Source organism: Phyllobates terribilis, unplaced genomic scaffold, assembly GCF_046119375.1.
Source record: "Phyllobates terribilis strain yellow unplaced genomic scaffold, ASM4611937v1 Scaffold_3__8_contigs__length_932513732, whole genome shotgun sequence".
Lineage (NCBI taxonomy): Eukaryota > Metazoa > Chordata > Amphibia > Anura > Dendrobatidae > Phyllobates > Phyllobates terribilis.
In genome coordinates, this window is record NW_027362763.1 from 260,363,343 (window position 1) to 260,507,521 (window position 144,179).

Here is a 144,179-nt window from a genome sequence, read left to right on the forward strand (position 1 = left end):
CACATTGCATGTTGCCCTTCCAGCTGGCCTGGAGTAGTGTAGTGTTGAATGTGAGTGCTGGGGTTCCGGGCAGCACTCCCTCCTTACCTGAGAGAAGGGGATACCACACCTCTGGGTGCGGTGCAGTACCTCTGTGGCGACTGAACCCTCAGGGGCGCCACATCTGCCTGTGAGATGGAAACTGAAACACTTGGAGGAACCTGCAGATGTGTAATTTGTAATCACATACAGCTCTGCAGTGAGATCAGGAGAGCAGAGGGCAGCTATTATACACTGCTCAAAAAAATAAAGGGAACACTCAAATAACACATCCTAGATCTGAATGAATGAAATATTCTCATTGAATACTTTGTTCCATACAAAGTTGAATGTGCTGACAACAAAATCACACAAAAATCATCAATGGAAATCAAATTTATTAACCAATCGAGGCCTGGATTTGGAGTCACCCCAAAAAGTAAAGTGCAAAAACACACTACAGGCTGATCCAACTTTGATGTAATGTCCTTAAATCAAGTCAAAATGAGGCTCAGTATTGTGTGTGGCCTCCTCGTGCCTGTATGACCTCCCTACAACACCTGTGGGATCTCCTCCCAGACCTGGACTAAAGCATCCGCCAACTCCTGGACAGTCTGTGGTGCAACGTGACGTTGGTGGATGGAGCGAGACATGATGTCCCAGATGTGCTCAGTCGAATTCAGGTCTGGAGAACGGGCGGGCCAGTCCAAAGCTTCAATGACTTCATCTTGCAGGAACTGCTGAAACACTCCAGCCACATGAGGTCTGGCATCGTCCTGCATTAGGAAGAACCCAGGGCCAACCGCACCAGCATATGGTCTCACAAGGGGTCTGAGAATCTCATCTTGGTACCTAATGGCAGACAGGCTACCTCTGGCGAGCTCATGGAGGGCTGTGCGGCCCTCCAAAGAAATGCCACCCCACACCTTTACTGACCCACTGCCAAACGGGTCATGCTGAAGGATGTTGCAGGCAGCAGATCGCTCTCCATGGCGTCTCCAGACTCTGTCACATCTGTCACATGTGCTCAGTGTGAACCTGCTTTCATCTGTGAAGAGCACAGGGCACCAGTGGCGACTTTGCCAATCCTGGTGTTCTGTGGGAAATGCCAAGCATCCTGCACGGTGTTGGGCTGTGAGCACAATCCCCATCTGTGGACGTCGGGCCCTCATACCACCCTCATGGAGTCAGTTTCTAATCATTTGTGCAGACACATGCACATTTGTGGCCTGCTGGAGGTCATTTTGCAGGGCTCTGGCAGTGCTCCTCCTGTTCCTCCTTGCACAAAGGCAGAGGCAGCGGTCCTGCTGCTGGGTTGTTGCCCTCCTACAGCTCCCTCCACGTCTCCTGGTGTACTGGCCTGTCTCCTGGTAGCGCCTCCAGCCTCTGGACACTACATTGACAGACACAGCAAACCTTCTTGCCACAGCTCGCATTGATGTGCCATCCTTGATTAGCTGCACTACCTGAGCAACTTCTGTGGGTTGTAGAGTCCGTCTCATGCTACCATGAGTGTGAAAGTACAACCAACATTCAAAAGTGACCAAAACATCAGCCAGAAAGCATTGGTACTGAGATGTGGTCTGTGGTCCCCACCTGCAGAACCACTCCTTTATTGAGGGTGTCTTGATAATTGCCAATAATTTCCATCTAATGTCTATTCCATTTGCACAACAGCATGTGAAATTGATTGTCAATCAGTGTTGCTTCCCAAGTGGACAGTTTGATTTCACAGAAATTTGATTTACTTGGAGTTATATTCTGTTGTTTAAGTGTTCCCTTTATTTTTTTGAGTAGTGTATATCACACTGGTAACATTGGTAACCATTACATATAACACTGGTAACACCTAGTGATGAGCGAGCACTAAAATGCTCAGGTACGCGTTGCTCGGGTCGAGCAAATTGAAATGCTCGAGCGCTCGGTCCGAGCAACAAGCCCAATGTAAGTGTATGGGAAACTTGAGCTTTTTTCCGGCGGCCTACCCCGACCTGTCAGTCTTTGGGAGCATGGCAAGGAGATGCTACCTCTTGGACTAGTCATCTACTAGACTAGACTAGAATGTTTTCTTTGAAACACCAGTGTTCAAAATAAAAACTTACATAGCTACAATAATGCAGCTAGTGTCTAATTAATACTTCCCAAAACATAGACAGCAGCATCTAGGGGGTTAAACAATCATAATCGGTGCCACTACTAATCATGGTCATTGCAGTAGGGTGTCAACTATAGTTTATAGCTGGCACCTGCTACATTTTCACCTATAGGAGGATGCTATTCTCTTATTTTTCAGGTCAATAAAAAGGCATATTGGTGGTCAATAATGGATTCATTTTCTGGTGAAGAATCACTTTGAGACCACAGCTTTCACATACATTAAGGCTACATACACATTGTGTCTGTGCCCACTGTCAGGCTCATACAGTGGCCACAGTCAGATTGGATGCCTAGGCATCAGTCCCCATACGGACCCATTGTAAAACAACCTATACCTTATGGCATATGTTTCTTTGCAGTGTCGCTTTGGACAGCAATACACAGTATACTGTGCTTTTCTGTACAGTTAAAAAAAATAGTATGCAGTCGCAAACATGCAAGATGCAGACTGAAAGAGCACACCGCTGGCCGCAGTCTCATAAATGAGAGCATATGGAAATATTTCACTACACATCTGGAAAAGCTCGGACAGAGAGGCAGATACATAAGATTCTTACCAAATAGTCAGAACACTTGAGTATAAATCATTTTACCTACGCAGATGTAAATAGCCCTGCCTGCATCTTTGGGGGATTGTGTCTGTTTAACTTACAGAGAGATGAATTTTGTATGTTGAGCTGAAGTGATTGCTGATCATTAAAGCCTTAGTGTATTCAAGTGAAAAGAGTAACTTCCTGCAAAACTGCAAAAAATATCAGATTTGCTTACCATTGTCTGTAGAGCAACCAAGGTTCTAAATACCTCTTTTTGTGCCAGATCTGGAGTATGAAGGATCCAAATGATCCCTAAAACCATTTACTTAATATGGAGTTGGTCTTGGTGTCATTATGGTAAGGATGTCAAACTCAAAGACACAGAAGGCAAAAATTAAAAGCTTGGACAAAGTTGCCGGCCATTGTTGATATTTATTAAAAAAATGTCTACAATTGAGGAAGGTTTTCCTTATCAAATTTAACGATGAACCTGCTCGTATGGAAATGAACTTAAAAGGGTTGTCACACGAACAAAGTACATTTTAATTAATAGATTTTAGAACAAAATATTGGAATAATATAATGTAAGAGCAGTATAAAGCACATGGCCCAATAGCCTAATTTCAATATGTAATAACAAAGGATAAAAAACCTTGAATAATACAGATAATAAAGTATAATTCAAACCAAAGTGCCGCCCAAACACAGTAAGACACCCCTACAGTGAATTTCTCCACACGATGACCCAACTGTATCTTTCCCCCTCAGCTCCCCTGGCAAAGTTTGGTGACCCCATCACAGTATGATTCCCCAGCTGTAATCCCCACACAGCCCTCCATACATTATAATGGACCCCACATAGTCCTCTATACAGTATAATGGACCCCACATAGTCCTCTATACAGTATAATGGCCCCGCATAGTCCTCCATACAGTATGATGGGCCCTGCATTGCCTTTCATATAGTATGATTGCCCTACAGCGTAATGGGCCCCACATAGTCCTCCATAAAGTGTAATGGGCCCCACATTTTGCTCCATACAGTATAATGAGTCCCACATAGTGCTCCATACAGAATAATGGGCCCCACATAAATAATAAATAAATACTCATCTTTCCTTCTTCCCCCACTGCTCCTGTCTCGGCAGCGAACACTCTAAAGCTCCAGGATGCCAATACAGTTGAAAGTGCAATGCTGGGCAGGGGGTTCGCCTAGTGTAGTAGGCCAAATATACTCACCATGTCAGCCAGATTTGGCCCGTGGGCCAGAGTTTGACATATGTGCATTATGGTGTCCATTATTATTTTACCAAGAATAACCTGGGTTAAAGAAGCACTCCTATCAACATTTTAATCCTCTTAATACATTGCAATCATCATATTATATGGCACAGTGTACTTACAATTACTCATTTTGCCCTTCTACCCAGCTAATTCTCCTGTTTTCCATTAGGTCTATGACATCATGTGATTAAAAACTGACTAGTTGAATCCTTCTAAGCTCTATGTAGAAACAGGAAGTCTATTTTTCCTGAATGAGTCCTGAGTCACTGCAAAAGTCACTGGCAGGGGGGGAGGAGGAACCAGCGGGGTCAGGAGTTCAAGAGGAGAATGATAAATGCAGGGAAAAGAGGCTTCCTGTTTCTACATAGAGTAAAGAATAAGCAAGAATTTACTAGATAGAAAGGCAAAAAGAACAATAGTAAGCACACAGTACTATATAATATGACAATTTCAATATGTTAAGAAGATAAAAACTTTGGTAGAAGTGCTTCTTTAAATTTGCTATCAAGGACAGAACCTTGGAAAAGAGTTCACTATTGATACTTTGAAACTGTCCTCAAACTCCTGTTGATTGATTTAATAATTTTCTGTCCTACTTAATATGTTAAGTATATAATCAACAGACTGTGGGTCTGAACAGTTTATGAATATTAATTATTACCCCTTAGAGTGCATTTCAACGGGGCAAATATGCAGCCGATTTTTCATTGCAGATTTGTAAGGAAATTGCATTACTTACAGTATATCAATACCTGCATTGTGACTGAAATTCACAAGCTGCTGATCATTTTCACAGCATAAATTAACCTGCTGTGCGGATTTCAGATCTTCAGCTTGACAATTTATACTGTGGATGTCTGTGCCCATTTTACCCTTTGCAAAGGCAAAGCGTGACGTGTGCTGAAATCGTGCACATTCTCCACATTTCAGTTTGTCCACTGTATAAATTCTGCAGCAAATAATTCCCATGGGAAAGTACTCTTAACCCCTTCAATCCTCAACTTGTTTTCACTATCCTGACTAGAGATGAACAAACTTTTCAAGGCCTGGTTCAGTTCGGATCAGCATACAGTATGTCCCAATGTTCATCGAATATATTCAAATCCCATTGAATTCAATGGGAGGCAAAACCAAACACATAGACAACACCCAAAAGCTGCCAAAATTAGGGGCAGACACCAGGAAAAGTGGCATTAATTGACCCACAGTAGAAATTTTATAATGGCACAGCAGCAGTCAGCCATGGGCCATGCATGAGGCATCAGGGTCTGGGCCAGCATTTACAGCTTTTGCATTTCATTTCAAATTAAGATGAGGTGGGTGAGGGATCTGTACACTGCTGTGCTGGGTGCCCCGATACCACATGCACCAGGGCAAGCTGCTTTACTGCTCAGCCACACTCAGGTGGCACAATCATCAGTTTGGTAGACTACTATTGGTGGAAAAATTTAAGGATAGTAACACAGGTAGTTGACTGAAAGTGCAGGCCTACCGCTCTGTGAGCCCTACTGCTACAGGCAACACACATTGACACACATGATTTTGTGTGTCAATCAAAAAATGATTGACACACACCACTAAGGTGGCATCAATTTCCTCAAAATAGAAATAGTATAATGGAGTTCTGACACTCCTTCCACTACAGGCAACCCTCCAGATGGAGACTCAACTTGGAGTCTCTACTAGTGATGAGCGAGCATACTCGCAAGTACTCGGTACTCGTCCGAGCATCTCAGTAGTTGAGATGCTCGGAGCTCGCTGAGTACTTGCAAGATGCTCGGGCGGATGCTCGGGTCCCCTCCCTGCATGTTTGGCGCTCTTTAGAGCACCAATCAACATGCAGTGATTGCCTGCCACTCACTGTAATGCCGCAACCATGTTGATTGTGGCATTACAGTGATTGACTGGCCGCACAGCATCATCAGATTTATATCAGACCTGGCGCCGATGTGCACGTCAGTCTACTCTGCAATCAGGCAATGTAGGGAGAGGTGCTGCCGAGCTAGGGAGAGATTTGGTTGCGTATTAGATAGTGTAGGGAGAAAACAAGTGCATTACACATATCCATCTCAACAAACAGTCCTTTTGAGGACTAATCCATCTGCAGAGATATCAGGCAGGCAGTGTATATAGGCAGGTGTGGCGCCCCTGAGGGTTCGACCACCACAGGGATGCTGTACTTCTTCAATGGAGTGTGGTGTTCCTCCTCTGAGGTAAGGCCAGTGTGATAGTCGTGACCCAACCTCTTGCATCCAACACCACATTTCTCCACCAGAGGGAGCTAGTATGCACTAGGTGCTGCTCCCCTGGTTACAGGGAGACTGGGGAACACAAAGTGGTAGGAACCAGTTAGTGGGTGAGGGTGGAGGACTTACAAGTTAGTTACACTTCAAATTTGCTATTTAATTAAAGGCCATCTTGGTTCTTGGTCTCTGACTGTTCTTGACTGATGCCTGACAGTACTCGGCTGTACTATGGCTGTACCCTGACTGGTGTCAGAACGTATCTCCTACCCTGAAAGTGGATCCTGTGTGGGCCTGCAGGGGATGGAGACACGGCCCTAGTCCCTAGGCCTTGGGATGATGGGCAGGCGGGAGATAAGGACTATCTCAGCCCGGTCGAGGACCATGAGCAAGAAGGCCCGGGAGCCTAAGAGTGTGGCTCCATAGCAAATGGATCCCAGGGAGGATGCAGACGGAGCGGTGTACGCCACCTGTCCTCTCAATGTTGATCTAGTCAGAGGGAGTCCGGCTGCAAAGAGGGGTACCAGCCCCCGACACCTGATCTTGCTACTCTACGTCCTGGTCAGGAAAGCCCGGTTAGGCCCAAAGGATCCCACCGGGTATCAGATGGAGAGGAACTGCCACCCGCGCCCTAATTCTGAGAGAAGCTCAGAGGGAGACCCGGCCTATTTGCACACACACGGACAGGAAAGGAATCGGTCTGTAGTTCAGGAACACTCTGGTGTAGGGTCCCGACTGAATGCTGGACTTACTCGGAGGTTGTCGGACCCCCGTCCCTGGTGACCGCAGGACTCCGCGGGGAGCAGGGAGTCGTCTTCCTTTGCCATCTAAGTGAGTAAAGCCTTGGAAGTTCACCCCTATGGCCTCCGGACTGTTATTTCTGTGCCACACCGTGAGACGCGGAGCCCGTACTCCTCAACTACTACCCCCCTCCATCCTGTCCCTCTGCCCTGAGGTCCTGCTCTGCCTGTGGGGCGTAGTAAGAACTTTGGCCGCCATAACACCATGCCTCAGCGGACTGCAGCGGTGCTGGTGACCCTTCACCAGGCACCACAGGTGGCGTAGTCGTTAATTAGCCACTCAACCCGGACAAGCCCATACCATCTCTTTCTAATGTGATGGCCCTGAGCACGGGTGGGGGCCGGGCCATGGCTGCATCCCACCTCTCCATCACAGGGCCCGACACCGAGTCCCCCAACACCCAGGGTAAAACACGGGCTTTCTGAGTAGAGGCGTCACACAGGCAGGCAGTGTATATACCAGACTGCAGTGCATATAGCACAAGCGGCTCCATTCCAGTTCTGCCTTCTGCTGCTGTTAGATATTTCTAGACAAAGGCCCTGGTCTCAGGGGTCAGGAATATTTTTTTGGGATCTTAATCCTCATTATTTGCTTAAAAAGCAATCCAGAGGACACCGTTTTTCTGCGCCATTTACTTGTTGCACTGCAGAATACAGCCAGGTCCTTTCCATATTACAGTGCTAAAAATCCACCTATTTAAAACTGTGGTTTGTCTGTCACACAGATCAGCTATAATTGCGCTAAAAATACTGCTATTTTTGGCGTCCATTCAAATTTTTTTTCAATGTGTCAGCAAAGTTTTTGACACCGGTTTGCTGTTCAAAATAGTTACCTACAGGCCTGGTATTTAAAACTGTGGTTTCTCCATCACACGGATCACATTCACATATAATTGCGCTGAAAATAATGCCATTTTTGGCCTCCATTCAAATTTATTTTCAGTGTGTCAGCAAAGATTTTTGCACCGGTTTTCTGTTCAAAATAGTTACCTACAGGCCAGGTATTTAGAACTGTGGTTTCTCCATCACACGGATTACATATAACTTTGCTCAAAATTCATCCATTTGTAGTGAGCATGGAAGATATTGTCCTCTATTTAAAATGGGCAAGGCGCGTGGCAAAGGACGGGAGACTGGACGTGATGGTGATGGTGCATGCAGAGGCCGAGGCCGTGGGCAAGCTGAAATTGTGCCACAACAAACACCCACATCTTCTCACCCGACCTTCCTGTCCCTATTCCTAGGGGACCGCAGCACATCACTATTGAACCCAGAGCTGTGTCAAAAGGTTGTTGGTTGGATAGCGGATAATGTTTCCAGTCACCACCACCCTGTCTTCCACACGGTCAATTCTCAGTAGCCGGGAGTCTGGACCACATATTCATCATCCTGATCCTCCTTCCTCCCACCATGCCGAGTGACTGGAGACAAATGATCCCACACTTGGACACACTCTGAAGAGCTGTTCACTTTTCCATTTATAGATTCGGGCCTCTCGCCCGGTCCACTTGAAGCGGGGCAAGAGGAGATCGCATGTAGCGATGCCCAAATATTTGAGCAGCCACGGTCAAACGAAGGCGATGGTGGGAAAGTGTTACAAGAGGTGGGCGATGATGAGACACAATTGCCAGAAAGTCAGGAGGTGGACCAGGGTGTGGAAGTGGAAAACAAGGTGGTGGATGATATAGTAACTGACCCAACCTGGCAGGAAAACATGTAGAGCGAGGACAGCAGCACACAGGGGGAGGGAGGCAGGGCACCCCAACAGGCAGGAAGAAGCAGTGTGGTGGCCGCAGACAGAAGGCAGGCAACCATACCCCGTAACACCAACGCTACGGAAGTTGCCAGTACTGTTAGGTCTTCCCGAGTCTGGTTGTTTTTTAAAGACTCTGCCGATAACCCCAAAAAGGCCATTTGCACCACATGCCAGGCCAGCATCAGCAGGGGTGGCAAAATGACCAGCCTGACCACCACCAGCATGATCAGGCACATGGCAGCAAAGCACCCGACTTTGTGGGCCGAACCTCATGGTCCAGGAACAGTGTCTGCGGGTGGCACCATTGCTTCTTCCGCTGTTGTGTATGCAAGCCAATCCCCTGTCCATGGTGCATGCAAAGATGCCTCCTGCCCTGCACCTATCGTTGCACACTCAAGTAGCAGCATCAGGAAGCACGTCTACGTCCTTGTCCCAGCACAGCGTTCAGTTGTCCATACCCCAGTCCTTGGAACTCAAATGCAAATATGCAGCCAATGCCCCACAGGCCACACTACTAAACTCCCACATTTCACAACTGCTTGCGCTCGAAATGTTGCCTTTTAGGCTCATGGAGACGGAAGAATTCCTCAACCTGATGGCGGCGGCAGTCCCTCGGTACTCGGTTCCCAGCTGCCACTATTTTTTCCGGTGTACCGTCCCCGCATTATACAAGCACGTGTCCCAAAGCATTAGCCGTGCCATCAACAACGCAGTTGCCGGGAAAGTTCACTTAACCACAGACACGTGGACAAGTGCTTGTGGGCAGAGACAGTACATCTCGCTGACTACACACTGGGTTAACATAGTGGAAGCCGGGACTCAGTCGGACCTTGGGATGGAACACGTCCTCCTGACACCAAGGATTGCAGGCCCTAGGTCAATCAGGGTTGCCCCCACAGTCTACAGCTCTTGCACCTCATCCTCCTCAGCCTCCTCCTCCTTTACAGCCTCCATATCCGAAATGACCACATCAGTCACAAGCTGGAAGCACTGCAGCACTGCCTCGGCCAAGCGGCAACAGGCTGTGCTGAAGCTAATATGCTTAGGTGACAAACCGCACAATGCTGAAGAGTTGTTGACAGCTCTGAAAGAGCAGGCAGATCTGTGGCTCACACCGCTGAACCTACAGCCAGGCATGGTCGTGTGTGACAATGGCCGGAACCTGGAGGTGGCTCTGAGGCGAGGTGAGCTCACACATGTACCATGCCGGGCCCATGTGCTTAACCTCGTGGTTCAGCGGTTTCTCAAATCCCACCCGGAGCTGTCATATCTGCTTGTTAAAGTACGCCGCCTGTGTGCCCATTTTAGAAAGTCACCTACAGCTTCCGCCGCCATTGCCATGTTTCAGCAGCGTTTGCAGCTTCCAGCTCACAGACTGGTGTGTCATGTTCCCACGTGTTGGAACTCTACACAATCAAAGAGGATGCTTTGCAGGCAGAGCACGATGAGATGGAGCAAGGAACCATACAGGGTGATTACACACAGCCCAGCCTCATCTCATCCCAACATGGATTGGGTGACAATGAGGAAGAGGAGGAGGAGGAAGAGCAGGAGCTAGTTTCTTGCGGTATAGACAGTACCACCTGCACAGCTGTCATACCGTCTGTTCATCGTGGATGGTCAGAGGACAGAGAGGAGGAGAAGGAGAGCATGGTCAGTCATCCTCTTGGTGAGGACACGGAAGTCTTGCTTGTTAGCAGTCTGGCAACCATGGCTGAGTTTATGTTACGCTGCCTTTCTCATGACCCTCACATTCTCAAAAATTTGGGTGACAGTCATTACTGGTTGGTGACACTTCTAGACCCACGCTACAAGGAGAACTTTATATCTCTTATTCCTGAGGCGGATAGGTCTACAAAAATGGGGCTGTACCAGAAGACCCTTGTTGCTGCGGAACTGTTAAAAAAATTCCCATCTGAAAACACTGGCGGTAGAGGTCACAGTTTGTTGGACAACCAAGGAGTACAGGCGAGAGAGACACAACTTCAATGCAGCAGAGGCAGGGGAACACTGTCAAAGTTCTGGGAGAATTTTCTCAGCCCCTCCCATCGCACAAGCACTGATGCGCAGGGTACTCTCTCAAGGAGTGCAAAGTTAGGGAAGATCCTGAGGGAGTACCTTGCCGACCGTACCAACATCCTCCGTGATTCCTCTGTGCCTTATAATTATTGGGTATCCAAGCTGGATACATGGAATGAACTGCCTCTCTATGCCTTGGAGGTCCTGGCCTGCCCTGCCGCCAGCGTTTTATCAGAGCGGGTTTTTAGTGCCGCTGGTGGAATTATAAGTGATAAGCACATCCGCCTGTCAATGGGATATGCTGACAGGCTGACTCTTATAAAAATGAACAAGGGCTGGATTGGGCCAGACTTCTCAACACCACCGAATGATAGTGTAACATAAACTAAAATCCAGTGTCTTTTTTTGGGAGGTGTATTCCCATGCACCTCTTCACACCCACACATGGGAATACACTTCTTGATTTTGGCTATTTTCTCTTGTCCTCCTAATTCTCCTCATCCTCATCCTCCACCACCATATCACCAGGGTGACCATGGTCCGTGATGCAACCACGGTCTTTATGATGCCCGTAAAAAAAAAATTTATACAGCATGTTCATGTATACCCCTCAGGGGGAAATGTTTGTCAGCCCAGACACTTGGACACAGTGCATGGACATTACAAGTATAGGAGACCCGCTCCTTTCTAATGGGAACATTTTTTTATGAGGCCCTCCTCCACGTTTCTTCCAAGGGGCATTGGAGTGCCTCCAAATTTATGGCAGCCCTTGCATTCACTGCATAGGCAAACACAATGGGAGACCCACTTCCTAATAATGGGAACATTTTTTTTCAGGAGGCCCTCCTCTATGTCTCTTCCAAGGGGCATTGGAGCACCTCCAAATATTTGGCAACCCTTGCATTCACTGCATAGGCAAACACAATGGGAGGCCCACTTCCTAATAATGGGAACATTGTTTTAAGGAGGCCCTCTGACTTCCACGTCTCTTCCAAGGGGCATTGGAGTGACTCCAAATTTTTGGCAACCCTTGCATTCATTGCATAGCCAAACACAATGGGAGACCTACTTCCTAATAATGGGAACATTGTTTTCAGGAGGCCCTCCTCTAAGTCTCTTCAAAGTGGTATTGGGATGCGTCAAAATTTTGGGCAGCCCTGCCACTTACTGCATACACAATAACAGTATAGGAGACCCACTCTTTAGTAATGGGAACAATAAAACATAGCCGGCTGATGGATCTCTAAGAATAGTGAGGGCCGACTACTGGCCCTTTAAGAATAGTAAAGGCCGCCTGATGGAGCTATAAAAATAGGCTTTGTGACTTTCAGAGTCCCTCCTTTATAAATGAAACATGATGTGTCTGATGATATCTCACACACCACATGGCCAGATAAGGTTGTAAAATGTTAAAATGACATTTCCCGGTGAATGCATTTGTCACGGTTGAAAGCAATTCAAAAGTGAAAAAACGCATCAAAAATGCTACATGTGAACATAGCCCAAGGTGTGGAGGAGCATTTGTGTTTGTGGTTATTTATTTTGCTTTATAGGCAAGTCATTACCCTGGAAAGGATGTTCCTTAACATATTTGCCAGGAAAATCCATTTTGGTTTCGTTTTTGTATGTTTTATTGTGAGTCCGTAAAAGTGGCGTAATACCTCTGACAACATTGTTGACAGAAGTGACCTGGAAGTCAGAAATGCTTCCAGGGATCTTCCCATGCTGTCCCCATGTCATTTGAGCACTGTTCCCATCGATTTGGGCAATTTTTAGGCCCTCTACAGACCACCGGGGGGAGCCGTCTGAAAAATGCTCGAGTTTCCCATAGACTTACATTGGGCTCGTTGCTCGGGTCGAGCACCCGAGTATTCCAATGTGCTTGACTCGAGCATCGAGCACCCGAGCATTTTAGTGCTCACCCATCACTAGTGTCTACATTTGAAAAAATTGTTAGCAGCAGCACTAGCAACAGCAGGCACAGAAGCCACGGCAAAGGTGTCACAGACTGCAATAATGCAAGATTAATCCCACACTAAAAACTATACCATTGCCTAGTCCGCCTAGTTTGCGACTGGGGTGCAAAAGTCTTTGGAGATACATGACTTGTTTATCTTGCTGAAAGTGTAGACCGGCGGATATTAGTCTATCACAGCTAGAAGATGAATGGATCGATCTGTGGAAAATCGAGTTCAAGTCGAATTTCCTGAAATTTACGAATAGAAATCCGAAATTGAAATGATATAGAGAGAACTGTTTTAGCATCTGATCACCACCACTCAGTGTGTGACTGGGAATTATACATCTGTGATCTACAGCTGCAATAGAACCTTAATAGCTGCTTTTATATACTGTTCCACACATAGAGACAGCAAGCAGGGGTAGTATTAAATTACTCAGTGCAGATTTTACAACTAAATCTGAATGCAAGAGTTGTTTCCAGTAGTGTAGCTAATGAAAAAAAGGGGAAGGAGGCAGAGGGTGCGGTGGCCCTCCCAGAGTTACTGTCATTGCTAACTATATCGGCATGTTATGCAGTTAAGCTGTGCTGTAGTGCAGGTGTGAGATGGTGAAACTGCTCCAATTGCCCATGGGTAGATATGTGTACCCGGTTACAGGTATGGATGGTGAACCCTGTAAATCACGTGCACCACCTGGTTCACAAGTGGTGTATAGATGTGCATATCTGTGTCCACATATGTGTAGACATTGTACTTGTTGTATATAAGTTACAGGGAATAATGATGTGGTACTTTACAAGGACTTAAATGCAATTATTCGGCCACAAGAGGTTGCTGTTTCGTAAGTATAGTTCTGCCAGCAACAGACGCATGGTCAGAGACAGTTGATGTGCGTTACAGGAAGGAGTGGGGCGGCCATCCTGGTGTAATTTGGAAGTTACTAAGGACAGAGAGAGGACATGCCGGAGGGAGGTCCAGTGACATTAGCACGTGCAAACATCCTACTGAGGAACCGCGGCCACGGCGGAGTGGAGCTGACCCTGCCCGTGACCAGATCCTTATCAGATGGGAGAAGATTGGCGTAAGGAACACTGCTGACGGAAATAGGTCGGAACCTTTCACGAGTAGTGCTGGACACCGCTGAAGAGTCATGCCATAGTCATTAGTGGTACCGCTCATCTGTTGGAGGGGAGCCTCTTCCTTCCACATGCATTGGTATTTGTCCGGAGTAGACCCAGGTCGGTAAAATAACTAAGGCCCACTTACGCCATCGCACTTGGTAACTGTGACCTTATTACTTTTTGGCGCCAAAATACTAAAGACTGAGATAGGGATTACAGTTAGTTAGATAGGCAAATGGACCATGTCAGGCAGCAATCTTTGCCAAGATCAGCATCGGGGATTTTCGCTATTATGTCACCTATTTCTTTGTTATTAAGGACTCTGTGTTTATTATAAATCTCCAATTTACACCTAGGTGCTGTTAAAACACGCAATGGACTTTTGGCCATTCCTGAGTTTGTCCAGGATAAAGCTTCTGAGGAACATTATAGTTATTTGATATTTGTTCAAGTTTTTCAACCTTTATTTTTTGGGGGCTAAGCAGCTGCTACATTCTTATTCATAGTGTAGTCAGGGAAGGATTATTCTTCAGTGTTCACTGAAGTCATAAGAGTGCAGAGTTAAATTATTGTAAGATTATAAGCTGTTGTGCTGTTCCTCAGGTGCACCCATATTCCAAACCCATTCAATTGCTCTAAAATTAACAGGTTATAGGTGGCTGACTTAAGCAGGCATGCCAGTAGGTAAAGATATAGTAAACATAGTCGACATATATTGTAGTGTGAGAGTGTGAACTGTAATAGCAGCAGGAGAGCATTAGGACCCTGTGGGTTTTGCCTGGCTGAGCAGGGGCAGACCAGGAGACCCTGTGTGTTGTGAAGCAGACTGCTGAGTGAGAGGCAGGAAGCTGAGTCTGAGGAGAAATGTGAGGATTGAACTTTGTGAGACTCTCTCCACAAGCTTTCCTGTGGGGGTTGTTAACCCCTGGCCCTGGTGAAGCTGTGTTCCTGCTTAAGAACGAGTGCTGAGCTGGGGAAAGCTTTGTGGCTCTTTGGAGTTTTGTGGAAGTCCATGCGGAGTGAACTAGAGACTTAGGCTATGTGCCCACGATGCAGAAATGAAGCAGAAAATTTCTGCAGCATTTCTGCATCTCCCTGGCAGAAAAAACGCATGCAGATTGTGCATGCGTTTTTCCTGCAGAATACATGCGGAATACATGCGGATTCACATGCGTACCCACATGCCTTAACGCATGTGTTTCCGCATGCGGACTGACAAGCACTTTCCAGGTGATAGCATCACTTGGAAAGTGCTTGACAACTAGGTCACACTATATAAATCCATGCAAAAGGCATGGATTTATATAGTGTGACCGTAAAAATAAAAAAATAAAGCTATACTTACCCCCGATCCCCCGCCGCGTGTGCTGTCACGCTCGTCCTGGCTTCTTCCGGGTTGCCGGCATCTCGCGAGACAGCCTGCGGTCACATGACCGCGACGTCATCTCAGGTCCTGGAAGGAGAAGCGCTGCGGGGGCCCCCAGACAGGTGAATATAAACTTTATTATTTTATTCTTTTTTTTCACAGGTACAATGGTACCCAGGTCTGGATGAGAGTCTTCTCTCCTCCAGAACTGGGTACCATGCGCACATAGTGACGCATATAATCCGCTTGTACAAATGTACAGACACGGATTCTATGCGTCTCAATGCAAGTCAATGGCGGCGCTTCCGCAAAATTAATGAACATGCTGCTTATTTATTTGCGCTGCAGAATCGCTGCGGAAAAATCCGCAGCATGTGCATTGACATTGCGGAATGCCATTGGGGACGATGGGGTGCGGATTACCATGCGTTTTTGATGCATTTCCGCTGCGGAAATTCCGCAGCGGAAACGCATGAAAAACGCATCGTGGGCACGCAGCCTTAGTGCTGAACGGGCTAAGTGGTGAGGATTCGGAAAGAGACAAAGGATACTATGTCTGTGACTGAGCGCGTGGTCGGTGGCCTGGGAAACAGTGAGTGTACGCGAGAGGAGAGACGGGGTCCAGTGCAATCCACATTAAGAGGATACTGACAAGCCCTGGTGAAGAGTTCTTCCCGGACCGTAACCTGAGGCTACAGGACTAAAGTCCCCGGCACGTGGGCTCGACATCAGCCGACAAGAGAAGGAAAAGTTGTTTTTATTTGACGCCAAAGTTTTTCGTTTTTGCAGCCATCGCGAATCACAGGCCTGTGAGAGACCACATCTGAGGTTAACGGTACTGTAGCTTTAAGATACCCGGTTATCCCTATTCTAGAAGGATAAGGGCAATTGGTGTAGTGTTATGTATTGTTAATTTTGGTAGGTTTGTACTCAGTGTGCCATTTCAGGGATTCCCATAGAACACCCTCACTAGATTGACACTGTGTTTAGGTAAAATTGATCCAGATCTTTAGTGTAACTCACATAACCTGGGAACCTTGGGATTGGCACATTGATTCCAGCTTTTGCTGAGTGTGTGTAACTATTAGAGATTGAGTCCTAGGGGGAACTTGAGACTGATTCATTCAATACTGAATCGTAGTCTAACCCCTGTTTCAGTAAAGAAAATGTTGTTTATTTCTGTCTCCCTTTCAGTTTGTGACTCACTGGATCTCTCTCGGACCTCCGGTCATTATATTTTTGGCGTAGTCGGCAGGATCCAGCGCTTGTCATGGACTGAGGAGAGGGAATAATTGACTCTGCCACACCAACAGCCCCTCTCCCCCTTCGTTGGTAGCGGAACCCCTGGCAGCCGCGGCAACTTTGGCAGCGAATGTGCCAGTAGGAGCTTTACTCCAGCACATGCCAAAATACGACGGGCGTAACATGGCGTTGTAGGATTTGGCTGCGAGTGTCCATAGTATTTTGCGGATGTGCAATCTGGCCCCTGCGTTACGAGCAGAGCTGGCATTAAATGTGTAACGACCGGAACGCCGGTCGAATATTTATGAGGGATACGACGCTGCTATGAATGACTCAAACCTCGTATAGTGGCAATTAACTTTCTTTATAGTGGTCACACAAATGACAGGGTTAAACGATTCTACAAAATATGGGCCACAACAGTCACTAACACAAATTACAAGTTATGCAGCCCGAGAGAGCCCAAGTGCCAATTTTGCGGGAATGAGCCAAACTACCCCTGGGCTATGCCGCTCCTACCCTTATTCAGTACAGGGCCTACCCAGGATGTTACGACGGACGTGGCATGTGGTCCTCCCAGGAATATAACATTACACCCTCCTCCCACACTAATACAATGGGATCTGGGTACCCTTGTTTTCCCCTTAGAGAACACTCATATGTACTGTATATTTAGCCAACACATTACCTATACAGTATACAGTTTCTTTTCTTATAAGAGCAAAGAGAAATCTCTCAGACTTAATACATATACAAACAGTTAACAAACTAAACCTTTTATTAGACCCTGATCTCTGGCCACAGGGTTCGATCAGCTTCTCCTTCTCACCAAGCTCTTCAGCACATTCAGGTGTAAGCAGGAATTAGAATCAATCTCAGTCTCAAAGTGTAGTTCATAACAGGGCTCCTTTGTAGTATCCACGTACACAGTCTTAGTATACCAAATCCTTCACAATCTCTGGATCAAGCCTCATCAGTCCATCAGCAGTGATATACACCAGGCAGTTCTCAGCACTACTAGAATCACTAGCTAGCTTTCCCTAACTGACTACACAATTGGTGACCGGTCACATATCTCAGTTACTTACAAGGCACAGCTTCTTCTTGGACATACAGTCTGGCTGCAGTCTGTACAAGCTCCCAAACATCCCCTAGGAATCAGTCACATCTCGTCTGCTCGGAGGACTTCCTGGTTGTGTGTTTCCCGGGCTTTTTTACAGATCCCCGGGCTTTTTCTTTACTTGTTTCTTGCTGACCCCTAATGGCCGGACTAAGTCATTGCAGGAGAAATTTATACTGTCAGTAATATGAACTCATTACTAAAAAGACATGTCAACATGTTACAAATGCACTCGAGGGCGACGCTAGGCAGATGGTGATGGTATGTCCAGAGTCAGAGAGGAGCACGTTAGAGAAAATCTTGCAGCTGTTAGAGTGGAATTCGGGATGCTGGGCTCGTGTGGCCCAGCTTCTATCCTTGTTTTTCAAACCCAAAGGGAATGTGAGACCTTGATGCATTAGTCGAATACCTTACAGGAGACGTTGAATGAGGTGCAGCGACTAGACGCAGAGGCCATGGGGGCATTCCAAGAGGCAGACCTCTTACTCCGGGATCAATTCATAATAGGGTTAGCCAATAAACTCCTTCGAGACAAACTGATGGGCTACCCCGGAATTATCCTTCTGGTAGATTTATCGGGCCCCAGTGGAAAGGGAGGAGGAGTCTACTCTGGTGGTCGAGGGGGCAGTGGACAGTGCACAGCTTGAGGGAGGTCGGGCACCAGTTTCAGGAGGGGAAGGACTGGTAAACGTTGTACAGGTTCTGCATGCCGAGCTAAAGGAGCTAAAGCTGGAGGTGTCTAAACTCAGAGCTGGGCCGGTCCCTACTCCCACAGAAGGGCCACCCACTTTGTCCTCTGGAATGGTGGTTCCACAGTCTGCCAGGTCGTCCTGCTCGAATGATTCAAGCTCTTGTCCACGAGGAGCAGTCACCTGCTGGAGGGGTGGGCGTCAGGGACACATCTCCCGATATTGGCGGATGTCTGCAGCCCTGGAGCCTCCTTTGCCGGCGTTAAACTCCCTGCCACTGCCATGAGATGGTGAGCAGCTGCGGCCCACCACCCACAAAGCCCTCGATGGGATGAACAAGATTTGTTCGCATGCAGTCCACTGCTGGAAGCAGAGTTTGAAGGGCGGAAGATTAGATGCTTGGTTGACACGGGATCCGAATGTACCATAATTTCCTTAGAGGTGTACAAAAGGCACTTCAGTCAACTAGTGGTTCCCGAGGATGGCCGAGTGATATGACTTACCGCCGCTAACAATGTCCAACTGACGTTGAAGGAGATCATGTGGATGCAACTGAAATTGTTTGGTCAAGAGCTGGGTCAGAAAGGGATAGTGCTGGTGGACCACCCTCCTAGAAGAGGGATGGAGGTGTCACTCGGAATGAACGTTCTGCAAGATTTAAATCACCAAATGTATGCCAGTGAGGGACCCCAATACTTGGCTCGTGCTACCCACCATCGACTCACACAGAGAATGTTACACAGTCTAGTGCTGAGCTGCGATCTCCTGAAGAGTGCAGTCCCTGGGGGCCGGGTGGGCCTGGTCCGAGTGCCATCGCGGACCACGATCTTGCTAGCGCCCCGACAAGACTAACTCTTGATGCTAACGGTGGGTGCTGCGCAGAGACTGAATGGGCTTGAAGTACTACTCGAGCCAGCCCCAGAGAAGTCCTCGTTCGCCAAGGCGCATGTGGCTCGGTCTCTGGCGATTGTGAAGAATGGCAGGGTGCCGGTCAGATGCATCAATGTTTTAGATGAGGCTGTTACAATTCCTGCTGGGACCATTCTGGCTGAACTGTTCGTGCCGGCTGGGAAGGTGCCTGACAAGGCAATGTTTGAACTGCGCCCAGATGAACAGTCTTCCTAGACATACACAGTTGGAGTAGGCTGGACCAAACCTCCTACAGAAGAATGGAATGGTCTTGTGATGATGGACCAGATGGGATTGGATCAGGAGAAACTGACTCCCGTGCAATTGGAGCTGCTGGAGAGGGTCTTGTGGAAACATCAAGAGACCTTTTTGCGACATGCGGAGGATTTTGGTTGTTCCCGGATGATTGAGAATGAGATTCCCACGGGGGACACCCCTCCTATTAGGGAACGTAATCGTCAAAGTCCCCCGACGCTCTATCAAGAGGTGAAGGCCATGGTGGCCAGTATGCTTGACAACCAAGTGATCCGAGAGAGCCAGAGCCCCTCAGTGGCCCCTGTGGTCTTGGTGCGGAAGAAGGATGGAACCCTTCTGTTTTGTGTTTACTATCGCAAATTCAATACTCACACAGTGCAGGACGTATAGCCATTACCTCGCATAGAAGAGTCTCTGTCGGCATTGAGTCAGGCCAAATATTTCTCGACGTTGGATTTAGTAAGTGGCTATTGGCAGGTACCAATGGCCGAAAAAGATTGGACCAAGACGGCGTTTGTCCTACCAATGGGGCTCTATGAATTCAACTGGATACCCTTCGGGCTCGTTAACGCCCGGGAACTTTCCAACGCCTGATGGAACATTGCTTAGGTGGTCTGAATTTTGAATCAGTCCTGATATACAGTACAGACCAAAAGTTTGGACACACCTTCTCATTTAAAGTTTTTTCTGTATTTTCATGACTTTGAAAATTGTACATTCACACTGAAGGCATAAAAACTATGAATTAACACATGTGGAATTATATACTTAACAAAAAGTGTGAAACAACTGAAAATATGTCTTATATTCTAGGTTCTTCAAAGTAGCCACCTTTTGCTTTGATGACTGCTTTGCACAATCTTGGCATTCTCTTGATGAGCTTCAAGAGGTAGTCACCGGAAATGGTCTTCCAACAATCTTGAAGGAGTTCCCAGAGATGCTTAGCACTTGTTGGCCCTTATGCCTTCACTCTGCGGTCCAGCTCACCCCAAACCATCTCGATTGGGTTCAGGTCTGGTGACTGTGGAGGCCAGGTCATCTGGTGTAGCAGCCCATCACTCTCCTTCTTGGTCAAATAGCCCTTCCACAGCCTGGAGGTGTGTTTGGGGTCATTTTCCTGTTGAAAAATAAATGATGGTCCAACTAAACGCAAACCGGATGGAATAGCATGCCGCTGCAAGATGCTGTGGTAGCCATGCTGGTTCAGTATGCCTTCAATTTTGAATAAATCCACAACAGTGTCACCAACAAAGCACCCCCACACCATCACACCTCCTCCTCCATGCTTCACGGTGGGAACCAGGCATGTAGAGTCCATCCGTTTACCTTTTCTGCATCGCACAAAGACACGGTGGTTGGAACCAAAGATCTCAAATTTGGAGTCATCAGACCAAAGCACAGATTTCCACTGGTCTAATGTCCATTCCCAGTGTTCTTTAGCCCTAGCAAGTCTCTTCTGCTTGTTGCCTGTCCTTATCAGTGGTTTCCTAGCAGCTATTTTACCATGAAAGCCTGCTGCACAAAGTCTCCTCTTAACAGTTGTTGTAGAGATGTGTCTGCTGCTAGAACTCTGTGTGGCATTGACCTGATCTCTAATCTGAGCTGCTGTTAACCTGCGATTTCTGAGGCTGGTGACTCGGATAAACTTATCCTCAGAAGCAGAGGTGACTCTTGGTCTTCCTTTCCTGGGGTGGTCCTCGTGTGAGCCAGTTTCTTTGTAGCGCTTCATGGTTTTTGCAACTGCACTTGGGGACACATTCAATGTTTGCCAAATTTTTCGGACTGACTGACCTTCATTTCTTAAAGTAATGATGGCCACTCGTTTTTCTTTACTTAGCTGCTTTTTTCTTGCCATAATATAAATTCTAACAGTCTATTCAGTAGGACTATCAGCTGTGTATCCACCTGACTTCTGCACAACACAACTGATGGTCCCAACCCCATTTATAAGGCAAGAAATCCCACTTATTAAACCTGACAGGGCACACCTGTGAAGTGAAAACCATTTCCGTTGACTACCTCTTGAAGCTCATCAAGAGAATGCCAAGAGTTTGCAAAGGAGTCATCAAAGCAAAAGGTGGCTACTTTGAAGAACCTAGAATATAAGACATAATTTCAGTTTTTTCACACTTTTTTTTGTTAAGTATATAATTCCACATTTGTTAATTCATAGTTTTGATGCCTTCAGTGTGAATGTACAATTTTGAAATTCATGAAAATACAGAAAAATCTTTAAATGAAAAGGTGTGTCCAAACTTTTGGTCTGTACTGTATTTAGTTGACATTGTGGTGTTCGGGACCTCATTTGAAGACCATCTTGAGAAGTTACGTCAAGTACTCCGGCGGCTCAGTTGATACGGCCTAAAAATAAAACCAAAGAAGTGCCAACTGTTACGGAGTTAGATTGAGTATTTAGGCCACGTGGTGACTACGGGCGGGGTGCTGCCCGCGACCAGTAAGGTCATGGTTGTGCAGGAGTGGCCACCTCCCCGTACCCTGCGAGAGGTTTGGGCCTTCTTGGGTTTAGCGGGGTACTATCGGCGATTTGTACCTAAGTTTTCACAAGTAGTGAGTCCCCTGAATGAGCTTTTAAGAGGGACGGTGCAGGGCCCCCTAAATCACCCCATTCAAGGTGTCCCCACTGCAGCAAAAGGCAGTTGAGGAGGTGAAGGCAGCCCTAACGAGTGCTTCGTTGTTGGCGAATGCCCAGTTTGATGCTCCTTTCCTGTTATACACCGATGGCAGTGTGCATGGGCTGGGGGCAGTACTAGCACAAGTGCAGGATGGTCAGGAGCGAGTATTCGCCTATGACAGCAGGTCTTTAACCCCTTTATCCCCCAAGCTGGTTTGCACGTTAATGACCAGGCCAATTTTTACAATTCTGACCACTGTCAATTTATGAGGTAATTACTCTGGAACGCTTTAACGGATCCCCCTAATTCTGAGATTGTTTTTTCATGACATATTGTACTTCGTGATTGTGATAAAATTTCTTCGATATCACTTGCATTTATTTGTGTAAAAAATGAAAATTTGGCTAAAACTTTGAAAATTTTGCAATTTTTTTTTATTAGGGAGCTATAAGGGTTAAAAATTGACCAGCCATCTCATTTTTCCAACAAAATTTACAAAACCATTTTTTTAGGGACCACATCACATTTGAAGTCACTTTGAGGGGTCTTTATGACAGAAAATACCCAAAAGTGACACCATTATAAAAATTACACCCCTCAAGGTGCTCAAAACCACATTCAAGAACTTTATTAACACTTCAGGTGCCTCACAGCAATTTTTGGAATGTGGAAGAAAAAAATTAACATTTAACTTTTTTCACAAAAATGTTACTTTAGACCCAATTTTTTTTATTTTCGCAGGGGTAACAGGAAAAAATGGACCCCAAAATTTGCTGTGCAATTTCTCCTGAGCACGCAGATACCCCATATGTGGGGAAAAAACACTGTTTGAGAGCACGGCAGGGTTCGGAAGGGAAGGAGCGCCATTTGACTTTTTGATTGTAAAATTTGCTTGAATAATTAGTGGACGCCATATTGAGCTTGGAGAGAGCCTGATGTGCCTAAACAGTGGAAATCCCCCACAAGTGACACCATTTTGGAAACTAGACCCCTCAGGGAACTTATCTAGATGTGTGGTGAGCACCTTGAACTCCCAGGTGCTTCACAGAAGTTTAGAACATTGAGCCGTAAAAATAAAATTTTCACATTTTTGCAACAAAAATGTTTTTCAGCCTCCAATTTTGCATTTTCATGAGAGTTACAGGAGAAATTGCACCATGCAATTTGTTGTGCAATTCCTTCTGAGCATGCTGAGACTCCATATATGGGGGAAAACCACTGTTTGTATGCACGGCAGGGCTCGGAAGGGAAGGAGTGCCATTTGACTTTTTGAATGTAAAATTTGCTTGAATAATTAGCGGACGCCATGTTGTGTTTGGAGAGCCCCTGATGTGCCTAAACAGTGGAAAACCCCCTCAAGTGACAGCATTTTGGAAACTAGACCCCTCAGGGAACTTATCTAGATGTGTGGGGAGCATCCTGAATCCCCAAGTGCTTTACAGAAGTTTATAACATGGAGCCGTGAAAATAAAAATGTTTTACTTTTTCCACAAAAATGATGTTTTAGCCCAATTTTTTTATTTTCACAAGGGTTATAGGAGAAAAACTTTTGTGCAATTTCTCCTGAGTACGCCAATACCCCATATGTTGGGAAAATACAGTGTTTGGGTGCACGGCAGAGTTCAGAAGGGAAGGAGCACTGTGTGACTTTTTGAACGCAAAATCGGCTGGAATTGAGAGCAGACACTCAAGTGACCCCATTTTGGAAACTACACCCCTCAGGGATTTTATCAAGGGGTATAGTGAACATTTTGAACCTAGGGGTACGACACAGAATTTGATAACATTAGGTCATCATATTGAATAAGTTGTCATTAGTCTTGAGCGCAAGTGGTCGCTACTTGAGTTTGCATCGGGTACTCAGGTATGCACCATGTATTGCGCGTGCTTAAGTGACATGCTTGAGTCCCCGCCCACATGTTTCATGATTATTAGACGCCCAAAAAAAACATGCGGGGATCGCTCGTGCATGGCAGGCAATCCGCATGAGTTTTTTTGGCCGCTAAGCATATGGGGCGGAGACTCGAGCATGTCACTCGAGCATCCACGATACTCAGTTCATACAGGAGCACCTAATGCAAACTCAAGTAGCGAGCACTTGTGCTCAACACTAGCCACCATATCGTCATCTTATTTTTTTTTACTTTTGAAAAAAATTCCAACCCTAACCCCAACCCTAGCCCAACCCTAACCCCAACTCCAACCCTAGCGAAACCCTAACCCTAGCCCAACCTCAATCCTAGCCCAACCCTAACCCTAGCCCAACCCTAACCCTTGCCCAACCCTAACCCTAACCCTAGCCCAACCCTAACCCCAACCCCAACCCTAACCCTAGTGATTAGATGACTTTATTATTCAGGTCGGTGCGATTACAGCGATACCAGAATCATATTGGGTTTTTACGATTGACAGCTGTCGCACACTAAAAGATACATTTCTTTGTAAAATCTAGTTTTTGCATCGCCATATTTTGAGAGCCATAATTTTTCCATATTTTATCCGACAGAGTCATGTGATGGCTTGTTTTTTGCGGGATGAGTTGACGTTTTTATTGGTACCATTTTCAGGCACATGACATTTTTTGATGGCTTTCTATTCTGATTTTTGGGAGGCAGAATAAACAAAAACCAACAATTCAGGAATTGTTTTTTTTTTTTTTTTTATGCTGTTCCGCGTGTGGTAAAATTGATAAGGTAGCTTTATTCTTCGGGTCAGTACGTTTACCGCGGTACCACATTTATATAGTTTTTCTATGTTTTGGCGCTTTTACACAATAAAAGCTATTTTATAGAAAAAAAAAAAATTTTCAGCGCTTTATTCTGAGAGCTATAACTTTTTTATTTTTCGGCTGATGGAGCTGTATGGCAGCTTGTTTTTTGCGGGACAAGATGACATTTTTCAGTGGTACCATTTTTCTTTATATTCGTCTTTTGATCGCGTTATTCCATTTTTTGTTTGGCAGTATGATGGTAAATCATTGTTTTTTGCTTCGTTTTTTTTTTTTTTTTTTTACCGTGTTCACTAAAGGGGTTAACTAGAGAGACAGTTTTATAGGTCAGGTCGATCCTGACGCGGCAATACCAAATATGTGTACTTTTATTGTTTTGATTTTTTTTTTTTTTCATAATAATATTTATTGATGGGTACATTATATTTTTATTTTTGGTGGATTATTTTTTTGATTTTTTTTATATTTTTACAACTTTTTTTTTTTCATTTAACACTTTTCTTACTTTTATACTTTGTCCCACTATGGGACTTTCACTTTTTTTTACTCTGATTGCCTGTATAGCATAGGGATGGAGCACCATCCCTGTGCTATACAGGCTGTCAGCGCTGCATTAGATACTTTGGTCATGCAGGTCTTCCTGCTGTCTGGTGACCCGGATTTTGTCATGACGACATTGGGTCATCATGCCAACATCCGGGAAGCCATGGTATACAGCGTTGGACGCCAGCAGGAGAGGTGAGTATCGCAATCACCTCTCCTTGCCCCCGCAGCATTGTGGGGGTTAATGTGCTGGGAGTGGTGCGGGACCACTCCCAGCACATAGCACCGCGTGTCAGCCTTTGTGCGGGCGAAATCAACAGGGCATACAAATAAGTACCTGGCTCTTAAAGCCCAGGGCACAGGTACATATTAGTATGCCTTGGGCTTTTAAGGGGTTAAGAGACACTTAACGCAACCCAGCTAACTACAGCTCTTTTCGCCTAGAGCTACTGGCCCTGGTGTGGGCGATGACAGAACACTTTGCCGACTGAGGTGCTAGTCATGACTGATAATAACCCTCTGGCTCACCTAGAAAATGCAAAACTGGGAGCGTTGGAGCAGTGGTGGGTTGCTCGCCTTGCTAAGTTTAATTATCGAATTAAGTTTCGCTCTGGGCAGGAAAGCGGAAATGCGGATGCACTGTCAAGGGTGCCCCTTGGGTCCTCAGGGGAAAATGTTGATGACCAGCTTGAGAACACTGAAACCCCTGACTTGGGGCAGGTGCCTATCTTCCGAAGTGTGGTACATTCAAGTGGGGTGGCATCATGGATGCCGTGTGTTCTGGGAAAAACACCCTCAGATTGGGCAAAAGACCAGAACGGGTCCCCAGACATTACACTAGTGCGCACTTGAATACAAAATGGAGTCTGGCTGTTGTGCAGAGAACAAGGCCCAACTGTCTGCGGAAGGGATGAAACTACTGCGACAGTGGGATAAGTTGTGTGTGGAACAGGGCTTCTTGTATCGTAAGGTGTACCTGCCATCTGAGCTGCAGCATCGGTACCAGCTAGTAATCCCTATGGGGATGGGTCCGGTGGTCGCTCGCATGAGAAGGGGGCCCACTTTGGGAATGAAAAGACACTCCAGTGGCTACGGCGAGTCCTCTATTGTCCTGAATTGGAAGGGATTGTGACAGAAGCGTGTCGGCAGTGTCAGGTCTGTGGGCTCAGTAAGAGCCCTGAGCAGCGGGCACCCACGCAGTCTATCAAGACTTCCGCTCCCTTAGAGCTGCTCATGATTGACTATGTCCTGATAGGATACTCAACGTCTTGGTATTCCTATTGCTTGGTAATGACAGACCACTTCACTAAGTATGCTGTGGCGGTGCCGACAAGAGATCAGACAGCGGAGTTGGCGGATGAGGCCATGTGTCGACATTTCATCCATGTATTTGGGTGTCCGCAAAGAATACACTCGAATCAAGGGGCATTTTTCCAGGGGGCAATGATGAAGGCGTTGTACCAGCTGTATGGCATCGCACCATCATGAACAACACCTTACCATCCCAAGGTAACGGAGCTTGTGAGCACTTTAATCGGACTCTGTTGCAGATGTTGAGGACGTTAGGGGGTAAAAGCAGGTACGCTGGCCTGAGTATCTCCCCGAATTGATGTGGGCCTACAATAATAGAGTGCACAGCACTACTGGCTACTCACCACACATGTTGATGTTCGGGAGGCCAGGGTGGGACATTGAGGATTTGAGCATGCCAGGTCCCTCCTCCAACCCCCTTGGACCGCAACAGAATGGGTTCGAGAAAACCAGCGGCGATTAAAGGTGGTGCATCAGGTGGTGGGTGATCGACTCAGTCAGGTGACCGACTCAGTCAGGTGACCCATAGGGACACGCGGCCCCTGCAAGCCGAGCCTTTCTACCCAGGGGATAGAGTGTTGGTGAGAATCAAACGACGATCAGGGAAGCTGAGTGACTGGTGGGAGGCGACTCTGTACCTGATAAAAAATGGGTGAGCCCTGAGATTCCAGTCTATGAGGTCGAGCCGGTGGGGACAGGGGAGCCAACCCGTAATCTTCATCGTAACATATTATAACGGTGCTGGTTTGAAGATGCGGTCCCCGTTCCCTCGGAACCACAGGCCTTATCCTGAGGGGTGGGCATTCCTAATGCTCTTGAATTTTATGGTGAGTCTCCCTCTGCGCCTGCTTACTTGCCCCTATGATCAATATGTCCTCGTGTGGAGAGATTGTTGAGAATGTGGTATGTCCTTCAGAGAACAGGGAATCAGGTCAGCTACCTGACCCGGATGATGTGGCACAGGGTGCCACACCTCAGGAGGGAGCAGCCTCATTGGCTCCCTCTGATGACACCGCTGAAGAGACTTCTGCCTCCTCGGGGACCAAGTCTGTTGGGGTGTGTCTCAGGAGAACTACTCCATCTACGGCGGGTATACTCCCTCAGCGCTATGCACAAGACGACTTTGAGTGGGGAGGTGTGTCGAGGACATCAACCTCTAGTGGGGTGGCATGTGACAGTGTGAAATGTAATAGCAGCAGGAGAGCATTAGGACCCTGTGGGTTTTGCCTGGCTGAGCAGAGAGCAGGGGCAGACCAGGAGACCCTGTGTGTTGTGAAGCAGACTGCTGTGTGAGACGCAGGAAGCTGAGTCTGAGGAAAAATGTGCGGATTGAACTTCTTGAGACTCTCTCCACAAGCTTTCCTGTGGGGGTTGTTAACCCCTGTCCCTAGGGAAGCTGTGTTCCTGCTTAAGAACGAGTGCTGAGCTGCGGAAAGCTGTGTGGCTCTTTGGAATTTTGTGGAAGTCCATGCAGAGTGGACTAGAGACTTTGTGCTGAACGGGCTAAGTGGCGAGGATTCAGAAAGAGACAAAGGATACCATCTCTGTGACTGAGCACATGGTCGGTGGCCTGGGAAACAGTGAGTGACCGCGAGAGGAGAGACTGGGTCCGGTGCCATCCACATTGAGAGGATACTGACACGCCCTGGTGAAGAGTTCTTCCCAGACCGTAACCTGAGGCTACAGGACTAAAGTCCCCAGTGTGTGGAGTCGGCATCGGCCGACAAGACAGGAAAAAGTTGTTTTTATTTGGCACCAAAGTTTTTCGGGACTAGCCGCAGCCACTGCGAATCACAGGTCTGTAAGAGACCACATCTGAGGTTAACAGTATCATAGCTTTCAGATACCTGGGTATCCCTATACTAGGGGTATAACAGCAATTGGTGTAGTGTCATGTATTGTCATTGTTAATTTTGGTAGGTTTGTACTCACTGTGCCATTTCAGGGATTCCCATAGAACACCCTCACTAGATTGACACTGTGTTTAGGTAAAATTGATCCAGATCTTTAGTGTAACTCACATAACCTGGGAACCTTGGGATTGGCACATTGATTTCAGCTTTTGCTGAGTGTGTGTAACTATTAGAGATAGAGTCCTAGGGGGAGCCCACCCCAGAAAAATGGCTTATACAACTAGACGTGTTCTTTCATTAGTGCTCTCTGTTCTGTAGACCGCAGGTCACTTTAAGCCTGCGGTCTACATAACGGCAGATGATGTGCCAGCGTAAGCACACAGACGTTAAGAGTTCCATCAAAGTAACGCCATCACGCCACGCCACGCCACGCCAGAACTATGATGTCATGTGTGTGATAACTAATTGGTCTACCTGCTCTTTGCAGGGTTGACTCATCAGGATCTTGGTTATGGTGAGTATAGGATGTTTTTTATTTTATTTAAAGCGTGTAGTGGGACTATGGGGGCATCATAAAGTATGGGGAACCCTCATACAGTGAGGGGAGATACCCTCATATATTGTAGAGACAACTGTGGAAGGCCGTTATACAGCATTGGAGCTAATGCAGGGGCACTTATACAGCGTGGGAGCTAATGCAAGGGCCCTTATACAGTGAGGGAGCTAATATGGGGACCCCTGGGCTATGTTCACACTTTGCGTTTTTGCAGCTTTGTGTGCTGAGGATTTTTAGCTAATTTTAAGCTGCGTTTTAGAGTACCAGCAAAGCTATGACATGGCAAAAATATCATGCACACATTGTTTTTTTTCCTTTCACCCATAGAAAGCAATGAGTAAGTGCAAAAACGTAGCAAAAAACACAGTTATCAGGCTTTGATGCGTTTTTATGGAAAAAAAGTAGGTACAGCAGTATGTGAAACCCATCTATTTTTGTTATTTTCCCAAGTTTAAACTATAATGTCTCCTCAAATGAGAATAGCAGTTAGAATTAGTACAGTTTAATTAAATTAGTGATGTGTAAAGTAAACATTGGCTGACCAAGGTGTGAAATTGAAAAATAACTGAGGAATTCAATGGCTTACGAAACTGTGAAAGTAAGCAGTGCTTACGCCCGCTGTTACATTTGCAATTGTGTATTTTTTCACGGACTCATGTGGACTTTTTTGTTCAGAATAGTCACTATTTTTTCAGACATGAAAATCTTTTTCCACTAAAAATTTTTATCAAATTGCCCTTTTTTCCAAAATGATTTTATGGTTTCACATATGTCTTGCATTGGTGACCTATCAACTTGCGTTTTCCATGCTTCTGTGGTGTAAGCAAAGCTGAACTTTGGGATCCTGAAAAAGGCAGCAAAAATGCAGCAAAACCTGATTTTTGTAAGCCACAATGTGTGAACATAGCCTTTTACAGCATGGGTGTTAGTGTGGGGGCCCTTTAACAGTATGGAAGCTAATACAGGGGCCATTATGCAGTGTGGGAGGTAATATGGGGGCCATTATGCAGTGTAGGAGCTAATGCAGAGGGGACCACTGTGGGGGCCATTATACAGCATGGGAGCTATTATACAGAATGGAAGTTAGGGCCGGGGCCATTATACAGCATGAAAACTAATGTGGGTGCCATTTTACTGATGTGAGGGCCATTATACAGCGAGGGAGCTAATGCAGGGACCTTTATACAGTATAGTAGCCAAAAGTGGGGCATTATACAGCGTAGAAACGAATGTGGGGGCCATTATTCAGCATGGGAATTAATGTGGGGTCCATTATACAGTTTGAAGGCTATGGTGGGGGCCATCTTTCAGTGTTGGGGCCTACATACAGTGTGAGAGCTAGAGAGAGGGCCAGCATATACTGCAGAGACCTTTATACAATGTTGTCAGTATTCCTGTTGTCCTTCTACAGTTTGACCACTAGTGGCTGCTATTGTTCACCATAATAACTGTGCTGCAATTCCACTCCATACTAATAGAAGCTGCTGTTCTGTAGTTGCCCTTAACCAAAATGGCAGATTCTGAACCTATGGAATCCATCTTTTTTCCTGTTTGGGCCTACTTAAAGCCACATGGATCTCTCACTCATTGCTTGAGTATTGTGTCTAGGTGTTTAGTCTAGTCGCCGCTTGTTGTTCCTGCCCCTGCTACTTCATCCACTGGATTCCAGCACTGCTACACCAGTAGCACAACAAATGGGATCCATTATACAGTGTAGGAACTACTGTGGAAGCTACAGCGGGGGGCCGTCATAAACCTTGGGAACTACTTTGAGGCCATTAAAGTATATAGTGTGGGAGCTACTGTTGGACCATTAAACAGTGTGGAGGCTACTGTAGGGGCTATTATACATTGTTGGGGCTACTGTGTTTGCCATTATACAGTGTGGGGTCCATGATACAGTATGTGGACTATTATGCTGTGTTTTGGGGGGGAGCTGTTGACCCATTATACTTTGTATAGGGGAGCTGTGGGTTCATCATACTGTGTATAGGGAGCTGTGAGCCCAGGGCATTAATATTTTCTTGGGGCAATATTATCATCTAGATGGCATAAAGGAGGCATGCTACTATGTAAAGGGTGGTATTACCATGTGTGGCATTAAGAGGAGCACTATTTTGCAGAACAGAGCAGGTGCATTAATAGAGACACATACGGCAGCAGTGGCTCAGCATTGGACGAGAAGTTTGAGCAGGTTGGGAATAGATGGGGACAGTGCAGGAAATGTGAGAAGTTAAATGTGTCTTTGTTGTGAACTCTGCAGAGGAGTCGTGGCTGGAGAAGTTGTTGTGTCGGTCTGAGCAAGATGAAAAATTGAATGACTTCATCAGAAAAAACATCAGCTGTAAGTCACGATCTATACAGTGGTGGCCAAAAGTATTGGCACCCCTGCAATTCTGTCAGATAATACTCAGTTTCTTCCTGAAAATGATTGCAATCACAAATTCTTTGGTATTATTATCTTCATTTAATTTGCTTGCAAGGAAAAAGCACAAAAGAGAATGAAGCAAAAATCAAATCATTGATCATTTCACACAAAACTCCAAAAATGGGCCAGACAAAAGTATTGGCACCCTCAGCCTAATACTTGGTTGCACAACCTTTAGCCAAAATAACTGCGAACAACCGCTTCCGGTAACCATCAATGAGTTTCTTACAATACTCTGCTGGAATTGTAGACCATTCTTCTTTGGCAAACTGCTCCAGGTCCCTGATATTTGAAGGGTGCCTTCTCCAAACTGCCATTTTGAGATCTCTCCACAGGTGTTCTATGGGATTCAGGTCTGGACTCATTGCTGGCCTCCTTAGAAGTCTCCAGTGCTTTCTCTCAAACCATTTTATAGTGCTTTTGGAAGTGTGTTTTGGGTCATTGTCCTGCTGGAAGACCCATGACCTCTGAGGGAGACCCAGCTTTCTCACACTGGGCCCTACATTATGCTGCAAAATTTGTTGGTAGTCTTCAGACTTCATAATGCCATGCACATGGTCAAGCAGTCCAGTGCCAGAGGCAGCAAAGCAACCCCAAAACATCAGGGAACCTCCACCATGTTTGACTGTAGGGACCGTGTTCTTTTCTTTGAATGCCTCTTTTTTTTTCCTGTACACTCTATGTTGATGCTTTTTCCCAAAAAGCTCTACTTTTGTCTCATCTGACCAGAGAACATTCTTCCAAAACGTTTTAGGCTTTCTCAAGTAAGTTTTGGCAAACTCCAGCCTGGCTTTTTTATGTCTCGGGGTAAGAAGTGAGGTCTTCCTGGGTATCCTACCATACAGTCCCTTTTCATTCAGACGCCGACGGATAGTACGTGGTGACACTGTTGTACCCTCGGACTGCAGGGCAGCTTGAACTTGTTTGGATGTTAGTCGAGGTTCTTTATCCACCATCCGCACAATCTTGCGTTGAAATCTCTCGTCAATTTTTCTTTTCTGTCCACATCTAGGGAGGTTATCCACAGTGCCATGGGCTTTAAACTTCTTGATGACACTGCGCACGGAAGACACAGGAACACTCAGGTCTTTGAAGATGGACTTGTAGCCTTGAAATTGCTCATGCTTCCTCACAATTTGGTTTCTCAAGTCCTCAGACAGTTCTTTGGACTTCTTTCTTTTCTCCATGCTCAATGTGGTACACACAAGGACACAGGACAGAGGTTAAGTCAACTTTAATCCATGTTAACTGGCTGCAAGTGTGATTTAGTTATTGCCAACACCTGTTATGTGCCACAGGTAAGTTACAGATGCTGTTAATTACACGAATTAGAGAAGCATTACATGATTTTTCAAACAGTGCCAATACTTTTGTCCACCCCCTTTTTTAGGTTTGGTGTGGAATTGTATCCAATTTGGCTTTAGGACAATTCTTTTTGTGTTTTTTCATTGAAGACAAATTAAATGAAGATAATAATACCAAAGAATTTGTGATTGCAATCATTTTCAGGAAGAAACTGAGCATTATCTGCCAGAATTGCAGGGGTGCCAATACTTTTGGCCACCACTGTAACTGTGCTGTAATCTCTTATATTTTGTACGACTGGTATCTACCATTATATGTCACCATATGTCGGTAATATTAATATTGATCTTGAGTAGAGATTTTTTTTAGTAACAACAGGTTCATCTGCTGAGGCTCCCCACTCAGATGTTCCCTTAGCTATGCCTCTGGTTGCTTCTGTTTGTAAATGAAAGTGCGATCCCTGTGTTTAGAGATCGGACATTTTTTTTTATCCCCTTACCGACATCCACCGTACATGTACAGCACAAGTCAGTAGCAGGTGTGTGAAGCTGGCTCTCTGGGTCAGGTAATGGTGGTGTGTTATAGCCCGGACTTGCCTCTTACAGCCACTGTAAAACTCTGACATTTACAGCTAGCCAGCTTGGGGGCTCGTCATTATATGGGTCCATTGGTGCTCCCGTGTGCTGATGGATTTCACCACAGGGTTCTTTTGAAACCCAGGAAAATATTTCAAACATATATATCTTCCAAATCTGGTAACTTAAACACAATTATTTATCTACATAAATGTGCACGATGGTTAAAATACGTTTTTGCAAAGTCTTCATTGATCTAACACAGCACCTGAGTACAGTGGTCAGTTACACACTACCGGAATGTAATTCTAGATTTTCTGGTCTCATCATATTTGGTAAAGTCACCTGGATTTTTTTGGCAATTTATTTTTTTTAAGAAAAAAATTACATAGTCTTGAAACTTAAACACAAGTTTTCACCTATTAAAGTGTGCGCCTTGTTTAAAATAATTTGTTGAGCTTGCTTGTGACAAATGATTCTACCTACATTTTGTGATTCCATCCAATTTTGTTAATTTTTTTTATCAATTTTTTTTAAAATCAGTTTTAATATAAAAGGTCTCTGCGTTGTTCCAGCTCCGTACACTGAATTAATTCTGCTGCAAGAGACCTGCTAACGTCTGATCTCTAGGGGCAATTGTTGTCGGAGCCCAACTGATCTGAAATTGATGATGTTACTTACTATGCCATCAATATCCTAGTCCTGGACCACCAATTTTAGCCTTTAACATATATAGGCAGATTAATCAAGACAGTGCTGGATCATGCTCTATAGATGTCTATCACCAAAATATGTCTATATGGTAGAAATGAGCCTATCAGACACAATTCAAATTTGCCGGTATATGCAAATTTTTGCAGGAAATTCAATTCAAGGAGAAGTTATTCTCAGCTAATTTAATGACCCTTGTTATGCTCTAAGGTCTCTCCAGATACAAGAGCATAATAACGTAATATGGAAAAAATGAGGAAAATCCTTTACTCACCTCACCTCTCCAGCCCATCCCTCCTCACTGTCATCCATCCGGTCCTTGTTACATCTTCATTTGGCCTTTTGTGGTGAATTCCTTGGGCCTCTTGTCCTGGTGTGATGAGTCCCGGGAAAGTTATGCACAAGCACGTGAAACTGTCACAAGGTCATGGTGCATGCCATGACTTTGCGGGCATGTGCTGAAGATTCCTGGGGAATTCAATGCTAATCTGAAGATGTGACGAGGACCAGATGGCTGATGGTGAGGAGCAGAGGGGCCAGAGAGGTGAGTGATAAGGGGAGTATTTTTTTTTTACATTTTGATGGCCTTTTACAGTTCAGAAAAACGTTGGTACAGCCATTTTGCAGTAACTATGAGGAAGAGAATTACAAAAAAATCTGCAATTTGTTGAATGCAAATGGTGTATGGGGACACTCTGGAAATATGGAAAACTTATTGTGAAAAAATAAGCAGAAAAAAAAGAGTTTATAAAAAAATAAAAAAATCTTTATTTTCAATTTTTATATAAATTTTGAGCATCTCGAGTTTTCTCCAGAGCTAATCTTCTCAGAGCCAGGAGTCTTGCTTGTAGGTTTCTTTAGACTTCTACTGATAGATATTTCATACTGAAGTCTCGTAAAATATTATTTCCACTCTTTTCACCCTTTCAAAGATTTTGTAACTGCGTGTACCAACTTTAGCAACTCTAGCAGTTCCAATGCTCTTCCACTTGGTACCCAGGATGTCCATGGCACAGTTACCTGCCTCTTGCACCTCTGGAGGATATAATTGACTAATGAGTTTCCTCAACCCTTTAAACACGTCACATAATGCTGATGGATAGAGTGCTTCATACGATAAAGCGTCTTTTATCATAGTGAGGTGTTTCAGGACAGCGTCTACCTCGCCTACTGTATATAGCAATTCAGTACTGTAGATCATCATGTTCACTTGAAGGGCAGGTTCTTTTTGCCCAAGTTGTTCATATATTTGGCAGGATTTTTCACCACTTAAAAGCTCTTCAGCGTTCTTATATCCGATGTACGGTAGACAATGCAATAAGGCTGCAATACCGGATGCCTTAACCTGCTGGTCTTTACTGTGTAGCTTTATCAGTAAGTCAGGTATGCATCTTCTGACGTGTTGGCTGAAGCCTCTCTTATTCCAGTTGCAGTTCTGAGCGAGATCTGCAAATAGAGAAGTGGAGTATGTTTGGATCAGCATGTTTGGGTGGTTTAGATAGTGTGTACAAAGATGGAGAATCTGCCCAAATGTCCTGCCAAGTTTTGAACTTTTCAGCAGGGTGACAATTTTTGACAGGGCTTGTAAGCTTTTGATGACAATATTTAGCTTCCGATGACCCGATAATTTACTGCAAAGGCCGCCTAAGAAGACGTCTTTCAGTTTATGTACCTTTCTTGGTGCACCTTTACTGGCATTTCCTATAGCTTCTACAGGAAGACAGACCTCAAGCTCGTCCAAGCTTTCCATTTTTGAAGCCAGTAGTAAGATTAAATCTTTTGCCAAATTCTCATTCAGGAGCTCAGGGTGGCATAAGAGCTCCGAGAAGAACATGACACTGATTAGTTTGCTTGCTCTCACAGCAGATTTCTGTGCTATAAGCAGGTAATGGATGACCTGTCTCCTTTCTGCATCAGTTAAGACACATGTAATATAATGACACATCGCAGCTTGGGTTGTGTCTATGTCATAGAGGACATCAGATTCATCCTGGTGTTTTATGAACCCATAGCTAGGGCTTAGAAGATGGTAACAAAAATCAAAGCCGTCAGATGGTCCAGCTTGGTATTGTGTATGGGCAATCAAGCCATCCACTGTCAGTATATTCTGCGCTGCACTTCTCTCTTCTGATGGTTTTGGTGTAAATCAGATCCAAAATTTTTAGCGCGCTACACTGTAGATACTCATCAACTTCCAAGCGCTCCATGACATCTTCAGGGCGGTATACAGCAATATTAGCCAGGAGCGTCATAGCTGCACCAGTTATTCTCTGGTGTCCCTCATTTTCTGCTTTCAGCATGAGGTGGTAGGTCTTATCAATAAGTTCATTAGTTAGAAAGTTGTCAGCATCAGCTCTGGCAGATGTTGTAGCTGACAAGAACAGGAAGGCATTCACCAAATCTTGTACATCCACATCGTGCAGATGTTTTATGAGCATGCTGGTCATGGTCTTCATTTTTCGAAGATGAAATGTGACAATGCCTGGAATACTGTCCTCCAGGAGCGGGACAGTGAGCAGGTCCAACGAGGCCAACAGGTCTTTATAGCGATGGCTGGATGTCATGCTTGGATGGTTCATTATATAATAAAAAGAGGAAATCTGCAAAAATGGAATATGATATTAAACCAAATGTCAAGTAAATTGTGAAATGAATTTATACTCATTATAACTAAAAGTAAATCATTATTTCAGCAGTATAAAGGCAAATAAAAAATGATATTTCACATTACAGCTGTTGTCGTTTTTCAGCTCAAATTTCAGTAATTCCTTACACTGATGTGTAATGAACCTAAAGGGTTAACAAACTTTCTGAATATGGTTTTGAATATGATGAGGGGTCCAGATTTAAAAATGGGGTCTTATTTGCTGGCGTTCTGACAGATAGGCCCCTCAAAGTCACTTCAAAAGTGAAATGGTCCCTAAAAATATAGGTTTTGTAAATTTCATTGAAAAATGAAACATTGCTGCTAAACATTTAACCTTTCTAACATCCTAGCAAAAAAGATAGTTTTTCAAGAATGATGCTGATGTAAAGCAGACATGTGCAGCGGCGTACATAGAAGTCATTGGGCCTCACAGCAAATATTTGAAAGGGCACCCCCCGTCCCCCTAAAAAAACTAAAATAATAATCAGGTGCTCTGAAATGCAGGCATGCATGTATTAATTATAGGCCAAAAAGAAAGAGATTGCCCTGAATTAGGAGACAATTTACATGTTATAGCTAGGTTTTGATTTTTTTCTCGTTTGTGTAAAATAAAACACTTACATCCAATAAGATATGTTCCTTGTAACAGTCAAAATAAGTATCAGGGATGAGAAGATAAAGCAGGAGGACAACCTGAAACAGCAAAACATAGAAAGTATTTATTTTACAGGGGAACTGTACCTTCAACAAATTGCATAAATCAATAGTATGAGTGAATAAAGAAACTGTGTAATATATCTTAGCAGAGAAATTAGCTTCCTTCTATTCTGAGTCAATTTTTCAACTCCCCCATCTCCTGAACTAATTTTTTCTGAATAAACTGCTGAAATCAGTCTTGCTCAGCACAGTGATTTCACAAATTAGGTGGGAGAGGAGGAGCACAGGCAGGAAGAAGCACAAAAACATTGTCCTGCAGGATTCTAGCAGGTATATAAACATATACCTGTGCTGGATTCACAGCTACAATGCTCAGTACTGCTATATAATTTCCTATATATCTCTTTGCTTTCTAAGGAAAGAGCTAAAATACTTTTTGTATTCAATAAACTCGTTCAAAGCCAATTGCAAATTAGAGATATTGCCCGTAGGGTGAAAACTGGAGAACAATGCAAAATGCCATACAAGCCATATAATGGGCAGAAATTGCACTATTCCTCACATCATATACACACATTGCAAATTATTCTTAAATATTACATACAAATGTAATTACCCTTCAACTACTTTACTCTTCTAGATGATCCAAGAAATATGTTGTTAATAGTAGTGCTAGAGAATGTACAGTAGCTAGTATCTAATTCACAGAATGGGATCTTCAAGTAAAGATTTCAGTGCTATAATAGTGTAACAACCCTGAAATGAACAATAGATCGGTCAGATTATATTCTTTTATTTAAAACAGGAAATTTTGTTATATTAACATCAGAATACTTACAGTAATATCTGGTGAATTCTCAAATATAAATGAGGTCTATAATGCAAAACCAAACTTTAACCCCTTAAGCCCCGCGGGTGGTTTGCACGTTAATGACCGGGCCAATTTTTACAATTCTGACCACTGTCACTTTATGAGGTAATTACTCTCGAACGCTTCAACGGATCCCCCTGATTCTGAGACTGTTTTTTCGTGACATATTGTACTTCATGATTGTGGAAAAATTTCTTCGATATCACTTGCGTTTATTTGTGAAAAAAATGGAAATTTGGCGAAAATTTTGAAAATTTTGCAATTTTCAAAATTTGAATTTTTAAGCCCTGAAATCAGAGCGATATGTCACACAAAAGAGTTAATAAATAACATTTCCCACATGTCTACTTTACATCAGCACAATTTTGGAACCAAAATTTTTTTTTGTTAGGGAGCTATAAGGGTTAAAAGTTGACCAGCGATTTCTCATTTTTCCAACAAAATTTACAAAACCATTTTTTTAGGGACCACATCACATTTGAAGTCACTTTGAGAGGTCTTTATGACAGAAAATACCCAAAAGTGACACCATTCTAAAAACTGCACCCCTCAAGGTGCTCAAAACCACATTCAAGAACTTTATTAACCCTTCAGGTGCTTCACAGGAATTTTTTGAATGTGGAAGAAAAAAATGAACATTTAACTTTTTTCACAAAAATGTTAATTTAGACCCAATTTTTTTTATTTTCACAGGAGTAACAAGAAAAAATGGACCCCAAAATTTGTTGTGCAATTTCCCCTGGGCACGCAGATACCCAATATTTGGGGAAAAAATACTGTTTGGGCGCACGGCAGGGCTCGGAAGGGAAGGAGCGCTATTTGACTTTTTGATTGTAAAATTTGCTTGAATAATTAGCGGACGCCATGTTGTGTTTGGAGAGCCCATGTGTGCCCAAACATTGGAGCTCCCCCACAAGTGACCCCATTTTGGAAACTAGACCCCCCAAGGCACCTTTCTAGATGCATAGTGAGCACTTGGAACCCCCAGGTGCTTCACAAATTGATTCGTAAAAATGAAAAAGTGAAAAAAAAAACACTTTTTCATTTGTATGAATCAATTTGTGAAGCACCTGAGGGTTCCAAGTGCTCACTATGCATCTAGATAGGTGCCTTGGGTGGTCTAGTTTCCAAAATGGGGTCACTTGTGGGGGAGCTCCAATATTTGGGCACACAGCGGCTCTCTAAATGCAACATGGTGTCCGCTAACAAATTTAACGCAAAATTGGCTCAAATTGTTAGCGACACCATGTTGCGTTTGGAGAGCTGCTGTGTGCCCAAACATTGGAGCTCCCCCACAAGTGACCCCATTTTGGAAACTAGACCCCCCAAGGCACCTATCTAGATTCATAGTGAGCACTTGGAACCCCAGGTGCTTCACAAATTGATTCATAAAAATGAAAAAGTGTTTTTTTTTTCACTTTTTCATTTTTACGAATTAATTTGTGAAGCACCTAGGGGTTCCAAGTGCTCACTATGCATCTAGATAGGTGCCTTGGGGGGTCTAGTTTCCAAAATGGGGTCACTTGTGGGGGAGCTCCAATGTTTGGGCACACAGGGACTCTCTAAATGCAACATGGTATCCGCTAACAAATTGAATGGAAAATCGGCTCAAATTGTTAGCGGACACCACATTGCGTTTGGAGAGCTTCTCTGTGCCCAAACTTTGGAGCTCCCCCACAAGTGACCCCATTTTGGAAACTAGACCCCCCAAGGCACCTTTCTAGATGCATAGTGAGCACTTGGAACCCCCAGGTGCTTCACAAATTGATTCGTAATAATGAAAAAGTGAAAAAAAAAACACTTTTTCATTTTTACGAATTAATTTGTGAAGCACCTAGGGGTTCCAAGTGCTCACTATGCATCTAGATAGGTGCCTTGGGGGGTCTAGTTTCCAAAATGGGGTCCCTTGTGGAGGAGCTCCAATGTTTGGGCACACAGGGACTCTCCAAATGCAACATGATATCCGCTAACAATTTGAGCCGACAATTTGTTAGCGGATATCATGTTGCATTTGGAGAGTCCCTGTGTGCCCAAACATTGGAGCTCCCCCACAAGTGACCCCATTTTGGAAACTAGACCCCCCAAGGCACCTATCTAGATTCATAGTGAGCACTTGGAACCCCAGGTGCTTCACAAATTGATTCATAAAAATGAAAAAGTGTTTTATTTTCACTTTTTCATTTTTACGAATCAATTTGTGAAGCACCTGGGGGTTCTAAGTGCTCACTATGCATCTAGATAGGTGCCTTGGGGGGTCTAGTTTCCAAAATGGGGTCACTTGTGGGGGAGCTCCAATGTTTGGACACACAGGGGCTCTCCAAACGCAACAAGGCATCCGCTAACTATTTGAGCCGATTTTCCATTCAATTTGTTAGCGGACACCATGTCGCGTTTGGAGAGCCCGTGATGTGCCTAAACAGTGGAGCTCCCCCACAAGTGTCCCCATTTTGGAAACTATACCCCTCAAAGATTTTATTAAGGTGTATAGTGAACATTTTGAACCCAGAGGTACGGCACATTATTTGTTTACATTAGGTCATCATATTGAATAAGTTTTCATTATTCTTGAGCGCAAGTGCTCGCTACTTGAGTTTGCATCGGGTACTCAGGTATGCACCATGTACAGCGTGTGCTCGAGTGACATGCTCGAGTCCCTGCTCCGCTTGTTTCACGGTTATTAGACACCCAAAAAAAAACATGCGGGGATCGCTCGTGCATGGCAGGCAATCCCCGTAAAGTTTTTTGGCCGCGAAGCATATGGGGCAGAGACTCGAGCATGTCACTCAAATACCCACGATACTAAATGCATACCAGAGCACCCGATGCAAACTCAAGTAGCGAGCACTTGCTCTCAACACTAGTCGCCATATCGTCATCTTTTTTTCTTACTTTTGAAAAAAATCCCAACCCCAGCCCTAACCCTAGCACAACCCTAGCCCCAGCACAACCCTAGCCCCAGCACAACCCTAGCCCCAGCACAACCCTAGCCCCAGCACAACCCTAGCCCCAGCACAACCCTAGCCCCAAACCCAGCCCTAACCCTAGCCCAATCCTAACTCAAGAGTTTATTTTTGACGCCGTTCCTTGTGCGGTATAAGTGATTAGACGACTTTATTCTTCGGGTCGGTGTGATTACAGCAATGCCAGAATCATATGGGGTTTTTATGACTGACAGCTGTCACACACTAAAAGACGCATTTTTTGTAAAATCTAGTTTTTGCATCGCCATATTTTGAGAGCTATAATTTTTCCAGATTTTGGCAGACAGTCATGTGACGGCTCGTTTTTTGCGGGATGACTTGACGTTGTTATTGGTGCCATTTTCAGGCACGTGACATTTTTTGATCGCTTTCTATTCCGATTTTTGGGAGGCAGAATAAACAAAAACCAACAATTCAGGAATTGTTTTTTTTTTTTTTTTTTATTCTGTTCCGCGTGTGGTAAAATTGATGAGGCAGCTTTACTCTTCGGGTCAGTACGTTTACAGCGGTACCACATTTGTATCATTTTTCTATGTTTTGGCGCTTATACACAATAAAAGCTATTTTATAGAAAAAAATATTTTTTAGTATCGCTTTATTCTGAGAGCTATAACTTTTTTATTTTTCGGCTGATGGAGCTATATGGCGGCTTGTTTTTTGCGGGACGAGATGACGTTTTCAGCGGTATCATTTTTATTTATATGCGTCTTTTTGATCGCGTGTTATTCCACTTTTTGTTTGGTGATAAAGCATTGTTTTTTGCTTGGTTTTTTTTTTTTTTTTTTTACCGTGTTCACTGAAGGGGTTAACTAGTGGGACAGTTTTATAGGTCAGGTTGTTCTGGACGCGGCGATACCAAATATGTGTACTTTTATTGTTTTTTTTTTATTTTTTTTATAATAATATTTATTGATGGGTACATTATATTTTTATTTTTGGTGTATTATTTTTTTTATTTTTTTATAATATTTTTGCACATTTTTTTTTTTTTTTTTTCCACTTTCACACAGTTTATACACTTTATTACTTTGTCCCACTCTGGGACTTTCACTTTTTTTTTTCTGATCGCCTGCATGGCACAGGAATGGAGCACCATCCCTATGCCATGAAGGCTGTCAGAAGTGCACAGTGTGAAGATTGCTTGGAGATGCACTGCGCATGTCCAAGCAATCTTCCTGCTCTCTGGTGACCCGGATGTTGTCATGACGACATCGGGTCGTCATGGCAACACCCGGGAAGCCTTTGCAGACTGCGCTGGAAGCCGGAAGAGGAGGTGAGTATCGCCGATCACCTCCCCTTGCCCCCGCAATGCCGCGATCGACTTCGATCGACTTCGATCGCAGCATCGCGGGGGTTAATGTGCTGGGAGCGGTGCGTGACCGCTCCCTGCACATTGTCACAGCTGACACCCGGTACTATCAGCTGACACCCGGCGGCGATCGCGCCCGCACAGCCTGTGTGCGGGCGCGATCGCGATGACGTACTAATACGGGTCTGGCTCTTAAGTCCCAGGGCACAGACGCGTATTAGTACGTCAGATGTTATTAAGGGGTTAATCTTGAGTTTAAGTGTTATTCCAACCTATAATGTAAGTAACAGATTCGTTTTTGCCATTTTATTTCTTGCCCCAGTTTTGCATGTACAGTGATGGTACAATATACCTAATCACCATAAACCTCTTAATTGACAGAGTTTTTATTTTAGATCTAAAACAAATAATTTTCAGGTTTAGGCCACGTTCACACGTTCAGAATTTGTTCAGTATTTTACATCAGTATTTGTAAGCCAAAACCAGGAGTGGGTGATAAATACAGAAGTGATGACGTGTTTCTATTATACTTTTCCTCTGATTGTTCCACTCCTGATTTTTTCTTATAATTACTGATGTAAAATACTGACCAAATAGTGAACATGTGAATGAGGCCTTAGATCCATAATCTGAAAATCCATGTGCTTTTTTGCAGGCCGGGTATTTATGGTTTTCTGTACTTCATCATCAACTATATTAATATTTTAAGTCAATGCATTTAGTAAATCACATTTACAGATTAATTCCACTATGAGCTACATATAGATGAATGGATTTGTGTTTAAAAGATCATCTTTCACAGTTTAGTCATATGCAACAAAAGGCAGGTTATAATTGCAGTTCACATGTCTTATGTTACATATGTTAAATGGCAAAACAGTGAAAAAAATTATGTATGAAAATGATGATAGGGTATTACTACAGCAGAGACATTTCTGAGGATTTGTTAGTAAATAGTTTAGACCTCAGCATCTTCAACTTTCTCCACTAGACCTTCATCTGTCTGAACAAATAATGTCTGGGCTTCACCATCTATAGCAGAAGTCCATGCACAAATTAATATAATCTCTCAATTTTGTCTTTCTTCTCCATTAATTCCAATGTTGAAGAAAGGAGTACAGCTCAGCAAAATTTTCTTGCATACAAATAATGTTTTATTAATATAAAACACACAATATGGATAAATTACATACAAGGAGATAGTGCCGGATGGTGTGTTGCATCACGGTAGGGTAAGTAAATTTTATGAATTCATGGTACTAGGAGGCGACTTAATTGCACAATGCCCATCAAGGCCACACTGTAAGTCTTAGGTTGATCAGCATCAGGGTAACAGGCTAAGGTCACAATACATGCCATAAATGCTCCAAAATATTACTGGAAAAATCCACCCTCCCCTACAGCCACATCAGAAAAAACCATGATAGTCACAGTGAGTATTAGAAGTCATAGCCTATGGCTCATACAGACCCACATATCAAAAAACTAGAAGTGGAATAAGGAGAGGTAACCTACCTATGAAGCACCACTGGTCACAAGGGGAGCATGGAAGTGAAGAAAGGAATGCCCAACGTACGTTTCGCGGCCCACGCCGCTTTCTCAAGGGCAGAGAGTATGTATTGAAAGTGACCCATGGTCTCTATATACCCTCAGTGGCGCCTGGAGATCCGGTCACGTGGCCAGCGCAGCGCGCACCCGGAAGTGGCCAGCTAAAACCGGGGGCGCGCCGCAGGGACCACGTGACAATAAAGACCGCCCACTGCACGTGAGCAGGAAAGGAAGATCCCACACAGGCGCAGGGCGGCCAAAAGACGGCCGAGCGCACGCATGCCGCGTCCCCACCGCACACACGTGCACGGCGTACCTGGGCCCACAACAGGTAGAATCAAATAATAACAAACAGCCCTATAAAATAGAGAGTTGGATATGAATGAAAAAGGACAGAGGTTAAAAGAATAGGAGGGGAGGGAGGGCCATAGTACAATAAAAAGAAAAAGACAAGATGACTAAAGTATAAAAAAAAAACAATCAAATAAATCTGGTGCATAGAAAAGCATAGATATCTGAGGCATGTCATCTTGTCTTGTAAGCCTGAATCCCATAACAGCCTCCAATCCAGTATAGACATCCAAATTCCACCATAATCCAGAATGGGCAGGGGTCATGAAAGGTTTTAATCTGGGGTATATAGATATACTCTGATAAAGGAAAAAAGAACAAAAAACAATGAGAAACACAATACAAAGTCAAAATCACATAAAATACAAATCCCACTTGGGAACACCTCCCTCACTTCTATCAAAAGAAAGAGATGCTAAAATGAAGATGTACAGGGTCAGCTGCTAAGGTCACAAGAAAGAGGAAAAACTCATGGACTCATTGAGGCCATTGGGTGTCATTGTGCCCAATCGCATAATCCATTGTGCCTCCCTCTGGGCGAGCACTTTTTTTGATGTGACCCCCCCCGGATCCCCATATGTATCACATCGATAGCACGCACCATAAAGGAGTGAGGGTTGCAGTTATGTTTGATCCTAAAGTGGCGTGGGACAGTCTTAAGTAGTGTTAGATCTTCAACTGAGCTGGCTGCCCCAATTTCTCTTACGAGCACACATATGCGTACCCGCAGTTCCCTACAGGTCAGACTGACATAGATTAAAGGGCAACTGCAGGTAGCGTAATAGATGACAGCCGTCGTGCCGCATGATATGTGATGTCTAATATCGAATGATCTGTTGCCATCTGCGGAACAGGAACTGGTGCATCGACGGACATTGGGGCAAGCCACACAGTGTCCACACTTAAAACTGCCCAAGTTCGGACCCCTCAATCCAAAAGGGCGCGGTATCGGTGATACATAGTGGCTGTTAACAAGAATGTCTCCGAGACTGCGGCATCTCCTGGGTGTCATGGATGGAAAGTCCCTAAGGCATCCCCTCAGGGAGGGCTCCATCATCAAAATGTCCCAATGTTTATTTAACCCTCCGTCACATACAATAGGCCTGACAGGCACATCTCTTTTACTTTCATTTCTCCTTCCTCACCAGATTGTGAGGAAATCCCCTCCCTCCAGGTAGTCTCCTGTCTCTAGCAGCTCTGTGAAACCTCATACCACAGTTGGATTGCAGAGCTTCAGGAGGACAGATATAACTGCGCTAATCTCTCAGGCTCATTGTATGTGAACACGTCACACTCAATAAGGTTGGTATTTTATGTTTTTATTCATCACAATTGTTTATTTAGCTTGTTTTATGAATGTATAGCACAAAGTGTGAGGATATTTCATAGAAATAAGGCAGATTAAAAAAGAAAGTGTGCTGCTCAGGCATATACAGTAGTTCCCTAACACATATTCCTTCTCTTGCTTCAGATTATCTGCTGAAATGGAGAGGAAAATGTACAATTTATCAAAAAACCTTGATGTTGAGGAAGTAACAAACATGCTGTTAGATGATGCAGACCCCACAATGAATGAGGATTTAGGAGAGGAAAGTGAGATTGATTCTCATGATGAGGTGGAAGTATGTGAAGTGGATTCTGAAACAGAGCAAGATGGTGACAGGGATGAGGATGAAGATGTAGAATCTTATTATATGGGAAAAGATAAAAAAAAACAATGGAACAAGAAGCCACTCCAGAAAAAACGTAGGGAACCTCAAAACATTATTACTCACCTTCCTGCAGTTATAGGAACTGCAAGTAATGCAAAAACTGCAGTTGAATGCTGGAATAGTTTATTCACAGATGACATTCTGGACTCTATTGTCACATATACCAACCAATATATAGACATTATAAAGGACAAGTTCATCTGCAACAGAACCATCAAGGCCACAGATGAAATAGAACTGCGTGCTTTTTTTGGATTATTATACCTTGCAGGAGCTTATAGGGCAAATAGACAAAGTTTGGAGGAACTTTGGAGTAAAGATGGGGATGGAGTTGAAAAATTTGGCCTTGTTATGTCCATAAACAGATTCAAGCTTCTAATTCGTTGCCTTCGGTTTGACGACAGAACTACCCGAACCGAACGTAAAACACATGACCGACTTGCTCCAATTCGTGATATATTCCAAAAATTTGTTGAAAACTGTAAAAAAAGCTATTGCCCTGGGGAGAATCTCACTATTGACGAAATGCTCCCTGGTTTTCGTGGTAAATGTGCCTTTCGTCAATATATTCCATCAAAGCCTAACAAATATGGAATAAAAATGTATGCCCTTGTTGATGCCAGTAAGACCTACACTTACAACCTGGAAGTTTATGCAGGAAAGCAACCAGAAGGTCCTTACTGTGTCAGCAACAAACCCAGTGATGTTGTAAAAAGACTGGCTGAGCCCTTATTTGGATCGGGTAGCAATATAACAGCTGACAATTGGTTTTCAAATTGTGATCTGATTGATTATCTGAAAATGCAGAAGCTTTCATATGTCGGAACTGTAAGAAAAAATAAAAAAGAATTGCCTACACAGTTTGTAAGTGTGAAAGGGAGACAACAGTACAGCAGTATGTTTGCATTCCATAACGGAAAGGTTTTGGTTTCCTATGTACCACAAGCAAAAAAAATTGTACTTCTTCTATCAACACTTCATGATGATGATGATGCCATCGATCCTGGGACTGAGGCACAAAAAAAACGGAGATAATTACATTTTATAATGCAACCAAAGGGGGTGTTGATACAGCTGATCAGATGTGCTCAACTTTCAACGTCAGCAGAAACACCAAACGCTGGCCAATGGTCATATTTTTTGCTATGTTGAATTTGGGTGGTATAAATTCACAAGTCATTTACCTTGAAAACAAGCTTGAACCACTCCATAGACGATTCTATCTGAAAAAATTGGCCCATGAACTACAATCGGTATCCCCTCTCGCCTTCAAGTTCAGCTCAAAAGATTCCGCTCAGAAGATGATAGTGAAAATTGACCACTTGCACCACCTCCCAAAAGAAGGAGATGCACCACGGAAAGCGGAATCAGAAGGCTTTCTAATTATGAATGCCACAAATGTCATAATGCAATCTGCCTGACACATGCAAAGATGATGTGTAATTCTTGCTCTTTGCTCTGCAAGTGTAATTTTTCTGGGGAAACTTCAGGATCTAATTCTGATTGAATATGTGTTTAATAGTACTTAAGGTACCTTAAAATGAAGTTTGTTTCCATAAATTTTCTTTGTAGAGTTTTTTGACAGAGTCGAACTGGGGACTATTTGGCGGGAGTTTTGAAATGTTTGTATTTCAGAGTTATTAGTTTTATGTTAAGTAAATGGGTTTTTTTGCACCTGATTATGTGTAGTCTCTTTTATTACATCCCTAAGAAGGTCACTGATCACTTTTAGAGCACTGAAATTGCAAACATTAGATATTATAGGTATTTTTCTAGCCTGTGCCTGACAGTCACATTGTATGTGAACTCGTTAGAACCGATATTGTATGTGACGGAGGGTTAAAATAGTTCTCATATTAGACCATTCGTGGTTATAGGTAGAGATAAAGTGAATCAACTCTTCCCCCTCTGCTGAGGGTTTCTTAGGACGGAGGAGAGAAATGCGAGGGGTCATCCTTGCCCTGTTGTATCCCCTTTTAATGCATCTCTGACTATAACCACGCTGTGTAAAACAATATTTCAGGTCTTGTGCCTGATGTTCAAAATTTTGTTCTGTGGAGCAGATCCGCCTCATCCTCAGGAACTCTCCAACCGGGACAGCCCCAATGGTTGCTGGACTGTAGGCAGACTCAGCGTGAATCAGGGAGTTGTCTGCAGTGGGTTTCCTGAAAACATCTGTCTGAATACTCCCATTGATGTCAACATTAAGGGAGCTGTCCAGGAAGTCCACTCTTTTGGTATCAAAGACATATGTCAACCTTATATTGTACCGATTCACGCTGAGAGAGTCCATGAACTCCCCGAGCTGTTGGGCCGAGCCCCGCCACAAAAACAAAATGTCGTCAATGTATCTAAGCAGCACATTCATATCCAACTCTATTTGATAGGGCTGTTTGTTATTATTTGATTCTAACTGTGTGGGCCCAGGTACGCCGCGCGCATGCGCCAATACTTGCGTTACTATCTTTATTGTCACGTGGTCCCTGCGGCGCGCCCCCGGTTTTAGCTGGCCACTTCCGGGTGCGCGCCGCGCTGGCCACGTGGCCGGATCTCCAGGCGCCACTGAGGGTATATAGAGAGACCATGGGTCTCTTTCAATACATACTCTCTGCCCTTGAGAAAGCGGCGTGGGCCGCGAAACGTACGTTGGGCATTCCTTTCTTCACTTCCATGCTCCCCTTGTGACCAGTGGTGCTTCATAGGTAGGTTACCTCTCCTTATGCCACTTCTATTTTTTTGATATGTGGGTCTGTATGAGCCATAGGCTATGACTTCTTATACTCACTGTGACTATCATGGTTTTTTCTGATGTGGCTGTAGGGGAGGGTGGATTTTTCCAGTAATATTTTGGGGCATTTATGGCATGTATTGTGACCTTAGCCTGTTACCCTGATGCTGATCGGTTTACAACCTAAGACTTACAGTGTGGCCTTTATGGGCATTGTGCAATTATGTTGCCTCCTAGTACCATGAATTCATAAAATTAACTTACCCTACTGTGATTCAACACACCATCTGGCACTATCTCCTTGTATGTAATTTATCCATATTGAGTGTTTTATATCAATAAAACATTGTTATTTGTATGCAAGAAAATTTTGCTGTGCTGTACTCCTTTCTTCAACAAGTCTTTTTGCTCAGCTTGTGTGTGGACAGCATTCTGTTTATTCTACAGGGTACTGCCCACTCCCCCCTTTTTTATTAATTGTTATTTATGGCAAACTTCTGTTATCTATTAATTCCAAGTAATATTAAGTAAATACAGATCAAACACATTTACTTGCTGAAATAGAGATTTCTGCAGGTGAATAAAGGATTTCTATGTAACCAGTATGTGCCACTAAGAACAATGATAAGCTATTCTACAGAGCAATCTATTACTGATCATTCTGTGAGCAGAAGAAATGCCTAAATGGGCATCAAACGACCGACGATCGACTAAAAAGTAACCGATTGATAGTCGTTACTAGTGTTGAGCGATACCTTCTGATATCGGGAAATATCGAATCGGATTGGATCGGACCGGTACCCAAAAAATATCGGATATCGACGATTCCGATACCGGAAACCAATGCAAGTCAATGGGACACAAATATCGGAATGAAAATAAACCCTTTCTTTCCTTGTAGGTTAATTCTACATGAAGGAAAACAACTAAGAATAATGTAGAATGTATTACATGAAATGCCGGCAATTCAGCAGCGGCATACACCGGTACCCGACAATTTAGAACAGAAAGAATAAAGCATCACACATAGATTAGATAGATAGAAACAAGTCAGTCACATATATAAGAAGTACAGTGATAGTGTTGCTTACTGTACTTGTCATTTAGTGTTAAAATAAAGGATTTATTAAAAAAAAAATTGGCGTCGGGTTCCCCGTAATTTTAGTCTCTAGCGGAGGTTAAGCAGACGGCTGGGGCAGATGTTTGAAGCCTGGGAAGGGGGTAATACCCACGGAGCTTCCGAGGCTACTAATATCAGCCCCCTGCTGAATACCTAGCCTTTACTAGCTGTTAAAATGGGGGACCCCCAAAAAAATGACGTGGGGCCCCCCTATTTTAATAGCTAGCAAAGGCTAGGCAGACAGCTGGGGGCTGATATTAATAGCCAAGGAAGGGTGCCATGAATATTGGCCCCCTCCCAGGCTAGAAACACCAGCCGTCAGCCGCCCCAGAAATGGCGCATCCACAGGATGCGCCAATTCTGGCACTTAGCCTCCCTTTTCCCACTGCCCTGTAGCGGTGGCAGTGGGGTAATAGGGCTGAAGTTGATGTCAACTTATAATGCCAGCTGACATCAAGCCCAGGTTAGTAATGGAGAGGCATCTATAAGACACCCCCATTACTAACCCCATAGTCAAAGTTTAAAAAAAAAACACAAACACCCAGAATAAAGTCCTTTAATTGAAATAAACACACAATTCTTTATTGTTCTAAATTAAACCATACTTACCGTCACGCCAATTCCAGCTGATGCCAATGTCTTCTGCAATAAAAGTAAAATAATAAAGCAACATCATCCTTACCTTTCCATGGTTCCCACGACAGCTCCAGCTCTGCTACATTCACATGACAGGCTGGATCGCAGCCGAAAGTTGCCATCCAGCTTGCCATGCCGCAGACACTGAGAAGCGCAGGCATGCTTGTGCTCTGCAGTGTCTAGCTGTGACGGCATTCAGATGAGCCGAGGTCATGTCCAATGAACTCAGCTCACCTCATGCACGTCACTGACAGCGTGGGAGAATTGCCTGCGCTCTGCAGTGTCTATGAAGGATGGCATGCTGGATGGCAGTGCTCAGCTGCCATCCAGCCTGTCATCCCAATGCCATCCCAGCGTGGGAGAATACTCCTGCTGAAGCGCTGAGCGCAGGAGAATTCTCCCACGCTGTCAGTCATGTGCATGAGGAGAGCAGAGTTCATTGGACATGACCTCGGCTCATCTGGATGCCGTCACAACGAGACACTGAGGAGCATAAGCATGCCTGCTTTTCTCAGTCTCTGTGGAGTGGCAAGCTGGATGGCAGCTTTCAGCTGCGATCCAGCCTGTCATGTCAATGTAGCAGAGCTGAAGCTGTCGTGGGAACCATGGAAAGGTAAGGATGAGGTTGCTTTATTATTTTACTTTTATTGCAGGAGATCGTTGGCTTCAGCTGGAATGGGCGTGATGGTAATTATGGTTTAATTTAGAACATTAAAAAATTGTGTGTTTATTTAAATTAAAGGACTTTATTCTGGGTGCTATCAGGTGACAGACAAATACCAAGTCTGACCTCTATGAGATGGGACAGAGTGTTTATAGATTCCGCTCCATTGTGACATCACTCACCTGTGTGACATCACTGCCAGCTTCCATATAAGGTAAGTAATGATGGCACAATGCAGCATAATAACTAATATTTTTTCTCTCACTACCCGCCCCTTATAAGGCAGCTGATAATGACATTGGCAAAAATAGGGATGAACGATATAAAATCCTGGCAGTTTTCCAGTTAATAGATTACAGCAGGTGGTTACAGAGTTTACTGAGCTTCTCAAATTTCCAATTCTCATCATATGAAATTATATCACATTTAATCTTTTTCTGGCAGTTTCCTTTATCTTCTCATTCTGTCTAGAAAGGTACATTGAACTATATAATCTAGTGCTCGGGATAAAGTCTTCAAACATTTGGTGGCATCTTTGGATTCTCTCACATTTCCACTGATGAGGGGCAGTGTTCTGGGAATAGTGCCATCATCTGAATCCAGGCCGACCATCACCAGGGCGACATATCTTCATACAGTCTATTAGTTGGATGAATAGAATTTGTCAAAGAGGCATTTCCATGATTAGAAGTGATGACGTATTGCTGATGGCCTGGTAGGACTCAGACCTCTGCGACCAGGGCCAGCTCAGCTCTAGGTTTATTTGGGCTCTTGGGTGACAGATTCCTATTGGGAATTGTTTTTGATTTTTCCTTTTTGCCTTCCAAGAGATCAAGCTTTTTTATTCTTTGGTTGATAGAATTGTGTGAGGACTTGTTGTATGTGGTACATTATATTTTTTAATATTACCATTTCAGGCTCCATATGTGTTTCTGATTTCTTTTTATTCTATTTTCTTTTGGGCTGGAGATGATGTAACCAAAAACAGTGTTTCTGTCATTTAGATTTTTTGGGGGGAATTCACCGTATTGTATAATTATTATTTTATTTCATTAATATGGTAGATATACGTGGTATTGCCACATTCATATCATTTATTTATTTTTATTTTAATACCAACCTGGGAAATGTATGGTGAATTGAAATTATAGTGTATTGTGAAAAAAAACATTACCCAATGAAGTCCATCTGCAGGCCGAGCTTCATACAGTAGGTGAACATACATGAAATAATAATATAGAACCAAAAACACATACAGTTGTGCTCAAAAGTTTACATACCCCAGCAGAATTTTTCCTTTCTTGGCCTTGATTCAGAGAATATGAATGATAGCAAAAAAACTTTTTCTCCACTCATGGTTTTTGGTTGGGTAAAGCCACTTATTGTCAAACTACTGTGTTTTCTCTTTTTAAATCTTAATGACAACCAAAAACATCCAAATGACCTGTTTGCTTGTAATCAGTGTGTGTGCATAAAAGCTGAGTGAGTTTCTGGGATCCAGACTGACTCTTGCATCTGTCATCCAGCCACTGACGTTTCTGGATTGTGAGTCATGGGGAAAGCAAAAGACTTGTCAACGGATCTACGGGAAAACGTAGTTGAACTGTATAACACAGGAAAGGGATACAAAAAAATATCCAAGGAATAGATAATGCCTGTCAGCTGCATTTAAACTGTGATTAACAAATGGAAAATCAGGGGCTCTGTAAAAACCAAACCACGGTCAGGTAGACCAACAAAAATTTTGGCCACAACTGCCAGGAAAATTGTTCGGGATGCAAATAAAAACCCACAAATAACATCAGCTGAAATTCAGGATTCTCTGAAAACTAGTGGTGTGGCTGTTTCAAGATGCACAATAAGGAGGGACTTGAAGAAAAATGGGCTGCATGGTCGAGTCACCAGAAGAAAGCCATTACTGCGCAAATTCCACATAGTATCTCGTCTACAATACACCAAACAGCACAGAGACAAGCCTCAAAACTTCTGGAACAAGGTAATTTGGAGTGATGAGACCAAAATTTAACTTTTTGGCCACAACCATAAATGTTACATTTGGAGAGAGGTCAACAAGGCCTATGATGAAAGGAACACCATTCCTACAGTAAAGCATGGAGGTGGATCGCTGATGTTTTGGGAATGTGTGAGCTACAAAGGCACAGGAAACTTGGTAAAAGTTGAAGGAAAGATGAATGCAGCACGTTATCAGCAAATACTGGAGGCAAATTTGCACTTATCAGCCCGGAAGCTGCTCATGGGACATAATTGGACGTTCCAACATGACAACGATCCAAAACAAAAGGCCAAGTTGACCTGTCATTGGCTACAGCAGAACAAAGTGAAGGTTCTGGAGTGGCCATCTTAGTCTCCTGACCTCAATATCATTGAGCCACTCTGGGGAGATCTCAAGCGCGCAGTTCAAGCTAGACAGCCCAGGAATTTATAGGAACTGGAGGATTTTTGCCAAGAAGAATGGGCAGCTTTACCATCTGAGAAAATAAAGAACCTCATCCACAACTACCACAAAAGACTTCAAGCTGTCATTGATGTTAGAGGGGGCAATACACAGTATTAAGAACTGGGGTATGTGATTTTTTGATCCGGGTCATTTGGATGTTTTTGGTTGTCATTAAGATTTAAAAAGAGAAAACACAGTAGTTAGGCAATAAATGGCTTCACCCACCAATAACCATGAGAGGAGAAAAAGTTTTTTTTGTTATTATTCATATTCTCTGAAACAAAGCCAAGAAAGGACAAATTCTGCCTGGGTATGTAAAGTTTTGAGCACAACTGTATCTCTATCAGTCATAATGCAGAAATAGCAACTCAACTAAACTATTGCTCAAAAGCAGGAGAACCAAAGAGTCTTAATTCTTGGTAAAAACTAACATTTTATTGACAATCCATTAAAAACAAGTATGAAAGTTTAAAATACAACAATCTTCACCGTATAGAAATTATAAATATATCTCCAAGATAGAAAATAATACTAATTCACAGACTTATCCAATTGGAGTCATTCTAAAATTCAACTTTTAATGGTTATAGATTAAAACTTCATCAAACACTATTATAACATTAAAAATCAATGACTAAGACTTTTATCACTGTGGATTAAAGTCACTATGGGGCTTGTTTATAACATAGTAACATAGTCTTCTTTCAACCTTAAAAACTAAGTCCATCTAGTTCAACCCATAGCCTAACATGAATATCCAGAGGAAGGCAAAAAAAACATGTGGCAAATAGTGATGAGCGAGCACTAAAATGCTCGGGTGCTCGATGCTCGGGTCGAGCACATTGGAATACTCGGGTGCTCGACCCGAGCAACGAGCCCAATGTAAGTCTACGGGAAACTCAAGCATTTTTTAGGCGGCTCCCCCCGGCGGTCTGCAGAGGGCCTAAAAATTGCCCAAATCTATGGGAACAGTGCTCAAATGACATGGGGACAGCATGGGGAAGACCCCTGGAAGCATTTCTGACTCCCAGGTCACTTATGTCAACAACATTGTCAGAGGTATTACGCCACTTTTATAGACTCACAATAAAACATACCAATACGAAACCAAAATGGATTTTCCTGGCAAATATGTTTAGGAACATCCTTTCCAGGGTAATGACTTATATATATATAGCAAAATAAATAACCAAAACTAAAATGCTCCTCCACACCTTGGGCTATGTTCACACGTAGCATTTTTGATGCGTTTTTTCACTTTTGCATTGCTTTCAACCGTGACACCAGGAAATGTCATTTTAACATTTTACAACCTTATCTGGCCATGTGGTGTGTGAGATATCATCAGACACATCGTGTTTCATTTATGATCGAGGGACTCAGAGAGTCACAAAGCCTATTTTTTTAGGGCCATGAGGTGGCCTTTACTATTCTTAGAGAGCCATCAGCCGGCTATGTTTTATTGTTCCCATTACTAAAGAATGGGTCTCCTATACTGTTATTGCGTATGCAGTGAGTGCCAGGGCTGCCCAAAATTTGGACGCACCCCAATATCACTTTGAAAATTTGAATGCCTCCTGAAAACAATATTCCCATTATTAGGAAGCAAGTCTCCCATCGTGTTTGCCTATGCAGTGAATGCAAGGGTTGCCAAAAATTTGGAGGCACTCCAATGCCCCTTGGAAGAGACGTGGAGGTCAGAGAGCCTCCTGAAAACAATGTTCCCATTATTAGGAAGCAGGTCTCCCATAGTGTTGGCCTATGCAGTGGATGCAAGGGCTGCCAAAAATTGGGAGGCATTCCAATGCCCCTTGGAAGAGATGTGGGGGAGGGCCTCATAAAAAAATGTTCCCATTAGAAAGGAGCGGGCCTCTTATACTTGTAATGCCCATGCACTAAATGTATGGGCTGATAAACATTTACCCCTGGGGGGTATACATGAACATAATGTATAAAAAAAAAAAATTTACGGGCATCATAAACACCCTTTAAAAAAATGATGTGGGTGTTGCATCACAGACCACGGTCACCCTGGTGATATGGTGGTGGAGAATGAGGAGAAGGAGGAGGAGGACAAGAGCAAATAGACAAAATCAGGAAGCGTATACCCATGTCTGGGTGTGAAAAGATGCATGGGAATACACCTCCCAAGAAAGACACTGGATTGGAGTTTATGTTACGCTGCTATCATTCGGTGGTGTTGAGAAGTCTGGCCCAATCCAGCCCTTGTTCATTATTATAAGAGTCAGTCTGTCAGCATTTTCAGTTGATAGGCTTATGCACTTATCAGTTATAATTCCACCAGCGGCACAAAAAACCTGCTCTGATAAAACGCTGGCGGCAGGGCAGGCCAGGACCTTTAAGGCATAGAGAGCTAGTTCATTCCACGTATCCAGCTTGGACACCCAATAATTATAAGGCACAGAGAAATCACGGAGGACGTTGGTACGGTCGGCAAGGTACTCCCTCAGCATCTTCCCAAACTTTGCACTCCTTGTGATAGTACCCCCCGCCTCAGGGCCTGTGCGATGGGGGGGGCTGAGAAAACTCTCCCAGAACTTTGACAGTGTTTCCCTGCCTCTGCTGGATTGAAGTTGTGTCTCTTTCACCTGTACTCCTTGGTTGTCCAACGAAGTGTGCCCTCTGCTGCCAGCGTTTTTAGATGGGAAATTTTTTAATAGTTCCGCAACAAGGGCCTTCTGGTACAGCCCCATTTTTGTAGACCTGTCCGCCTCAGGAATAAGAGATATAAAGTTCTCTTTGTAGCGTGGGTCTAGAAGTGTCACCAACCAGTAATTGACTGTCACCCAAAATTTTGAGAACGCGAGGGTCATGGGAAAGGCAGCGTAACATAAACTCAGCAATGCGTGCCAGACTACTAACAGGCAAGACTTCCGTGTCCTCACCAAGAGGATGTCTGATCATGCTCTCCTCCTCATCCCCCTCCTTCTCCTCCTCCTCCTCCTCCTCTCTGTCCTCTGGTCATCCACGCTGAACAGACAGTATGACAGCTGTGCAGGTAGTACCGTCTATAGCGCATGAAACTAGCTCCTGTCCTTCCTCCTCCTCCTCTTCCTCATTGTCACCCAATCCACGTTGGGATGAGATGAGGCTGGGCTGTGTGTAATCACCCTGTATGGTTCCTTGCTCCATCTCATCGTGCTTCGCCTGCAATGCATCCTCTTGGATTGTGAGCAGAGAGCGTTTCAGAAGACAGAGAAGCGGGATGGTGATGCTAATTATGGCGTCATTGCCGCTCGCCATCTTGGTGGAGTCCTCAAAGTTTTGGAGGATGGTACATACAGTATGTCTGACATCCATGTCCACTCCTGAGGTCTTATATGTGGAGTCTGAACTGAATACCGATGGCCTTGTTGATGCTGGTACTCAACAACTGCCCTCTTCTGCTCACAAATCCTTCCCAACATCTGCAGTGCAGAGTTCCAATGCGTGGGAACATCACACACCAGTCTGTGAGCCGGAAGCTACAAATGCTGCTGAAACACAGCAAGGGCAGCGGAAGCTGTAGGTGACTTTCTAAAATGGGCACACAGGCGGCGTACTTTAACAAGCAGATCTGGCAGCTCTGGGTAGGATTTGAGAAACCGCTGAACCACGAGGTTAAGCACATGGGCCAGGAATGGTACGTGTGTGAGCTCGCCTCGCCTCAGAGCCGCCACCAGGTTCCGGCCGTTGTCACACACGACCATGCCTGGCTGAAGGTTCAGCGGTGTGAGCCACAGATCTGCCTGCTCTTTCAGAGCTGTCCACAACTCTTCAGCATTGTGCGGTTTGTCACCTAAGCATATTAGCTTTAGCACAGCCAACTGGCCGAGGCAGTGCTGCAGTGCTTCCAGCTTGTGACTGATGTGGTCAGTTCGGAGATGGAGGCTGAAGAGGAGGAGGAGGCTGAGGAGGATGAGGTGCAGGAGCTGGAGACCGTGGGGGCAACCCTGACTGACTTAGGGCCCGCAATCCTTGGCATCGGGAGGACGTGTTCCGTCCCAAGGTCCGACTGGGTCCCGACTTCCACTATGTTAACCCAGTGTGCCGTCAGCGAGATGTACCATCCCTGCCCACAAGCACTTGTCCATGTGTCCGTGGTTAGGTGGACTTTCCCAGTAACTGCTTTGTATAGGGCACAGCTAATGTTTTGGGACACATGCTTGTGTAATGCGGGGACGGCACACTGGGAGAAATAGTGGCGGCTGGGGACCGAGTACCGAGGGACAGTCGCCATCAGGTTGCGGAATGCTTCCGTCTCCACGAGCCTAAAAGGCAACATTTTGAGCGCAAGCAGTCATGAAATCTGAGAATTTAGTGGTGTGACCTGTGGGGCTTTGGCTGCATATTTGCGCTTACGTTCCACCGACTGGGGTATGGACAACTGAACGCTGCGCTGGGACAAGGACAAGAACGTGCTTCCTGATGCTGCTACTTGAGAGTGTCTAATGACAGGTGCAGAGCAGGAGGCATCTTCGCATGCACCATGGACAGGGGATTGGCTTGCATGCACAACAGCGGAAGAAGCAATTGTGCCACCCGCAGACACTGTTCCTGGACCCTAGGGTTCGGCCCACAAAGTCGGTTGCTTTGCTGCCATTTGCCTGATCATGCTGCTGGTAGTCAGGCTGGTTGTTTTGCCACCCTTGTTGATGCTGGCCTGGCAGTTGGTGCAAATGTCCTTTTTGGGGTTATTGGCAGAGTCTTTAAAAAACAACCAGACTCGGGAAGACCTAACAGTTGTACTGGCAACTTCCTTCGTGTTGGTGTTATGGAGAACGGTTGCCTGCCTTCTGTCTGCGGCCACCACACTGCTTCTTCCTGCCTGTTGGGGTGCTCTGCCTCCCTGCCCCTGTGTGCTGCTGTCCTCGCTCTGCATGTCCTCCTGCCAGGTTGGGTCAGTTACTATATCATCCACCACCTCGTCTTCCACTTCTAGCCCCTGATGATCACAGCAGTCAGATAAAAAGATGATGAAATGCGTAGGGCTTTACTAGTGGTAAGTTTAAACACTTATCACTATACCACACTCAAACAGTGATCAGGACAAAAAATTATTGAGTATTTAAAGATCATTAATACTGAGTAATAACAAGATTTTTAGCCTGACTAATCAAGTAGTCAGTGTCAGAACTGATTGACAATAGTGTTGATTCTACAGTTAGAATTCACCAAATAAAATATTCTGAAGTGCCAAGATATTTATGGCAACCTGACTGTTATTAACAACACCCCATAGTGACTTTAATCGACAGTGATAAAAGTCTTAGTCACTGATTTTTAATGTTATAATAGTGTTTGATGAAGTTTTAATCTACAACCATTAAAAGTTGAGTTTTAGAATTACTCCAATTGAATAAGTCTGTGAATTATTATTTTTGAAATACAACAACCAACAAAGGTTTTCATGGGAGAACTAAATGTGAAATACAGATATGCAGAAACATCCACATGTTGTCACGGGTGTGTCAGAAGTGACAGTCGCCCTGCAGTTGGTTGCAGGAGATCTCTACGTTTGGCATTACCTACAACTTCTTAGAGGCTGTATCTAGGACCCAGCGGCTACCTTCCTTTGGCTAATTAACACCCTGCCTTGGTGTATAAATACCTGCCGTGTTTCTGAGGGAGGTGCCGGCGATATTCATTACTACTTGTGAAGGCTTTATCAAGAGCAGTACTTTGTCCTCTCAGGCACTTGAGGACGTGTGCGCATTTGTCTGGAGTCATCTAAAGCTAAGCAATTTTCCTCTGTTTGTCCACCCTTGTTGTCTATAGTGTTTAGTGGAGATCCACTGGTGCTCATCTCCTCCCTTCCCTAGCCTTAGCCATACGCCAGGGAAAGACAGGGCGAGGCACGCTTGCGGTGATTGGTGAAGAGCCAATACGGGGACGTTAGGGGAGACAGGGTGATGCTAGATCAACTTAGGAGGACTCCACTTCCCCCCTCTCCCTCTTCCCTTTGTGTTGCACTAAGTCTTTCCCACACCTGACATTATCGCCGGCTGAGCACATTTTGAAAAGGAAAAAAAAAACTGACACTTTGTTTTTTTTTCCTCTCTGTGTGTTTTTGGGCTTGGACATTTTTTTTCCTTTCTCCTTTGGTATGGGAAAGGGGGGATTGTTCCTCTGTGAAGCAGAGAAACAAAAAGATGGCCACACAAGTTCAAAATTGTAAAGAAGTAAGAAAATTCCTTTATTAACACATGTAGTAAACACAAATTACAAAGATAAATGCGGACGACAGAGTGGACACAGAGTGCTGGATCCACATGAATAAAACAATGTTAAAAACTGTGACACAGCGCCCGAAAGATCAGCCTATATAGCAAGTGGAAATATAAGGGGGACAGCAACAGGGTCACATGTATTAATAAATATATACCACCCATCAAGAATACCTTTTCCAAATTGTACCCCCAAAACAATAATATCCCATCACAATCAAAAAACCCAGAAACAAAAGGGTTAAAACCCTTATACAGATGGAAGTAATACAAACAATTGGTCATAAATAAGCTAAAATAGCTATGTACCTGGGTAAGGCCACCAGACAGGCGCTGCTACCGTCACCCCGACGCACGTTTCGGTAGGAAAACCTTTTTCAAGGGGTAATACTGCACACCAACCATCCACCTTTTATACCTCCACATCCATATCTGCAGCGTGCACATGTTGCACAGTAAAGCGGAAGTGCCGTGTAACTGACTTCCTGTTTCACTCACTGCATGTAACTGACTTCCTGCCTCACTCACAGCGTCTCCATGGAGAGGCGTCAACAGCCCTGTCATGTGGCTCCAGGTTCCACCCCCTCGCTTCACATGATCAAGCCCAAGTAACTGACTTCCTGTCTCACTCACTGCTTGTAACTGACTTCCTGCCACATTCACTACGTCTCCATGGAGAGGCATAAACAGCCCTATCATGTGGCTCCGAGTTCCACCCCCTCACTTCACATGATCAAGCCCGAGTAACTGGCTTCCTGTCTCACTCACTGCATGTGGCTGACTTCCTGCCACATTCACTGCGTATCCATGGAGAAGCATCAACAGCCGTGTCATGTGGCTCCAAGTTCCGCCCCCTCGCTTCACATCATCAAGCCCAAGGTGCCACCCCCATGATCATGGGATATAAACACCACCGCTGCCCGGCCAAAAATAACGCGGAACCCCCGCCGCACCACAGGCGCACAGCGGCGTCGGCATCACAAGGACGTCGAGAGCCACTGGGCGCATGCTCGAAGCGGAGGGACCGCGTACCGGCTGGACAGCGATGGCGTGCACCGGAGCCACCACAAAGGCACCTGACAGCTGGCAGAAGACAAAGAAAAGGAACGAAAGAAGAAAGGATTAAAAGGAGAAGGAGGAGAGGACAAAATTGACTCAGGTGGAACATAGGAGGCAGACAAGAAAGGGAGCAAATAGGAAATGTGTATACAAATAAGTACTGCAATCAAAAGTATTACCATAATAGGTGGAAGACATATATATATCCAAAACTGTTAACCTATATCCATATCAGTACATGCAATATAGAGTACATAAATATCAATCCCATTAGAGCATTGTACAATACAATCTTCTGCAGATTCGTCTCATTAGAAAAAAAAAAAAAATAAATAAAAAAATAATAATAATAATAATAATACATTGATGTAACAGCAAAAACCACACATATCTCTCAATATATGCTATATCAGTGGATTATGCAATCATCTTCTCATGGTGTCTGCAAGACTACATCATCACCATCCTCCATGGAATCCAGGTAGATAGCTGCATGATGTCAAACAATGGAGAACCGGCAGGTAAGGGCAACTCACTCATCACTGGTAACAGGGCAGACAATATGTCACGGGCAACAATCTAGTGGAGAGTCAATGTGCAGCATTAAAATAAGAACAGTGATAAAATATGAAATGCAAAAAAGAATATAAAAACAACTGAGGACATCACATGCAGACCGGAAATTAAAGAAATGGGACGAAGCTAATACTCTCGTTCAACCCCTTCGGTTGCAGGGTTTTAAGTGCCCATATCCATTTAGACTCCAGCTGGGCCAACCTCTGGGTCACTCGACCACCACGGATACCTACAACTATATTGTCTATACCTCTCACTCTCAGCCCAGTGGAGTCACATCCATGGTATAATTTGAAGTGGCGTGGGATGGTCTTGAGGGTGGATGCATCAGTGTGGCCAAGTGACGCCTCTATGCCCAGTACGTGTTCCCTTACCCGTGTTTTAAAATGACGAGTAGTCATGCCCACATAGATGAGACCACACGGGCAGGTTGCATGGTATATCACGTACCGTGTTTGGCAGGTGATGTAACTAGTGATCGGAAATCTATTACCGTCAGAGTCCCAAAATTCATTACTTCGATCAATGTTGGGACAGGCGACACACCGGCCACACGGACTACATCCACGCCGTACACCACCCACACCACTCAAAAAAGTCTGTCGGGGTGCCCCCTCATAATGACTCCGCACGAGATGATCCCTTAAATTTTTAGCGCGTCTGAAAGTTATGCATGGTTTTTCAGACACATATCTCGTTAGAATCGGGTCATTCATGAGCACCGGCCATGCTTTCTCCAGTGCTCTCCTCATAGCCGGTGCTTGAGCGTGGTACTTAGTGATGAACCTAACGATCTCAGTGTTGGTATCATCTCTTGACCCACATAAGAGATCATCTCGTGCAGAGTATTTAGCCCTATTAAAGGCCTTTTTCACAGATCTACAGCTATAACCACGGGCATAAAACCTCTCCATTAACTCCCTGGACTGAGCGAGAAAATCACTGTCCGTTGAGCAGAGCCGTCTTAATCGCAGAAATTGGCCCACCGGAACCGACCTTATCATGTGTTGTGGGTGGGATGACGATGCATGCAGCAATGTATTGGTGGATGTGGGTTTCCTGAATATATTGGTATTAATGCTCTGATTCGCTTCTCTATTAAGAGTCACGTCCAGAAATTCAGCCCTGTTGGGATCACACTGATATGTAACGTGGATATTTACGTTATTGCAATTGAGTTTGTCCATAAATTCAATTAAGCATTGCTGTGAGCCCTGCCAGATCAGGAAGATGTCGTCGATGTAGCGTGCCCAAAAGAGGACACGGTCCATCGACGACCCTTGATCTGACAGGGAGAGGTCTCTCTCCCACAGCCCCAGGAAGAGGTAAGCGTATGAAGGGGCGAAAGCCGCCCCCATCGCTGTCCCCTGGAGCTGTAGGTAGAAAGACCCCTTGAAAATAAAAAAATTGTGCGTCAGTGTGAAATCCAACAATTCCACCAGTAAGGACCTCATTTCTTCTGACAGGTTAGACCCCCCCAGGAAGAAAGCCACAGCCCGTAAACCGTCAGCATGCTTGATATTGGTATACAGGGATTCAATATCCACTGTTACCATCATAGTGTCATGATCTAAATAAAGGCCATCAACTCTCCTAAGGAGATCACCCGTATCACGTAGAAATGATGGGAGGTTCTCTACCAAAGGCCTTTGGTATGGGTACTGTTGCAGAGCTCTCAGAGCAGTTCCGCTGCCTGTCCCTGGAGATGAATAACCTCCGCTGTGAGGTTCAGCAGCAGCATCATCGGCTACAGGTCGCTAATGTGGGGGTCTCTGCAGGTAGGCCTGCCCAGCCTGAACCCAAGGTGGCCCTTCCGGACAGGTTTTCAGGAGGTAGGGACAGGTTTTTTTGTATTCAAGGACGCCTGCAAACTGTATTTTAAACTTCGTCCTTACTCCTCCGGAAATGTGGAGCAACGGGTTGGTATTGTGATCTCTCTACTGCAGGGAGATCCTCAGTTGTGGGCGTTTTCTTTTCCACAGGACTCGGTTTGTCTCCAGTCTGTGGAGGGGTTTTTCAGGGCACTGGCCCTCATCTATGATGACCCTGACCGAGTTGCCTTGGCTGAGTCTAGGCTACGGCGCCTTCAGCAGGGGAATCGGTCAGTGGAGACATACAGTTTGGAATTCCGTACATGGGCAACGGATTCCAAATGGAATGACTCAGCCCTGAGAAGTCAATTTTGTGAGAGACTTACTGAAAGGTTGAAAGATGACTTGGCAGTATATGAATCCCCTGTCCTTGGAGGCTGCCATGTCGTTGGCCATACATCTTGATAGACGAGTGAGACCACCTTCTCCGGGGCCTTCTTGTCGGAGTTGTGTACCTCTGCCGGGGGAGTGGTCTGAGGTTGAGCCAGTACTGGGGCGTTGGAGGAACCCATGCAGTTAGGGGGTGTGTCTACATCATACATCTTCCCAGAGATTTGCAGGAAAAAAGGCGTATTTTTTTGTGGGGAAAAAGGGACATTTTGTTGGGACCTGTCCTGCAATTCCTAAACAAAAGGAGTCTTGATTTAACTCTTGGCAGTCTGGAGTTGGATAAACAAGGGGTGCATATGTTACCCACCAGCAGTTCCCGCTTTGTCCTGTCAACAGAGGTGGCACTACAGTAGAGAACAAAACTGAGAAAATTTCTGTGTTTGTTGACAGTGGAGCTGGAGTCTTCATGGTTGATGCTGAGTTTGTGAAAACTCATGGTCTTGCTTGCTGTGTTTTAGCACATCCATCTTTGCTATCGACTCGGTGCCATTTGCACAGAAAGCATTTACTCAGATTGTACATAATGTAAAACTGAGGGTGGGGTCAGTTCATTGTGAAATAATCCCTTGCTATATCCTGTACAATCTTTCCACACCGATTGTTTCGGGTATTGCTTGGCTTGTTAAACATAATCCGTTGGCGGATTGGCAAGCCGGGGAGATTACTGCCATAAGAACTGTTTAGATATTTCCCTTGCTACTGTCTCTACGAAAATATTACCTGCTTTTCTGTCTTGTTTTAAGGACATTTTTTCTGAGAGGGAGGTGTCAGGATTTGTCTCCTCATCGTGCTTATTACTGTCCTATTAACCTGACCCCCGGAGCTAAACTACTGAAATCAAGACTGTATAATCTTTCTGGCCCTGAGAGACAAGCCATGAAGGATTTCACTGCAGAAAGTCTGGAGAAGGGTCATATCAGACCCTCCTCTTCGCCCGTGGCGTCAGGGTTCTTCTTTGTGAAGAAAAAAGATGGCGGTCTACGTCCCTGTTTAGATTTCTGAGAATTCAATCAAATTACCATTCGTGATCCATACCCTCTTCCTCTAATTCCTGATTTGTTCAGCCAGGTTGTAGGAGCTAAGGTATTCTTCAAGTTGAATTTAAGGGAAGCTTACAACCTGGTTAGAATCAGAGAAGGGGACTGTAACATCCCTGGCGGCGTGCTAGCATGGCTTACCACCTCCCACCATGCAAGACTGCCATCTGACCTATCAGTCCAGGCTGCACACTTTGCTCCAGTACTTGCTGTGTGCATGTCTCTTGTCTGATTGCTTAGGGCGGCGGTGCGGATACTGCCTGTTTCTTATAGTTACTGTGTGCACAGTCTTAATGCGTCCCCAGCCTATTGCTATGAGTCACTGGATATTTAAACCCCCTCCATCCAGTAGGAGGTGCCTGAGCAGCATTTTTTTTCAGAGTGTTCTGTGCAACTGAGTTGCCAGGTCCTGTCCTGTATCTTGTCTGTTTCCGCCACCCTGGGGGCTGTATGCCCAGGCCTGTTACCTGTATCTGTGACTTCTAGTCTGTTCCGCCACCCTGGGGGCTGAGTTCCAAGGCTCGTTCCTGTATCTTGTTCCTGGTTCAGTTCCTGTCTGAACAGTGTCCTAGCCCATTACTTGTTTGTCTCTATGTCTGTATCTTCCCTTTTCCTGCAGTGTCTGAACCTGCACCTAACTCCAGCTCGTTGTCTCTGTACTTCTGTTTGTGAGTTTAGTGTCCACTCGCTACTTCATTGTAAGTACCTTGTGTGTATTTGCTCTGCTCTGCTTTCCTACCGCACCTGCGGGTTTTGCTCTGCTCTGCTTGTCTACAGCACCTGCGGGTTTTGCTCTGCTCTGCTTGTTTACCGCACCTGCGGGTTTTGCTCTGCTCTGCTTGTCTACCGCATCTGCGGGTTTTGCTCTGCTCTGCTTGTCTACCGCACCTGTGGGTTTTGCTCTGCTCTACTTGTCTACCGCACCTACGGGTTTTGCTCTGCTCTGCTTGTCTACCGCACCTGCGGGTTTTGCTCTGTTCTGCATGTCTCCCGCACCTGTGGGTTTTGCTCTGCTCTGCTAGTCTACCGCACCTGCGGGTTTTGCTCTGCTCTGCTTGTCTACCGCACATGCCGCTCTGTTCCTGTATTCCAGTCTGTACTGCTCCCTATCCTGCCTGCGTTCCTACCTGCCAGTACCCACCTATCTGCATACCAGCCTTGCCTGCCAGTACCCACCTGTCTGCATACTAGCCGTGCCTGCCAGTACCCACCTGTCTGCATACCAGCCGTGCCTGCCAGTACCCACCTGTCTGCATACCAGCCGTGCCTGCCAGTACCCACCTGTCTGTATGCCAGCCTAACCTGCCTGTTCCTGCATTCACCGGTGTAGGTCAACAGCTGTGACCGGGGTCTGACCTGGAGTAGCACCTGGTCCCTCTGCTCTGTTCCTCCCTAGTTCACAGAGTCGACTGAGCCGCCGTGCGACCTTGGTCGGACTGAGTTGATACTTAGTCACGCCCCTCCAGGCACTCCTCGGTTCATGGTCCAGTGGGATCACTAACCACGCTCACGCCAGTCAGTCCGGGCGTGTGCGTAACAGGGACAAATGGAAAACAGAATTCAATACCCAGAAGGACATTTCGAGAGTCTGGTTATGCCTTTTGGTTTGAGCAATGCACCTGCGGTATTCCAGGATTTCATAAATGGTATTTTCCATCATTTGGTGGGGAGGTTTGTGGTGGTCTATCTGGATGATATTTTGGTTTACTCACCTGATTTTGAGACTCATCGGGGGCATGTTAAGCAGGTGCTCCAGATATTAAGGGATAACAAACTTTATGCCAAACTGGAAAAATGTGTTTTCGCTGTTCAGGAGGTGCAGTTTTTTGGGTACTTGTTGTCATCTTTGGGTTTTAAGTTGGATCCGGAGAAGATCCGTGCAGTCCTTGACTGGGGACTTCCCAAGAACCTGAAGGCTCTACAGCGTTTACTAATTTTTACCGGAATTCATCCAAAATTACTCTGTTATTGTGAAAACCCTTGTAACATACCTGGCGGCGTCCTTGCATAGTGGTCCATCTCCCACTGTGCAAGAGCGCGCACTTGATCTCCAGTCCAGTCTGCTAGCCTGGCTTCCCTCCATGCTGTCTGTTTACCTCTGTTTCTGCTGCTTAAGGGCGGTGCCCGATCACTTCCTGTTTCTTGTACCTGCTGCGGGCACACCCCTTGTGCATCCTCAGCCTATTGCTGTCTGTCACCTGGTATTTAACCCAGCTGCTCCAATGAATCCCTGCCTGAGCATTGTGTTTCATTCAGTGTGCTCTTTCACTCTGAATGTGCCAGGTCCCCTTCTGTGTTTGCTTGCCTGCCCTTCCTGGAGGCTGTATTTCCAGGCCTGTCTGAACATGCTCCTTGCCTGTTCGTTCCGCCTTCTAGGGGCCGCATACCTAGACCCGCTCCTGTATCTTGTCTGTCCTGTCTGAACACGCTCCTAGCCTGTTCCTCCCGCCTTCTAAGGGCTGCATACCTATACCCGCTCCTGTATCTTGCTACTGTGTCTGTTTTTGTCTGTATTCTCTTCTAGCCTGTTTCCTGTGTTTCTCTATGTCCGTAACTTTCCTTTTTCTGCAGTCTGAACTCGTACCTAACTCCTGCTCATTGTCACAGTACTTCCGTTTGTGAGTTAGTGGTCCACTCGCTACTTCACTGTAAGTACCCTGTGAGTATCTGGTTCTGCCTTTCCCTTCCTGCCTGTTCCGTGTGTACAGAGCCCAGTCCCCCCTGCTCTGCCTTGCTCACCGCTTCGGCGGTTCTGGCCTGCTCTGACCCTTTGCTCACTGCTCCAGCAGTCTTGCTCCGCTCTGACCCTTTGCTCACTGCTCTGGCAGTCTTGCTCCGCTCTGACCCTTTGCTCACTGCTCCGGCAGTCTTGCTCCGCTCTGATCCTTTGCTCACTGCTCTGGCAGTCTTGCTCCGCTCTGACCCTTTGCTCACTGCTCTGGCAGTCTTGCTCCGCCCTGACCCTTTGCTCACTGCTCCGGCAGTCTTGCTCCGCTCTGACCCTTTGCTCACTGCTCCGGCAGTCTCGCTCCGCTCTGACCCTTTGCTCACTGCTCCGGCAGTCTCGCTCCTCTCTGACCCTTTGCTCACTGCTCCGGCAGTCTCGCTCTGCTCTGACTACTCTTGCTCACCGCTCCAGATGGCCTCGTCCTGCTCTACTCTTGCTCACCGCTCCAGACGGCCTCGTCCTGCTCTACTCTTGCTCACCGCTCCAGACGGCCTCGTCCTGCTCTACTCTTGCTCACCGCTCCAGGCGGCCTCGTCCTGCTCTACTCTTGCTCACCGCTCCAGGCGGCCTCGTCCTGCTCTACTCTTGCTCACCGCTCCAGGCGGCCTCGTCCTGCTCTACTCTTGCTCACCGCTCCAGGCGGCCTCGTCCTGCTCTACTCTCGCTCACCGCTCCAGGCGGCCTCGTCCTGCTCTACTCACGCTCACCGCTCTAGGCGGTCTCGTCTTGCCCTGCTCTCGCTCACCACTCTGGGCGGCCTCGTCCTGCTCTACTCACGCTCACCACTCTAGGTGGTCTCGTCTTGCCCTGCTCTCGCTCACCACTCTGGGCGGCCTTACTCTGCTGTGTTTGTCCTCCACATCTGTGGTTCTGTTCCTGAGTCCCAGTGTGTACTGGGTCCTATCCCGCCTGTGTTCCTACCTGCTAGTGCCTCCCTGTCTGCACTCTAGCCGTGCTTGCCTGTACCCCCCTGCCTGCATACCCGCCTGCCTGCATACCAGTCGCGCCTGCCTATACCCACCAGTCTGTGTGCCAGCCTAACCTGTCTGTTCCTGTATTCCCCTGTGTGGGTCAACAGCCGTGTCCGGGGTCTGTCCTGGAGTAGCACCTGGTCCCTCTGCTCGGTTCCTCCTTGGTGCACTGGCGTCGTATGCCGTCGTGCGACCCTGGTCGGATCGGGTGAATACCAAGTTACGCCCCTCCAGGCATTCACTCTCCGGCACGGTCCAGTGGAATCACACGCACACGCCGCTCAGCCCGGGCGTGTGCATTACACCCCTTACTGACATGATTAAGAAGGGGTCTGATTTTTCCAAATGGTCGGATGCTTCCCACCAGGCTTTTTCTTCCTTAAAGAATCATTTTGCCACTGCACCTATACTCAATCATGTTTCCCAACCCTTTATTGTGCAAGTTGATGCGTCGGATATCGGGGTTGGGGCAGTGTTGTCTCAGGCTTCGTCCCCTGGTAAACGGAGTCCATGCGCCTTCTTTTCTAAAAAAAGGTCTTCAGCTGAGAGAAATTATGACGTGAGTAATAGGGAACTTTTGGCGATCAAATTGGCATTCGAGGAATGGCTACATTGGTTGGAGGGGGCTGTCCATGATATTACTGTTATTACTGACCATAAGAACCTGTCATATCTCCAGTCAGCTAAACATCTCAATCCTAGGTGGGCCAGATGGTCCCTGTTTTATACTAGGTTCAATTTTGTTGTCACTTTTCATCCAGGGTCAAAAATGGCAAGGCTGATGCTTTGTCCCGGAGCTTCCCTGGTGGTGGTGACCATGAGAACCCTGTCCCGATATTACAGAAAGGGGTAGTCATTTTGGCACTGTATCCTGAACTAGAGGGTGAGGTGTTGGAGTCTCAGAGTGACGCTCCTGCCTCCTGCTCTTCAGGAAGGTTTTTGTACCATCTAATCTGCGCCACAAAGTAATTAAGGAACATAATAACTCTGTGCTTGCTGGGCATCCAGGTGGTAAGGCAACTGTGGACCTCCTCTCTCGTCGTTTTTGAAGGCCGGGGTTCCATTGGGATGCAATTGAACACGTAGATTCTTGTAGTATTTGCTCACGTTATAAGGTTTTGCATACTCATCCGTCTGGTACTCTTCTTCCGCTACCTATCCCTAGTAGGCCATGAACACACTTGGATTTTATTACTGACCTACCGATTTCTGCAGGCAAAACGGTGGTTTTGGTGGTAGTAGGTTCAGTAAAATGGTTCACTTTGTCGCATTGCCTGCACTTCTAAATGCCAAGACACTTGCTCAGGTGTTCATAAATGAGATTCTGAAGCTTCACGGGGTTCCCTCCGATGTGGTGTCAGATCGTGGGACCCAGTTTGTTTCCAAGTTCTGGAAGGCATTCTATTCTCGACTGGGGGTGCAGCTGTCCTTTTCCTCTGCCTTCCACCCTCAGTCGAATGGACAGACAGAGCGTGTCAATCAGAATTTGGAGACCTACCTCAGGTGTTTCGTCTCCGGAAATCAGGAGGATTGGGCATCCTACATACCGCTGGCAGAATTTGCCATTAATAATCATCGTCAAGAATCCACTGGCAGGTCACCATTCTTCGGTGCTTACGGTTATCACCCACAGTTTGGTACCTTTAGTGGGGGAGGAGCTTCAGGAGTTCCTGGAAAGGAACGGTTTTCATCATTGCTCTCCTCGGTATGGCAGGGTGTTCTGAGTAATTTAAAGATCATGGGAGACAGGTGTGAACGTATGGCTGACAGAAAACACTTGCCAGGTCCGGACCTGAATATAAATGACTTTGTGTGGTTGTCTACCAGGAATATAAGATTGAAAGTTCCTTCTTGGAAGCTGGGACCTAGGTTTATTGGTCCCTATAAAATAAGCGCCATCATTAACCCAGCAGCCTTTTGTCTTGAACTTCCTCAGGCCCTTAAGGTCCACAATGTGTTCCACAGGTCCTTAATCAAAAAGTATGTGGAACTTCTTGAGCCCTCACCTCTACCACCGCCTTCAGTAATGGTTGATGGTAATCTGGAGTTCCAGATTTCGAGCATTGTAGATTCTCATCTCCGTCGCTCTCTACAATACTTGGTGCACTGGAAAGGCTATGGTCCAGAGGAGAGGATTTGGGTTTCAGCGTCACAGGTGAATGCTCCCAGGTTGGTTCACTCATTCCACACCTCATATCCTGAGTAGAGATGAGCGTTGTTCTACTCGAACTGTTCGCCAATCTCAAATTCGAGCTGTTTTGGGAGGTGTTCGAGCCGTTCTGCGAACACGAACAATTTGAGAAAAATTCGGCTGTTCGAGGTTATGTTCGATAACTGTTCGTGCACCAAAATCATAACTGGATTTTTTCTCAGTAATGATGAAAATTAATGTTAATACGCAGTTTGAGTGTACAGCGGGGTGGGGGGAGGGGCAGGGGATGGATCTCTGCAGGAACAATGAAGATCTCCATTTTTTTTTCTCTTTCCCGCATTTGCAGTGGGGAGGTGCAATCTGTCAGCCTATCAGCAGCGCACACACGGAGCGAAGTGCTTTTTTTCACACAAGCAAGTGCATGTGTCATTGGCAGTGTATGTCACATGTCCTTGCCCTATAAGACCCAGCCATTTTCCCCGTCGCCACCATTTTCTCACTGCTGCAGCTGCGTGTTAGACGGCACCGCTGTTGCTGTGTGCGCTATACCTTGTTAATTTCAAGCCAATTTTCGCACAAATCTACAGATAGCTTGGGAGTAGGGAATAGTTGTGATTGCAGTCCTTTTAAGGACTAGGTTACAGCATTTCCTACGACTTTTATCAGGCAGGTCTGTGCTCTTAAATAGATAGATTGTGGGAGTAAAGACTAATTGTAATTGGAGTCCTTTTCAGGACTAGGTTACATCAGTTCCTATCAGTTTTTGGCAGGCAGGTCTGTGCCAGTGCTGTGCAAGTTTTTTTCACAGCATTTGGCTGAATCTAGCAAAGCTGATCCTTTTTGGCCTATTGCAGAGTGTGTTAGTCAGTGGCGTAGCCTATCTGTGTTGCAAGATATACCACCTGTGTATAGAATACCAATTTTTTTACTGCACCTAGTGAAGTAAAATCTTTTGGGCATAGCATCATTCTATTAGTCCATCTATACTGACCTCCATCAGGTTGCAAATTGAATATAATTTTTTTCTGCATCTAGCTCTGAAAAAATATTGGGCTTCTAGCTGTGTGTGGGACTTGTTCTATTAATCCATCTATACAGACCTCCATCAGGTTGCAAACTGAATATATTTTTTTCTGCATCTACCTCTGAAAAAATATTGGGCTTCTAGCTGTGTGAGGGACTTGTTCTATTAATCCATCTATACAGACCTCCATCAGGTTGCAAACTGAATATATTTTTTTCTACATCTACCTCTGAAAAAATATTGGGCTTCTAGCTGTGTGTGGGACTTGTTGTATTAGTCCATCTATACTGACCTCCATCAGGTTGCAAACTGAATATATTTTTTTCTGCATCTACCTCTGAAAAAATATTGGGCTTCTAGCTGTGTGTGGGACTTGTTGTATTAGTCCATCTATACTGACCTCCATCAGGTTGCAAACTGAATATATTTTTTTCTGCATCTACCTCTGAAAAAATATTGGGCTTCTAGCTGTGTGTGGGACTTGTTCTATTAATCCATCTATACAGACCTCCATCAGGTTGCAAACTGAATATATTTTTTTCTGCATCTAGCTCTGAAAAAATATTGGGCTTCTAGCTGTGTGTGGGACTTCTTCTATTAATCCATCTATACAGACCTCCATCAGGTTGCAAACTGAATATATTTTTTTCTGCATCTACCTCTGAAAAAATATTGGGCTTCTAGCTGTGTGTGGGACTTGTTGTATTAGTCCATCTATACTGACCTCCATCAGGTTGCAAACTGAATATATTTTTTTCTGCATCTACCTCTGAAAAAATATTGGGCTTCTAGCTGTGTGTGGGACTTGTTCTATTAATCCATCTATACAGACCTCCATCAGGTTGCAAACTGAATATATTTTTTTCTGCATCTACCTCTGAAAAAATATTGAGCTTCTAGCTGTGTGTGGGACTTGTTCTATTAATCCATCTATACAGACCTCCATCAGGTTGCAAACTGAATATATTTTTTTCTGCATCTACCTCTGAAAAAATATTGGGCTTCTAGCTGTGTGTGGGACTTGTTCTATTAATCCATCTATACAGACCTCCATCAGGTTGCAAACTGAATATATTTTTTTCTGCATCTACCTCTGAAAAAATATTGGGCTTCTAGCTGTGTGTGGGACTTGTTCTATTAATCCATCTATACAGACCTCCATCAGGTTGCAAACTGAATATATTTTTTTCTGCATCTACCTCTGAAAAAATATTGGGCTTCTAGCTGTGTGTGGGACTTGTTCTATTAATCCATCTATACAGACCTCCATCAGGTTGCAAACTGAATATATTTTTTTCTGCATCTAGCTCTGAAAAAATATTGGGCTTCTAGCTGTGTGTGGGACTTGTTCTATTAATCCATCTATACAGACCTCCATCAGGTTGCAAACTGAATATATTTTTTTCTGCATCTACCTCTGAAAAAATATTGGGCTTCTAGCTGTGTGTGGGACTTGTTCTATTAATCCATCTATACAGACCTCCATCAGGTTGCAAACTGAATATATTTTTTTCTGCATCTACCTCTGAAAAAATATTGGGCTTCTAGCTGTGTGTGGGACTTGTTCTATTAATCCATCTATACAGACCTCCATCAGGTTGCAAACTGAATATATTTTTTTCTGCATCTACCTCTGAAAAAATATTGGGCTTCTAGCTGTGTGTGGGACTTGTTGTATTAGTCCATCTATACTGACCTCCATCAGGTTGCAAACTGAATATATTTTTTTCTGCATCTACCTCTGAAAAAATATTGGGCTTCTAGCTGTGTGTGGGACTTGTTCTATTAATCCATCTATACAGACCTCCATCAGGTTGCAAATTGAATATAATTTTTTTCTGCATCTAACCCAGCCAATAGTTTTGGCCTAATACCACAGTTTGGCCACTCAGCTCTGCTCGGTTCCCATCCATTGTTTTTTTGTGCAAACAACTCCAGAGTTGTGAATTAGTTAACCACCAAAATGAGTGGAAAAAGGCCTGCTGCTGGTGGAAAGGGGAATAGGCGTGTTGGGAAGGGGAAAAAAGGTTATGTCCGTGGGGTAGGTGTTAAAGCAACAGGAACATCTGCAGAAGAAAAACCATCTTCCAGCCAAACTAAAATGTCTACTTCTTTTAGCGGACAATGTGATAAGATCCCTTTCTTACGGCCACGCCAATCGCTACAAATTCCAGATGAGGCACAAAAACAGCAGGTGCTTCAACGGATATCAAGTGCTCCTTTAAGTGGACTCTCCTCCACATCAACTTCAACATCACAAATACTCCAGTCCTCAATGGTGTCACCCCAATCGCACTTGCTTCCTCACAGCTCCCAAATCTCCAGCTGCCCGTCTGAGTATCAGGTAGAACAGATGGTTGAGTCTGCAGAGCTGTTTACTCATACTATAGCCTGGGAATCAGAGGTCGACTCCAGCGCTTCTGTGAATCCAGACGAGGAAATGATCTGCACTGATGCCCAGAATCTTTATGAGTCGGATCCAGGACCAGACGCAGAAGGTTCTGACCATAATGTAGACCCTCATTCCCAAACTGTAACTCCTGTTGGTGGAGACAATGAGGAAGACGATGATAAGACTCAAATACCTGATTGTAGCGACAACTTTAGTTTTTTGTCAGGGCAGGAACAGGTTGGCTCTGAGGACGACGGGTGTGATAACGCACAGGGTGATGATGATGAGGTTGGAGATCCCACTTACTGTCAGCCCACAGTCAGCCAAGAGATGAGGTCAGCAGAGGAGGTGGAGGAAGATGCTAGTGACGACGAGGTCAGGTTGCGCCTTCCTGGACAGAGACGTAGTACTGGAAGCACGTCAACAACTGCATCCTCAAACACAACTCTGCCTCTCACCACAAGTCGTGGTGGCTCTTCAGGTCGCATGGGTGCTAAGCCTTGCATAGCCTGGGCATTTTTTCAGATCGATAAAGATGACCCAACTCGTGTTATCTGTAACATTTGTCAGCAAAAGCTAAGTGGAGGCCAAAAAATACATAGTTTGAGTACTTCATGCATGAACCGGCACATGGACATGAAGCATAAGTTGCAGTGGGAAGCTCAGTGTGCTACAATGCGGCCTAGCCGGCCGGGCCAACCACCGTCTGCCATATCTTGTGCATCCGCGGCCTCTTCATCCTCTGTGACTGGGGGGACAGCAGTCACACCTGTTTTGGGGCGCAGACCTGCCACCTCTTTACCCGCAACAGCCAGCGTGATTGGCAGGTCATCATTTTCTTTGGAGGTGGTAACACCAGCTGGTGTTGAGCGCTGTCCGACATCGATAGCACCACCTTTGGATCAAGGCAACCTAACATGTCCGCCTGCATCTTCCTCACAGACCGGCAGTTTGCCGGGGACACCCTTATCAACCCCGTCTAAGCACAATAGCCAGCCCTCGGTCCCTCAGATGTGGACAAGTAAAAGACCATTTCCTCCTAGCCATGAGAAAGCTAAGAGGTTGAATTTCACCATCTGCAAGCTCTTGGCTACAGAAATGCTGCCTTTCCGCCTGGTGGACACAGAGGATTTTCGAGACCTTATGTCTGTCGCAGTGCCCCAGTACCAGATGCCCAGTCGGCACTACTTCTCAAAGAAAGGTGTGCCTGCGCTCCACCAGCATGTCGCACACAACATCACCGCTTCTTTGAGAAACTCTGTGTGTGACAGGGTGCATTTCACCACAGACACTTTGACGAGTAGGCATGGACAGGGGCGTTACATGTCGCTGACTGGGCACTGGGTAACTATGGTGACAGCAGGACAAGGGGCTGCTGTCCAAGTCTTGCCGTCCCCACGAGTTGTGCGTCAATCCTCTTTATGTCAAAGTTCCTCCACTGCTTCTGCCTCCTCAACCTCCTCTCGGTCTTCCACCTGCACCCAAAGCCTGTCTGGTCATGCCACAAGCTTTCTAACTGCGCAGAAGGGATCCTGCACACCTCCTTACTATGCTGGCAGTAGGGCTCAACGTCATCAGGCGGTTTTTACATTGAAATGTCTGGGAAATGTGAGTCACACAGCTGAGGAGTTGTGGTCAGCTCTGGAGAACCAATTTCATGAATGGTTGTCTCCACTGGACCTGAAACCAGGGAAGGCCGTGTGCGACAATGCTGCAAACCTGGGTGCGGCCCTTCGCCGGGGCAATGTCACACACGTGCCTTGTATGGCTCACGTGTTGAACCTGGTTGTCCAGCAATTTTTAGCCCACTATCCCAGACTAGATGGCCTTTTGCAGAGGGCACGGTCGCTGTGTGCTCACTTCCGCCGTTCGCATCCCGCAGCTCAGCGACTTACATCTCTGCAGAAGTCGTTGGGCCTGCCACTTCACCGGCTAAAATGCGATGTGCCTACCCGGTGGAATTCAACTCTGCACATGTTGCAGCGACTGTGGCAGCACCGACAAGCCCTGGTGCAATACGTTCTGACGTATAGCCTGGGCCAACGAGATTCAGAGGTGGGGCAAATCACGCTGGAGGAGTGGTCTCAGATCAGGGACCTATGCACCCTTCTGCACAGTTTTGAAATGGCGACGAAGATGTTTAGTGCTGACGATGCCATTATCAGCATGACTATTCCGGTGATTTACATGCTGGAGCACATGTTAAACAGAATTCGGAGTCAGGTGGTGGCACAAGAGGAGGTGGAGGAAGTAGAGGAGGAGGAGTTGTATGCGGAAGGGCTAACATCTGCAAGGTCCAGACAGTCGGCAGCACCAAGGCGGCAGGCATGTGAGGGTGGGGGAGATGGTTTTACCAGGGCGCATGGTAGCAGCCAAACTAGTGAGGAAGGTGCAGGAGCCCAGGAAGAAGTGGAGGACGAACTGATGGAAGACTCATCAGATGAGGGAGACCTTGATCACATTTCTGTTGTGCGAGGTTGGGGGGAGAGGACAGAGGAAGGAAGCATGATTGTTACCTCGCCACCAACACAACAAGGACTTGGTGCTCCTGGATGCGCAACACACATGAGTGCCTTCTTGCTGCACTACCTGCAACATGACCCTCGAATTGTGAGAATTAGAAATAATCCTGACTACTGGGTTGCCACACTGTTAGATCCCCGGTACAAAAGTAAATTTGCAGAAATTATTCCTGCCATAGAAAGGGATGCACGCATGCAGGAGTATCAGCAGAGACTGTTGCAGAATCTTACATGTGCTTTTCCACAAAATACCAGTGGTGCACGTAGTGAATCTCACAGTTCCAACTTGCCAACCGTGGGACCGTCAAGTGTTCAGCACTCAAACCGTAACAGAACCACAGTATCTGCTGGTAACATCAATTTTGCGGAATCATTTCACCACTTTTTTAGCCCATCCTTTGCAAGGCCACAGGAGACAAGAAGTCTGACACATAGTCAACGCCTAGAGACGATGGTAGAGGAGTATCTCCAAGTAAACATTGAAGCCACGACTGTGTCACTGGACCCTTGCTCTTTTTGGGCTTCCAATCTGGATAAATGGCCGGAGCTAGCCACTTACGCCTTGGAGATCTTGTCATGCCCCGCAGCCAGCGTTCTGTCTGAACGTGTGTTCAGCGCTGCTGGTGGTGTGCTGACAGATAAGCGCACGCGGCTCTCCACTGATAATGTAGACAGACTCACGTTCATAAAGATGAACAAATCATGGATCCGAAACGACTTTTCTACCCCTGTGTCATCCTGGGGAGAGTAAAAGCTTGATGATTGGTTAAAATCACCCTACCAACCGTTTTAAGCTTTCAAATTACTAATCATGTTTATCTGTATCTTGGCTGGAAAATAATTTGGGCTTTGTAGCAGTGTGCAGCACTGATTCTATTAGGCCATCTATAATAAGCTCCACCAGATTTAAAATTACTAATCATGTTTATCTGTATCTTGACTGGAAAATAATTTGGGCTTTGTAGCAGTGTGCAGCACTGATCCTATTAGGCCATCTATACTAAAGCTTCACCAGATTTAAAATTAATAATAATTTTTAGCTGCATCTAGCCCGGAAAATAATTTTGGAGCTCCGAGATGCGCAAGACTCATAAGTGCCTTCTTGCTGCACTACCTGCAGCATGACCCTCATATTGTCAGAATTCGAAGTAATCATGACTACTGGGTTGCCACACTCTTAGATCCCCCAAACTTTTCGATCAACCTTTTCATTTTAATAAAGACCAAAAAAATGGTCATTTTTGAAATTATAAGCATTAGCAGGTTGTTAGAAACTGAAATCAAACAGTTTTCAACTCAAAACTTTATTCTAGGTGATGTTACATTTTCACATAGGACCCCTTGTTCGAAAGGAGCTTCTGAACTCTCTCGTCCATTGAATTTGTCAGGTTTTGGATGGTTTCTGCTTCAATTGTTTTGCATGAGGACAGAATACCCTCCCAGAGCTGTTGCTTAGATGTGAACTGCCTCCCGCCATCATAGACACTCCTTTTAATGATGCTCCAAAGGTTCTGAATGGGGTACAGGTCAGGGGAGCATGGGGGTCACACCATAAGTTTGTCCCCTTTTATGCCCATATCAGCCAGAGGTGCAGATGTTTTATGTGCAGCATGAGATGGTGCATTATCATGCAGAAAAATGATCTTGCTGTGAAATACACGGTTCTTCTTCTTGAACCATGGCAGGAAGTGCTGTTTGAGAAAATCCACATACATTATGGAGTTCATCTTTAGCGCCTTCAGGGATCCTAAAGGGGCCGACAATCTCTCTCCCCATGATTCCAGCCCAAAACATTACTCCACCTCCTCCTTGTTGGCGCTGTAGCCGTGTTTGCGTGGGGTGTCCATCAACCAGCCATCCTCCACTCCATCCATCTGGACCATCGAGCGCTGCACGGCACTCATCCGTGAACAAAACAGTTTTGAAATCAGTCTTCATGTAATGTTTGGCCCACTGGAGCCGTTTCTGCTTGTGTGAAGTGGATAGAGGAGGTCAACAGGATGGCGTATGCACAGCTGCAAACCTCTGAAGGACCCTGCATCTTGTTGTTCGGGGGACGTTGGAGGCACAAGCAGCTTCAAAAACTTGTCTGCTGCTATGAAAAGGCTTTTTTGCCGCTGCTCTTTCAACCTGACGTAATTGCCTGTAGGAAAGAGTCCTCAACTTGCCCTTATCAGCACGCACACGTGTGTACTGTGAATCAGCTACATACTTCTTAATTGCCAAGCCACTTCATCCTGATCATCGCACAATGTTGATTGTAGTCATGCCTTGACCTAAACACTCCACAATTTGTTGCTTCTCAGCAGCCGACACATCCTTTTTCTTTCCCATTTTGGCAGAAAATGTAGGCTGCTTAATAATGTGAGACAGCCTTCTTAAGTAGTCTTGCCTTTCATTGGACACACCTGCCAAACTAATTAGCACAGGTGTTTGCAATTGCTTACAGTGATATAAAGAGCCCTGACACACATCACCATCAATGAGTTTAACTGACAAACAAACAAATTCTTCCCTTATCACTCCTAAACACTTTTTGCATAATAATTTGGAACGCAGTGTACATGTGCTTTTCCACAAAACACCAGTGGTTCACGTAGTGAATCTTACAGTTCTAACTTGCCAACCGTGGTCTGTATGGAGTTGTTCAATAAAGGGCCCAAAATTAAGGTAACATAGATGGGAGAGGTCTCTATGAATAGGAATTCCTAAGTATTTGATACCCTGTGAGGGCCAGGCAAAGGGAAAGTTGGACTGGATGTAATCCTATATGGATTTGGGGAGGGAGACATCGAGGGCCTCAGACTTCACTGCATTGATTTTAAAATTTGACCATGTAACAAAGTGATCTATTTCAGCCATAACAGCATGGATGGATATATGTGATTGAGTGATATATACTAGGACATCATCAGCAAATAGAGAGCACTTGTACTCGGTGCCTCCCACCTCAATCCACCTAATATTGGGGTTATGGCGAATTGATGAGAGCAGGTGCTCCGTCACTAGGATGTATAAGAGAGGGGACAGAGGACATCCCTGCCTTGTCCCATTGGTGATTGTGAAAGGTGATGAAAATGTTCTGATGCACCACCTGGGCCTTGGGACACCCGGAGCCGGACCCTTTTTGGTGGATGCTGGTGGTTGTAGTCTTCGTGGCGGCGACCTGGTTCCGTGGCTCAGGGTGGTCAAACCAGTGGCGGAACTATTTATGTGGTTTTGATGTTTAAATGTCCGACTACGCCACCCGTGGATTGCGGTCAGAGTGAACCGCCGCTGCAGGGCAGACCGCTGAGGCTGGTGTTGTGGGTGCAGCAGAGCATAGCATAACTCCCCACGGGAGGAGTATAGCCTCAGGGCAGTGTATGCGGAGGATGGGGGTGATGGTGCAGGGCAGCAGCAGTAACGACACGGAGTCAGTGATGCAGTCCAGGGCCTTTACTCACAGTTCTTATTATCCAGACCACGTCTGCAGGTAATGGCTGCCCACGTCGTACTGTGCTCACCAGGTGAGGGGCTCAGACAACTCCCAGATAACTTTGGAGCGCTTCACAGGACCCCCTTTGTGTGTCCTTTGTCTGGCCTTTCTTACCAACCCTTCTGTCCGGCTGCCTCGGGCCTCCTCTTGGTAAACTTGGCGCCAGTTTCCCTGACCCTATGTGGTGCCTTCCTAGCGGGTGTAGCGAGGGGCTGCGCCACATAAAATGTCACAGCCTCCGGTTTCTAGCTGAGGGTCGTTTCCTGCCTCCACTAGTTTCGGGGACCGGTCTCCCCCTTTGGCCTGACCCCTCCACGCAGGTGGATTCGGGCGTGCGGTGGCGACTCGCCCGTCCGCACCCCTGGGATCCCTTCATTCCTCGTTCCTGGAGCCTTCTCCGCTCCTCTTCCTTCCTTCTCCCTCTTCCAGGCCTGGGCCTCTGTTACTAGGCCCGCCTGCGGAGCAGAGCTCATGCAGAGCCCCTGCTCCCTGCCACTTCTGCTCAGACTTCTCTGCACTGAACTAAGATGGTGCCCACCTTTTATACTCCCTTCTCAATGCACCCAGGAACTGCTTCCTCCCTGCTCCTGCACTACAGGGTTCCCCTTCCTCAGTGTTCCCTCCCCCCACTCCAGCCAGGGACAGGGACTGTCGTGCCCATCTCAGAGGCATATTGGTCGCCCTGCCCCACGGCAATGTGGTGTAATGCATGCAGGTGTCGGGTCCTGATCCACACTCCATCCTTACCTGAGAGTGAGATATCACACCTCTGGGTGAGGTGCAATACCTCTGTAGCAACCGAGCCCTCAGGGTGCTACAGTTCCATTTATCTTCAGCCTAGGTGACGTATTGTGATACAGGGCCGTGATTTGGGCTATAAAAGGGTCCCCTAGACCCCTACCCCAAGCTTTTTAAGAGAATCATATATGGCGTGCCAGGAGACTCTATGGAATGCTTTCTCAGCATCCAACGAGAGTATCTAATTACAAATTTTTAACTGCATCTAGCCCAGGAAATACTTTGTGCCTAGTAGCAGTGTCTGCTAGTCAGCGGATTATCCCGGCTGTTAAGCAAGCTACACCACCTGTAGTTTAGACACTTAATTTTTTCAAAGGAAATGCTTCGGGACCATGGGATACTCAGTGAAGAGCATCAGGAGGCACCCCAAGGCATAGGGGCTGGGACTGGCAGTAGGATGCCTTGCGGTGGACAGCCGAGCTCGATCCTTATAAAAGCTTTTTAACTGCAGCAGCTTTAGTGGACGCTACTGGAGCTGGAATTACGCGGCTGCTGGCATGAGACTTGCCCTCCAATAGATCCTTGTAAATGGATTTAAAGTGTATTCATTCAAATTAGAGAGACAATTTAAATTAAAAAGCTTAGAGCTGCCTCCACCACAGGGGTGCTCGCTCGACCCACCAGCGGACAGGCACCAGTACTGGGAGAGGGGGGCTGGCCATCAGGGTTTACCGCGGCTCTGGCACAAACCCGGCGACACGGAGGTGGCACGGGCAGGAGCGGACTGGCCGTGTCGGCTTCTCACTTTTTGGATTTTAGAAGGGCATGACATGCCTATATCTGTGTCTCCCCCTCCTTTTACTCCTCCACCTCTTTTATTTTCGCATGACTATATGTACTTGTCACTTTTCCATGTGTTAGTTATGTCTTCTGAGCAGTTTGTCAGCTTTTGGACACCTTTGAAGGTGTTTGCTATGTGTTTCTATGTGTTTTTGTTTGCCTGCCATTGGTTTTAACGGTGTTCGAAGTTCGGCGAACACACGGGTGTTCGACGAACCGAACCGAACTCGAACACTACGGGGGTGGCTCAACACTAATCCTGAGAAACCCGGTCCTGAGTGTCCGGATGGGGGAATTGTCATGGGTGTGTCAGAAGTGTCAGACAGTCGCCCTGTAGTTGGTTGCAGGATATCTCTACGTTTGGCATTACAGACATCTTCTTAGAGGCTGTATCTAGGACCCAGCAGCTACCTTCCCCTGTCTAATTAACACCTGCCTGGGTGTATAAATAACTGCTGTGTTTCAGAGTTAGGTGACGATATTCAATACTACTTGTGAAGGCTTTAGCAAGAGCAGTACTTCATCCTCTCTGGAGCTTGAGAACGTGTGCGCATTTGTCTGGAGTCGTCTCAAGCTAAGCAATTTCCCCCTGTTTGTCCACCCTTGTTGTCTGTAGTGATTAGTGCAGATCGACTGGTGCTTATCTCCTCCCTTCCCTAGCTTTAGTCATACGCCGGGGAAAGAGAGGGCGAGGCATGCATGCGACGATTGGTGAAGAGCCAATACGGGGACGTTAGGGGAGACAGAGTGACGCCAGATCAACCTAGGAGGTCTCCACTACCCCCCTTTCCCTAGAGTCTGGACTCTCTTTCCCTCTTTCCTTTGTGTTGCACTTAGTCTTTCCCACACCTTGCGTGACACGTGTATTAAATATTAATAATTTAACTATATCCAAGCCCACATGACAGGGTGCTATACGAGATATACTATCTCCAATTAATGTGACAACAATATATAGGTTATAGCTATATAACATGATATCTAACAATCAGCTGCTTGCACATAAAAAAACACACAAATTGGAATTCCATCACATTATGTATTATATCATACTAGCTCAGGGGTGGGCAACTCATTTTTCCAAGGGACCACATTTGCAACTGTGATTTTTGTGGAGGACTGAACCAATAGGCTGAAATGATTTCTGCTCAATATTAATATTAACATATTATAATTATTATTTTAGATTAATATTGATTGAATCACTTAATATAACCAAAATTAAGAATGCTGACATCTCCCTATATACTGTGTGAGATCACAAACAGTCCCTTTATATACAGTATGGGTTCAAACATAGCCCCCCATATACAGTACGAGCTCTTACATAGTCCCCCTCTATACAGTAGAAACCTTCACACAGTCATCTTATATACAGTATGAGACCCCACAGTCACCTTATATAAAGTATAAACCCCGACATAGCCAGCCTATTTACAGTATGAGTCCCCAGTCACCCTATATACAGTATAAGCCCCCAAAATGTCACCCTATATACAGTATAGTATGAGCCCCCATATAGCCCCCTACATACAGTATGAGCCCCTATATAGCCCTCTATATACAGTAATTTCCTCAAATAGCACCTTATGGTATGAGCCCCACATAACTATATATACGGTGTGAGCCCCCACATAGCCTATCTATATACATTATGAGTCCACATATAGCCCCATATACAGTATGAGCCCACACACAAAGTCACCCTATATATATTATGAGGTCCCACACAGTTGACCTATATACAATATGAGCCCCCACATAGTCGCCCTATATACAGTTTGAGCCTCAACACAGTTGCTCTGTTTACAGTATGAGCCCCCATATAGCGCTCCTATGTAAAGTATGAGCCCCTACATAGCCTGTTATATACAGTATTAGCTCTCACTTAGCCTCCCTATATACAGTATGAACCTCCACATAGCACACTCTATATACTGTATGAACCCCCCATACACATTATGAGCCTACACACAACCCCATATACAGTTAGGTCCATATATAATTGAACAGAGACAACATTTTTCTAATTTGGGTTCAAGACATTACCACAATGAATTTTAAACAAAACAATTCAGATGCAGTTGAAGTTCAGACTTTCAGCTTTCATTTGAGGGTATCCACATTAAAATTGGATGAAGAGTTTAGGAGTTTCAGCTCATTAACATGTGCCACCCTGTTTTTAAAGGGACCAAAAGTAATTGGACAGATTAAATAATTGTAAATAAAATGTTCATTTCTAGTACTTGGTTGAAAACCCTTTGTTGGCAATGACTGCCTGAAGTCTTGAACTCATGGACATCACCAGACACTGTGTTTCCTCCTTTTTGATGCTCTGCCAGGCCTTCACTGCGGTGGTTTTCAGTTGCTGTCTGTTTGTGGGCCTTTCTGTCTGAAGTTTAGTCTTTAACAAGTGAAATGCATGATCAATTGGGTTGAGATCATGTGACTGACTTGGCCATTTAAGAATATTCCACTTCTTTGCTTTAATAAACTCCTGGGTTGCTTTGGCTTTATGTTTTGGGTCATTGTCCATCTGTAGTATGAAACGACGACCAATCAGTTTGGCTGCATTTGGCTGGATCTGAGCACACAGTATGGCACTGAATACATCAGAATTCATTCGGCTGCTTCTGTCCTGTGTCACATCATCAATAAACACTAGTGACCCAGTGCCACTGGCAGCCATGCATGCCCAAGCCATCACACTGCCTCCGCCGTGTTTTACAGATTATGTAGTATGCTTTGGATCATGAGCTGTACCACGCCTTCGCCATACTTTTCTCTTTCCATCATTCTGGTAGAGGTTGATCTTGGTTTCATCTGTCCAAAGAATGTTCTTCCAGAACTGTGCTGGCTTTTTTAGATGTTTTTTAGCAAAGTCCAGTCTAGCCTTTTTAATCTTGATGCTTATGAGTGGCTTGCACCGTGCAGTGAACCCTCTGTATTTACTATCATGCAGTCTTCTCTATGGTAGATTTGGATATTGATATGCCTACCTCCTGGAGAGTGTTGTTCACTTGGTTGGCTGTTGTGAAGGGGTTTCTCTTCACCATGGAGATTATTCTGCGATCATCCACCACTGTTGTCTTCCGTGGGCGCCCAGGTCTTTTTGCATTGATGAGTTCACCAGTGCTTTCTTTCTTTCTCAGGATGTACCAAACTGTAGATTGTGCCACTCCTAATATTGTAGCAGTTTCTCAGATTGTTTTTTTCTGTTTTTGCAGCTTAAGGATGGCTTGTTTCACCTGCATGGAGAGCTCCTTTGACCGCATGTTTACTTCACACCAAAATCTTCCAGATGCAAGCACCACACCTCAAATCAACTCCAGGCCTTTTATCTGCTTAAATGAGAATGACATAATGAAGGGATTGCCCACATCTGTCCATGAAATAGCCTTGGAGTCAATTGTCCAATTACTTTTGGTCCCTTTAAAAACAGGGTGGCACATGTTAAGGAGCTGAAACTCCTAAACCCTTCATCCAATTTTAATGTGGATACCCTCAAATGAAAGCTGAAAGTCTGAACTTCAACTGCATCTGAATTGTTTTGTTTAAAATTCATTGTGGTAATGTCTAGAACCAAAATTAGAAAAATGTTGTCTCTGTCCAAATATATATGGACCTAACTGTACATTAAATGGGAGTATATTCGGGACTACAGAAGAGTTGAGCAGCAGTACTCAATGTCAAGCAGCAGCCACAAAAGCAAACAAGATTTTAGAATGTATAAAAAGAGAAATAAAATACAGTGATCCCAACGTACTATTGCCCCTTTATAAATCACTGGTGAGGCCACATCTGGAATATGGGATCCAGTTTTGGGCTCCACATTTTAAAAAGGATATTCAGAAGTTAGACTCAGTTCAAAGGCAGACAACTAGATTATTACATGATGAGAGGTGGAAAAAGTTGAGCTTATTTAGCTTAGAAGAATGACGCCTCAGAAGGGAGCTTATTTGTATAAATATATGTGGGGTCAGTTCAAAGGATTGGCACATGACTTATTCCTTCCAAAGACCATACTAAGGACCAGGGGGAACTCATTACAGGTGGAAGAAAGGCGATTCCGGCACCTAAACAGGAAAGGGTTCTTTACAGTCAGAGCAATCGGACTGTGGAATGCTGACCTCAGAGGGAGTGATGGCAGACACTATAACAGTTTTCAAAAAAGGGCTGGACGATTTCCTCAATACACATAAGATTATGGGTTACAGTTACATTTGAAAAAATGTTATACCTATAGTAGTACATTTAGTACGGTAATAGCATATAACATAACTAGTATCATAGTTAGGTTTGATCCAGGGTTCTAGGACTGATCGCCTTTTCTCGGGGTCAAGAAGGAACTTTTTCCTGTGACGCAAATTGGCTGAAGGTGTCCTGGGGTTTTTGCCATCTTCTGGATCAACAGATTTAGGCATAGGGATTTTAGTAATACCTTTATTAGAATCACGAGAGTAATACAAAATATAAAACTGATTAAAAAATTATGAACGGGTTCATTTTTAATAGTAAAAGTACAGCAATAATAAAAATGGTAATAATAATACATTGGTGAGGCCTAGTCCCAGTTAGTTGGTAAGTTAGTGTAGTGTTAGTTTAGGGAGTACAATTGGGGGAGGAAGGTTGAACTTGATGGACCTAGGTCTTTATTCAACTTATGTTATTATGTTACTAAGAGAAAAGCAATATAGTGTGGCCCTGCACAGCAACAGGACCCTTCCCCTCAATTCATCATTTGCTCTGCTCACCACCTCCTAGTCTCAATTCATCATTTGCTGTACCCCATCCCCCAGTCTCAATTCATAATCATTTACTCTCACCCACCCCCCCAGTCTCAATTCATAATCATTTACTCTTCCCTATCCCACACCCAATTCATCATTATTTGCTCTCATCCACCTTCAATTCATCTTTTGCTTTTCTCCGCATTTTCACGCTCCCCCACTTCAATACATCATTTACTGTCCCCCACACCCCACCCTCAATTCATCATCATTTGCTCCCTCCACACCCATTTAATTCATTTTATTTAAAAAAAAAAAAACAGTTTTTCATACTTACCTCTCATAGGATTCTCTGCAGCTCCACTTCTGATATCCAGTATGCGTACATGCTGGCTCCTGCATGATGACATCATCGCGTAGGAACTGTCACCAGCACGTCACAGAAGAGGGGAAGGGAGATCCCCTGAAGCTGTGCTGTCGTTTTGAATTGATGGCCGTGGAGCTCCAGGAACATTCCATTCGCCAAGATGTGTGCCGCGACCCACCCCTGCCCATGAGGCCCAGTGAGCAAAAACAAAGAGGAAGGACCCAGACTAGAGCCCCATACTGGCTTTGTTAGCAGGGCATACTGGTGTATATGGCCCTTCTAACAGAGCCCCATACACCAGTAGGCTGCTCTGAACAGTAGAGCAATGTACCACAACTCCAGACTCTGCTGAATCTTTCTGAAGGTCTTTTGCAGTCAAGCAAGAGTTCTGATTTGCCTCTCTAGCAATCCTATGAGCAGTTCTCACTGAAATTTTGCTTGGTCTTCAAGACCTTATCTTGACCTGATACTGTTAACTGCCATTTCTTAATTACATTTGGAACTGAGGAAAGGGCAAATTGAAAGTGCTTTGCTATCTTATTGTAGCCTTCTCCTGTTTTGTGGGCCTCCACCATTTTCATTTTCATAATGCAAGGAAGCTGCTTAGAAGAACCCATGGCTGCAGTTTTTTGGCACAAGGTTAGAGGAGGCTGGGTTTTTATAAAGCTGGCAAATTTGCATCACCTGGTCATTCCTAAGGATGATAATGAAGAAGCCATAACCCTAACAGGATAATTAAGGTCTGTATGTCAGCCTTCCTGCCCATATTGATCTAGCCGCACCATTACCAGCTTCGTAAGGCCCCAATGTAGCCCTATTTGCACAAATTGTCTGGCTGGTCCAAGATCACAAGATGAAATGTCCTTAGTTTTGATATTAACCAGGGCTTTGTTTTTTTTAGAAAATACACTGCAGGTGAAGACGTGTTTGGGAATAAAAGATCTATGAAGACAGACTATCACCCTCTACATGTCCTTAACCTTAGGCCAAAAAAGGTAGAATTTTGTAAAAGAAACCTGTTGTAAAAAAATGGTATTTACAGACATGGTAGCTGTGGTGGCTGGGATCATGGCTGGTGCTGTAACAGTCACAGTGTCACGAAATGTGAGGGAAGGAGCAAGTGTACAATAACGGGAAGAGGGATAAGTAAGCCCAACAACAAGGGAAAGGGGGAGTGGAGACCCCTATGCAAATCTATCAACACTCTTACTCCCCTCTCATCCCTAAATAGGTTCCGCACCTATCGCCAAGCAGGAAACCTAAACCCCGAATGTTCCTAGAGCTAAGCTCTAGGTAAGGAGGGGACGAGGGTGAGCACTAGTCAGTCCCCACTGCAACTAAAGACAACAAGGTAAACAGACAAAGGGGATACACTTAGCTTGAGAAGACACCACAGAGATCACGACAACTATCCTTCAAAGAACTCCAAGAAGAAACTTGCCGACTGCAAGTACTCCAGGTCTGGACAGAGGAAAATAGAAGCATCACCAGCGACTCTCTGGAGAAACAGAGTTTTTAACAGTCAAGCAAGGGTGTGTCAATAAGAAGCAGAAGGTGGAGGCTACTGCTGGGTCCTAAAATAAGAAGGATATCACTACACTAAAGAGATAAAAGGATCAAGAAGGCATCTGCAAAGCTAAGTGCAGTGATCTTCTACAGCTGGATCCATAATGACTGTCTGTCACACTTGATACACCAGTGACACACAGGCTGGTTAGTCTCTTGGGGGGGATTTCAGGTTGCTTTAATAGAGTTTGTGACTGAAGGTTTCAATCCTGTTTGGCTAAAGCAGGAGTGGAGAACCATTTATCTGACAAGGGCCATTTGGAAATTTCTACCATCAGGGTGTCCCATCCTGCGAGCTGAGTTTGAAGGCACTGCAGTGGATTGCTTAGTGCATACTGGGTCACAGGTAACGACCATGCCTGAGTCGTGCTTCAACTGTTACTTTCAAGCAATGACCAAGCCAAAGTGAGAGATGTTGATCTGGGTAACCGCAGCTAATCAGCAACCAATCCCTGTCACTGGGGTCGTGTGGATGAATGTGCGGCTATGTGGACAAGATGTGGGAAGAAAAGGCATCCTGCTGGTTCCCGAACCATTCAAAGAAGATGTACCAGTGATAATGGGCATGAATATCTTGCTAAGTTTTGGACCAGATCATGTTTACTAAAAGTGGGCCTGGCTACTGGAGACATGCAGAAGAGCGTCTCTGGGAGTTATCAGAGTGCCGGAAAGGGTATCCCTCAACCTCCCTCCTTGTCGGGAGACCATCCTGCCACTGCCTGTGGGAACATTCCACAGCCTTGAAGGCATGGAGGTGGTTATCGAACCAGTGGGCCTAGGAGAGGTAAGCCAGAATGCCTTGGTAGCCCATACATTAGCAGTGGTCCATAATGGAGGAGTACCCATCAGAGCCGTGAATGTGGGACAGAGAGAAGTCTGCTTTACCCCAGGAGTGGAGCTGAGAAAGATATCAATAGATACCTCCCAAGCAGTACCAGAAGGTGAAGACCTTGTTGAAATAGATGTTGGATTCAGGAGTGGTTTAGAGTAGTCAGAGTCCATGGGCAGCCTCAGTGGTGCTCATCAAGAAGAAGGACAGTACCATTCGTTTTTGCGTGGACTACCGGCAGTTGAATGCGTGCATGTGTGAGACTCATACCCCCTGCCCAGATAAGTACTTGACCTTCCAGACCCTGAAAGAAGCCCTGATATCGGCCTCCATCCTGGCTTATGCAGATTTCGATAGGCCGTTCCTCTTATACACTGATGGCGGTCTCTAAGAACTTGGGGCAGTCCTTTCACAGACACAGGATGGGCACGAAAGGGTTATCACCTAAGCAGGTAGGTTCCCACAAAAGAGCGTCTGTGGGAGTTATCCGAGTGCCGGAAAGAGTATCCCTCAACCTCCCTCCTTGTCGGGAGAACATCCTGCCACTGCCTGTGGGAACATTCCGCAACCTTGAAGGCATGGAGGTGGTCATCGAACCAGTGGGCCTAGGAAAGGTAAGCCAGAATGCCTTGGTAGCCCGTACATTAGTAGTGGTCCATAATGGATGAGTACCCATCAGAGCCGTGAATGTGGGACAGAGAGAAGTCTGCTTAACCCAAGGAGTGGAGCTGGCTCGTGTGTACTTACATCAAAGTAAAGTGCTGAGTCGGAACGAAGTGACCCTTGCCCCGGTAGATGATGCTGTGTGGACCCTGGCAGTCACGGCCGAAATGAAAGAGGCCCCGACCCCAGAATGGAATAGGTGAGCCATCTTGGCCCAAATCAGGGTGGATGTGAAGGCTTTTGATGCATATTGTATACAAGCAGATGAAACAATGCTGTGGGAGAACCAGGCCATTTTTGACCGCCACGCCGATGACTTTGGCTGCACAGACACCATCACCCATGAGATACCGACAGGGGAAACTTCTCCGATCCGAGAACGATATCAACAGATACCTCCCAAGCTGTACCAGAAGGTGAAGACCTTGTTGAAATAGATGTTGGATTCAGGAGTGGTTCAGAGTAGTCAGAGTCCATGGGCAGCCTCAGTGGTGCTTGTCAAGAAGAAGGACGGTACCATTTGTTTTTTCATGGACTACCGGCAGTTGAATGCGTGCATGTGTGAGACTCATATCCCCTGCCCAGATGAGTCCTTGACAGCCCTAGGGAAGGCTAAATATTTCTCCACTCTGGATCTAGCTAGCGGGTACTGGCAGGTGTCGGTGGCAGAAAAAGACAAAGCAAAGAAAGCATTCATACTCCCCATGGGAAATTTAACAGAATGCCATTAAAACTATCTATCATGGAAAAGTGCCTGGGCGACCTGAACTTTGACGTGACTCTGATTTATCTGGATGATATCATTGTGTACTCCGCTACCTTTCAAGAATACTTGAACAGACTTTGGCAGGTACTCGGGCGATTATGGGCCCATGACCTGAAGGTAAAGGCAAAAAAGTGTCATCTTTTCAAGAAGGAGATCGAGTACCTGGGCCATAAGGTGTCCCAGGATGGAGTCCTGCCGGCCCAAGACAAAGTAGCTGTGATACAGCAATGGCCAGCACCCAAAACCCTGCAGGAGCTAAAAGCCTCTCTTGGATTGGCCAGGTACTATTGGCAGTTCATCAAAGACTATGCAAAAATAACGGGCCCTAAGAGGCCCATAAGCTGCTAAGAGGGACAGCTGGGGTGCACAAGAATCAAAGCATACCCTGGGAACAGAAGCAAGAGGAGGTCTTCCAGACCCTGAAAGAAGCCCTGATATCGGCCTCCATCCTGGCTTATGCAGATTACGATAGGCCGTTCTTCTTATACACTGATGGCAGTCTCTAAGAACTCGGGGCAGTCCTTTCACAGATACAGGATGGGCACAAAAGGGTTATCGCCTATACCAGTACATTCCTATGGGATACGGAGTGAAACCCTCACAAATACAGCGCCTTCCTCCTGGAACTCCTTGCCCTGGTGTGGGCCATGATGGAGAAGTTTGCAGTAAACCTGACAGGGGCCACGAGCCTTGTCCAGACTGAAAACAATCCGCTGGCCCATCTGGACACCGCCAAGCTGGGAGACCTAGAACAGCAGTGGGTAGCTCGTCTTGTCTGTCAAGGATAATCTTTGAAATTACGGAAAGGGACCTAGATGAACACCTGGAAGAAGGGGAGATTCTGGACTTCTGCAAATTCACAACCCCGGCAGTAGTGACACAGCCAGGTGGGGAGGCCCACTCTTTACTCAAGTCACTAGGGAGAACTAATGAAGAATGGGGTTGAGTACAATATGAAGATTCAGGGTTGCAGCAAGTGAAAGGCTGTGTAGCCCAGCGTAAAGTACCCGACAAGGAAGAAAGTGCTGAACTACATGCCTAGATGAAGTCCGTGCTGCGCCAGTTGGATAGGTTGGAAGTTTGAGGAGCTGTTCTATACCGCAAGTGGCAACAGCCTGCTGACTTAGAGGCAAGGTGGCAAGTATTAATCACCGGAAGAGTGGCACGAGAAATTGCCAAAGAAGCTCATGAGTTCGGAGCCTACTTCGGACCATGAAAGACCTACCAGTGGCTGCAGCGTTAAGTATATTGCCCGTGGCTGGAGGCCACGATTGAGGAAGTCTGCCGACAGTGCTGAGTGTGTGGCTTCACCAAAACCACAAAACAGAGTGCATCCATACAGACGATAGAGACTAAAGAACTGCTTGAAGTATTAATGATAGACTACCTCCTCATGGGACAATCGACTAGGGGTCCACAGTACTACCTGGGCATGACTGACAACTTCTGCAAGTTTGCAGTGGTCACCCCAACAAGGGACCAGACTGCTGAGTCCGCTGTGTGAGCCGTCTGTCAAGATTTCATCCGGGTCTACAGATATTTCAAGCAGATCAACTCATATCAGGGAGCATGTTTTCAGGGTAAAGTGATGGAGGAACTGTACCGATTGTACAGCATTGAGAGGTCCAGGACAACCCCATATAATCCACAAGGGAATGGGGCCTGTGAGCGCTTTAACCGGACTCTGCTACAAATGTTGAGAACATTAGAGGAAGACTAAAAAGCACATTGGACTGACTATGTGTCCGAGTTGGTATGGAACTATAACAATCGGGTCCACACCACCACGGGTTATACCTCGTACATGCGACTATTTGGTAGAGTAGGCCGAGAAATAGTGTAGCTAAATCTGGAACAGCCAGAAGATCTATTCGAACGATCTACCACCTCAAGGGTGAAAGAACATAGTCGGTGGCTCCAGACCATCCTCCGGCTAGCAGGCCAGCGGTTACAAAAGAAGACTTATAACAGTCGATCTCCAATACAGGAAGTTCCACTCCAGCCTGGAGACCATGTGCTGGTGCGGGAAAGACGTCCCAAAAGCAAGCTGAGTGAACGTTGGGAGGTTCTACCATACAAAGTGATCAAGAAAGAGTACCCTAATGGTCCAGTGTACAAAGTACAAGCTGAAAATAAGGAATCTGATCCGAGAACTCTACACAGAAATATGTTATGGCCATGCCTGTCTGAGGATCTCACATCTGCCCCTTCATCAAGGCTGGCTTCGCCTGACAGTTAATCTAGTGAAAGGTGGAAGGTCCCCAGTAGAGATGAGCAAATATTTCAATATTTGGTTTGGATCACGATCGTTGAATTTGCAATATTTGATGATTTATTCATAGAATATTCGCCGAATGCCATTGGATTCAATTTGGGCAAAACCAAACACATACACAACACCTTCAAATAGGACGAAAAGCTGCCAAAACACATCAAATAAGGGGCAGGCACCAGAAAGTGCCATCAATTGCTCCACAGTACAAGTAGTGTAATTGTTATTATTTATTATTATAGCGCCATTTATTCCAAGGCGCTTTACAGGTGAAAAAGGGTCACCGACTGGTACAAGAGGAGAGAGGACCCTGCCTGCAAAGGCGCACAAACAATCCACAAGGAATGGGTGAGGATACAGTAGGTGAGTGTACAGCTGGTCGTGCAGCGGTATGGTGGAGCGAGGGTTACTGCTAATTCTACGCTTGTTATAAGAAGTGGGTCTTCAGCTTCCTTTTGAAGGTTTCCACAGTAGGCGAGAGTCTGATGTGCTGTGATACAGAATTCCACAGTAGGGGAGATGCACAGGACAAATCTTGTATGCAATTGTTGCAAGAAAAGATAACAGGGAAATAGAGCAGGAGATCTTGGTAGAATGGGAGGTTGTGCACAGGTAAGTACAGGGAGTAGTGTTGAGCCACCCCCGTAGTGTTCGAGTTCGGTTCGGTTCGTCGAACACCCGTGTGTTCGCCGAACTGTTCATCGAACTGTTCATCGAACACCTTCGAACACCGTTAAAACCAATGGCAGGCAAACAAAAACACATAGAAACACATAAAAAACACCTTCAAAGGTGTCCAAAAGCTGACAAACTGCTCAGAAGACACAACTAACACATGGAAAAGTGACAAGTACATATAGTCATGCGAAAAGAAAAGAGGTGGAGGAGTAAAAGGAGGGGGAGACACAGATATAGGCATGTCATGCCCTTCTAAAATCCAAAAAGTGAGAAGCCGACACGTTCAGTCCGCTCCTGCCCGTGCCACCTCCGTGTCGCCGGGTTTGTGCCAGAGCCGCGGTGAACCCTGACGGCCAGCCCCCCTCTCCCAATACTGGTGCCTGTCCGCTGGTGGGTCGAGCGAGCCCCCCTGTGGTGGAGGCAGCTCTAAGCTTTTTAATTTAAATTGTCTCTCTAATTTGAATGAATACACTTTAAATCCATTTACAAGGATCTATTGGAGGGCAAGTCTCATGCCAGCAGCCGCGTAATTCCAGCTCCAGTAGCGTCCACTAAAGCTGCTGCAGTTAAAAAGCTTTTATAAGGATCGAGCTCGGCTGTCCACCGCAAGGCATCCTACTGCCAGTCCCAGCCCCTATGCCTTGGGGTGCCTCCTGATGCTCGTCACTGAGTATCCCGTGGTCCCGAAGCATTTCCTTTGAAAAAATTAAGTGTCCAAACTACAGGTGGTGTAGCTTGCTTAACAGCCGGGATAATCCGCTGACTAGCAGACACTGCTACTAGGCACAAAGTATTTCCTGGGCTAGATGCAGTTAAAAATTTGTAATTAGATACTCTCGTTGGATGCTGAGAAAGCATTCCATAGAGTCTCCTGGCACGCCATATATGATTCTCTTAAAAAGCTTGGGGTAGGGGTCTAGGGGACCCTTTTATAGCCAAAATCACGGCCCTGTATCACAATACGTCACCTAGGCTGAAGATAAATGGAACTGTAGCACCCTGAGGGCTCGGTTGCTACAGAGGTATTGCACCTCACCCAGAGGTGTGATATCTCACTCTCAGGTAAGGATGGAGTGTGGATCAGGACCCGACACCTGCATGCATTACACCACATTGCTGTGGGGCAGGGCGACCAATATGCCTCTGAGATGGGCACGACAGTCCCTGTCCCTGGCTGGAGTGGGGGGAGGGAACACTGAGGAAGGGGAACCCAGTAGTGCAGGAGCAGGGAGGAAGCAGTTCCTGGGTGCATTGAGAAGGGAGTATAAAAGGTGGGCACCATCTTAGTTCAGTGCAGAGAAGTCTGAGCAGAAGTGGCAGGGAGCAGGGGCTCTGCATGAGCTCTGCTCCAGAGGCGGGCCTAGTAACAGAGGCCCAGGCCTGGAAGAGGAGCGGAGAAGGCTCCAGGAACAAGGAATGAAGGGATCCCAGGGGTGCGGACGGGCGAGTCGCCACCGCACGCCCGAATCCACCTGCGTGGAGGGGTCAGGCCAAAGGGGGAGACCGGTCCCCGAAACTAGTGGAGGCAGGAAACGACCCTCAGCTAGAAACCGGAGGCTGTGACATTTTATGTGGCGCAGCCCCTCGCTACACCCGCTAGGAAGGCACCACATAGGGTCAGGGAAACTGGCGCCAAGTTTACCAAGAGGAGGCCCGAGGCAGCCGGACAGAAGGGTTGGTAAGAAAGGCCAGACAAAGGACACACAAAGGGGGTCCTGTGAAGTGCTCCAAAGTTATCTGGGAGTTGTCTGAGCCCCTCACCTGGTGAGCACAGTACGACGTGGGCAGCCGTTACCTGCAGACGTGGTCTGGATAATAAGAACTGTGAGTAAAGGCCCTGGACTGCATCACTGACTCCGTGTCGTTACTGCTGCTGCCCTGCACCATCACCCCCATTCTCCGCATACACTGCCCTGAGGCTATACTCCTCCCGTGGGGAGTTATGCTACGCTCTGCTGCACCCACAACACCAGCCTCAGCGGTCTGCCCTGCAGCGGCGGTTCACTCTGACCGCAATCCACGGGTGGCGTAGTCGGACATTTAAACATCAAAACCACATAAATAGTTCCGCCACTAGTTTGACCACCCTGAGCCACGGAACCGGGTCGCCGCCACGAAGACTACAACCACCAGCATCCACCAAAAAGGTTCCGGCTCCGGGTGTCCCAAGGCCCAGGGGGTGCATCAGAACATTTTCATCACCTTTCACAATCACCAATGGGACAAGGCAGGGATGTCCTCTGTCCCCTCTCTTATACATCCTAGTGACGGAGCACCTGCTCTCATCAATTCGCCATAACCCCAATATTAGGTGGATTGAGGTGGGAGGCACCGAGTACAAGTGCTCTCTATTTGCTGATGATGTCCTAGTATGTATCACTCAATCACATATATCCATCCATGCTGTTATGGCTGAAATAGATCACTGTTACATGGTCAAATTTTAAAATCAATGCAGCGAAGTCTGAGGCCCTCGATGTCTCCCTCCCCAAATCCATATAGGATTCCATCCAGTCCAACTTTCCCTTTGCCTGGCCCTCACAGGGTATCAAATACTTAGGAATTCCTATTCATAGAGACCTCTCCCATCTATGTTATCTTAATTTTGGGCCCTTTATTGAACAACTCCATACAGACCACGGTTGGCAAGTTAGAACTGTAAGATTCACTACGTGAACCACTGGTGTTTTGTGGAAAAGCACATGTACACTGTGTTCCAAATTATTATGCAAAAAGTGTTTAGGAGTGATAAGGGAAGAATTTGTTTGTTTGTCAGTTAAACTCATTGATGGTGATGTGTGTCAGGGCTCTTTATATCACTGTAAGCAATTGCAGACACCTGTGCTAATTAGTTTGGCAGGTGTGTCCAATGAAAGGCAAGACTACTTAAGAAGGCTGTCTCACATTATTAAGCAGCCTACATTTTCTGCCAAAATGGGAAAGAAAAAGGATGTGTCGGCTGCTGAGAAGCAACAAATTGTGGAGTGTTTAGGTCAAGGCATGACTACAATCAACATTGTGCGATGATCAGGATGAAGTGTCTTGGCAATCAAGAAGTATGTAGCTGATTCACAGTACACACGTGTGCGTGCTGATAAGGGCAAATTGAGGACTCTTTCCTACAGGCAATTACGTCAGGTTAAAAGAGCAGCGGCAAAAAATCCTTGTCATAGCAGCAGACAACTTTTTGAAGCTGCTGGTGCCTCCAACGTCCCCCGAACAACAAGATGCAAGGTCCTTCAGAGGTTTGCAGCTGTGCATACGCCATCCTGTCGACCTCCTCTATCCACTTCACACAAGCAGAAACGGCTCCAGTGGGCCAAACATTACATGAAGACTGACTTCAAAACTGTTTTGTTCACGGATGAGTGCCGTGCAGCGCTCGATGGTCCAGATGGATGGAGTGGAGGATGGCTGGTTGATGGACACCCCACGCAAACACGGCTACAGCGCCAACAAGGAGGAGGTGGAGTAATGTTTTGGGCTGGAATCATGGGGAGAGAGATTGTTGGCCCCTTTAGGTTCCCTGAAGGCGCTAAAGATGAACTCCATAATGTATGTGGATTTTCTCAAACAGCACTTCCTGCCATGGTTCAAGAAGAAGAACCGTGTATTTCACAGCAAGATCATTTTTTTGCATGATAATGCACCATCTCATGCTGCACATAAAACATCTGCATCTCTGGCTGATATGGGCATAAAAGGGGACAAACTTATGGTGTGACCCCCATGCTCCCCTGACCTCTACCCCATTCAGAACCTCTGGAGCAGCATCAAAAGGAGTGTCTATGATGGCGGGAGGCAGTTCACATCTAAGCAACAGCTCTGGGAGGGTATTCTGTCCTCATGCAAAACAATTGAAGCAGAAACCATCCAAAACCTGACAAATTCAATGGACGAGAGAGTTCAGAAGCTCCTTTCGAACAAGGGGTCCTATGTGAAAATGTAACATCACCTAGAATAAAGTTTTGAGTTGAAAACTGTTTGATTTCAGTTTCTAACAACCTGCTAATGCTTATAATTTCAAAAATGAAAAATGAAAATGAAAAGGTTGATCGAAAAGTTTGGGGGATCTAAGAGTGTGGCAACCCAGTAGTCATGATTACTTCGAATTCTGACAATATGAGGGTCATGTTGCAGGTAGTGCAGCAAGAAGGCACTTAAGTGTCTTGCGCATCTCGGAGCCCCAAAATTATTTTCCAGGCTAGATGCAGCTAAAAATTATTATTAATTTTAAATCTGGTGGAGCTTAGTATAGATGGCCTAATAGGATCAGTGCTGCACACTGCTACAAAGCCCAAATTATTTTCCAGTCAGGATACAGATAAACATGATTAGTAATTTTAAATCTGGTGGAGCTTATTATAGATGGCCTAATAGAATCAGTGCTGCACACTGCTACAAAGCCCAAATTATTTTCCAGCCAAGATACAGATAAACATGATTAGTAATATGAAAGCTTAAAACAGTTGGTAGGGTGATTTTAACCAATCATCAAGCTTTTACTCTCCCCAGGATGACACAGGGGTAGAAAAGTCTTTTCGGATCCATGATTTGTTCATCTTTATGAACGTGAGTCTGTCTACATTATCAGTGGAGAGCCGCGTGCGCTTATCTGTCAGCACACCACCAGCAGCGCTGAACACACATTCAGACAGAACGCTGGCTGCGGGGCATGACAAGATCTCCAAGGCGTAAGTGGCTAGCTCCGGCCATTTATCCAGATTGGAAGCCCAAAAAGAGCAAGGGTCCAGTGACACAGTCATGGCTTCAATGTTTACTTGGAGATACTCCTGTACCATCGTCTCTAGGCGTTGACTATGTGTCAGACTTCTTGTCTCCTGTGGCCTTGCAAAGGATGGGCTAAAAAAGTGGTGAAATGATTCCGCAAAATTGATGTTACCAGCAGATACTGTGGTTCTGTTACGGTTTGATTGCTGAACACTTGACGGTCCCACGGTTGGCAAGTTGGAACTGTGAGATTCACTACGTGCACCACTGGTGTTTTGTGGAAAAGCACATGTAAGATTCTGCAACAGTCTCTGCTGATACTCGTGCATGCGTGCATCCCTTTCTATGGCAGGAATAATTTCTGCAAATTTACTTTTGTACCGGGGATCTAACAGTGTGGCAACCCAGTAGTCAGGATTATTTCTAATTCTCACAATTCGAGGGTCATGTTGCAGGTAGTGCAGCAAGAAGGCACTCATGTGTGTTGCGCATCCAGGAGCACCAAGTCCCTGTTGTGTTGGTGGCGAGGTAACAATCATGCTTCCTTCCTCTGTCCTCTCCCCCCAACCTCGCACAACAGAAATGTGATCAAGGTCTCCCTCATCTGATGAGTCTTCCATCAGTTCGTCCTCCACTTCTTCCTGGGCTCCTGCACCTTCCTCACTAGTTTGGCTGCTACCATGCGCCCTGGTAAAACCATCTCCCCCACCCTCACATGCCTGCCGCCTTGGTGCTGCCGACCGTCTGGACCTTGCAGATGTTAGCCCTTCCGCATACAACTCCTCCTCCTCTACTTCCTCCACCTCCTCTTGTGCCACCACCTGACTCCGAATTCTGTTTAACATGTGCTCCAGCATGTAAATCACCGGAATAGTCATGCTGATAATGGCATCGTCAGCACTAAACATCTTCGTCGCCATTTCAAAACTGTGCAGAAGGGTGCATAGGTCCCTGATCTGAGACCACTCCTCCAGCGTGATTTGCCCCACCTCTGAATCTCGTTGGCCCAGGCTATACGTCAGAACGTATTGCACCAGGGCTTGTCGGTGCTGCCACAGTCGCTGCAACATGTGCAGAGTTGAATTCCACCGGGTAGGCACATCGCATTTTAGCCGGTGAAGTGGCAGGCCCAACGACTTCTGTAGAGATGTAAGTCGCTGAGCTGCGGGATGCGAACGGCGGAAGTGAGCACACAGCGACCGTGCCCTCTGCAGAAGGCCATCTAGTGTGGGATAGTGGGCTAAAAATTGCTGGACAACCAGGTTCAACACGTGAGCCATACAAGGCACCTGTGTGACATTGCCCCGGCGAAGGGCCGCACCCAGGTTTGCAGCATTGTCGCACACGGCCTTCCCTGGTTTCAGGTCCAGTGGAGACAACCATTCATGAAATTGGTTCTCCAGAGCTGACCAAAACTCCTCAGCTGTGTGACTCACATTTCCCAGACATTTCAAAGTAAAAACCGCCTGATGACGTTGAGCCCTACTGCCAGCATAGTAAGGAGGTGTGCAGGATCCCTTCTGCGCAGTTAGAAAGCTTGTGGCATGACCAGACAGGCTTTGGGTGCAGGTGGAAGACCGAGAGGAGGTTGAGGAGGCAGAAGCAGTGGAGGAACTTTGACATAAAGAGGATTGACGCACAACTCGTGGGGACGGCAAGACTTGGACAGCAGCCCCTTGTCCTGCTGTCACCATAGTTACCCAGTGCCCAGTCAGCGACATGTAACGCCCCTGTCCATGCCTACTCGTCCAAGTGTCTGTGGTGAAATGCACCCTGTCACACACAGAGTTTCTCAAAGAAGCGGTGATGTTGTGTGCGACATGCTGGTGGAGCGCACGCACACCTTTCTTTGAGAAGTAGTGCCGACTGGGCATCTGGTACTGGGGCACTGCGACGGACATAAGGTCTCGAAAATCCTCTGTGTCCACCAGGCGGAAAGACAGCATTTCTGTAGCCAAGAGCTTGCAGATGGTGAAATTCAACCTCTTAGCTTTCTCATGGCTAGGAGGAAATGGTCTTTTACTTGTCCACATCTGAGGGACCGAGGGCTGGCTATTGTGCTTAGACGGGGTTGATAAGGGTGTCCCCGGCAAACTGCCGGTCTGTGAGGAAGATGCAGGCGGACATGTTAGGTTGCCTTGATCCAAAGTTGGTGCTATCGATGTCGGACAGCGCTCAACACCAGCTGGTGTTACCACCTCCAAAGAAAATGATGACCTGCCAATCACGCTGGCTGTTGCGGGTAAAGAGGTGGCAGGTCTGCGCCCCAAAACAGGTGTGACTGCTGTCCCCCCAGTCACAGAGGATGAAGAGGCCGCGGATGCACAAGATATGGCAGACGGTGGCTGGCCTGGCCAGCTAGGCCGCATTGTAGCACACTGAGCTTCCCACTGCAACTTATGTTTCATGTCCATGTGCCGGTTCATGCATGAAGTACTCAAACTATGTATTTTTTGGCCTCTACTTAGCTTTTGCTGACAAATGTTACAGATAACACGAGTTGGGTCATCTTTATCGATCTGAAAAAATGCCCAGGCTATGCAAGGCTTAGCACACATGCGACCTGAAGAGCCACCATGACTTGTGGTGAGAGGCAGAATTGTGTTTGAGGATGCAGTTGTTGACGTGCTTCCAGTACTACGTCTCTGTCCAGGAAGGCGCAACCTGACGTCGTCGTCACTAGCATCTTCCTCCACCTCCTCTGCTGACCTCATCTCTTGGCTGACTGTGGGTTGACAGTAAGTGGGATCTCCAACCTCATCATCATCACCCTGTGCGTTATCACACCCGTCGTCCTCAGAGCCAACCTGTTCCTGCCCTGACAAAAAACTAAAGTTGTCGCTCCAATCAGGTATTTGAGTCTCATCATCGTCTTCCTCATTGTCTCCACCAACAGGAGTTACAGTTTGGGAATGAGGGTCTACATTATGGTCAGAACCTTCTGCGTTTGGTCCTGGATCCGACTCATAAAGATTCTGGGCATCAGTGCAGATCATTTCCTCGTCTGGATTCACAGAAGCGCTGGAGTCGACCTCTGATTCCCAGGCTATAGTATGAGTAAACAGCTCTGCAGACTCAACCATCTGTTCTACCTCATACTCAGACGGGCAGCTGGAGATTTGGGAGCTGTGAGGAAGCAAGTGCGATTGGGGTGACACCTTTGAGGACTGGAGTATTTGTGATGTTGAAGTTGATGTGGAGGAGAGCCCACTTAAAGTAGCACTTGATATCCGTTGAAGGTTGAAGCACCTGCTGTTTTTGTGCCTCATCTGGAATTTGTAGCGATTGGCGTGGCCGTAAGAAAGGGATCTTATCACATTGTCCGCTAAAAGAAGTAGACATTTTAGTTTGGCTGGAAGATGGTCTTTCTTCTGCAGATGTTACTGTTGCTTTAACACCTACCCCACGGACACAACCTTTTTTCCCCTTCTCAACACGCCTATTCCCCTTTCCACCAGCAGCAGGCCTTTTTCCACTCATTTTGGTGGTTAACTAATTCACAACTCTGGAGTTGTTTGCACAAAAAACAATGGATGGGAACCGAGCAGAGCTGAGTGGCCAAACTGTGGTATTAGGCCAAAACTATTGGCTGGGTTAGATGCAGAAAAAAATTATATTGAATTTGCAACCTGATGGAGGTCAGTATAGATGGACTAATAGAACAAGTCCCACACACACCAAGAAGCCCAAATATTTTTTCAGAGGTAGATGCAGAAAAAAATTGTATTAAGTTTGCAACCTGATGGAGGTCAGTATAGATGGACTAATAGAACAAGTCCTACACACAGCTGGAAGCCCAAATATTTTTTCAGAGGTAGATGCAGAAAAAAAATATATTCAGTTTGCAACCTGATGGAGGTCAGTATAGATGGACTAATAGAGATAGTCCCACACACTGCTAGAAGGCCAAATATTTTTTCAGAGCTAGATGCAGACAAAAAAATATTTTTAATTTGCAACCTGATGGAGGTCAGTATAGATGGACTAATAGAGAAAGTCCCACACACTGCTAGAAGGCCAAATATTTTTTCAGAGCTAGATGCAGAAAAAAATTATATTCAGTTTGCAACCTGATGGAGGTCAGTATAGATGGACTAATAGAACAAGTCCCACACACAGCTAGAAGGCCAAATATTTTTTCAGAGGTAGATGCAGATAAAAATTATTTTTAATTTGCAGCCTGATGGAGGTCAGTATAGATGGACTAATAGAGAAAGTCCCACACACTGCTAGAAGGCCAAATATTTTTTCAGAGCTAGATGCAGACAAAAAATTATTTTGAATTTCCAACCTGATGGAGGTCAGTATAGATGGACTAATAGAGAAAATCCCACACACTGCTAGAAGGCCAAATATTTTTTCAGAGCTAGATGCAGACAAAAAAATATTTTTAATTTGCAACCTGATGGAGGTCAGTATAGATGGACTAATAGAGAAAGTCCCACACACTGCTAGAAGGCCAAATATTTTTTCAGAGCTAGATGCAGATAAAAATTATTTTCAGTTTGCAACCTGATGGAGGTCAGTATAGATGGACTAATAGAACAAGTCCCACACACAGCTAGAAGCCCAAACATTTTTTCAGAGGTAGATGCAGAAAAAAATTATATTCAGTTTGCAACCTGATGGAGGTCTGTATAGATTGATTAATGGAACAAGTCCCACACACAGCTAGAAGCCCAAATATTTTTTCAGAGGTAGATGCAGAAAAAAATTATATTCAGTTTGCAACCTGATGTAGGTCTGTATAGATGGATTAATAGAACAAGTCCCACACACAGCTAGAAGCCCAATATTTTTTCAGAGGTAGATGCAGAAAAAAAATATATTCAGTTTGCAACCTGATGGAGGTCAGTATAGATGGACTAATAGAGAAAGTCCCACACACTGCTAGAAGGCCAAATATTTTTTCAGAGCTAGATGCAGACAAAAAATTATTTTTAATTTGCAAGCTGATGGAGGTCAGTATAGATGGACTAATAGAGAAAGTCCCACACACTGCTAGAAGGCCAAATATTTATTCAGAGCTAGATGCAGATATAAATTATTTTTAATTTGCAACCTGATGGAGGTCAGTATAGATGGACTAATAGAGAAAGTCCCACACACTGCTAGAAGGCCAAATATTTTTTCAGAGCTAGATACAGAAAAAAATTATATTCAGTTTGCAACCTGATGGAGGTCAGTATAGATGGACTAATAGAACAAGTCCCACACACTGCTAGAAGGCCAAATATTTTTTCAGAGGTAGATGCAGATAAAAAATATTTTTAATTTGCAGCCTGATGGAGGTCAGTATAGATGGACTAATAGAAAAAGTCCCACACACTGCTAGAAGGCCAAATATTTTTTCAGAGCTAGATGCAGAAAAAAATTATATTCAGTTTGCAACCTGATGGAGGTCAGTATAGATGGACTAATAGAACAAGTCCCACACACAGCTAGAAGCCCAAATATTTTTTCAGAGGTAGATGCAGAAAAATTTTTTATTCAGTTTGCAACCTGATGGAGGTCTGTATAGATGGATTAATATAACAAGTCCCACACACAGCTAGAAGCCCAATATTTTTTCAGAGGTAGATGCAGAAAAAAAATATATTCAGTTTGCAACCTGATGGAGGTCAGTATAGATGGACTAATAGAGAAAGTCTCACACACTGCTAGAAGGCCAAATATTTTTTCAGAGCTAGATGCAGACAAAAAATTATTTTGAATTTGCAACCTGATGGAGGTCAGTATAGATGGACTAATAGAGAAAGTCCCACACACTGCTAGAAGGCCAAATATTATTTCAGAACTAGATGCAGACAAAAAATTATTTTTAATTTGCAACCTGATGGAGGTCAGTATAGATGGACTAATAGAGAAATTCCCACACACTGCTAGAAGGCCAAATATTTTTTCAGAGCTAGATGCAGATAAAAATTATTTTCAGTTTGCAACCTGATGGAGGTCAGTATAGATGGACTAATAGAACAAGTCCCACACACAGCTAGAAGCCCAAATATTTTTTCAGAGGTAGATGCAGAAAAAAATTATATTCAGTTTGCAACCTGATGGAGGTCTGTATAGATGGATTAATGGAACAAGTCCCACACACAGCTAGAAGCCCAAATATTTTTTCAGTGGTAGATGCAGAAAAAAATTATATTCAGTTTGCAACCTGATGTAGGTCTGTATAGATGGATTAATAGAACAAGTCCCACACACAGCTAGAAGCCCAATATTTTTTCAGAGGTAGATGCAGAAAAAAAAATATATTCAGTTTGCAACCTGATGGAGGTCAGTATAGATGGACTAATAGAGAAAGTCCCACACACTGCTAGAAGGCCAAATATTTTTTCAGAGCTAGATGCAGACAAAAAATTATTTTTAATTTGCAACCTGATGGAGGTCAGTATAGATGGACTAATAGAGAAAGTCCCACACACTGCTAGAAGGCCAAATATTTTTTCAGAGCTAGATGCAGATATAAATTATTTTTAATTTGCAACCTGATGGAGGTCAGTATAGATGGACTAATAGAGAAAGTCCCACACACTGCTAGAAGGCCAAATATTTTTTCAAAGCTAGATGCAGAAAAAAATTATATTCAGTTTGCAACCTGATGGAGGTCAGTATAGATGGACTAATAGAACAAGTCTCACACACAGCTAGAAGCCCAAATATTTTTTCAGAGGTAGATGCAGAAAAAATTATATTCAGTTTGCAACCTGATGGAGGTCTGTATAGATGGATTAATAGAACAAGTCCCACACATAGCTAGAAGCCCAATATTTTTTCAGAGGTAGATGCAGAAAAAAAATACATTCAGTTTGCAACCTGATGGAGGTCAGTATAGATGGACTAATAGAGAAAGTCCCACACACTGCTAGAAGGCCAAATATTTTTTCAGAGCTAGATGCAGACAAAAAATTATTTTTAATTTGCAACCTGATGGAGGTCAGTATAGATGGACTAATAGAGAAAGTCCCACACACTGCTAGAAGGCCAAATATTTTTTCAGAGCTAGATGCAGATATAAATTATTTTTAATTTGCAACCTGATGGAGGTCAGTATAGATGGACTAATAGAGAAAGTCCCACACACTGCTAGAAGGCCAAATATTTTTTCAGAGCTAGATGCAGAAAAAAATTATATTCAGTTTGCAACCTGATGGAGGTCAGTATAGATGGACTAATAGAACAAGTCCCACACACAGCTAGAAGGCCAAATATTTTTTCAGAGGTAGATGCAGACAAAAATTATTTTTAATTTGCAGCCTGATGGAGGTCAGTATAGATGGACTAATAGAGAAAGTCCCACACACTGCTAGAAGGCCAAATATTTTTTCAGAGCTAGATGCAGAAAAAAATTATATTCAGTTTGCAACCTGATGGAGGTCAGTATAGATGGACTAATAGAACAAGTCCCACACACAGCTAGAAGCCCAAATATTTTTTCAGAGGTAGATGCAGAAAAAAAATATATTCAGTTTGCAACCTGATGGAGGTCTGTATAGATGGATTAATAGAACAAGTCCAACACACAGCTAGAAGCCCAATATTTTTTCAGAGGTAGATGCAGAAAAAAAATATATTCAGTTTGCAACCTGATGGAGGTCAGTATAGATGGACTAATAGAGAAAGTCCCACACACTGCTAGAAGACCAAATATTTTTTCAGAGGTAGATGCAGATAAAAATTACTTTTAACTTGCAGCCTGATGGAGGTCAGTATAGATGGACTAATAGAGAAAGTCCCACACACTGCTAGAAGGCCAAATATTTTTTCAGAGCTAGATGCAGAAAAAAAATTATTTTTAATTTGCAACCTGATGGAGGTCAGTATAGATGGACTAATAGAGAAAGTCCCACACACTGCTAGAAGGCCAAATATTTTTTCAGAGATGGATGCAGATAAAAATTATTTTTAATTTGCAACCTGATGGAGGTCAGTATAGATGGACTAATAGAGAAAGTCCCACACACTGCTAGAAGGCCAAATATTTTTTCAGAGGTAGATGCAGAAAAAAATTATATTCAGTTTGCAACCTGATGGAGGTCAGTATAGATGGACTAATAGAACAAGTCCCACACACAGCTAGAAGCCCAAATATTTTTTCAGAGGTAGATGCAGATAAAAATTATTTTTAATTTGCAACCTGATGGAGGTCAGTATAGATGGACTAATAGAGAAAGTCCCACACACTGCTAGAAGGCCAAATATTTTTTCAGAGCTAGATGCAGACAAAAAATTATTTTGAATTTGCAGCGTGATGGAGGTCAGTATAGATGGACTAATAGAACAAGTCCCACACACTGCTAGAAGGCCAAATATTTTTTCAGAGCTAGATGCAGAAAAAAATTATATTCAGTTTGCAACCTGATGGAGGTCAATATAGATGGACTAATAGAGAAAGTCCCACACACTGCTAGAAGGCCAAATATTTTTTCAGAGCTAGATGCAGATAAAAATTATTTTTAATTTGCAACCTGATGGAGGTCAGTATAGATGGACTAATAGAGAAAGTCCCACACACTGCTAGAAGGCCAAATATTTTTTCAGAGCTAGATGCAGACAAAAAATTATTTTTAATTTGCAACCTGATGGAGGTCAGTATAGATGGACTAATAGAGAAAGTCCCAAACACTACTAGAAGGCCAAATATTTTTTCTGAGCTAGATGCAGATATAAATTAATTTTAATTTGCAACCTGATGGAGGTCAGTATAGATGGACTAATAGAGAAAGTCCCACACACAGCTAGAAGGCCAAATATTTTTTCAGAGCTAGATGCAGAAAAAAATTATATTCAGTTTGCAACCTGATGGAGGTCAGTATAGATGCACTAATAGAACAAGTCCCACACACAGCTAGAAGCCCAAATATTTTTTTAGAGGTAGATGCAGAAAAAAATTATATTCAGTTTGAAACCCGATGGAGGTCTGTATAGATGGATTAATAGAACAAATCCCACACACAGCTAGAAGCCCAATATTTTTTCAGAGGTAGATGCAGAAAAAAAATATATTCAGTTTGCAACCTGATGGAGGTCAGTATAGATGGACTAATAGAGAAAGTCCCACACACTGCTAGAAGGCCAAATATTTTTTCAGAGCTAGATGCAGACAAAAAATTATTTTGAATTTGCAGCGTGATGGAGGTCAGTATAGATGGACTAAGAGAACAAGTCCCACACACTGCTAGAAGGCCAAATATTTTTTCAGAGCTAGATGCAGAAAAAAATTATATTCAGTTTGCAACCTGATGGAGGTCAGTATAGATGGACTAATAGAGAAAGTCCCACACACTGCTAGAAGGCCAAATATTTTTTCAGAGCTAGATGCAGATAAAAATTATTTTTAATTTGCAACCTGATGGAGGTCAGTATAGATGGACTAATAGAGAAAGTCCCACACACTGCTAGAAGGCCAAATATTTTTTCAGAGCTAGATGCAGAAAAAAATTATATTCAGTTTGCAACCTGATGGAGGTCAGTATAGATGGACTAATAGAACAAGTCCCACACACAGCTAGAAGCCCAAATATTTTTTCAGAGGTAGATGCAGAAAAAAATTATTTTCAGTTTGCAACCTGATGGAGGTCTGTATAGATGGATTAATAGAACAAGTCCCACACACAGCTAGAAGCCCAAATATTTTTTCAGAGGTAGATGCAGAAAAAAATTATATTCAGTTTGCAACCTGATGGAGGTCTGTATAGATGGATTAATAGAACAAGTCCCACACACTGCTAGAAGCCCAATATTTTTTCAGAGGTAGATGCAGAAAAAAAATATTTTTAATTTGCAGCCTGATGGAGGTCAGTATAGATGAACTAATAGAGAAAGTCCCACACACTGCTAGAAGGCCAAATATTTTTTCAGAGCTAGATGCAGACAAAAAATTATTTTAAATTTGCAACCTGATGGAGGTCAGTATAGATGGACTAATAGAGAAAATCCCACACACTGCTAGAAGGCCAAATATTTTTTCAGAGCTACATGCAGACAAAAAATTATTTTTAATTTGCAACCTGATGGAGGTCAGTATAGATGGACTAATAGAGAAAGTCTCACACACTGCTAGAAGGCCAAATATTTTTTCAGAGCTAGATGCAGATAAAAATTATTTTCAATTTGCAACCTGATGGAGGTCAGTATAGATGGACTAATAGAGAAAGTCCCACACACTGCTAGAAGTCCAAATATTTTTTCAGAGCTAGATGCAGAAAAAAATTATATTCAGTTTGCAACCTGATGGAGGTCAGTATAGATGCACTAATAGAACAAGTCCCACACACAGTTAGTAGCCCAAATATTTTTTCAGAGGTAGATGAAGATAAAAATTATTTTTAATTTGCAACCTGATGGAGGTCAGTATAGATGGACTAATAGAGAAAGTCCCATACACTGCTAGAAGGCCAAATATTTTTTCAGAGCTAGATGCAGACAAAAAATTATTTTCAGTTTGCAACCTGATGGAGGTCAGTATAGATGGACTAATAGAACAAGTCCCACACACAGCTAGAAGCCCAAATATTTTTTCAGAGGTAGATGCAGAAAAAAATTATATTCAGTTTGCAACATGATGGAGGTCTATATAGATGGATTAATAGAACAAGTCCCACACACAGCTAGAAGCCCAAATATTTTTCAGAGATAGATGCAGAAAAAAATTATATTCAGTTTGCAACCTGATGGAGGTCTGTATAGATGGATTAATAGAACAAGTCCCACACACAGCTAGAAACCCAATATTTTTTCAGAGGTAGATGCAGAAAAAAAATATATTCAGTTTGCAACCTGATGGAGGTCAGTATAGATGGACTAATAGAGAAAGTCCCACACACTGCTAGAAGGCCAAATATTTTTTCAGAGCTAGATGCAGACAAAAAAAAAATTTTTAATTTGCAACCTGATGGAGGTCAGTATAGATGGACTAATAGAGAAAGTCCCACACACTGCTAGAAGGCCAAATATTTTTTCAGAGCTAGCTGCAGATATAAATTATTTTTAATTTGCAACCTGATGGAGGTCAGTATAGATGGACTAATAGAGAAAGTCCCACACACTGCTAGAAGGCCAAATATTTTTTCAGAGCTAGATGCATAAAAAAATTATATTCAGTTTGCAACCTGATGGAGGTCAGTATAGATGGACTAATAGAACAAGTCCCACACACAGCTAGAAGCCCAAATATTTTTTCAGATGTAGATGCAGAAAAAAATTATATTCAGTTTGCAACCTGATGGAGGTCAGTATAGATGGATTAATAGAACAAGTCCCACACACAGCTAGAAGCCCAATATTTTTTCAGAGGTAGATGCAGAAAAAAAATATATTCAGTTTGCAACCTGATGGAGGTCAGTATAGATGGACGAATAGAGAAAGTCCCACACACTGCTAGAAGGCCAAATATTTTTTCAGAGCTAGATGCAGACAAAAAATTATTTTTAATTTGCAACCTGATGGAGGTCAGTATAGATGGACTAATAGAGAAAGTCCCACACACTGCTAGAAGGCCAAATATTTTTTCAGAGCTAGATGCAGACAAAAAATTATTTTTAATTTGCAGCGTGATGGAGGTCAGTATAGATGGACTAATAGAGAAAGTCCCACGCACTGCTAGAAGGCCAAATATTTTTTCAGAGCTAGATGCAGATAAAAATTATTTTTAATTTGCAACCTGATGGAGGTCAGTATAGATGGACTAATAGAGAAAGTCCCACACACTGCTAGAAGGCCAAATATTTTTTCAGAGCTAGATGCAGAAAAAAATTATATTCAGTTTGCAACCTGATGGAGGTCAGTATAGATGGACTAATAGAACAAGTCCCACACACAGCTAGAAGCCCAAATATTTTTTCAGAGGTAGATGCAGAAAAAAATTATTTTCAGTTTGCAACCTGATGGAGGTCTGCATAGATGGATTAATAGAACAAGTCCCACACACAGCTAGAAGCCCAAATATTTTTTCAGAGGTAGATGCAGAAAAAAATTATATTCAGTTTGCAACCAGATGGAGGTATGTATAGATGGATTAATAGAACAAGTCCCACACACAGCTAGAAGCCCAATATTTTTTCAGAGGTAGATGCAGAAAAAAAATATATTCAGTTTGCAACCTGATGGAGGTCAGTATAGATGGACTAATAGAGAAAGTCCCACACACTGCTAGAAGGCCAAATATTTTTTCAGAGCTAGATGCAGACAAAAAATTATATTCAGTTTGCAACCTGATGGAGGTCAGTATAGATGGACTAATAGAACAAGTCCCACACACAGCTAGAAGCCCAAATATTTTTTCAGAGGTAGATGCAGAAAAAAATTATTTTCAGTTTGCAACCTGATGGAGGTCTGTATAGATGGATTAATAGAACAAGTCCCACACACAGCTAGAAGCCCAAATATTTTTTCAGAGGTAGATGCAGAAAAAAATTATATTCAGTTTGCAACCTGATGGAGGTCTGTATAGATGGATTAATATAACAAGTCCCACACACTGCTAGAAGCCCAATATTTTTTCAGAGGTAGATGCAGAAAAAAAATATATTCAGTTTGCAACCTGATGGAGGTCAGTATAGATGGACTAATAGAGAAAGTCCCACACACTGCTAGAAGGCCAAATATTTTTTCAGAGCTAGATGCAGACAAAAAATTATTTTTAATTTGCAACCTGATGGAGGTCAGTATAGATGGACTAATAGAGAAAGTCCCACACACTGCTAGAAGGCCAAATATTTTTTCAGAGCTAGATGAAGATATAAATTATTTTTAATTTGCAACCTGATGGAGGTCAGTATAGATGGACTAATAGAGAAAGTCCCACACACTGCTAGAAGGCCAAATATTTTTTCAGAGCTAGATGCAGAAAAAAATATATTCAGTTTGCAACCTGATGGAGGTCAGTATAGATGGACTAATAGAACAAGTCCCACACACAGCTAGAAGCCCAAATATTTTTTTCAGAGGTAGATGCAGAAAAAAATTATATTCAGTTTGCAACCTGATGGAGGTCTGTATAGATGGATTAATAGAACAAGTCCCACACACAGCTAGAAGCCCAATATTTTTTCAGAGGTAGATGCAGAAAAAAAATATATTCAGTTTGCAACCTGATGGAGGTCAGTATAGATGGACTAATAGAGAAAGTCTCACACACAGCTAGAAGGCCAAATATTTTTTCAGAGCTAGATGCAGGCAAAAAATTATTTTTAATTTGCAACCTGATGGAGGTCAGTATAGATGGACTAATAGAGAAAGTCCCACACACTGCTAGAAGGCCAAATATTTTTTCAGAGCTAGATGCAGATATAAATTATTTTTAATTTGCAACCTGATGGAGGTCAGTATAGATGGACTAATAGAGAAAGTCCCACACACTGCTAGAAGCCCAAATATTTTTTCAGAGCTATATGCAGAAAAAAATTATATTCAGTTTGCAACCTGATGGAGGTCAGTATAGATGGACTAATAGAACAAGTCCCACACACAGCTAAAAGGCCAAATATTTTTTCACAGGTAGATGCAGATAAAAAATATTTTTAATTTGCAGCCTGATGGAGGTCAGTATAGATGAACTAATAGAGAAAGTCCCACACACTGCTAGAAGGCCAAATATTTTTTCAGAGCTAGATGCAGACAAAAAATTATTTTAAATTTGCAACCTGATGGAGGTCAGTATAGATGGACTAATAGAGAAAATCCCACACACTGCTAGAAGGCCAAATATTTTTTCAGAGCTACATGCAGACAAAAAATTATTTTTAATTTGCAACCTGATGGAGGTCAGTATAGATGGACTAATAGAGAAAGTCTCACACACTGCTAGAAGGCCAAATATTTTTTCAGAGCTAGATGCAGATAAAAATTATTTTCAATTTGCAACCTGATGGAGGTCAGTATAGATGGACTAATAGAGAAAGTCCCACACACTGCTAGAAGTCCAAATATTTTTTCAGAGCTAGATGCAGAAAAAAATTATATTCAGTTTGCAACCTGATGGAGGTCAGTATAGATGCACTAATAGAACAAGTCCCACACACAGTTAGTAGCCCAAATATTTTTTCAGAGGTAGATGAAGATAAAAATTATTTTTAATTTGCAATCTGATGGAGGTCAGTATAGATGGACTAATAGAGAAAGTCCCACACACTGCTAGAAGGCCAAATATTTTTTCAGAGCTAGATGCAGACAAAAAATTATTTTCAGTTTGCAACCTGATGGAGGTCAGTATAGATGGACTAATAGAACAAGTCCCACACACAGCTAGAAGCCCAAATATTTTTTCAGAGGTAGATGCAGAAAAAAATTATATTCAGTTTGCAACATGATGGAGGTCTATATAGATGGATTAATAGAACAAGTCCCACACACAGCTAGAAGCCCAAATATTTTTCAGAGATAGATGCAGAAAAAAATTATATTCAGTTTGCAACCTGATGGAGGTCTGTATAGATGGATTAATAGAACAAGTCCCACACACAGCTAGAAGCCCAATATTTTTTCAGAGGTAGATGCAGAAAAAAAATATATTCAGTTTGCAACCTGATGGAGGTCAGTATAGATGGACTAATAGAGAAAGTCCCACACACTGCTAGAAGGCCAAATATTTTTTCAGAGCTAGATGCAGACAAAAAAATATTTTTAATTTGCAACCTGATGGAGGTCAGTATAGATGGACTAATAGAGAAAGTCCCACACACTGCTAGAAGGCCAAATATTTTTTCAGAGCTAGATGCAGATATAAATTATTTTTAATTTGCAACCTGATGGAGGTCAGTATAGATGGACTAATAGAGAAAGTCCCACACACTGCTAGAAGGCCAAATATTTTTTCAGAGCTAGATGCATAAAAAAATTATATTCAGTTTGCAACCTGATGGAGGTCAGTATAGATGGACTAATAGAACAAGTCCCACACACAGCTAGAAGCCCAAATATTTTTTCAGATGTAGATGCAGAAAAAAATTATATTCAGTTTGCAACCTGATGGAGGTCAGTATAGATGGATTAATAGAACAAGTCCCACACACAGCTAGAAGCCCAATATTTTTTCAGAGGTAGATGCAGAAAAAAAATATATTCAGATTGCAACCTGATGGAGGTCAGTATAGATGGACTAATAGAGAAAGTCCCACACACTGCTAGAAGGCCAAATATTTTTTCAGAGCTAGATGCAGACAAAAAATTATTTTTAATTTGCAACCTGATGGAGGTCAGTATAGATGGACTAATAGAGAAAGTCCCACACACTGCTAGAAGGCCAAATATTTTTTCAGAGCTAGATGCAGATATAAATTATTTTTAATTTGCAACCTGATGGAGGTCAGTATAGATGGACTAATAGAGAAAGTCCCACACACTGCTAGAAGGCCAAATAATTTTTCAGAGCTAGATGCAGACAAAAAATTATTTTGAATTTGCAACCTGATGGAGGTCAGTATAGATGGACTAATAGAGAAAGTCCCACACACTGCTAGAAGGCCAAATATTTTTTCAGAGCTAGATGCAGACAAAAAATTATTTTTAATTTACAACCTGATGGAGGTCAGTATAGATGGACTAATAGAGAAAGTCCCACACACTGCTAGAAGGCCAAATATTTTTTCAGAGCTAGATGCAGAAAAAAATTATATTCAGTTTGCAACCTGATGGAGGTCAGTATAGATGGACTAATAGAGAAAGTCCCACACACTGCTAGAAGGCCAAATATTTTTTCAGAGCTAGATGCAGAAAAAAATTATATTCAGTTTGCAACCTGATGGAGGTCAGTATAGATGGACTAATAGAACAAGTCCCACACACAGCTAGAAGCCCAAATATTTTTTCAGACGTAGATGCAGAAAAAAATTATATTCAGTTTGCAACCTGATGGAGGTCTGTATAGATGGATTAATAGAACAAGTCCCACACACAGCTAGAAGCCCAATATTTTTTCAGAGGTAGATGCAGAAAAAAAATATATTCAGTTTGCAACCTGATGGAGGTCAGTATAGATGGACTAATAGAGAAAGTCTCAAACACTGCTAGAAGGCCAAATATTTTTTCAGAGCTAGATGCAGGCAAAAAATTATTTTTAATTTGCAACCTGATGGAGGTCAGTATAGATGGACTAATAGAGAAAGTCCCACACACTGCTAGAAGGCCAAATATTTTTTCAGAGCTAGATGCAGAAAAAAATTATATTCAGTTTGCAACCTGATGGAGGTCAGTATAGATGGACTAATAGAACAAGTCCCACACAGCTAGAAGGCCAAATATTTTTTCAGAGGTAGATGCAGATAAAAATTATTTTTAATTTGCAGCCTGATGGAGGTCACTACAGATGGACTAATAGAGAAAGTCCCACACACTGCTAGAAGGCCAAATATTTTTTCAGAGCTAGATGCAGACAAAAAATTATTTTGAATTTGCAACCTGATGGAGGTCAGTATAGATGGACTAATAGAGAAAGTCCCACACACTGCTAGAAGGCCAAATATTTTTTCAGAGCTAGATACAGACAAAAAATTATTTTTAATTTGCAACCTGATGGAGGTCAGTATAGATGGACTAATAGAGAAAGTCCCACACACTACTAGAAGGCCAAATATTTTTTCAGAGCTAGATGCAGATAAAACTTATTTTTAATTTGCAACCTGATGGAGGTCAGTATAGATGGACTAATAGAGAAAGTCCCACACACTGCTAGAAGGCCAAATATTTTTTCAGAGCTAGATGCAGACAAAAAATTATTTTTAATTTCCAACCTGATGGAGGTCAGTATAGATGGACTAATAGAGATAGTCCCACACACTGCTAGAAGGCCAAATATTTTTTCAGAGCTAGATGCAGATATAAATTATTTTTAATTTGCAACCTGATGGAGGTCAGTATAGATGGACTAATAGAGAAAGTCCCACACACTGCTAGAAGGCCAAATATTTTTTCAGAGCTAGATGCAGAAAAAAATTATATTCAGTTTGCAACCTGATGGAGGTCAGTAAAGATGGACTAATAGAACAAGACCCACACACAGCTAGAAGCCCAAATATTTTTTCAGAGGTAGATGCAGAAAAAAATTATATTCAGTTTGCAACCTGATGGAGGTCTGTATAGATGGACTAATAGAGAAAGTCCCACACACTGCTAGAAGGCCAAATATTTTTTCAGAGCTAGATGCAGACAAAAAATTATTTTTAATTTGCAACCTGATGGAGGTCAGTATAGATGGACTAATAGAGAAAGTCCCACACACTGCTAGAAGGCTAAATATTTTTTCAGAGCTAGATGCAGAAAAAAATTATTTTTAATTTGCAACCTGGTGGAGGTCAGTATAGATGGACTAATAGAGAAAGTCCCACACACTGCTAGAAGGCCAAATATTTTTTCAGAGCTAGATGCAGAAAAAATTATATTCAGTTTGTAACCTGATGGAGGTCAGTATAGATGGACTAATAGAACAAGTCCCACACACAGCTAGAAGCCCAAATATTTTTTCAGAGGTAGATGCAGATAAAAATTATTTTTAATTTGCAACCTGATGGAGGTCAGTATAGATGGACTAATAGAGAAAGTCCCACCCACTGCTAGAAGGCCAAATATTTTTTCAGAGCTAGATGCAGACAAAAAAATATTTTCAGTTTGCAACCTGATGGAGGTCAGTATAGATGGACTAATAGAACAAGTCCCACACACTGCTAGAAGCCCAAATATTTTTTCAGAGGTAGATGCAGAAAAAAATTATATTCAGTTTGCAACATGATGGAGGTCTGTATAGATGGATTAATAGAACAAGTCCCACACACAGCTAGAAGCCGAAATATTTTTTCAGAGATAGATGCAGAAAAAAATTATATTCAGTTTGCAACCTGATGGAGGTCTGTATAGATGGATTAATAGAACAAGTCCCACACACAGCTAAAAGCCCAATATTTTTTCAGAGGTAGATGCAGAAAAAAATATATTCAGTTTGCAACCTGATGGAGGTCAGTATAGATGGACTAATAGAGAAAGTCCCACACACTGCTAGAAGGCCAAATATTTTTTCAGAGCTAGATGCAGACAAAAAATTATTTTTAATTTGCAACCTGATGGAGGTCAGTATAGATGGACTAATAGAGAAAGTCCCACACACTGCTAGAAGGCCAAATATTTTTTCAGAGCTAGATGCAGATATAAATTATTTTTAATTTGCAACCTGATGGAGGTCAGTATAGATGGACTAATAGAGAAAGTCCCACACACTGCTAGAAGGCCAAATATTTTTTCAGAGCTAGATACAGACAAAAAATTATTTTTAATTTGCAACCTGATGGAGGTCAGTATAGATGGACTAATAGAGAAAGTCCCACACACTACTAGAAGGCCAAATATTTTTTCAGAGCTAGATGCAGATAAAACTTATTTTTAATTTGCAACCTGATGGAGGTCAGTATAGATGGACTAATAGAGAAAGTCCCACACACTGCTAGAAGGCCAAATATTTTTTCAGAGCTAGATGCAGACAAAAAATTATTTTTAATTTCCAACCTGATGGAGGTCAGTATAGATGGACTAATAGAGAAAGTCCCACACACTGCTAGAAGGCCAAATATTTTTTCAGAGCTAGATGCAGATATAAATTATTTTTAATTTGCAACCTGATGGAGGTCAGTATAGATGGACTAATAGAGAAAGTCCCACACACTGCTAGAAGGCCAAATATTTTTTCAGAGCTAGATGCAGAAAAAAATTATATTCAGTTTGCAACCTGATGGAGGTCAGTAAAGATGGACTAATAGAACAAGACCCACACACAGCTAGAAGCCCAAATATTTTTTCAGAGGTAGATGCAGAAAAAAATTATATTCAGTTTGCAACCTGATGGAGGTCTGTATAGATGGACTAATAGAGAAAGTCCCACACACTGCTAGAAGGCCAAATATTTTTTCAGAGCTAGATGCAGACAAAAAATTATTTTTAATTTGCAACCTGATGGAGATCAGTATAGATGGACTAATAGAGAAAGTCCCACACACTGCTAGAAGGCTAAATATTTTTTCAGAGCTAGATGCAGATAAAAATTATTTTTAATTTGCAACCTGATGGAGGTCAGTATAGATGGACTAATAGAGAAAGTCCCACACACTGCTAGAAGGCCAAATATTTTTTCAGAGCTAGATGCAGAAAAAATTATATTCAGTTTGCAACCTGATGGAGGTCAGTATAGATGGACTAATAGAACAAGTCCCACACACAGCTAGAAGCCCAAATATTTTTTCAGAGGTAGATGCAGATAAAAATTATTTTTAATTTGCAACCTGATGGAGGTCAGTATAGATGGACTAATAGAGAAAGTCCCACACACTGCTAGAAGGCCAAATATTTTTTCAGAGCTAGATGCAGACAAAAAATTATTTTCAGTTTGCAACCTGATGGAGGTCAGTATAGATGGACTAATAGAACAAGTCCCACACACTGCTAGAAGCCCAAATATTTTTTCAGAGGTAGATGCAGAAAAAAATTATATTCAGTTTGCAACATGATGGAGGTCTGTATAGATGGATTAATAGAACAAGTCCCACACACAGCTAGAAGCCGAAATATTTTTTCAGAGATAGATGCAGAAAAAAATTATATTCAGTTTGCAACCTGATGGAGGTCTGTATAGATGGATTAATAGAACAAGTCCCACACACAGCTAGAAGCCCAATATTTTTTCAGAGGTAGATGCAGAAAAAAAATATATTCAGTTTGCAACCTGATGGAGGTCAGTATAGATGGACTAATAGAGAAAGTCCCACACACTGCTAGAAGGCCAAATATTTTTTCAGAGCTAGATGCAGACAAAAAATTATTTTTATTTTGCAACCTGATGGAGGTCAGTATAGATGGACTAATAGAGAAAGTCCCACACACTGCTAGAAGGCCAAATATTTTTTCAGAGCTAGATGCAGATATAAATTATTTTTAATTTGCAACCTGATGGAGGTCAGTATAGATGGACTAATAGAGAAAGTCCCACACACTGCTAGAAGGCCAAATATTTTTTCAGAGCTAGATGCAGAAAAAAATTATATTCAGTTTGCAACCTGATGGAGGTCAGTATAGATGGACTAATAGAACAAGACCCACACACAGCTAGAAGCCCAAATATTTTTTCTGAGGTAGATGCAGAAAAAAATTATATTCAGTTTGCAACCTGATGGAGGTCTGTATAGATGGACTAATAGAGAAAGTCCCACACATTGCTAGAAGGCCAAATATTTTTTCAGAGCTAGATGCAGACAAAAAATTATTTTTAATTTGCAACCTGATGGAGGTCAGTATAGATGGACTAATAGAGAATGTCCCACACACTGCTAGAAGGCTAAATATTTTTTCAGAGCTAGATGCAGATAAAAATTATTTTTAATTTGCAACCTGATGGAGGTCAGTATAGATGGACTAATAGAGAAAGTCCCACACACTGCTAGAAGGCCAAATATTTTTTCAGAGCTAGATGCAGAAAAAAATTATATTCAGTTTGCAACCTGATGGAGGTCAGTATAGATGGACTAATAGAACAAGTCCCACACACAGCTAGAAGCCAAAATATTTTTTCAGAGGTAGATGCAGATAAAAATAATTTTTAATTTGCAACCTGATGGAGGTCAGTATAGATGGACTAATAGAGAAAGTCCCACACACTGCTAGAAGGCCAAATATTTTTTCAGAGCTAGATGCAGACAAAAAATTATTTTCAGTTTGCAACCTGATGGAGGTCAGTATAGATGGACTAATAGAACAAGTCCCACACACTGCTAGAAACCCAAATATTTTTTCAGAGGTAGATGCAGAAAAAAATTATATTCAGTTTGCAACATGATGGAGGTCTGTATAGATGGATTAATAGAACAAGTCCCACACACAGCTAGAAGCCCAAATATTTTTTCAGAGATAGATGCAGAATAAAATTATATTCAGTTTGCAACCTGATGGAGGTCTGTATAGATGGATTAATAGAACAAGTCCCACACACAGCTAGAAGCCCAATATTTTTTCAGAGGTAGATGCAGAAAAAAAATATATTCAGATTGCAACCTGATGGAGGTCAGTATAGATGGACTAATAGAGAAAGTCCCACACACTGCTAGAAGGCCAAATATTTTTTCAGAGCTAGATGCAGACAAAAAATTATTTTTAATTTGCAACCTGATGGAGGTCAGTATAGATGGACTAATAGAGAAAGTCCCACACACTGCTAGAAGGCCAAATATTTTTTCAGAGCTAGATGCAGATATAAATTATTTTTAATTTGCAACCTGATGGAGGTCAGTATAGATGGACTAATAGAGAAAGTCCCACACACTGCTAGAAGGCCAAATATTTTTTCAGAGCTAGATGCAGAAAAAAATTATATTCAGTTTGCAACCTGATGGAGGTCAGTATAGATGGACTAATAGAACAAGACCCACACACAGCTAGAAGCCCAAATATTTTTTCAGAGGTAGATGCAGAAAAACATTATATTCAGTTTGCAACCTGATGGAGGTCTGTATAGATGGATTAATAGAACAAGTCCCACACACAGCTAGAAGCCCAATATTTTTTCAGAGGTAGATGCAGAAAAAAAATATATTCAGTTTGCAACCTGATGGAGGTCAGTATAGATGGACTAATAGAGAAAGTCCCACACACTGCTAGAAGGCCAAATATTTTTTCAGAGCTAGATGCAGACAAAAAATTATTTTTAATTTGCAACCTGATGGAGGTCAGTATAGATGGACTAATAGAGAAAGTCCCACACACTGGTAGAAGGCCAAATATTTTTTCAGAGCTAGATGCAGAAAAAAATTATATTCAGTTTGCAACCTGATGGAGGTCAGTATAGAAGGACTAATAGAACAAGTCCCACACACAGCTAGAAGGCCAAATATTTTTTCAGAGGTAGATGCAGGTAAAAATTATTTTTAATTTGCAGCCTGATGGAGGTCAGTATAGATGGACTAATAGAGAAAGTCCCACACACTGCTAGAAGGCCAAATGTTTTTTCAGAGCTAGATGCAGACAAAAAATTATTTTGAATTTGCAACCTGATGGAGGTCAGTATAGATGGACTAATAGAGAAAGTCCCACACACTGCTAGAAGGCCAAATATTTTTTCAGAGCTAGATGCAGATAAAAATTATTTTTAATTTGCAACCTGATGGAGGTCAGTATAGATGGACTAATAGAGAAAGTCACACACACTGCTAGAAGGCCAAATATTTTTTCAGAGCTAGATGCGGAAAAAAATTATATTCAGTTTGCAACCTGATGGAGGTCAGTATAGATGGACTAATAGAACAAGTCCCACACACAGCTAGAAGCCCAAATATTTTTTCAGAGGTAGATGCAGAAAAAAATTATATTCAGTTTGCAACCTGATGGAGGTCTGTATAGATGGATTAATAGAACAAGTCCCACACACAGCTAGAAGCCCAATATTTTTTCAGAGGTAGATGCAGAAAAAAAATATATTCAGTTTGCAACCTGATGGAGGTCAGTATAGATGGACTAATAGAGAAAGTCCCACACACTGCTAGAAGGCCAAATATTTTTTCAGAGCTAGATGCAGACAAAAAATTATTTTTAATTTGCAACCTGATGGAGGTCAGTATAGATGGACTAATAGAGAAAGTCCCACACACTGCTAGAAGGCCAAATATTTTTTCAGAGCTAGATGCAGATATAAATTATTTTTAATTTGCAACCTGATGGAGGTCAGTATAGATGGACTAATAGAGAAAGTCCCACACACTGCTAGAAGGCCAAATATTTTTTCAGAGCTAGATGCAGAAAAAAATTATATTCAGTTTGCAACCTGATGGAGGTCAGTATAGATGGACTAATAGAACAAGTCCCACACACAGCTAGAAGGCCAAATATTTTTTCAGAGGTAGATGCAGATAAAAATTATTTTTAATTTGCAGCCTGATGGAGGTCAGTACAGATGGACTAATAGAGAAAGTCCCACACACTGGTAGAAGGCCAAATATTTTTTCAGAGCTAGATGCAGACAAAAAATTATTTTGAATTTGCAACCTGATGGAGGTCAGTATAGATGGACTAATAGAGAAAGTCCCACACACTGCTAGAAGGCCAAATATTTTTTCAGAGCTAGATGCAGACAAAAAATTAATTTTAATTTGCAACCTGATGGAGGTCAGTAGAGATGGACTAATAGAGAAAGTCCCACACACTGCTAGATGGCCAAATATTTTTTCAGAGCTAGATGCAGATAAAAATTATTTTTAATTTTCAACCTGATGGAGGTCAGTATAGATGGACTAATAGAGAAAGCCCCACACACTGCTAGAAGGCCAAATATTTTTTCAGAGCTAGATGCAGAAAAAAATTATATTCAGTTTGCAACCTGATGGAGGTCAGTATAGATGGACTAATAGAACAAGTCCCACACACAGCTAGAAGCCCAAATATTTTTTCAGAGGTAGATGCAGATAAAAATTATTTTTTATTTGCAACCTGATGGAGGTCAGTATAGATGGACTAATAGAGAAAGTCCCACACACTGCTAGAAGGCCAAATATTTTTTCAGAGCTAGATGCAGACAAAAAATTATTTTCAGCTTGCAACCTGATGGAGGTCAGTATAGATGGACTAATAGAACAAGTCCCACACACATCTAGAAGCCCAAATATTTTTTCAGAGGTAGATGCAGAAAAAAATTATATTCAGTTTGCAACATGATGGATGTCTGTATAGATGGATTAATAGAACAAGTCCCACACACAGCTAGAAGCCCAATATTTTTTCAGAGGTAGATGCAGAAAAAAAATATATTCAGTTTGCAACCTGATGGAGGTCAGTATAGATGGACTAATAGAGAAAGTCCCACACACTGCTAGAAGGCAAAATATTTTTTCAGAGCTAGATGCAGACAAAAAAATATTTTTAATTTGCAACCTGATGGAGGTCAGTATAGATGGACTAATAGAGAAAGTCCCACACACTGCTAGAAGGCCAAATATTTTTTCAGAGCTAGATGCAGATATAAATTATTTTTAATTTGCAACCTGATGGAGGTCAGTATAGATGGACTAATAGAGAAAGTCCCACACACTGCTAGAAGGCCAAATATTTTTTCAGAGCTAGATGCAGAAAAAAATTATATTCAGTTTGCAACCTGATGGAGGTCAGTATAGATCGACTAATAGAACAAGACCCACACACAGCTAGAAGCCCAAATATTTTTTCAGAGGTAGATGCAGAAAAAAATTATATTCAGTTTGCAACCTGATGGAGGTCTGTATAGATGGATTAATAGAACAAGTCCCACACACAGCTTGAAGCCCAATATTTTTTCTGAGGTAGATGCCGAAAAAAAATATATTCAGTTTGCAACCTGATTGAGGTCAGTATAGATGGACTAATAGGGAAAGTCCCACACACTGCTAGAAGGCCAAATATTTTTTCAGAGCTAGATGCAGACAAAAAATTATTTTTAATTTGCAACCTGATGGAGGTCAGTATAGATGGACTAATAGAGAAAGTCCCACACACTGCTAGAAGGCCAAATATTTTTTCAGAGCTAGATGCAGATATAAATTATTTTTAATTTGCAACCTGATGGAGGTCAGTATAGATGGACTAATAGAGAAAGTCCCACACACTGCTAGAAGGCCAAATATTTTTTCAGAGCTAGATGCAGAAAAAAATTATATTCAGTTTGCAACCTGATGGAGGTCAGTATAGATGGACTAATCGAACAAGTCCCACACACAGCTAGAAGCCCAAATATTTTTTCAGAGGTAGATGCAGAAAAAAATTATATTCAGTTTGCAACCTGATGGAGGTCTGTATAGATGGATTAATAGAACAAGTCCCACACACAGCTAGAAGACCAATATTTTTTCAGAGGTAGATGCAGAAAAAAAATATATTCAGTTTGCAACCTGATGGAGGTCAGTATAGATGGACTAATAGAGAAAGTCCCACACACTGCTAGAAAGCCAAATATTTTTTCAGAGCTAGATGCAGACAAAAAATTATTTTTAATTTGCAACCTGATGGAGGTCAGTATAGATGGACTAATAGAGAAAGTCCCACACACTGCTAGAAGGCCAAATATTTTTTCAGAGCTAGATGCAGACAAAAAATTATTTTTAATTTGCAACCTGATGGAGGTCAGTATAGATGGACTAATAGAGAATGTCCCACACACTGCTAGAAGGCTAAATATTTTTTCAGAGCTAGATGCAGATAAAAATTATTTTTAATTTGCAACCTGATGGAGGTCAGTATAGATGGACTAATAGAGAAAGTCCCACACACTGCTAGAAGGCCAAATATTTTTTCAGAGCTAGATGCAGAAAAAAATTATATTCAGTTTGCAACCTGATGGAGGTCAGTATAGATGGACTAATAGAACAAGTCCCACACACAGCTAGAAGCCAAAATATTTTTTCAGAGGTAGATGCAGATAAAAATTATTTTTAATTTGCAACCTGATGGAGGTCAGTATAGATGGACTAATAGAGAAAGTCCCACACACTGCTAGAAGGCCAAATATTTTTTCAGAGCTAGATGCAGACAAAAAATTATTTTCAGTTTGCAACCTGATGGAGGTCAGTATAGATGGACTAATAGAACAAGTCCCACACACTGCTAGAAACCCAAATATTTTTTCAGAGGTAGATGCAGAAAAAAATTATATTCAGTTTGCAACATGATGGAGGTCTGTATAGATGGATTAATAGAACAAGTCCCACACACAGCTAGAAGCCCAAATATTTTTTCAGAGATAGATGCAGAATAAAATTATATTCAGTTTGCAACCTGATGGAGGTCTGTATAGATGGATTAATAGAACAAGTCCCACACACAGCTAGAAGCCCAATATTTTTTCAGAGGTAGATGCAGAAAAAAAATATATTCAGATTGCAACCTGATGGAGGTCAGTATAGATGGACTAATAGAGAAAGTCCCACACACTGCTAGAAGGCCAAATATTTTTTCAGAGCTAGATGCAGACAAAAAATTATTTTTAATTTGCAACCTGATGGAGGTCAGTATAGATGGACTAATAGAGAAAGTCCCACACACTGCTAGAAGGCCAAATATTTTTTCAGAGCTAGATGCAGATATAAATTATTTTTAATTTGCAACCTGATGGAGGTCAGTATAGATGGACTAATAGAGAAAGTCCCACACACTGCTAGAAGGCCAAATATTTTTTCAGAGCTAGATGCAGAAAAAAATTATATTCAGTTTGCAACCTGATGGAGGTCAGTATAGATGGACTAATAGAACAAGACCCACACACAGCTAGAAGCCCAAATATTTTTTCAGAGGTAGATGCAGAAAAACATTATATTCAGTTTGCAACCTGATGGAGGTCTGTATAGATGGATTAATAGAACAAGTCCCACACACAGCTAGAAGCCCAATATTTTTTCAGAGGTAGATGCAGAAAAAAAATATATTCAGTTTGCAACCTGATGGAGGTCAGTATAGATGGACTAATAGAGAAAGTCCCACACACTGCTAGAAGGCCAAATATTTTTTCAGAGCTAGATGCAGACAAAAAATTATTTTTAATTTGCAACCTGATGGAGGTCAGTATAGATGGACTAATAGAGAAAGTCCCACACACTGGTAGAAGGCCAAATATTTTTTCAGAGCTAGATGCAGAAAAAAATTATATTCAGTTTGCAACCTGATGGAGGTCAGTATAGAAGGACTAATAGAACAAGTCCCACACACAGCTAGAAGGCCAAATATTTTTTCAGAGGTAGATGCAGGTAAAAATTATTTTTAATTTGCAGCCTGATGGAGGTCAGTATAGATGGACTAATAGAGAAAGTCCCACACACTGCTAGAAGGCCAAATGTTTTTTCAGAGCTAGATGCAGACAAAAAATTATTTTGAATTTGCAACCTGATGGAGGTCAGTATAGATGGACTAATAGAGAAAGTCCCACACACTGCTAGAAGGCCAAATATTTTTTCAGAGCTAGATGCAGATAAAAATTATTTTTAATTTGCAACCTGATGGAGGTCAGTATAGATGGACTAATAGAGAAAGTCACACACACTGCTAGAAGGCCAAATATTTTTTCAGAGCTAGATGCGGAAAAAAATTATATTCAGTTTGCAACCTGATGGAGGTCAGTATAGATGGACTAATAGAACAAGTCCCACACACAGCTAGAAGCCCAAATATTTTTTCAGAGGTAGATGCAGAAAAAAATTATATTCAGTTTGCAACCTGATGGAGGTCTGTATAGATGGATTAATAGAACAAGTCCCACACACAGCTAGAAGCCCAATATTTTTTCAGAGGTAGATGCAGAAAAAAAATATATTCAGTTTGCAACCTGATGGAGGTCAGTATAGATGGACTAATAGAGAAAGTCCCACACACTGCTAGAAGGCCAAATATTTTTTCAGAGCTAGATGCAGACAAAAAATTATTTTTAATTTGCAACCTGATGGAGGTCAGTATAGATGGACTAATAGAGAAAGTCCCACACACTGCTAGAAGGCCAAATATTTTTTCAGAGCTAGATGCAGATATAAATTATTTTTAATTTGCAACCTGATGGAGGTCAGTATAGATGGACTAATAGAGAAAGTCCCACACACTGCTAGAAGGCCAAATATTTTTTCAGAGCTAGATGCAGAAAAAAATTATATTCAGTTTGCAACCTGATGGAGGTCAGTATAGATGGACTAATAGAACAAGTCCCACACACAGCTAGAAGGCCAAATATTTTTTCAGAGGTAGATGCAGATAAAAATTATTTTTAATTTGCAGCCTGATGGAGGTCAGTACAGATGGACTAATAGAGAAAGTCCCACACACTGGTAGAAGGCCAAATATTTTTTCAGAGCTAGATGCAGACAAAAAATTATTTTGAATTTGCAACCTGATGGAGGTCAGTATAGATGGACTAATAGAGAAAGTCCCACACACTGCTAGAAGGCCAAATATTTTTTCAGAGCTAGATGCAGACAAAAAATTAATTTTAATTTGCAACCTGATGGAGGTCAGTAGAGATGGACTAATAGAGAAAGTCCCACACACTGCTAGATGGCCAAATATTTTTTCAGAGCTAGATGCAGATAAAAATTATTTTTAATTTTCAACCTGATGGAGGTCAGTATAGATGGACTAATAGAGAAAGCCCCACACACTGCTAGAAGGCCAAATATTTTTTCAGAGCTAGATGCAGAAAAAAATTATATTCAGTTTGCAACCTGATGGAGGTCAGTATAGATGGACTAATAGAACAAGTCCCACACACAGCTAGAAGCCCAAATATTTTTTCAGAGGTAGATGCAGATAAAAATTATTTTTTATTTGCAACCTGATGGAGGTCAGTATAGATGGACTAATAGAGAAAGTCCCACACACTGCTAGAAGGCCAAATATTTTTTCAGAGCTAGATGCAGACAAAAAATTATTTTCAGCTTGCAACCTGATGGAGGTCAGTATAGATGGACTAATAGAACAAGTCCCACACACATCTAGAAGCCCAAATATTTTTTCAGAGGTAGATGCAGAAAAAAATTATATTCAGTTTGCAACATGATGGAGGTCTGTATAGATGGATTAATAGAACAAGTCCCACACACAGCTAGAAGCCCAATATTTTTTCAGAGGTAGATGCAGAAAAAAAATATATTCAGTTTGCAACCTGATGGAGGTCAGTATAGATGGACTAATAGAGAAAGTCCCACACACTGCTAGAAGGCAAAATATTTTTTCAGAGCTAGATGCAGACAAAAAAATATTTTTAATTTGCAACCTGATGGAGGTCAGTATAGATGGACTAATAGAGAAAGTCCCACACACTGCTAGAAGGCCAAATATTTTTTCAGAGCTAGATGCAGATATAAATTATTTTTAATTTGCAACCTGATGGAGGTCAGTATAGATGGACTAATAGAGAAAGTCCCACACACTGCTAGAAGGCCAAATATTTTTTCAGAGCTAGATGCAGAAAAAAATTATATTCAGTTTGCAACCTGATGGAGGTCAGTATAGATCGACTAATAGAACAAGACCCACACACAGCTAGAAGCCCAAATATTTTTTCAGAGGTAGATGCAGAAAAAAATTATATTCAGTTTGCAACCTGATGGAGGTCTGTATAGATGGATTAATAGAACAAGTCCCACACACAGCTTGAAGCCCAATATTTTTTCTGAGGTAGATGCCGAAAAAAAATATATTCAGTTTGCAACCTGATTGAGGTCAGTATAGATGGACTAATAGGGAAAGTCCCACACACTGCTAGAAGGCCAAATATTTTTTCAGAGCTAGATGCAGACAAAAAATTATTTTTAATTTGCAACCTGATGGAGGTCAGTATAGATGGACTAATAGAGAAAGTCCCACACACTGCTAGAAGGCCAAATATTTTTTCAGAGCTAGATGCAGATATAAATTATTTTTAATTTGCAACCTGATGGAGGTCAGTATAGATGGACTAATAGAGAAAGTCCCACACACTGCTAGAAGGCCAAATATTTTTTCAGAGCTAGATGCAGAAAAAAATTATATTCAGTTTGCAACCTGATGGAGGTCAGTATAGATGGACTAATCGAACAAGTCCCACACACAGCTAGAAGCCCAAATATTTTTTCAGAGGTAGATGCAGAAAAAAATTATATTCAGTTTGCAACCTGATGGAGGTCTGTATAGATGGATTAATAGAACAAGTCCCACACACAGCTAGAAGACCAATATTTTTTCAGAGGTAGATGCAGAAAAAAAATATATTCAGTTTGCAACCTGATGGAGGTCAGTATAGATGGACTAATAGAGAAAGTCCCACACACTGCTAGAAAGCCAAATATTTTTTCAGAGCTAGATGCAGACAAAAAATTATTTTTAATTTGCAACCTGATGGAGGTCAGTATAGATGGACTAATAGAGAAAGTCCCACACACTGCTAGAAGGCCAAATATTTTTTCAGAGCTAGATGCAGATATAAATTATTTTTAATTTGCAACCTGATGGAGGTCAGTATAGATGGACTATTAGAGAAAGTCCCACACACTGCTAGAAGGCCAAATATTTTTTCAGAGCTAGATGCAGAAAAAAATTATATTCAGTTTGCAACCTGATGGAGGTCAGTATAGATGGACTAATAGAACAAGTCCCACACACAGCTAGAAGGCCAAATATTTTTTCAGAGGTAGATGCAGATAAAAATTATTTTTAATTTGCAGCCTGATGGAGGTCAGTATAGATGAACTAATAGAGAAAGTCCCACACACTGCTAGAAGGCCAAATGTTTTTTCAGAGCTAGATGCAGACAAAAAATTATTTTGAATTTGCAACCTGATGGAGGTCAGTATAGATGGACTAATAGAGAAAGTCCCACACACTGCTAGAAGGCCAAATATTTTTTCAGAGCTAGATGCAGACAAAAAATTATTTTTAATTTGCAACCTGATGGAGGTCAGTATAAATGGACTAATAGAGAAAGTCCCACACACTGCTAGAAGGCCAAATATTTTTTCAGAGCTAGATGCAGATAAAAATTATTTTAATGTGCAACCTGATGGAGGTCAGTATAGATGGACTAATAGAGAAAGTCCCACACACTGCTAGAAGGCCAAATATTTTTTCAGAGGTAGATGCAGAAAAAAATTATATTCAGTTTGCAACCTGATGGAGGTCAGTATAGATGGACTAATAGAACAAGTCCCACACACAGCTAGAAGCCGAAATATTTTTTCAGAGGTAGATGCAGATAAAAATTATTTTTAATTTGCAACCTGATGGAGGTCAGTATAGATGGACTAATAGAGAAAGTCCCACACACTGCTAGAAGGCCAAATATTTTTTCAGAGCTAGATGCAGACAAAAAATTATTTTGAATTTGCAGCGTGATGGAGGTCAGTATAGATGGACTAATAGAACAAGTCCCACACACTGCTAGAAGGCCAAATATTTTTTCAGAGCTAGATGCAGAAAAAAAATTATATTTAGTTTGCAACCTGATGGAGGTCAGTATAGATGGACTAATAGAACAAGTCCCACACACTGCTAGAAGCCCAAATATTTTTTCAGAGCTAGATGCAGAAAAAAATTATATTCAATTTGCAACCTGATGGAGGTCAGTATAGATGGACTAATAGAATGATGCTATGCCCAAAATATTTTACTTCAGTAGGTGCAGTAAAAAAATTGGTATTCTATACACAGGTGGTATATCTTGCAACACAGATAGGCTACTCCACTGACTAACACACTCTGCAATAGGCCAAAAAGGATTAGCTTTGCTAGATTCAGCCAAATGCTGTGAAAAAAACTTGCACAGCACTGGCACAGACCTGCCTGGCAAAAACTGATAGGAACTGATGTAACCTAGTCCTGAAAAGGACTGCAATTACAATTAGTCTTTACTCCCACAATCTATCTATTTAAGAGCACAGACCTGCCTGATAAAAGTCGTAGGAAATGCTGTAACCTAGTCCTTAAAAGGACTGCAATCACAACTATTCCCTACTCCCAAGCTATCTGTAGATTTGTGCGAAAATTGGCTTGAAATTAACAAGGTATAGCGAACACAGCAACACCGGTGCCGTCTAACACGCAGCTGCAGCAGTGAGAAAATGGTGGCGACGGGGAAAATGGCTTGGTCTTATAGGGCAAGGACATGTGACATACACTGCCAATGACACATGCCCTTGCTTGTGTGAAAAAAAGCACTTCGCTCCGTGTGTGCGCAGCTGATAGGCTGACAGATTGCACCTCCCCACTGTAAATGCGGGAAAGAGAAAAAAAAATGGAGATCTTCATTATTCCTGCAGAGATCCATCCCCTGCCCCTCCCCCCACCCCGCTGTACACTCAAACTGCGTATTAACATTAATTTTCATCATTACTGAGAAAAAATCCAGTTATGATTTTGGTGCACGAACAGTTATCGAACATAACCTCGAACAGCCGAATTTTTCTCAAATCGTTCGTGTTCGCCGAACGGCTCGAACACCGCCCAAAACAGCTCGAATTTGAGATTGGCGAACAGTTCGAGTTGAACAACGCTCATCTCTAACAGGGAGACTAGGTAACACATGTATGGAGGAGACAGGTTTTTCATGGCTTGGTATGCCAAAGTTAAGCTTTTCATCTGGAGTGTCTAGGCAACGGGGAGTCAGCGCAGGGATTGACAGAGGGGAGAAGACAGGAAATAGCGGGGTGACAGGTGGAATAGTCGGCCAGCACAGTTTAGGATAGATTCGAGGGGTGGTAGAAGGGAGGCCACAGAGCAGAAGGTTGCAATAGTCGAGGCGGGAGATGATGAGGGCGTGCACTGGTGTTGATTCATGATTGTGGAATGTGCAGATTCCGGAGATATTTTGGAGTTGGAGTCGGCAGCAAGTGGAAAGGGCTTGGATCTGATGTTTGAAGGACAGATCAGAGTCAAGCTTGCGGGACTGAGGAGAGTGGGCAGCGATTGACTGTGATGCATAGGTTAGTTGGGAGGGACTTGTACTCTGTTGTGCTGGTGCACAGGCTGGTTTAAAAAATGTGTGAAATGACTCACATAAATTGCTTCTGCCGCTTACACTGCTGCTGATAATATTTTTGCATTGACAACTCGACATTCCCGGGTTTGTCTAGAACTGCGATGCACACTGTGTGCCTCACTGCTGTCTTGGGGAAAACCACTCTTAAAATTGTATACAAGCATGATTCAATACTCCAGCATGCGTGTGACGCGCCCCCTGGGCCGTGTGTGAGGGAATACCCGGAGCCGGGTCTCTGTGTAATGCTGGGGGTTGTAGTCTCCGTGGCGGCGACCCGGTCCCGTGGCTCAGGATGGTCAAACCAGTTTTACACTTCAAGACACTTCTGCAGGTAATGTCTGCCCTTGTCGTGCTGTGCTCACCAGGTGAGGGGCTCGGCCAACTCCCAGGTACCTTTGGAATGCTTTTCAGGACCCCCTTCGTGTGTCCTTTCTCTGGCCTGTTGTACCCCACAATTGACCACGTTTCTGTCCAGCTGCCTCGAGCCTTGGCGGGCAAATGTATGTTCCATTTCCCTGGGTCCTATATGGTGCCTTCCTAACGGGTGTAGTGAGGGGCCGTGCACGTACAATGCCACGGCCTCCAGTTACTAGCTGAGGGTAGTTGCTCTCCTCCACTAGATGAGGGATCCGGTTCCCTTTTCTTGGCCTGACCCCCCTACTCTGGTAGCGGCGGGCGTGCGGTGGCGGCTGGCCGGTCCGCACCCCTGGGGTCCCTTCAGTCTTCTCCTAGAGCTTCCTCCATTCTTCTCCCTTCCTTCCTTCTCCTCCAGGCCCAGGCCTTAAGACTTGGCCTGCCTGCGGAGCAGAGCCCATGCAGAGCCTCCTTCTCCTTCTCCTTCTTCTTCTTCTGACTCTAAGATGGTGCCCACCATATATACTTCCCTATACAGTGCACCCGGGATCTACTCTCCCCACCCACACACTACCAGGTTCCCCCTTTCTAGGTGTTCCCTCCCCCCACTCCAGCCAGGGACAGGGACAGTTGTGCTCACACTTGGGAGCATTGTCGCCCTGTCCCCCGGAAATGTGATGTAGTGCATGTGGGTGTTAGGGTCCTGAGCCATACTCCATCCTTACCTGGAAGTGAGATATCACACCTCTGGGTGAGATGCAATACCTCTGTAGCGACCGAACACTCGACTGGAACAGAGCAAAAGACATTTGATTTCAAGACATGCAAAACATTTTAAATGCAACCAAATAAAAGCAGTTCAACATTTTCTTTTTCCCTTTATGGGAAACAACTTTTCCTGTTACTTTCAACATTATTAAGCTTTACTTTTTAATATATATGTATATAAAACATCTCTTCAAGTAGAAAACACAAACTATTATCAGCAGCACTCTTGCGATGAAGTCTCTTTAGCAGGTTACAGTCCTTGCCGTGCATCCAATAGGATGCAATTTTATTAAGTGCAAACTCTCAAACACCTTCAGGTATCTTTTGAGGTAGGTGTGTATAAAACCAATAGAGGGCACTTCAAGAAGTGCAACTATTTACAAAATTTGGCTGCTCCCAGTCCTCTGCCGGATAGAAAGGTTGGCTGCTCCCAGTCCTCAGCCGGATAGAAAAGGGTTGGCTGCTCCCAGTCCTCAGCCAGATAGAAAAGGGTTGGCTGCTCCCAGTCCTCAGCCGGATAATTCACAGACCCTTTTCGGGTAACTTTAATCAAACAAATGAACTGACAACAATCCCGATCCGGGTGAACTTTTTATACTCCACAAACGGCGTGTCTCGAACCTTTTTCAACCTGGCGGGTAACTATATACAATTCCTGCTGTTGTTCTTTAATAGCGGTCTCCCTGCGCCTCATCCTCTTCAGGCTCGTCCAGGTCCTCCACGTAGCAGGGTTCAGGGCAGCGGCGCTCCTCCACCCTCCGAACGTTGAGAGCGTACCACCCTCGCAGACCTCGGTGTCGGGTGTATATTACCTGATCCCCTGGGAACAGATCCCGTTTCGGGTGACCCGCGGGCAGACGACTCTCCACATCCCTCCTATTAACAAAGAGGTCTGTGTCCGTCATCAGGTCCCGAATGAACTTCCACCCCTTCTCCTGGTGGAACTTGACCACGATCCCGGTAACTGTGGGACCGCGTGCAGCCTGGGGGTCTCGGCGGGTCCGGGTCTTTTCTTCCGCGCTCCGGGCCTGCAGCTGTTCCTGCCTCTGGCGCCGCGCCCGCTTCTCCTTCTCCAGCTGCTCTATTTCCCGGCGGCAGAATTCCCGCCTGCAAGCTGTGTCCACCCGCGTCTCCTGTGAAAACCCCATCAGGTCCTCCCCGGTCTGGTCCCACTCTATCTGGACCTCTTCATCCAGGAGCTGGGGGATGGTGACTGGCTGCGGAGTGGGCAGGAGCGGAGAAAACGGGGCTTTGGCCCCTGCGGACAGGTCCCTCCGGTGGCAAGGGTGAACCCATCCGCGTGGCAGGGGGACCGGCTCTCCATCAGGCCCGGCGAGCAGACTGTATAAGTCAGTCCCTAGGGGTGGTAGTGTTGGGACCGGGGGCACTCGCTGTTGGAAGGTGCCTGGGGACATCAGGCCTTGCGACCGGGCCTGGAGCGGGCTGCTTCCGGCCGCACCTGGGATCAAGGGGCACGGCGTGGGACATGGTCCGGCGGCTGCGCTTGGGGATTTGGGCCTAGGTGCAGGCGACGGGAGCGGAGGTGGTGCAGCAACTTCCAGGGCGATCAGTTCCGCGACGGGGTCCAGGGGCAGGTTAGTGGCGTCCTGGCTGGTATCAGGGGCGTCCCCCTTACCTGCTCCCTTTGCAGCGCTGCTCTCAGCCTCCGGTGGTCCTCCTCCGTCCTCAGGGGCAGGCACGCTGTCGGGTGTTTGCAGCGCCACTTGCTGCCGGGCCGCAACCCGCCGGCCCATCTCTTCTCTCCACCCCGCGATGGCCTCCCGCTGCGCCTGGACCATCCTCCGGTCCAAATCCTCCAGTCCAGCCCGGAGGAATTCAGGGTCCTCTCCAGGGAGCTGGGCCACCAGCTCTGCGAGGCTGCACGGAGCCGCTTCGGCCTGCAGCAGGCCACTCGACAGGGCACTGGGACTGGCGCTCCACGCCATCTCCTGGTGTGGTCTGCCAAGACTGATCCAAACCACACCCTGCCCCTTGGTTTTCTTTCCCTTCTGCCCCTGTTGGGGGTGGTCCTGGGGCAATCTGCTGACAATCACTCTCAGGGGCAGCCCCCCCACGTTGATGGACATCACTGCAGCCGCACTCATGGCTGTTGGGGGTGGGCTCCGTCTTTGGCGCCATTCTGGGACCTGGCCCACGATGGGAGGTGGCTTCTTGTTGTCTTTTGGCGTGCACATCAGGGCGTCTGTTCTTCTGGGGCAGGCGCCACATTCAATACAGTGAAACAGTCTCTAGGCACACAATACCCGATGATAACGGGTTGGTTTCGAGCCTGCCGACTACGCCAAAATAGACGCGCCCCCTGGGCCGTGTGTGAGGGAATACCCGGAGCCGGGTCTCTGTGTAATGCTGGGGGTTGTAGTCTCCATGGCGGCGACCCGGTCCTGTGGCTCAGGATGGTCAAACCAGTGGCGGATCTGTTTACTTGATTTTGTAATGTTTAAATGTCCGACTACGCCACCCGTGGATTGCGGTCACTGAGAACCGCCGTTGCGGGGCAGACCGCTGAGGCTGATGTTGTGTGCGCAGCAGAGGGTAGTATAACTCCCCACGGGAGGAGTATAGCCTCAGGGCAGTGAGTGCAGATGGTGGGGGTGATGGTGTGTGGGAGCAACAATAATGACTCAGAGTCCAGTGATGCAGTCCAGGGTCTTTACTCACAGTTTTACACTCCAAGCCACTTCTGCAGGTAATGGCTGCCCTTGTCGTGCTGTGCTCACCAGGTGAGGGGCTCGGCCAACTCCCAGGTACCTTTGGAATGCTTTTCAGGACCCCCTTCGTGTGTCCTTTCTCTGGCCTGTCGTACCCCACAATTGACCACGTTTCTGTCCAGCTGCCTCGGGCCTTGGCGGGCAAACGTATGTTCCATTTCCCTGGGTCCTATATGGTGCCTTCCTAACGGGTGTAGTGAGGGGCCGTGCACGTACAATGCCACGGCCTCCAGTTACTAGCTGAGGGTAGTTGCTCTCCTCCACTAGATGAGGGATCCGGTTCCCTTTTCTTGGCCTGACCCCCCTACTCTGGTAGCGGCGGGCGTGCGGTGGCGGCTGGCCGGTCCGCACCCCTGGGGTCCCTTCAGTCTTCTCCTAGAGCTTCCTCCATTCTTCTCCCTTCCTTCCTTCTCCTCCAGGCCCAGGCCTTAAGACTTGGCCTGCCTGCGGAGCAGAGCCCATGCAGAGCCTCCTTCTCCTTCTCCTTCTTCTTCTTCTGACTCTAAGATGGTGCCCACCATATATACTTCCCTATACAGTGCACCCGGGATCTACTCTCCCCACCCACACACTACCAGGTTCCCCCTTTCTAGGTGTTCCCTCCCCCCACTCCAGCCAGGGACAGGGACAGTTGTGCTCACACTTGGGAGCATTGCCGCCCTGTCCCCCGGAAATGTGGTGTAGTGCATGTGGGTGTTAGGGTCCTGAGCCATACTCCATCCTTACCTGGAAGTGAGATATCACACCTCTGGGTGAGATGCAATACCTCTGTTGTGACCGAACCCTCGGGGTGCTACATGTGCATCCCTTTCCAGGGGGAAACATCTGGCAAAATTTACTCTTGTACTCTTGTGGATCTAACAGAGTGTCAACCCAGTAGTCAGCACTATTTCTAATCCTAACAATGCGGGCATCATGTTGCAGATAGTGCAACAAGAAGGCGTTCATGTGTCTGGTACTTCCATGAGGTTCAAGTCCATGGTATGTTGGTGGCGGGGTAATGCTCAAGCTTGCTTTCTTCGTCCCCTCCCGCCAACCACTGACAACAGAGAGGGGATCATTATCCTCTTCATCTCCTGACTGTTGCATGCCCATCACTTCTTCCTCCTCCATTTGTTCCTCGGCTCCTGCACCTTTACTAACAATTTGTCTGGTACCATGAGCCCCCCTTGATCACTGTAATCCACCCACCCTTGGCACCCGCCTGTGCGACGACAGCCCAGAACTTGGAGATATTGTTATCCCTTCCGCATCCGCCTCTGCTTTCTCCTCTTCCTCTGTGAATACCACCTCCTCCCGCAGGCTATTCAAAGTGTGCTTCAGCATGTAGATAACCAGAAGAGTGATGCTGATGATGGCATCATCAGCGCTAACACTCTAAGTAGTCATTTATAAACTGTGCAGAAGGGTGCAGAGGTGCTTCATCTGTGTCCACTCCGCAAGTGTGATATGCACCATGTCTGTACTGCGTTGGCCCAGGCTATGCAAAATGACATACTGCACCAGGACTTGTTGCTGCTGCCACAGTCACTGCAACATGTGCAGAGTGGAATTTCAATGTGTCAGCGCATCGCATATCAACCAGTTAACCAGTAGGTCGAAAGACCTCTGTTGCGGTGCAAGTCGATGACCTGCAGGGTGCAAACGGCGGAAGTGAGCACACAGCGACCTTGCTTTCTGAGGTAGCGCATCCAGGCCGGGATAGTGGCAGAGAACCAGCTGTACTACCAAGTTGAGGACATGAGCCATACAAGGCACGTTTGTGAGGTTGCCCCGATGTAGGGCCACCACCAGGTTCACACCGGTATCACACACGGCCTTCCCAGGCTCCAGGTTTAGTGGAGACAGCCATTGCTCAAGCTCAGCCTGGATAGCTGTCCACAACTCTTGAGCTGTGTGACTGTGCTCTCCAAGGCATATTAATTTAAACACTGCCTGATTCCGGTGAGCCCTGGCTGCGCAGTACGGAGGAAGGGGCGATTCCCTCTGTGCTGTTAGAACGAGTGTCTCATTAAGGCAGGAGGTGAGGGCGCAGGTGGAGGCTCTAAAGGAGGTGGAGGAGGAAGAAGCAGTGGAGGAAGTGTAACAAACAGAGGTTTGTCCCACAAGCCTTGGGGATCCAAGACTTGAAGAGCAGTGCCTTCCCCACCTGACCCCACAGCCACCAGAGTCACCCAGTGCCCAGTCAGTGAGAAGTAAAGCCCAAGGCCATGCTTGCTCGTCCAGGTGTCAGTGGTGAAATGCACCCTGGCAGACATAGATTTTTTTCAAGGAATGCGTGATGTTGCCTGTGACATGCTAGTGTAGGGCAGGCACAGCTTTCTTAGAGAAGTAATGACAACTGGGCAACCGGTACTGGGGGACTGCGACGGCCATCAGCTTTTGGAAACAGTCTGTACCAGGCAGAAAGGCAGCATTTCCGTGGCCAACAAATTGGAGATGGTGGATTCAAGTTCTTAGCTTTGGCATATGTAGAAGGAAACAATCTTTTACGTAACCACAACTGCAGGACCAAGGACTGACTGCTGTGCGGAGAGAGGGTGGAGTAGAGTGAATACCACAAACTGCTGGACTGTGAGTGAGGTGCAGGCGAAGATGTTATGGTGGATTGAGAAAGATGTGGGGTGCTTGGTGAAACAAAAACAGAAGGCATGACCATTTCCATAAAAGCTGACATGCTCTCACTCATCTCGACTGTAGCGGGTAAACAAGTGGAGTTCCTGTAGCCGGAGACTTGTGTGAGAACACTTGCCATGGTGACAGAGGAGGAAGAAGCAGCAGATGCAGTTGATTGGGCGGCCGGTGCTTGGCGAGGCCCACTAGTCCTCATTTTAGCGCAGTGAGACTGCCAGAGTAGCGCATGTTGATCGCGCATGTGCCGGTTCATGCTTGTAATAGTCAAATTATTGCAATTTTTGCCTCTACTGTGTCGTTTTTTACAAAGTAGGCAAATAACCTGAGTTGGGTCATCCTTTGTGGTCTCAAAAAAGGTCCAAGCTAGGCAACCCTTGCCGCCCCTGCGAACTGAAGACCCGCAACCGCTGTTGGCCACAGCCAGAGTTGTGGCTGAGGATGCAGTGCTTGTCATGGTTGCATCACTCCGTGTCTGTGCGTGAAGCCGCAACGTTACCTCCTCGTCTTCTTATACCTTCACCGCTGAGCTACTCAACTGTGTGGCTCTGGGTTCACACCAAGTGGGATCTACAACCTCATCGTCATCCTATCTGTTCTCCCACTCCTCACCCTGAGAGTCAGTCTCCTCCTCTTCCTGCCCTGACAGCACAGTACAGTCCACATGTGCCTCAGGTATCTGAGTCTCATCAGGATCACCTCCACCCCTGGGGGTTAACATCTGGTGATGAGGGTCTGGATTCTGCTCGGATCCTACTTCGTCCTGCCCCGGATCTAACTGAAAACATTTTGGGCATCAGTCCAGATGCTTTCCTTCTCTTGAGTTTGTGAATCTTTGGAGCAGACCTCTGATGCCCATGGAATAGAATGTGTGAACAGCTCTGCTGACTCACCCATCTGTGGTACCCCACAGTCAGTTGGGAGGTTGTAGAGTTGTGATTCGGGGGAAACAAGGGTAATTGGGGTGCCACCTCTGAGGTCTGTACTGTGTGTGATGTTAAGGTGGAGGAAGGGGAGGAGAGGCCACTTGATGCCGCGCTTGCCATCCACTGGAGCACATGCACTTTCCAGACCTCATCTACAAGGCATACTGCTGTGTGGCTGCCAAAGAAATGGGGTAGAGTAGCCCATCCAGTAAGAGAAGTTGTCAGTTGTCTTTGGATAGGACAAAACGGTGTTTGTTCACTAGAGCTTTTAGTAACATTACCTCTCACCTTGAACACCAAGCCTGTTCCTCCTTCCACTATGACCTCACTTTTTCCCACTCATGTTGGATGTACCCTTCCCCTCTTTTAACCAGCTGTTTCACAACCCTAGTGTTATAATCTATGTTGTTTTACTTTTCTGCCATCTTTTTGTGGTTTGCTGGCTTCTAGTCTTTTCCTCTGGTGCTGGGTGTCTTGGTCACATTATCTCCTCACTCTTTATTACTCAGCACTTGTCTCCATTTCCTTGCTGGACATCAGTGTTGTTACGCTTGTGCTCTGGCTAAATTGCCTTGTTAGTTCTTTGTGCTTAGGACAATTGATATCCTGTGACTTCTTGTTCCACCAGTTTTGTTTCCTTTAATCTTCACTTCTGCAACTAACTTTTCTTTTAGGAGGTCTCATGCTTTTGCTCCCAGTCCTTAGATCTTTTAGGGACACCCTTTCCCCTTCCTTCAGGTCTTTGTTTGAGTTTAGTGCAGGATCGTCGGTGGAGCTTTTCCCTCCTATTCCTTAGTTCTTAGTTACAGAACATAACACCTAGGCCCAGACCTTTCAGTCACCTGTCACTAAATTAACAATTTATTTGCTGAGATAGTGTGGCTGGACCACTCTATTAGCACAAAGAATTTAGATTCTGAAATGTGAGCTCCTGGCTGGACAAAAATATTAGCACAAAAGATTTATATGCTGAAATGTGGCCTGGTTTCTGGTCCACACTATTAGCACAAGGAATTTAAATTCTGAAATGTGGACTCCTGACTGGACAAATATATTAGCACAAGAGATTTATAGGCTGGAATGTGGCCTGATTTCTGGACCACGTGTTTTGTCTCCACATACGGCGATTGGAGGTGTAGCTGATAGGTAAGATGCTGTGAGATTTTCCTACATCCGCATCCAAAACGCAGAGTAGACAGGACCAGCGCAGATTCAGTGTCCATAGACTTGAATGTAGAACCACAGCGAGGGTGCAATTCAAGACTTGGTTTATAGAAAACCGGATACAGAAATAATATTTGATAATACAATACTGTCGCTTTCTCTAAAGCTGCTGACGTCAGTGCCATGCGAAGGCACGCCAACTTAATTGGAACCAACTTAATTGGAACGAAACGAGAGTGAGCAGTGAATATATACTGACCAGCAGATGACGATGTAGCATGGTACATTTAGCAGATAACAAATTCAGAAATCATTTCCTAATATATACAAAACAAACATCTGAACAGCAATTATCTCTGGGGGAACAGCACACTCCCTGTCTGAAATTCCATTAGGGATTTCACTATTGAACTATTGTCCTTTGAATATAGTCCGAAAACCTGTAATGATTAAGGCATGTTAGCATGCAACAATAAACACTTAAATATATCGTCTCATTTTCCATCTTTTCCTGTTCCGCCTCGTATTCTGCTTCTCGGTTTTCTTGCGATACATCTCCTCCTCTTTCATGAAGCTCTTACGATCACTAATGGGGTCAATGGCCATTTCTCTTCCTTCCTTCATAGCCTTTTCTCGGTCTGCTTGGGTCAGGACTTGCTCCCAGTCCTTAATGCGATGCAAGTCTTGGTTGGTCATGATCAGGGACAGGCTGGAGGGGTCCTCGGAGGGCACGATGAGGTCCTGGATCAGGTCGCTGATTATGATCCGGATGGTCCCCAAACACGTAAGTCTTAAAAGAGTAAACTCTTTGTCGATCCGAGCATATGGGGCGTAGTTAGGACAATTACACTGTTGACGCACCTTGTGTACCCTTAAATTGTCTCTGCCAAGCAGGAGTATAATCTCGGCGTCCATATCTATAGGGGGGATAACGTTGGCTAGGTGCCTTAAGTGTGGTTGGTGAAATGCAGCTCCCGGGGTAGTGATCTCATCCGTACGGTCAGGTATTTGATCACATTCGATCAGCGTTGGTAAGGGTATTTCCTTATCTCCATTAATGTGAGAAGTGATGAATAGAGATGAGCGTTGTTCTACTCGAACTGTTCGCCAATCTCAAATTCGAGCTGTTTTGTGCGGTGTTCGAGCCGTTCGGCGAACACGAACAATTTGAGAAAAATTCGGCTGTTCGAGGTTATGTTCGATAACTGTTCGTGCACCAAAATCATAACTGGATTTTTTCTCAGTAATGATGAAAATTAATGTTAATACGCAGTTTGAGTGTACAGCGGGGTGGGGGGAGGGGCAGGGGATGGATCTCTGCAGGAACAATGAAGATCTCCATTTTTTTTTTCTCTTTCCCGCATTTACAGTGGGGAGGTGCAATCTGTCAGCCTATCAGCAGCGCACACACGGAGCGAAGTGCTTTTTTTCACACAAGCAAGGGCATGTGTCATTGGCAGTGTATGTCACATGTCCTTGCCCTATAAGACCAAGCCATTTTCCCCGTCGCCACCATTTTCTCACTGCTGCAGCTGCGTGTTAGACGGCACCGCTGTTGCTGTGTGCGCTATACCTTGTTAATTTCAAGCCAATTTTCGCACAAATCTACAGATAGCTTGGGAGTAGGGAATAGTTGTGATTGCAGTCCTTTTAAGGACTAGGTTACAGCATTTCCTATGACTTTTATCAGGCAGGTCTGTGCTCTTAAATAGATAGGTTGTGGGAGTAAAGACTAATTGTAATTGGAGTCCTTTTCAGGACTAGGTTACATCAGTTCCTATCAGTTTTTGCCAGGCAGGTCTGTGCCAGTGCTGTGCAAGTTTTTTCACAGCATTTGGCTGAATCTAGCAAAGCTAATCCTTTTTGGCCTATTGCAGAGTGTGTTAGTCAGTGGAGTAGCCTATCTGTGTTGCAAGATATACCACCTGTGTATAGAATACCAATTTTTTTACTGCACCTAGTGAAGTAAAATCTTTTGGGCATAGCATCATTCTATTAGTCCATCTATACTGACCTCCATCAGGTTGCAAATTGAATATAATTTTTTTCTGCATCTAACTCTGAAAAAATATTGGGCTTCTAGCTGTGTGTGGGACTTGTTGTATTAGTCCATCTATACTGACCTCCATCAGGTTGCAAACTGAATATATATTTTTCTGCATCTACCTCTGAAAAAATATTGGGCTTCTAGCTGTGTGTGGGACTTGTTCTATTAATCCATCTATACAGACCTCCATCAGGTTGCAAACTGAATATATTTTTTTCTGCATCTACCTCTGAAAAAATATTGGGCTTCTAGCTGTGTGTGGGAATTGTTGTATTAGTCCATCTATACTGACCTCCATCAGGTTGCAAACTGAATATATTTTTTTCTGCATCTAGCTCTGAAAAAATATTTGGCCTTCTAGCAGTGTGTGGGACTTTCTCTATTAGTCCATCTATACTGACCTCCATCAGGTTGCAAATTCAAAATAATTTTTTGTCTGCATCTAGCTCTGAAAAAATATTGGGCTTCTAGCTGTGTGTGGGACTTGTTGTATTAGTCCATCTATACTGACCTCCATCAGGTTGCAAATTAAAAATAATTTTTATCTGCATCTACAGTACCTCTGAAAAAATATTTGGGCTTCTAGCTGTGTGTGGGACTTGTTCTATTAGTCCATCTATACTGACCTCCATCAGGTTGCAAATTGAATATAATTTTTATCTGCATCTAGCTCTGAAAAAATATTTGGCCTTCTAGCAGTGTGTGGGACTTTCTCTATTAGTCCATCTATACTGACCTCCATCAGGTTGCAAATTAAAAATAATTTTTATCTGCATCTACCTCTGAAAAAATATTTGGGCTTCTAGCTGTGTGTGGGACTTGTTCTATTAGTCCATCTATACTGACCTCCATCAGGTTGCAAATTGAATATAATTTTTATCTGCATCTAGCTCTGAAAAAATATTTGGCCTTCTAGCAGTGTGTGGGACTTTCTCTATTAGTCCATCTATACTGACCTCCATCAGGTTGCAAATTAAAAATAATTTTTATCTGCATCTACCTCTGAAAAAATATTTGGGCTTCTAGCTGTGTGTGGGACTTGTTCTATTAATCCATCTATACAGACCTCCATGAGGGTGCAAACTGAATATATTTTTTTCTGCATCTACCTCTGAAAAAATATTGGGCTTCTAGCTGTGTGTGGGACTTGTTCTATTAATCCATCTATACAGACCTCCATCAGGTTGCAAACTGAATATATTTTTTTCTGCATCTACCTCTGAAAAAATATGTGGCCTTCTAGCAGTGTGTGGGACTTTCTCTATTAGTCCATCTATACTGACCTCCATCAGGTTGCAAATTCAAAATAATTTTTTGTCTGCATCTAGCTCTGAAAATATATTGGGCTTCTAGCTGTGTGTGGGACTTGTTGTATTAGTCCATCTATACTGACCTCCATCAGGTTGCAAACTGAATATATTTTTTTCTGCATCTACCTCTGAAAAAATATTGGGCTTCTAGCTGTGTGTGGGACTTGTTCTATTAATCCATCTATACAGACCTCCATCAGGTTGCAAACTGAATATATTTTTTTCTGCATCTACCTCTGAAAAAATATGTGGCCTTCTAGCAGTGTGTGGGACTTTCTCTATTAGTCCATCTATACTGACCTCCATCAGGTTGCAAACTGAATATATTTTTTTCTGCATCTACCTCTGAAAAAATATTGGGCCTTCTAGCAGTGTGTGGGACTTTCTCTATTAGTCCATCTATACTGACCTCCATCAGGTTGCAAACTGAATATATTTTTTTCTGCATCTACCTCTGAAAAAATATTGGGCTTCTAGCTGTGTGTGGGACTTGTTCTATTAATCCATCTATACAGCCCTCCATCAGGTTGCAAACTGAATATATTTTTTTCTGCATCTACCTCTGAAAAAATATTGGGCTTCTAGCTGTGTGTGGGACTTGTTCTATTAATCCATCTATACAGACCTCCATCAGGTTGCAAACTGAATATATTTTTTTCTGCATCTACCTCTGAAAAAATATTGGGCTTCTAGCTGTGTGTGGGACTTGTTCTATTAATCCATCTATACAGACCTCCATCAGGTTGCAAACTGAATATATTTTTTTCTGCATCTACCTCTGAAAAAATATGTGGCCTTCTAGCAGTGTGTGGGACTTTCTCTATTAGTCCATCTATACTGACCTCCATCAGGTTGCAAATTCAAAATAATTTTTTGTCTGCATCTAGCTCTGAAAATATATTGGGCTTCTAGCTGTGTGTGGGACTTGTTGTATTAGTCCATCTATACTGACCTCCATCAGGTTGCAAACTGAATATATTTTTTTCTGCATCTACCTCTGAAAAAATATTGGGCTTCTAGCTGTGTGTGGGACTTGTTCTATTAATCCATCTATACAGACCTCCATCAGGTTGCAAACTGAATATATTTTTTTCTGCATCTACCTCTGAAAAAATATGTGGCCTTCTAGCAGTGTGTGGGACTTTCTCTATTAGTCCATCTATACTGACCTCCATCAGGTTGCAAACTGAATATATTTTTTTCTGCATCTACCTCTGAAAAAATATTGGGCCTTCTAGCAGTGTGTGGGACTTTCTCTATTAGTCCATCTATACTGACCTCCATCAGGTTGCAAACTGAATATATTTTTTTCTGCATCTACCTCTGAAAAAATATTGGGCTTCTAGCCGTGTGTGGGACTTGTTCTATT